Source organism: Mastigoproctus giganteus, chromosome 2 (assembly GCF_048544385.1).
Source record: "Mastigoproctus giganteus isolate SK-2022 chromosome 2, ASM4854438v1, whole genome shotgun sequence".
Taxonomy (NCBI): Eukaryota; Metazoa; Arthropoda; class Arachnida; order Uropygi; family Thelyphonidae; genus Mastigoproctus; species Mastigoproctus giganteus.
The window spans coordinates 7,638,047-7,758,797 of NC_143576.1; the positions used below are offsets into that span (position 1 = coordinate 7,638,047).

The 120,751-nt window shown below is 37.7% G+C and overlaps 1 protein-coding gene and 1 pseudogene across 2 annotated transcripts; both read left to right on the top strand.

The window, feature by feature from the left end:
• Positions 1–34,428: 34,428 nt before the first annotated feature.
• Positions 34,429–106,153, top strand: BCL7-like (chromatin remodeling complex subunit BCL7B-like protein). Of its 2 annotated transcripts, XM_090390349.1 has the most exons (7): positions 34,429–34,660; positions 69,391–69,449; positions 71,234–71,256; positions 79,155–79,257; positions 90,649–90,720; positions 99,084–99,206; positions 105,230–106,147. In XM_090390349.1, exons 1-7 carry the CDS (start codon positions 34,569–34,571, stop codon positions 105,313–105,315), a joined length of 558 nt encoding a protein of 185 aa, XP_090246475.1. In that variant the 5' UTR covers positions 34,429–34,568; the 3' UTR covers positions 105,316–106,147. The 2 variants fall into 2 exon arrangements, with proteins under 2 accessions (XP_090246475.1, XP_090246476.1); XM_090390350.1 differs by lacking the exon at positions 69,391–69,449 and having other exon boundaries at positions 105,230–106,153.
• On the top strand, positions 88,440–88,558 carry LOC150089146 (5S ribosomal RNA; annotated as a pseudogene).
• Positions 106,154–120,751: the final 14,598 nt, after the last annotated feature.

A 120,751-nucleotide genomic window follows, 5' to 3' on the forward strand; every position in this document is an offset into this window, starting at 1 on the left:
CTGTAATTTGCAAAACTTAAGCCTTTCTTTGTAAGAGCAACCCTTTGTTCCATTCACTTGTGGGGGGGGGTGTGATTTAATTTTTGTATATATATATTTTATATTTATATATTCGTATATATCCCTTTTTTTTTATTTTTATCCCCACTTGCAAATCTGACTATTACTTTACAGAAAATTCCAAGTTCTAGGGGAAAATCTCCTTGATGTGTTTAATTCCCTTTGGATAGGCTTTTACTCAGAACAACGAAGAGACACACAAATGTTGTATATAAAAAAAATCAGTTTATTGGACATTTTTTACATAGATACATCAAACAAAAGAAATTTATTAAACTCATGACCAAATAGATTTAATTTCATCTTCTTATAACAGAATGTATATGAACAAGGTATATTGCCTATTGAGTAAACTCAAGGAGGGCTATTTCCTTTACATAAATCATAATCAAATATCCCCTCTTTTAAACTAACAAATTAATAATGTTTCTACTTCCTCACTCCTGAGTTCAATTGACTTTCAAAGAATTTGTTAACATTCTTCCTTCACTACAAAACAATTCTTACTCCAAATTGACACAGCTCCTATATTCTTAATTTCGTTATAAATCATTACTCCGTTTTCTAACAGATTATAGCCTACTGCCTTCCCTAATCTAGATTATACCATTATCAAATTTCTACAATTTATTACTTGCACATTTGAGGGTTAGTGACATCCGCCTATTCCCCTTATCTCCTTTCAAAATTCATACTTATTCATTTACTTTTCATAAATATTATAAAAGGTATCTCTGACTTCTATTTCCCATCCAAAATTTCTAAATTTATCTATTAGCTTGTCCTGGCTAATGTTCCTTCAGCACATTTCCTAAATTTAACTTATCCTAGCTACTGAGTAATTCTTATGCACAGTATCTTTCTAAAGTCCTGCTACTTAATTTCAGGGTTCCTACAGTTCGTGGTGTGTATGAGAACGATTATGTAACTAACCACTTACTTAGTTTTCTCGAGGCTCTGCGGCATGTCTTTCGTCTTCCTCACGGGGAACAGCAGATCATCTCCATCTGGAACTCATCTTGCAATCCTTGGAGAGTTCGACAGGGGTTTCGGGTTTACTTCTTGGGTTTCGAGTATCTTTGCTCCTAAAAGAATGATTCACTCATCTGGACAGCACGTTTGTTCTCCTTTCGGTCCGGCTCCGGATTCTATCTGCTTCAGCTCCATTACCTCCGGGCATCAGACACCTTGTTTATCCTACAATAAGCTAACTTAGCAGTGTTAAGCTTTCTCCACAATTATAGTTGCATACTGCGCTTTAGTGAACTCAAAAAAGAAACTCTGAAACTCTGAACTCTCCTTACTGAAACCAAAACTGTGTCGGCTGCTGGCTGGCGGATTGACTAACTCCTACATCGTAACTTGTTCCCTTCTCTTCTTCCCAACACTCATCTTACTACCCAACTCACTGACCCTCTCTCTCTGTCCGTCTCCATCCACAATTTTTCTTCCGAGTTTGTCACGCCTTCCCACAGTGGTTTCTACCAATCCCCTCTATCTTTTTTTCCATTTTTCTTCTTTAATTCGTTGGTAGGTCAGCCAGCCCTGTAGCACGTGATTCACAATACCCCTCTCCTTTTTTTTTATTTCCCACCTGTTGACATCCGTTGAGCTCTTTCATGTAGGCCGAATGTATCAAAACAACTCCTCCTGTGTCATCACAGCTTGTCTCTATAGCACTTCAGAAAAACCACAAAATGTGTCACTGGAGACCATCGCGTCTATTTTTAGAGGCTTGTGTGTGCGTTTTGCCGAATGCGTTTCCGGTGTGTGACCCCTCATAAACTTTAAGTTGTTTGTTGCGCCGAACCTCCTGCTGGGCTTGCTATAGTATTTTCCGTCAGTTCTCTGTTTTCGTTCCATTACCCTTTCCCAGGACAACTAATTTGGTTCTGCCAGTGTTATGTAGGAAATTTTACAATAGGAAAATTTTTTTTTTTTTTTTATTTCAGCCCCTACCAGAATAAATTAGATTTCAAAACTGCAGATTTTATTCCTATATCTCATTAATGGCAAGAATCTAAAAAGGAAAACTAACTTCCGAAGTCTAAAAAAAATATTTCATTTTTGTAAGATTTTCAGATCTTACACACTAATCTTGTTGCCCTTCTCTGTACTCGTTCCAACAGCTCTACATCCTTCTTAAAATGAGGCCTCTAGACCTGTATACAGTATTCAAGGTGTGTATACTGGTCTGGAGGATTAAATGGATCACTGTTATAATAGTGATCTATTTAATTTTATGTTTTTAACCTAAAATAAGCCCTCAAGGCCAACCATAACGTGAAAACGGCTTTGGTCTCAGTTCTCGCTATCTGGAAGCCTTCCCCCCTTCCCTTTCTGGTAACTCAAAATGCAAACGGTTGTTGAAATCAGTAGTGCTGAGTATGTACTGGGGAAACAGAAGACAGATTTTCACAGGGAGGAACGACTTTCGTGTTTTTTTTTTGTTTTTTTTTTTTTTTTTTTTTCACAACGTAACAAAATTGAATAATCATGAGCAATGTTGTGCAGTTACATTTTCTGTTACTGAAATTCTGGTTTCTCATTCTTCAAAAGACAAACTCGTCACAAAATACACGCAAATTACAAATACATGAAGAGATTACAATGGATCCAATTATACAGTGGAAAAGTTATGCATAAATAAATAATCTTTATTCCTATGTGGTACATGTAGAAAAATAGGACATAAGAAAAACAAAATAATATATCCTGTAAGGACAGGAAAGTACAATATAATGAATTTATGTACGGGGGGAGGAGAGATTTAATTAAAAGTTCCATGGAGCACTGTGACAGATGCAGGTAGTCCAGACCGAGATTATGACAGGTTGATGCACAGCTGGAGGTGCTGAAGCAAAGCGGCACGTGTCGAATGAATCAGTCCATACAGTATCTGTTTTAGGGTTCGGATTTTTATGACCTTAAAAATGTCAAAACATGATGACGTCATTAAATTTAATTAATTAAACGTCATTAAATTTAACCAAATATGACCTTAAATATGACAAAATAATTTACGTTTATATACCGTATAAATGATAATATTTACTTTATTTATTCTTTTAAAGTTGTACAACGACTTTTTATACAATTTTCTAACAAGTAATATAATAAAAACTAGGGGGCTTTGCCCCCTGCCGCCCACCCCCGCGAACGCTTTTCTACGTACATTTAGAGGTTACGGTCACTCTATAAATCTTTTCTGCGTGTCGAAACGCACTGGTCTATATCTAATCAGGAAATGACCTGTGCAATTATTTACCTGTGCATTTGTAGTGCGCAGCATTCGCAAGATCTAATAAATAGCACGGTAAAATTCCAGAACGGTGTACACCCTCCAACATGTCGGAAAGCCAAACAGTGGGAAAGCAGCTATTGACAAGTTTTTCCCCACATTTGCTGCTGTTTTTAAATCGGAAACTTTTTCCCATTTTGAAACAGCGGGATGGCCTAAGTTAGGGTGTTTCGACACCTTCTCGACAACAGAAAACAATCAGAAAAGGAGGTGCCTTCGCCTGTCAACTATCGCCCTCTTCCTCGCTTTCATCGAACTAACTACAGGTGTATAGTATACTGGACTTCAGCCAATATCACTATGTAATTATTTACCCGCGTTTACATAGGTTACTTAGGAAAAGGCCTTTTGTTTCTGCAACAATATTCATCATAATACACGATGAATATTGTTGCATCCGAAAGAGCGGGACTAAAATATTTAACTGAAATATTTGCAAACTATACAAATATTTAAAATATTTACAAAATACTAAACTACAATATTTACAAATTGCAATATTCATTAATATACAAAACCGTTACAATAGAACATCAACTGTTAGACTGTGACTCACATGCACGAGGTTGATGAACTTTATGGAGGCAGTTGTCAATAATAATCATTGACAATAATAATAATTAATTATTAATTGCATTTGTAGTGACGTAATTGCCTCGCCCTCTTCTCCCATTGGCTCGAATGAATATCACTAGGAGCCGACCGGGCTAGCCGGGTAGGTAAAGTGCCTGCCTCGCAACCCAAAGGTCGCGGGTTCGATTCTCGCCGCGGGCTGGATATCACGATGGTGCCGAACCAACCGGTTGGTTGGATATCCCGGCCACGATACACGAAGGAAGCAAGAAAAAACTGGTTCCTTCGTGTATTGATCACATCATACGAAATAAAAAATAAATATCACTAGGAAGAAAACTTTTTTAATATATAGGTAGATAGATATCACAATTTGCAAGGTTTTTTTTAAGTATAAACATTAAAATAAAATTTTTTAAACATACAAAAACCAAAATGTATAAGCTAAGGTACTAGGCTATTAACACTTAAGTTGCTAAGTACTTTCCGTAGCATTGCGATACCTGTATCAAGTCCAAATGTTTTGGAGTTAATCTCCTATCATCTGCTAATATTCGCTTGTAAGCAGAGAAGTACCTCTCAACATCACAAGATATGATCGGGGCAAAATTAAACGCCTTAATGACATCGGGAGCTAGAGGAAGTCCCTCAACGGCCCTAACTCTAAAACTTAGGAAATTTTGCATATGGTGGGATAAGTCTGGTTTCTAGCGAAAACTGCATCTAGTTTATTAACTTTTTTCTCGTTTATTTTCTCTCCGATTTCCTCCGGAACTTGTTTCATCTTGTTCTCTAGTTTTCGATCTCTAGCCTTAATTAGAGGCGTATCTTTTGCCTCCAGTTTAGAAATCGAGGAAGATAGGAAAGAGAAATTACTGTCAATATAAGCGACATCGTGGAATACCTTCTCCTTAGCAAAAATTTCCCGCGCTACAGATATGGATTTAGCTTCCTCGTGTACCAGGTTATCAATTACCTGTAAATAAAAATAAAGTTATTCATGGCTTTAAATACCACGTGTTTGAGTTTTATTTAAAACGGTAACTAACCTCCTTGATTGCAGTAAAATGTCGGCCGTAATACGACACAGCGTCGAGCCAGGTACCCCATCCTGTGATTACTGGCTCAAGTGGCAGATCAGGGTGCATTTCTTTTAAGAGCTGTACTCTTGAGGGCGCCTTAAGGAAGACCTTTTTTTGTCAGTGATATCAGCTTGTCAACATCTTTAAATTCCGAACGCACTTGTTCTGCTACACGGTGGGGATCATGGGCTAAACAAATAGATGTATCATGCTCCGAAAAAATACCTCCAATGTTTTCCCGGCTTTAAGCATGTAGGCTACTGAATCCGTTAATAAAAGAAAAAAAAATAAATAATAAATGATCAGCTTTTACACCGTCTGGCCACAAAATACCTGAAACAAATAAGTAATTGTATATTAATTTAATTTATAATTTTATGAATTATAGATTTATAATATTAAATAAGTAAAAATACAACAATATTATTTTTTAGTTTAACCACGTAGACTCCCATTCCAATGTAGCAGCGATCAGTCGATCACAGAGATTCGGTACTTACCGAGAGAATCATTAAACAAACAAACTGATGGGATTCTTCCTCTTGCTCAGATCACGAACCTGAGGGGTCATAAATTCAAATTGAGGAAGAACAGTTGTAGAATAGATGTTCTATCAGTATACTGCACCGATTTCGCCCAATTTGTTTAAAATACAATTCCAACAAGAATGTGAATCTTGTTGGGCTTTACGAATGTGATTTTATTTTTATCCCAAAAATCAATATTTTATATATAACCACATTATTGCTGCCAAGCACTGCTTCTTTGTTTTGATATTCGCTTGTAAGAGCGTAGATTATTCGAAAAGCGTATATAATCTTAAGACAAGAAATAGTAGTAGGATCTGAGATTGAGAGTAGAAAAGCTAGAATCTCAAGAATATAGAAATGTGTTTTATGTAGCATATGGAGGACGTGCGAATATTGGAATTCAAATGATAGTGTATACGAGATGCTATCCTAAGAGTTATGAAAAATGTCACGTAACAACGCTTCTAATAATACTGTGCACATCTTCATGCACCATGAAGATGGTGGTAAAATATAATTTTTCAGTAATGTATTTCGTCGTATATTGCCTTATTCATCTGACAAGGTATTTAGTGAATCTGCGATTATTTGAAACGAAAAATTCAAAAGTACCGTATAGAGTGTTTTCATCAAGTTTGTTTCCAGTTTGGTTAAAATCAGTCTCGGTAACATGATACGCTATGATGGGGTCCACACCACTCACCCACCAGACCTTGCTTGACCTCTTGCTTCTAAAGATGAAATTGAAGCCAAAAGGAAAGATTTAATGATATCTTTAATATTAATAGTGGCAAATGATACAAGAAAACAAGCTTATACAACATCAGCCAAAAAAAAAAAAAAAAAAGCCGATACTGTATAAGCTTGTTTCTTGCACCTCCAAAGATGGCAGAATCACTGCGTTCTGTATATTAAATTCTCTTGGGACTGAATTACGCCACTTTGAAGGGGACCTAAGTAGAACGAATCTTTGCTTTTAAATGTGTTCTCATAAGCATTTCAGTAGGCGTATGTAAAAATATTTGTCCAGATGTGAACTACGCAGACAGAGCCCAAGAATTTCACCTTCATTGCAGAGTGAAATAGCAGTGATTAATATTTCGAATTATTTATTTTGAATATCTGTTGTTCCTTGCCGCCCGCACAGCAAGGAATAACAGGTAGCCTAAGGCCCTAAGCAATCAAAGGACGTTTCTGCTCATTGATGGGAATGATCCAAACATAAAGTGGACCCTACGGCAGTATCTGTTTAATCTAATCTTTAATAATCTAACAGTCCTCTTTGAAATAGTATACATGGAGTATGCATTTTTTTTTTCGTTGACAACTACGGTATAGATATTTCACATTGAAGCATAGTATAAAATTATGAATCCAAATTGTAGGATGAATATGACCAATCATAAAACGAAATCATAATAAAAGATTGTTACGTAATGGATTAGCCAGTAGTTAAACCAATAATACGTGATTACTGTAGACAATAAGTAGATGTCCTGAAAAAGTACGAATACCTTAGGCACCAAAATATAAACAGTATACTTGTCCTATAGACTCTGGTGGCATCCATGAATTGTATCTGGAGAAAGAAGTCTGTATTTCTGGATTGATTACTGATAGTAGAACTATACCAGTGATGTCCATCATAAAACATTGGATTCAATTATCTGTAAAGGGTGTTTGAAATCATTTCCTGGAAGGTGTAATAAAAGCTAAGGGACCCGCCATACAGTACTAAGTGTTGAATTGTCAAAGGTTTATGATTGTCATAGGAATTAGTATTATACTTAGTATTGTTTCATTAGTATTCACGAAGTTGTTCACATGCATAGAAGTTTCATGTATATTCTTATTAAATAAACATACTAAGTCTGCGTGGGTTCCATGTTTTTATTTTTAGGCTAAAATGTTTTAACAACACACACACGGATCGTGTTCAAAATATTAACCGTCATCAAGTGAAGACAGTTGCTACCATTCAGTATGACCATCTGTGAGTGAAATGAGCGTATTGGTCACTCATGGTATATGCACAAGAGAACATCATGAGTGACCTTAAAAAAGTAAATTTTCTCTTTATATTTTGGGATAGCCATGCGTAGGATCAAAAGAGTTCATAAGATAGAGAAATACAAGAACGGCACCATGTTTAGCCTACGTGACTGTTAAATACGGTAACTAATTGTATTCGTTGTCAAAATGATTAGTTATAAATTTCTCTAACCTAGTTGCCATGTCGTAGTATTAACAGATCCTTATCCATACATGTGGCGACCAGAACCCTGTTCCAGTGCACTCCAGTCCATTTTTAGCCTTGGGCTTGGTGCACTAAAATAAAATTTCTCTTCATAATCCCGGACGGTAACAGAGGTAGTGAGTTTAAAAGACCACAAGAGTATAATACTGGAGGACAGTGTTTTGTGGAGTGGATTCGAACAGGTGGTGCCAAACCAACCATCCAACCAAATAAGATCGTGTCTCATTTTTCCTATTAAGAAGCGCCCTTCGCTACAAGTTAAGGCACAATGCACACTTTTCTGCAGTTCTAAAAATTGATTGCCAAGTCGAAGATACAACCTCATGGTACACTATTTGTTGCTCAACGCTGTGCATCCATGTGCAACGTTCAGACCCCGTCAGAGGAGTTTACAAGATAGAGAGAATACAAGAAACAGTACCGTATTTAGCAATCACTGGCTTGAACCCCGGTCACTCAAAGCACGTGTATTTATACACCATCGTGCCTCACCACTCGGTTACGGCGGCCTTATGGTTGTTATGTGCAGTTGTGTTTTATGTAATTATGTTCCTAGTCGTTTCTCTATTTATTTCTATGCATAAGTGTAAGTAAAATTTTACGAATCGCTAAAATTAACTATTCTCTTCCCCTAAATACCCCCCCCCCCAAGCTTTTGCGTACAGAGTGAACTGCGTCGTGGGCATCAATTTATCGTTATGGGCAAAATTGGATGAAAATTTTATCTCTTCAGACAGCGAAGATTTAGCAGATTACCATTACACCTCCAGCAGCTTGTGCTGCTGTGCGCACAACTGTGGTTCCAATGCCTCGTTAGTTTCCGCCGTATTGCACTCCACTGACGTTGAAAAGTGTAAATCGGAACTCATCGGACTATATGACTTGCCTTCACTTCTCCTGCGCCCACCTTAGCCCTCCTGCCACCAATGCACCCGAATTTTTCCAATCGGTTTCTGAGATCAGTGCTTCCGTGAAGGTCTCGTCTTTCCCCAAAATGCATTCTTTGTAGGATTTGCATTGTATATGTACTAATGCCTTGTGACATTTCCATGTAAGGAACGCCTGGAGCGGATTACAAAGTTTAATCGTCGCCAAAGGACGATTACACTTGGTGATCTGCTCCGGACGTTGGCCGCAGTTGCGTCTGTTCATGAGTGTTTCACGGGTGTTGTCCATTCAATGTCTGGAATGACACTCCTAAGCGACAGTGCTGACGTCCTCGTCATACAATCATACCTCTTTGGATGATTCTCAAAGCCGACGAACTAATTTGGATGGCATCCGGTTCGAATGGCTTTATAGTGCTTTCCTACATATGTAACTTCTTTGATTTACAGAATTTTGCATATAGCCGAAATCTAACTGGAGAAGAAGTTCGCAATACTTTAATTAAAGACTTCAAAACTGAACTCAAGAATGTGAGAATTAAATCAATTAAAACTATTAGAGACCATGGTGTGATTGTTGAAACTGCCTCTTCAAAGGACATAGCCCTTCTTCAAAACTGCCAAAAGTTGCGTGACCTTCATCTTAAAACTTCTCTACCTTTGAAAAAGAATCCTACAATGGTATTATATGATGTGCCAAGAAATACTACTGAAGAAAGCCTTTTGGATGACATTTATTTAAGAAATTCGTTCAGCTCTGAATTTCTCAAACAGACTTTGACAAGGAAATAAAACTTCGCTTTAAAATTAAGGCAAAAAATAAAAACAATTTACATTGGATCTTGGAAGTCTCCCCTCGCATAAGACGCTGTTTTCTTGGCCTCAGTGGTCGTATTTTCTTTGAGTGTGCTATGCACACAGTTAAAGATTTCTATATAACAACTCGCTGTACAAACTGTCTGCAGTATGGACACATTGCTAGATACTGCAGACAAAAATCTCCAACCTGTGGACATTGTGGTCTTCCGGGGCACCAGACTTCTTCATGTCCTTCTCCAGATGTACCTGTATCCTGTCCGAATTGCACTCTTAGGAAAAAGGATGGAAACCACTCTTTCAAGGACCGTAATTGTCCAGTGTACTTAGCTGCTCTAGATTCTGTTAGGGCTAAAACTAATATCTGTGTTGAGTAAAAATGTTAACCTATGTTTATATCAAATACTTAGTTAAGTTATATTTCTAACCTAATTTATAGCAAGTTATTTTTCAGATATTACTTGAAATTTAACCCTGTTGTTAGTTTGTATAAATTGATAAGTTATACTATAACTGGATCGTTGTTGGAATTACTCTATATTCTGGTTGTATAGCAATACACTAATCTTGTGTGATTGCTGTACTCTTAATGTTTTCTGAATTGTTTTGATATTAAACCATAATTTAAGATTAACAATACTTGTAAAGTCAAGCCTGAGTACTTTTGTTAAATAATCCTTATTTTCTCCCTGTGGTTGATACTTAAATATTAAATGTTTAATAATTGGAGTAAATTTTTGCTGGCACTTGTCCTGTTTGAGATCATATCTGTATATAGGAGATTCATTAGTTTGATAGATTTTTCCTTGGCTGGGGTATAGCCTTCTAGGACTTGGTTCCCCCTGGCTGAGGAGGCTAAATCTATTTTGTCTCTGCTTGCAGATTACAATAATAATTGTATATATTGGATAAGATCATTGTGTTTATATACTTTCCACCAGACTGTTGGAAATTAATTTTGCTCAGGGTGTAGCCACTCAGGGCTTGGTTCCCTGGCAGTGATTGCCTTAAATATTTTGTTTCTGCTCGCAGACTTATATTTATTATATTGTATATTAATAATTACGTCATTTGCACAAGTGCCAGTTACCTTGTAATAAATTATGTAAAATTATTCCCACAGGTTTTGGGATAGTTAATTGACTCAGTTGTAATATAGTGCTTGTATTGATAGTGTGGTGTCCTCAGGGAGTTTAGTTGGTCTAATTGGACTAACTAAATGGTTTAGTTTTATTACTCTAAATTATAAGCTACTTAAACAAATTCTTACTCTACAGTTAAATGTATTATTCTAATTTTATATTGTGTCCTTTTCTCCCGCCATACTTTCCCCTACTTACTTAAATTCACTGTATTGAGTCCTATTTTCTTATTGTTCTGTCAGCTCCTTTGTAAAATTCGTTTTATTATAATACTACTTTTCTAAAAACATTCTTTTTTGTTACTTACAAAATTCTTTCCTTCTAGCTAGTCAAAAAAGTTATTCTTACTAAGTAGTTTCCTTTATAGTAGTTCCTGGCTGCCTCCTCGTGGCTAGGGACGGGAGTGGGGGGTTGGAGCATCTCTTCGCTCTCAACCCCCTGCTGCTAAAGCCAGGTGCCGGCATTCATAACAACATAAAACAACACAACTACACAACACTAATTACATGAACTATCTTTCTTTGAGCTGTTTTTTCTTTAAAATTCTTTTTTTTTTTTTTTTTTTTCATGCCGGCGTTTGGCGTCTTGCCTAAAATTCGACGGACATAGGGGAAACCCTGGATGCCGTCATTAACCTCCAATATACCTTGAATAGCCGAAATCTCCATGGTCCTATTAAAGTGGCCAGACAGTAAGATGGTACCATTATCGATGGATAGTTGTAATGAAGTAAAGGTTTCAATAAATCATTAAATGGAAGTTTGAACAGTCCTGTACTTAACGACCATATACCGTACCGACCACTGACTCACCCCGGGACGACGGACTTGACGGCCACCGCAATGTGATAAATTTGCCGTTGCATTTAAATGTTTAACTTTAGCGCCTTTATTTGCCTCTTAAGTAGCTAAGTTTTAGAGCTGTGTAATCGAGTAACATAAAATAATTACTATAAATCTGAATACTTGTATACAAAATAATTTGTGATTTTGGTTACTGCAACCCGTGCGAAGACCGGCAGGCACTTTAACTAATGAGTAATAAACTAATTGTGGATCAGAGACTTTCTAGTTATTTCATTCCTTAATGCACTTCCTTTGAAAATTATTTTCTGCCACTCGAAGACACATAGCGAAACTTCCTTAATTAAATCCTGTTCAGGTTGCTGGCGGTGAATAAATATTGCGCACCTACATTCACGCGTGAAGAGGTTTTAGGAACGACAATACCAGAAGTACACCAAATTATAACTGCGACGTAAATGACTTTGTGATAACTGGAGGGAAGAGAAATTGTTGAAGATAAAAGTAAATAAGACACATGGAAATGGTGGAATCTTTCCAGTTATACTGAAAGAAACAGCAAGTTTACTTATAATTATGAGAGTACCTTTGGATTCAGCACAGATCCGTACGGCTTGGAGATGTAGGGAAACATTTGGACATCTCTAAATGTTTCCTTACTCAAAAGGGTGTGAGGTAGGGGAATCACAGGGCGAAGTAAGTAACCTTGTAAGCTTGGCTTTCCAGGTAAAATAATGGAGTCAGTGGTTAAATGAAAATCATATTAGCAGTAATTGAATTACTGTATACCGAAACCACAGCATAGGTTTGTTAAATATAATTAGTTACTGTGACACAATAAGAAAGGAACGGGATGCAAAAAATAATTTTTGACATCATATACTTTCTTCTTCAGTCACAGCTCCCTGAGGAGCTGTTTTGGCCACCAACAAATTCCTCCAATGCATCGATCATGTGCTCTACGAGCGGCATTGCAAAGTGTCATACCCAGAAGTTCACTGATCTCATCCTTCCCCCTAGTTCATATACTTAGATATCAGGAAAGCTTTTGACACTGCTCCACGCGAAAGATCGCTGTACAAACTGGAACAAGGTGGCAGTCTGTAAAAGAATGGTGAGTCACAGGAAACAAGGTGGCAGTCTGTAAAAGAATGGTGAGTCACAGGAAACAAGGTGGCATTAATCAAATGCTTTCGCGCTGATTGTGCATGCATTTTTACTTTTTCATTGTACGGTACGTATTTATCTGAACGTAGTGTTCTTTGCACACATGCTGATATTTTTAAACTTATTAAAATAATTAGTTAATTAGAAATAATTCGATGAACCTTAATCATTATAGTAAGATTTCGCAGTGATCAAATATCGTTTAATTAAAGACCTGATGCTCGACAAATCTGCTTATTTTGTATAAAATTATAATATCGATCGCTTCTTTCAGAACTTTAGAGACTCTCAGAAATTTCATTCAATCAGTGAAAACGGCCACAGTAATGATTCCCATCATTTCGAAGGAAAGCATGTGGAATCCTAACTAGCAGATGTACATTAGAACAGATTGAATACAGTACTGAAGGTTCTACAAGCCGACGTCGGCAACATTGATTTTGTTATATCCGTGCAAACCTGATAAGGATATCGATCGTTTAGCCCTTATGAAGAATATGACAGAGCATATGCAATAAGCTCGTGAGACAGATATGGAACAGAAATTGTAAATGCTGAAAGTGCTACTTACACTGTTTATTTCGTACGTTCTTCCTTTAAAAATTTTTGATATGATTATATCAAACATATGGAATGAAGCGAAGTTATCACGCAAATAATGTGGAAATGTAAAATAAAATCTCTAGTACTGCTACCAAAACATATCAGGATATCTAGGCACTGCCATCTCGACGCAAACCAAACTAGATGCCAGCCATCTCGGCGTCACTCAACTTGGCACCAAGTACAATATTTATTTATTAATATAGGTTTTAACTTTAACATAAATTTGAATTCAAATTAATTTAAAATAAAATAACGTAATTTTAAAAAATTATAAAAATAGGATCGCATAGGAATTCGACGTTTGCAGGGCTTAATTGCAGTCTAGGTAGACATAGGTTTAAACAAGAATATTAGTTGTCGACCTTCTTCAGTCTGCTTAGGTTAAATTAATGTGAAATGTATATATTAATATTTAAAAATTGTAGCATTTAGACATCCCATCTACAAATGGAACCAAAACTACGGTCTCGACGTGGAAAAGAAAAGTTAGCCAGGGATGGGTATTTGTACGTACTGTATTTGATAAAGTTGCCGCAGATAAGATAACCAATTTTTGGCGATGTGAGATAAAGGATAATAATAATAAGATTCTTTATTAACATAAATCATATACATTAGTGATTCCTTACACAGAAAGTCAGAGGAATCTTACAATACATTGTCTATACAAGTGAACAGATACAGAGTTAAGCTCCAGTGAGAAGTTACATAGAATAAAGATTAAAAAAAAAAGTAATAGTGATTAAAACGAAAAAGGTCTACAAGTTGAGCAGAACATAAAATAACATCGTCTAACTAGGACCGGCACTTACACAATCGTCCGTCACAAACAGAAAGATAGGCCAAGATGTCATCGCGATATGCCTTGTCAATAGACACAGGTCGATGGCACAGGAGACCACTCCGGGCGGATCGAACCAACAAAAAAGAAGAAAGCCAAGAGAATGTGGTGAGATCACGAGCGCCTATGGTAAGGGGTATGGACTGCAGCCTGAAAACTGCACTTTGGGTAGTGCAAGCAGGCGCTGTGTTCAAAGTAGTTGCGTTCACGGTAGATGTAGCCTTTGAAAGATGCGGCGTGGGAATACAGCTTTAGCATAGGAGGTCAATTCTTGGAAGGCTTCTTTGGATGCGATAAGCTGATGTTCAGGTTGCAGTGTCGTGATACCCAGCGCTTGGAGTAGGTTAAATCTAAGGTCAAGATAGATTGGACAAATGTTCATGACGTGGTGCCAAGTTTCCTCATCCCCACAAGAACAGAGTGTGTCTTTCTGGATTCCCAGATCCCACAAGGCTCCATGTTCTGTGAGGAGAAAAGTTGTCTGTAGGTTTGGATTCAGCCGTGAAGTGGTTGTCTTTTTCATAATAGCCACGTTGGGAAAAAATTTCCTGGTAATTAGCGCCAAGTTGGGTGACGCCGAGTTGGCTGGCGCTGAGTTCGGTCTGCGTCGAGATTGCCATGCCCAGTTGGCTGCGCCGAGTTGTCCATTGGGAACATATTTGTATGTTCTACCTCTAGATAGAACACACTCGTATGGCCACTCTTATTATAGGCTTTAGAGAGCCTATAATAAGAGTGGATATGTGTTCTGTGGATTCTGTTAATCTCGCAGATAAAAAGCGGTACGCGGACTTAACAGTAAATCGAACTTTTTTTTTTTTTTTTTTTTTGTAGTAGTAGTAGGCAACGATATTGTTAACATTGATAAACATATATAACAAAGTAATGTATACTGCATTTGTAAAGTGCGTCTACATATATAAATGTATTTAAAAAAATAGTTGTTAATATACTCATATTTGCATGCTTTTTTTGTTTGTGGTACGTAACTTTCACGTACCACAAAACGTAACGTAAGTTTCAGGTTTTCAGGTGTCCCTTGAACGTTGTCGTCCTTGGGCAGTGCACCCCTTGTACCCTCGGGACGGCCCTCCTCTGCAGTTGTCTATGGTATCTACCTCGAAGTCCTGTAGATGAGAGGAACTTTTATGGGTCTTTTTCACAACGTGGCTGAGTTAGTCGGTCTCAGGCGAGATTAGCATGGTTTTTCTCCTGGAAACTCGGGTTATTCGTCCAGCATACAGAAAATCGACCTAAAAATACATGCAATTTAGACACAATATACACGCAGCAGTATGACCTTAGTCGCTGATGTTCCTAAAATCCTACTACTACATACATACTATTCCTACCTCGAATATAAAACTGGTCTAATCTATCTGAAAAGGTCGTATGAATTTAGAAATTCTGCGTATAAATGGTGATCAGAAAGTCTTCTTCGTAATCAGTTTATAAGAAGAATAAAAATATATACGAAACCATTTTGAAGGCAGTTTTTCTCACTGAAAATTTGATAGCATCATAGCATACCTTTCCTTGTGCTTATACAGTAGTTCTTGTAATGTTGCCAGTTTCAGTGAACGGTGCTGAAGGAAGCTTTATCAAAGATGAAAAATGATTACATGCGTTACACGATGACACAAGATCGGGTGGATGGATTGTCAACCTTATCAATTGAACATGTCATCGCCCTGTATTAAATGATTAAAAAATTTACAGCTGTTAAGGCTGAAAAGTTTACCTTTGAAGCAGAAAATTTAATGAATTTGTAATAAATAAATTTTGCCACTAGTTTATTAAATTTGTATTAAATTTAAATTAATAATATTTTTATTTTAAGATTTTAATAAAATCAGTTGAATGAAATAAACAATAAAATTATCAAAAAGTTTATTTTTTATTCTTGAAACGAACAACTTTTACAGTTGAGATTGGGAAAGGGGTGCCAAACCAAACAGCTGAGGTCGCTACAACCCTTTGAGCCTGTTCCTGATGGCAGCATAATTGCAAAATTGTAATCATAGGGGATTTTTACCAACTCCGAGAAGGCACAGTGCTCTACAAATTTGCTTTCAGCCAGGAGAATGATGGCTCGAACAAACTTCCATCTGGTGTTGTGGAAGTGGTAGCTAAATATATTTAAAAAAAAAACTAGATTATTAAAGGAGTTGCCACGAATGACGTGGGGCACTCTTGGGTAGCACAGTTGATAGGATTGCCGTCCTCCCCACAGCAAATGGTAAAGACCCGAGTTCGAATCCCGTTGATGAAGGGAGGAATTTTTATGGGTGTTTTTCACAACGTGGCTGAGTTAATCGGTCTCAGACGAGGACAGCTTGGTTTTTTCTCCCGGAAACCTATTTTCACTGTTTTTTTTTTTTTTTTTTTTTTTGTCCAGCAAACAGAAAATCGACCTCAGAACACACGCAATTTACAGACAATATACACTTTAGTCGGCGATACTCCTAAAACCCAATAACAACAACGAGTGGTGTGGGATATTTATTTATTTTTATTTTTTTTTTTTTTGGCTGATGCCATAGAAGCTTAAAGTTAGGAAAGCCGCCCATCGATGACAAAACAAAGTGGAATTGTGACTGCACTTTTCCGAATATACTGCCATCTACTGCATTTTATTCACCACCATTTTTTTTTTTTTTTTTTTTTTTTTTTTGTGGTGAATAAAATATTTTATCAGTTGGAAGTGGGCTATACAGGGAGCAGAGGGGTTATCATTGTCTTTCTCCACACCGGATAGAAAAGGCCCGGGTTCAAATCCCGTCAATAGCGCGAGAAATTTTTATGGTTTTTTTTTTATCCGTGGCAGAGTTAGTCGGCCTCTGGTCGTGGGTAGCAACGTTCCTTCCCGGAAGCTCGGGTTTTTTGTCCAGCAAAACGAGCACACGTAATTTATGGACATAATACACGTGGGCAGATAGATAGCTGTTGGCTGGCCCTAATATGAGAGTTCTTTTGTCACCTGGAAGTGGTATCATGTACCCTATTTACACAATAATGTTTTAATTTTGTAAAGGAGATTTGTGGATGCCCTGTATATAAACACTTTTGAGCCGTAATTAAAAATAGCAAATTTAAAATAGATAAAAATAAAAAAAGCAAATTTATATACAATCTAGCAAAAACATTAATTTAGATTGTGCTAGGTAACAAATATAAATAAATAAATAAAATTTTATGAAAATGTAGCACGGTTGGTAGAATCGCCGTCCTCCCCACACTGAGTGGAAAAGACTCGAGTTCGAGTCATCTCAATGACGTGAGGAATTTTATTGGGTCTTTTTCACAACGTGGCTGAGTTAATCGGTGTCAAGGGAGGGTACATGGTCTTTTCCTCCGGAAACTCGGATTTTTCTTCCAGAAAACAAAAAATCTACCTCAGAACATACTCAATTTATAGACAACAGTATATAAGGAGCAGTATGGCCTTAGTTGCTGATGCTCTTAAAACCCTATTGCAACAACAACAACAACAACTGAACTTTAGGCAGCTTCAATTGCTTATGAAATATATTCAGTGATCACTGAATTGTGGCCACGTCATCTGTAATGGACTATAGTTCCGCATGGCTCGCAGTATAAAAAGCTAAACAGCCTCATGCCCTAGAGAAATGGTAATTTGCATCTGGACGTGCAAGTAAAAGTGACATATGAAATGTATAAAGTCAATGTAGCAGTTATGGGACATGGTGAAGATATCAAGGAGTTTCAAACGGCACGCCTTGTTGCTCACTGCCTACTATGGGAGTGTAAAATAAAACCGTTAAGGATTATACAATGTGGATATTCGTGGTGAGCGAACGAAGGATGCAGCGCGTTGTATGGACTCAACGGCAGGTCGCTGTGCGACGGTTGACATTTCAATACAGTATGGGGAACGCAAGAATAATGTCCCAAATGACAATGCACTGCACACTCAGACGTAGGGGATTCCACAGCAAACGACCCAAGAGACACTCTCCTCACCGCTGATCATCGTGGACGGCGATTGCTGTGCTGTCAACAACATGCTGGTTGGACACTGGAGGACTGGAAAAGAGTGTGCTGATCTGATAAGTCCAAATACCAGGTGCAGCACGCCGATGGACGCCTTCATTTGTGGCCCAAGTAAAACGGGTCCATGGACCCATCATGCATGGTTCACCTATCCACACGTATTTTGTCTGTAAATTTCGTGTATTCTCTGGTCGATTTGCTTGCTTTTCTGGACGAAAAACCTCAGAAATTTCCAGGGAAATAACCTTGCCATCTGCGATTGAGACCGATTAACTCAGCTACGGAGTAAAAAAAAAACCATAGAAGTTCTTCGCGTCGTCCACGGGATTCGAACCCGGGGCTTTTCCACCCGGTGTGGGGAGGACGGCGACGATACTACTGTGCTACCGCGCAAACAGTTGGTGAGGTTTACTGGCAACTCTTAGAACATGGACATGTGTATATGTAAGGGCAGCACCTAGAACGTCAGTTCAGCTCCGCCTCGTATCACTGTGAAGAACAGAATCAACTGTAAAGGACCAGATATGTGTTGGTGTAGGTGTGTGTTCTGTTCTGGTCTCTTGGCAACCCAGAAGTATCAGCCACACCACGGGAAGGTGGGCCAATCCCAGCAAAACACGTACTCTCTCAAGAGAGACTCTAACCCACATAGTGATGTCAGATTCCTCTGGGGGCTCATTCCAGAGGGAGGAGGAAAAAGAAAGGGGAAAAAACCACCCATGGTTGGTGCAGTTAGGAAAATAATAATAAGTTTAAATTAGGCTGCACTAGAGTGAAGAAAAAAATTTTAAATAAATAAAAAATAAAATAAATAATTTAATAAAGAATTTATAAAATTAATAAAGGAAAAAAGAAAGGGAGGAAATCACCCATGGTGCAGTTAGGAAAAAAAAAATAATAAGTTAGGCTTCACTAGAGTGGGAACTCAAGGCAGAGCACGTGAAGAACAAATTAAACAAAAAAAATAATAATTTAATAAAATAAAAAATAAAATATTAAAATAAAGAAATAATAAAATACATTTATTAAAATAAAGAAAAAATAAAATGAAATGAAAATAAATAAACTAGCTGCACTAGAGTAGGAACTCCAGGTAGAGCGCATGAAAAAAAAAAAAAAAAAGTAGAAGAAGAGAGGAGGTGGCGACCTGCGAATATGGATCCCTTAAGTTGGGATGCATAGGATTGGTATGCCTTTAGATTGTCAGGTGTTTGGAGTAGAGGCTCTGATTGATGTTCCGAGATACCTGGCACAGCCTGCAGCAGGGTCCTTAAGTCGTCGTAAAACCTGCATTCGAAAAGATGTTTCCAGTTTTTTGGCCTGCTGCAGAAACAGTGACGTGTTGGTAGCAAACCCAGTAGATGTAACTTTTCATTGAGGGATCTGTGTCCGATAACCAAGTAGGAGGATTCCAAGATTAGAGAAAGCTAGGTCTTTACCGTTTTCGAAGTTGTGAAAGTGGAATCAGGGAAGAATTTTCTGGTAACGGAGCCTGTTTGTGAGGTATTCCATCTGGTCTGCCAAATGTTGACGAATGCATTATAACAGTGAGCTCTTTCTGCTTTGGAGTCAACATTGAGATTTAGTTCTATGCTGTGCATCTTCATTGATATTTTCTTTTTAATTCTGAAGTTTTGCCCTCTGAAGATTATAAATAGATCAAGCGGCAAAGTTCCAGCTAACACCTGGATGGCAGCTGTAGACACTGCTCAGCATAATCTGTGCATGGCCAGGAGCATAGCACATTGAATGGAGTTGCCCTTGGCTTTCATTATTACTTGCTGACCCCGGTGGAACCACGCTCCTGCTGCTGTCAGGTCGTCTACAAACGCCACAATTTTGCATCCTGTAAAAGATTTAGAAAGCCAGCTGTGCAAGACCATGTTCCACACAAAGAGCCCCAGCACAGAACCTTGTGGGCACCCCAAGAGGTTGGTATATTTATCTGCAGAAGGTTGGATTTTACCACGACAGTGTGCTCTGTGAAATAGTTCTGGAAGAGCTTGTACACATAGGAGGGAGGTACAGTTAGCTAGGCAGAGGCGTGCCAACGCACTGTCCCACCAGACAGTGTGTAAAGTGTAAAGTATTTGATGTCTAATGACACCAGGGGTTCCCCCCCCATCTCCAGGTTGTATGCATTGTAGGTGTAGCACAGAGGTCTGTGAAAGCCAGAGATTTACAAAAAGTATATGGGCAGTGCCCTGTTGTGTAATGTCATGGTATGTTGTATCTCTGACCATTTAGCCGTTGAGCCCCTAGGGGGACTCCCTGTTGCCCACACTTTCCGCATGGAGGCAGGTCAGGGTACACAGTAGATTTATATTCAGCACTCTGGCAGGCCCTGCCACCTATTTTCCGGAGATTTCAGTGGCTAGGACCTAAAAAAAAAAAAAAATGTGTGGGACATCGCTTTACTAGAACTACACTGAAAGGGTTAAAAGATTGATTTGAATTTTGATATCGAGTTAAATTTGGACTGAGGGCTGATTTACACAGTTGCAAAAGTTAGAGTGGGTGGGAAGGTTGAAGACTGGAGGGGATGGGCAGAAGTATGTGGACAACTAAAAAAACCAAACTATTATATTTAAGCCACCCGAATAATTAAATTCATCTGCCGTGCTGTGTCTTATGTCTGTGTGTGTGTTCTATGGTCGATTTGTCTGTTTTGTTGGACAAAAAAAACCCCAGTTTTGGGGGAAAAAACCTTGATATCTATGCCTGAGACCGATTAACTCAGCCACGGAGTGAAAAAAGCCCATTAAAGTTCTTCGCATCATCGACGCGATTCGAACCCTGGCTTTTTCCACCCAGTGTGGGAAGGATGGTGATATCACTGTGCTACCCGCACAGACAGAAGTATTTGGGACAACAGGGAAGGTGATCCCAGGTTGAGCAGTGGGTATGACCCACCAAAGAGAGGATGGGGCAGCTGGGGAACGAGGCGACATGTCTTGCCCTCCTGCCAGGGAGGAGAGTTAAAGAGAGCCGGGCTAGGGTGCTCAGTTCATGCAGCCGTCCGTCCTTTGTTCAGTTCTTTTGTCAGTCTTCATAGTTACCCGGTGGATCTTTGTTGGTGTTGCTTACTGTCGCTACTGGTCACGACGTGGTTGGTGCGTGTTCAAGTCACGTCTTCTTCTGTACAGGACTTCGGCAAACTTTGAGAAGGCGATATATTCCTGCCTTCCATCGATGAGGTGTTGCTCTCTATCTCTGGGCAAGAAGGTGATGTGGGTAATGAGCTGACAGTGGAGGTCATCATAGAGCTGCCATTCATGCATAGGTGCTTCCAGCTCTCCAACTCTCCACAGTTGCAGGTTGGGTCGTCTGTAAATATCAGAGATGTGAGTTTAGCGTTGAAGGCACCGTGTCCCGTTAACAGGAATGTTGAGTAGAGTTCCGGCGCAAACCATGTCGGTGCTGTTGGGTATAGTTTGTCGACATTTGGGAAGAATCGTCTGGCGATCTCACCCTTTGAAGAGTTCTCCCATCTGGTCTGCCAGATCTGCATGAGTGGTGAGTCTCTTTTTCTCTGTCGGGCGGTTGGTAGTAGGGTTCGTGTCAAAGCCAATGAGGGAGCAGGCAATCCCTTTGGAGGGTTTATGATGGACTCCACGTCTAGCCACCTCGAGGTCCAATGGTAGAGATACAGCCAGCACCTATAGCACGTGGGTACTCACAAGCAGCATAGCTCTGTGAATGGAATCGAGAATTCTGCAGTTTACAGCCATGGTTACCTTGGTGTACCATGCTCCTGAAGCATACGTGGCTATCGGCACGAAGGCAGCTTTGTAAAAGAGCTTGAGGGTCTTGTTATTTAGCCCCCAGTCCCTTTTTGCAACTCTGATGACAAGAGTTGTATAGCCCCTTATCGTTTTCTTGATGTATTTTAGATGTGCGTTGAAGGAGAGAGTGGGGTATAGGATTATTCCTAGGTATTTTAATTCTTTGTATAGTCGCAGTTTAGCACTGTAAATCTTGATCTATGTCTCTTATAATCTAGGGCGCCCTTGAGGAGAATGGAGTCTGTTTTTGTTGCAGAGATCCTAAGGAAGTGGGTATTGGTCCAGCACCATAGAAGTTGTAGGGTGCGATTTGCCTTTCTTTCCAGCTGATTTCTGTTGTTTGCCTCCCACCAGACAGTCTCGATGACACCCTCAAAATACACCAAAATGGCCTGTTCAAATTTAGATGTGGAGTTTTCAATGTGGAGGACGAAGTCAAACAGCGCCTCTTCTGGAAATCACCCTGGTGTGAAGCCATAAGTGTAATGTATAAAGTGTGTTAGCTGTGTGACTGCACCAGGAGTTTCCCGCATCTCATTGTATACTCTGTTTGTGCATCACAGTATACTGTGGAGGCCAGAAATTTAAAAGTGTGTGGGGAGTGGAATGTGTGTTGTGTTATGTTCTTTTGTTCTTCTGACCATTTAGCTGTTGTGCCCCTAGTGGGAACCACCATTGCCCACATTTTGCTGCAAGGAGGCAAGTCAGGCACCCAGTAGATTTTTAAGTACTCTGGCAGGCCCTCCCACCTAATTTTCGAAGATTTCAGTGGCAAAGTTATTTATATATGTATATACACATTGATGAGCCAAAACATTATGAACAGCGAGTCGTTATGCAGTCGAAGCAACTGCAACTAATGGTGCGTGCGTGGGTCGGGACACAGTATGAAAAACACCCGATACTGAGCTCCGTTAATCAGTGTTACTCTTGGTCTTTAGATGGGAAAGACAATGGACTTAAGAGAGTTTAACAAAGGCCAAATTGCAATGGCCATACGACTGGGTCAGAGCATAGTGACATAGTGACATAGTGTTTTTTGACAAGCGGCACCGGTGCTTTCGCACAACTCCGCATTTGAATCTCTTGTGAAGTAAGACAGTACAGTACTGTCAAGGCCAGATATCATATGTTAGTGTATGTTCATGTTTGCTTAGTGCGGGTTATGTTGTTCATCTGGCCGCTTAGCCTAGGGTCTGTGGAACACCACAGACTGCTAGTTACCGTCACTGGCACTGGGAGCCGGACCAGGTATGTGGAAAGAGAACTCTGGCTGGCCGACCCTGGGGTTAGCCTGAGCTTCCCAGGGAGGGCCGAGAAAAAAAAAAATAATAATAATAAAATAAAATAAAAAAGAATAATAATAAAATAAAATAAAAATAAAAATAATAAATAATATAAAAAAATTAAAAATAATAATAATAATAAAAAATAATAATAATAATAATAATAAAAAAAAAATAAATAAATAAAAAAAATAAAATAAAAAAATAAAATAAAAAAAATAAAATAAATAAATAAAATAAAATAAATAAAAATAAAAAAAATAATAAAAAAAAATTTTTTTTTTTTTTTTTTTTTTTTTTTTTGAAATAGGAGAAGGGGTGAGAGATTGAGGAGAAGAAAGAAGGTAAGCAGAAGAGAGAGGGTGAGGTAGGGTGGGCTCCCCCCCTGGGGGGAGCCCACCCTACCTCAGGAAGAAGAGAAAAGGTTGTGAGGTCAAGTGACCCACAAAGTCAGATTGCCTAATAGCATGATCCTGCATTTGAAAGTCAAATGCCAGCCCCACTCCCAGAGGAGTATTTATATGAGTTCCTGCACAAGTAGGAAAATCAGATATTGTCATACACCTTGAAGAGAAGAGGTGCCAGCAAGTGAGTGGGTCCCACAATGGGCAAGGGGCCCAGGGTCAACAATTTAATCTTCTTCATCCAAGGGTGACTTGTAGGCAATGAGCAGTGTCCCACACTGGGACTTGGATAATCTTCTCTTAGGGGATGAGAGGAGGCACATGGATTCATGAAACTCAAGGATTGCTTGGAGTTCTTGTGGCTATTGTAGAAAAGTCCTTTTTGGGTTCGTGGGTTTGTCAGATAGCTTCCTTTGTGAACGTCGAGAGATTCCTGTTAGGTCATGACAAAGATCAATATTCTGTTTGTGTTTTCTTTGATTCCATTCAGGATATGTTCTGTGAATTGAGTTTTGGGTTCATTATAAGATGGGGGTGCGTTGAACAGTTTGCTGTAGGTGAATTTGACGCATTTCAAATACAGTCTGGGCAAAAGTAGTGAAGGCTTTGTAGTTGGTTTCGTCAATTATGTAGAGGTGTTCCTGCCCACTGGGTATATTTCCAATTTTGGTAATTAGGAGACTTCTGGGTAAATCAGATATCTGAAACGGCAGGTTAATACCTTCTGAAAGTGGTCCGAAGAGGGCAAACCCACGAACCATCGGCGAGGTGTTGGACGACCGCGGCTCATCAACGTTCGAGGTGAGCGAAAGCTCTTCCGGATGGACCATGGCAACAGAAGGGCGACTGTGGTGCAACTGACAAAGCAAAAGGATTAAGCTAATGGGAGTGCTGTGGCTCAGGGGAGAACTGAGGGGGGAAGTTGCCCTCTGAATCACAGCCTTTTAAAATGCACTGCTTGCATGATGTTTGTGGATCAATCCGGTATGGGACATGATATTGCCACGGGAGATGTTTTTGTGTGTGCGCGATGTAAAGAGTGTAAGGAAATCAGGTGACAACTCAGCGTTGTTATAGGCCTATATGAGAGCTTGAAGGACAGGGTGGATGCCCTCGAAGGATCTAAATTGAGGGCCCATTAAGCTCTCAGCTGCCCACGTCAACGCCAGAGCTTCCACTTGGTCATCACGCAACACAGCGGCAACCCCCAAGGCAGAATGCACTGGTACCACAGGAACTAGTAGTAGTTGGGACTCTATTGTTGCGGAAATGGGGAACATTCTTCATAAAAAGCATAGGTGGAACAGGACCAGGGTATTTCTGCCAGGGGCAAAGGGTGATGACGTTGTAGAGCGGATATCATCTTTTAAGGACACAAAAGGTGATATTGTTGTACACATTGGCACTAATGATATTAACAGTAGGAAACCGGCAGAATTACTTAACAAGTACAGATCACTGTTGAAAAAAGCCATCAATTAGGGTTGAATTTGAAAGTGTCTGCAATTCTGCCCGGACACGATAGGAGGGAGTATATGATGAAAGCCCTGTCGATCAGTTCGGCCCTAGAACGATTGTGCAAGGCTCAAGGGGTAGAATTTTTTTTCAGCCTGGTCTGTACTTGTTAACAGGAGAGACTGCTTCTACAGGGATGCGATACACTTCAATAGAAAGGGTGCAAGAATATTTGCTGATGCTATCGAGGCAGTGTTAGGTGGGTCGGAAAACTGATAGCTTGAGGGGGATACAAGGACTAATAGTTTAACAGTAGCCGCAGGCAGAGGTAAAAGTGATTCTTGCATTGCTTCTATTGGAATGAGCAGCAGCCTGGAAAACAAGATGCAGGATAATTTAGAAACTGCTGGGAGTCATTGCGGTACAAGTAAACACATGGTTGTATTAGGATAGCTAAGAATAGGAACAGGTGCAAGTATACTTGCGTGTACACCAATGCTAGGAGTTTGGAAAATAAATTTGATGAATTTGAGGTATTGCTTAAAACATCAAAGGCAGATATTGTTGGAACATCAGACAAGTGGTGTCACACAGAAATAAGAAATGGAGAACTGGAATTTGGGGAGTACAATGTGTACATAAAGGATAGAGAGGATAGGAAGTAAGGAGGGATTATTCTATTAGTTAAGAAACACATAAAATCCAAGGAAGTGAAGCCAGTCGACATCGCTGGACAGTGCATTTTCGAGTCAGTTTGGTGTGACATAAGCATTGGTAGATCAAAATTGAGAGTAGGAGTGTGCTGTAGGCCTAATGATTCTGATGAGTATAATAAGAAACTGTAGAGGGAAATAGAGTGGGCCAATAAATCAGAGAGTGTTATAATGGGGGATTTTAATTTCCGAGATATTGACTGGAATTTTTGGATTGGTCACTCACACACTAGCAAGGCTTTTGTGGATTTATTGGATGATTGATTTCTACATCAGAATGTTCGGGAGGCAACTAGAGCGAGTAATACTCTTGATCTGATTATTAGTAGTGATTCTTCATGCATTAAGAATCTTTAGATAAAGGAACCACTACGTGGCAGTGATCACAGTGTGCTCAAGTGGGATTTACTCAAAGAGGTAACTACCATCAGGGAAAAAGGGAAGGGTTTTTGCTTTCGTAAAGGCAACTACGATGGTCTGAGACAGTATTTAAATTCAATACAGTGGGACCAACTGATGATGTTACCAACAGCAAATTCAAAATGGGAAGCATTCAAAGAATTAATCTTGGAAGCAACTAGGCTTTACATACCAACTAAGAAATGTTGTTCAAGGTTTAGGCTTTATTGGATATCAGATGAACTAATGAGACATGTGGCAGAGAAGAAAAATGCCTGGGATATATATAAATTAATGGTGACATGGAAGCCTATGATAGATATAAGCTGCTCTTTAACCAAGTTACAAAGCAGATTAGGCAGGCCAAAGCAGATTATGAGAAATCCTTGACAAAGGATGCAAAGAGAAACAAAAAAGAGTTCTTTACCTATGTAAACTCTAGAAGGAAAGGGATGAATCAGATTGGTCCACTGGATATAGGTGGTTCAAAAGTTGAGGATCCTGCTCAGGTGGCTAACAAATTAAACGAGTATTTTGCATCTACATTCACACATGAAGAGATTCAGGAAGGGGATTGCCAGAGGTGAAGTAAACTCTGGCAGTGAGCTAGATGATTTTGTAATAACTGAGAGGAAAGTGGAGGAGATATTGTTGACAATTAACATAAAAAAGGCACCCTGGGTGGATGGGATCTATCCAGTTATATTAAAGGAGGCAGCAAAGGAAGTAAGCAAACACTTAGCCATAATTATGAGAGCTTCTTTGGTTTCAAGGGAGGTACCCATATACTAGAGATCTGCAAATGTGACCCCCCAAGTCATAAAGGAGGATCAAAGGCTGACACAAGTAATTATAGACCTGTGAGTATAACCTCTGTTACAGGAAAATTAATGGAGGCACTGGTTAAAGAAGCACTGCAGGATCATCTAGACAAGGCTTCAGTTATAGCTCGGACACAGCATGGTTTTGTTAAGGGAAAGTCTTGCCTAATCAATTTGATTGGATTCTATGATGCAGTCACAAAAGAACTGGATGCAGGGAATAAGTTTGATGTTATATATATGGATCTTAGAAAGGCTTTTGATACTGTTGCACATTCAACACTGCTGCACAAATTGGAGCAGAGTGGCATTGGACGCAAATTGCTGCTATGGATAAAGGGATGGTTGAGGGGAAGAAGACAGAGAGTGGTAATTAATGGACACTACTCATCGTGGACTAATGTTATTAGTGGAGTTCCTCAGGGTTCAGTGTTGGGTCCATTATTGTTTTCTGTATTTATAAATGATATTGATGATGGTATATCAAGCTTAATGTCCAGATTTGCAGACGATAATGTTGGCAGGGTTGTTAAGGACACTAATGACGCTATACTGCTGCAACAGGATCTGGAAAGATTGAGAAGATGGGCTGAGAGGTGGCAAATGAAGTTTAGCATTGACAAATGTAAAGTACTACATTCTGGAAACAGCAACCCCCAGAGCAACGTATCAACTCTGTGGTACTACACTGACAGTGGTAGAGAACGAAAAGGACCTGGAGGTAATTTTGCAGGCAGATATGAAGTTCTCTGGGCAGTGCAGACGGGCTGCAAGAGTAGCTCATGGTGTCTTGTCAATGATGTACAGAAATTTTTCTAGCAGGGATAAGGAGGTGATTATTCCCTTGTATAAGGCAATGGTCAGGCCACACATTGAGTACCCTATACAGGTCTGGAGGCCTCATTTCAAGAAGGATGTAGAGCGGCTGGAACGAGTACAGAGAAGGGCAACAAGATTAGTGAATGGAACAAAGGGTTGCTCTTATGAAGAAAGGCTTAAGTTTTGCAAATTACAGTGTCTGGAGACTAGGCAGCGGCGAGTTGATCTGATAGAGGTGTATAAAGCTTTGAATGGTGTGAGGATGCTCAATGCTGATGGGACTCTTCCTCTTGCTGAGAATAATCACCTGAGAGGGCATAAATTCAGATTGAGGAAAGACAGATGTAGGATAGACGTGCAGAAATTTGCCTTTAGCCAGCGGGTAGTTGGTTGGTGCAACAGACTTGCATCCCTTGTCGCGGAAGTTGATAGCCTAAATAAATTTAAGGCTCAGCTGGACAGGTATTTCGAACGAACGGAGGGGTGAAGTGGAAGTGGTTTTCCTTTTTTTCTTTTGGCTGATGCTGCATAAGCTTGCGTCATATGCCTCTATTAATGCTAATGCTAATGCTAACTGGTCAGTAATTGGAATGCTGGTGATGGGAGTAATATGGCACAACCCACACTAGATGGAACCTTGCTGAGAATGGGACTGCGTAGCTGCAGGGCGCTCTGAGTGCCCATGCTAACCACGCTTCATCGGCGACAGCGCCAACAATGGGCACGCGAGTATCGAAACTGGACCTAGAGTGATTGTTTGAAAGAAGGTTATCTGATCAGAAGAATCCCATTTCCTGTTGCACCATGTGGACGTCCGGGTACGTGTTTGTCGTTTACCTGTGGAAATGATGGTGCCTGGATGCACCATGGGATGAAAACATGCTGTGGCGGCGGTGTCATGCTTTCAGAGATGTTCTGTTGGGATAGCCTGTGCCCAGTCATCCATGTGCCAGGTATCCTGATGTCTACCACCTACCTAAACATCTCCACCACCGCAACAGCAGCGACCATGAAATGAATCCTATGACAGCAAAAAAAGAAAAAAATAAAAAAAAAAATAATAATAATAAAAATAAACCCATGATAAGAGGATCACACGAACCGGACCTCACCCAAGAAAGGGCACACCAGATATGTACCTCCTCCGGATGGGCCACAGCCTCACGAGTGACTTTCTACTCAGCTAAATTCCAACCAGCCCAATAAAACCGCAGAGCTTTCTGCATATGCCAGCCATAATGGCAATCGGTGCCGGCGCTCTTGCTGGACCCATCTTTCTTTTCCCCCTCCCTTGGCGGTAGGGGAGGAGGCCGGAGGCTGCCCCTCCTGCCTCCTTCCCTACTCGCCAACCCTGATTTTCTCCTGGTGGGGTATGGGTATGCCCCACTGACTTTTAATGGGGTACTCTTCTCTATTGACCCCCATTTGTTCTGTCTTTCTCCCCCCAATCTTCAGTCTCCTCTCCCTCTCTATCTGCTCGCCAGCGTATACCCCACAGGTTTAATAGTTCCAAATTAAGTTCACTCACATTTCGGTCTTTCAATCTAGCGATCAACCCACGCAAAGGGTTTTTTTTTTTTTTTTTTTTAGGTTCTAGCCACTGAAATCTCAGGAAACTAGGTGGCAGGACCTGCCAGGGTAAACTACAACTACTGGGTACCTGGTCTGCCTCCACGGGGCGAAGTGTGGGCAACGTCGGGCCTCAGCAGGGGTCTGGTGGCTAAATGACCAGAAGAACAACGGTATACGACATCACACACCTCAAGATCCATATACTTTTAAATCTCTGGCCTTTGCAGTGAACTGTATCACACCACAATGTAAACTACGCAGAGATGGGGGAAACCCCTGGTGCCGTTTGATCCTAAACACACTTTATACTTCACTTTACACTTTACCTAAACATCATTGCTGACCAGGTACAACCTTTCATGGCAACAGGCTTCCTCTCTGGCAGTGCCGTCTTTCAACAGGATAATGTGCCATGCTACACCGCTCGGATTGGTTGACTGGTTCTCGGAACATGAGGAAGACTTCCAGGTATTGCCCTGGCCTACAAATTCCCCAGACATCAATCCCATCGAGAATCTGTGGTTTTGTTGGAACAGCAACTATGATCGGCGGCATCTCAACCACGGACCTTACAGCAGTTAAAGGATCTGCTAGTTACCAGTTGGTACCAGATACCACAAGACACATTTAGAAATCTTGTAGCGTCCATGCCTCACTGGGTACGAGCTGTTTTGGCTGCACGTGAAGGACCAACATCATATTATGTAGGTGGTCATAATGTTTGGGCTCATTGGCGTACATATATATATATATACACAGGGTGTCTCAAAAATATTGGTACAAACGTTTAGGGGAGGTAGGTAACATCTAAAGGACTATGAATCGCATAGGAACCCATAACCGGAAACGTCACCATAAGTCGGTAGACGGCGCTGTTCATCAGTTCAGGAGGGGGAAAATTTCGGGTTTACTCATTCAAGCAGTAGTCGCCGCACGAAGAGCATGCATCGATATGCGAACTGTGAGCTGGCAGACATGCACCTATTGTATGTATTAGCAGAGGCCAATGGACGAGCTGCTCAACGAATTTATGGAGAACGCTTCCCAGACAGACATGTACCGGATCACCGTTTGTTTGCACGTGTGCATCAAAATATGTGCGATTATGGGTAATTTAGAGGTAACAGGAGTAGTGCAGGCAGACCACGTTCGACGCGACTCCCGCCATTTAAGAAAGTGTGTTGAATGCCTTCCAGAATAATCCTACTACCAGCACACGTGCCATTGCCTCTGCTTTAGGAGTGTCTCGTTGCAGTGTACAGTGTGTCTGGCACGACGATTCCTTACTCCCCTTCATTGCCAAAGGGTTCAGGTACTGCTCCCCCAAGATCATCCTGCACGTGTGGCTTTTGCGCAGTGATTTCTCCAAGAAAGTGTACAAGACGAATTTTCCAGCCTATGTTTTGGTCACGGATGAGGCTTATTTCACTCGGGAAGGCTTATTCAATCAGCACAATGCTAATGTGTGGGCTCACGAAAACCCGTCCCATGCGGCACAACATCACTTCGCAATATACAGGGTGTCTTCGCAATATACTTGTATAAACAGGGTGTGTCAAAAATATAGGTACAAACGTTTAGGGGGTGGAGGTAACAACTAAAGGAATGTGAATCGCATAGGAACCCATAACCGGAAACGTCACGGGAAAGTAGTAGCAGAGGCACAAGAAGCAGAAATGACACGAGACAGTAATTAGTGGCAAACATTTATTTGACATAATATTAACAATGGAGTACGAGATGAATGCATTTCATGATGTTACAACAGATGCTCGAAGGTTCCACCATATGACGCGATGCATGCGTGACACCGATGCAGCATGGATTGGCGGACACGGTCGAACACACCTGGAGTTTCTTTGACAGTAGCAGCAGCGCAGATGAGTCTCGCCACGAGATCCATTTCCGTCTCCACAGGCGATTCATACACGATAGATTTGAGGGCTCCCCCCACAGAAAGAAATGAAAGCTCGATAAATGAGGTGAGGTGTAGGCCAGGCAACGGGTCCACCATGGCCAATCCACCGACGCCCAAAACTCCTGTTCAAATGATCACGAGCACACCTTCCATAATGGACAGGTGCCCCGTCATGTTGAAACCAAATGTTGCATCTCACATTTGCTGGAACATCGTCATCAAGAAAGTGGAGTTCATGCGGGATGGTAACAGGTATGGGCCGACTAAGCAGTCACCGACCATACTTGCTCACACATTTATTGCGAAGTGATGTTGTGCCGCAATAGGGGCGCACACAATGTGGGTTATCGTGATCCCACACATGAGCATTGTGCTGATTGAATAAGCCTTCCTGAGTGAAATATGCCTCATCCGTGAACAAAACATAGGCTGGAAAATTCATGTCTTGAACACTTTCTTGGAGAAACCACTGCGCAAAAGCCACACGTGCAGGATGATCATGGGGGAGCAGTAACTGAACCCTTTGAGATGAAAGGGTTGTATGGAATCGTCATGCCAGACACATTGTATACTGCAACGAGAAAATCCTAAGGCAGAGGCAACGGCACGTATGCTGGTGATTATTCTGGACGGCATTCAACACACTCTCTTCCATGGCGAGAGTTCGCATCGAACGTGGTCATCCCGCACTACTCCTGTCACCTCTAAATGACCCATAATCGCACAAATTTTGATGCACACGCACAAACAAATGGTGGTCCAGTACATGTCTGTCTGTCTGTCTGGGAAGCGTTCTCCATAAATTCGTTGAGTGGCTCGTTCATTGCCCTCTGCTAATCCATACACTAGATGCATGTCTGCCAGCTCACAGTTCGTATATCGATGCATGCTCTTCGTGCGGCGACTACCGCGCCGTCTACCGACTTACGGTGATGGTTCCGGTTATGGGTTCCTATGCGATTCACATTCCTTTAGATGTTACCTACCTCCCCTAAACGTTTGTACCAATATTTTTGAGACACCGTGTATATATATAAAGGGAGCATTGTATTGAATTTACAGCCTAATAGGGGTATAGATTTAAGTGAGGGGGTTAAATTTTGCACTAGTTCAATTAGGTTATTTTATGGGTATATGTGGTAAGTTAAGTTTGAGTACGGGTGAGACTGAAGGCTGGGGGACCAGAGAGAGATTAGGGGACAATAAAAGATGAAAGGGTATACCTGGTCAGCAATGATGTTTAGGTAGGTGATAGACGTCAGAGTGCTCGGCACATGGATGTTGGGCCCAGGGTATCCCAGGAGAACATTGCCCAAAGCATGACACCGCCACCACAGCTTGCGTTCATTCCATGGTGCACCCAGGCGGCATCACTACCCCAGGTAAACGACGAACACATAACCGGCCGTCCACATGGTGCAACAGGAAATGCGATTCATCAGGCTAGACGACTTTCTTCCAATCAATCACTCAAGGTCCAGTTTCGATGCTCGCTTGACGGTTGTAGGCGCTGTCGCCGGTGAAGCGTGGTTAGCATGGGCACTCAGAGCGACCTGTGGTTACGCAGCCCAATTTTCAGCAAGAATCAATATACTGTGTGTTGTGACACATTACTCCCATCACCAGCATTCCAATTACCAGCTAGTTGCAGCACAATCGCCCTTCTGACCGTACCGATGACGATCAGTGGGGACAGGCCCCACCAGGAGAAGAGAGGAGGGATGGGAGGGAAGGAAGAGCAGTAGAATCCCGTCTACTCCCCCCCCCCTGCCAGTGGATGGGGATTTAAAGAAATCAAGTTAGGGCACCTGGTTTAGATAGCGAAGTGGCGTAAGTTAAGATTCCTAACACTCCGACTGGGGGACTAGAAGGTCATTCCATATATTGGAATTTGTCATCCTTCAGTTGTGTTTCCAGTTCTTCCATTTGCTAGTATGTGTAGCCATGTTTGGTATTTGGTATATTGAGGATCTAATGGTTCCTGGGATTTCTTCCATCTCCGCGTATGTTCTCTGTATTGGTCGGGCCAGAGATTTAAATGTGTGTGGGATATATACTATGTAGTATGTTGTGCCCATTGTTCATCTGGCCTGTTAGCCGCCGGACCCCTAGTGGAGTTCGACGTTACCAATACTAGCCACGGAAAGCCGGCTGGTTGTTACCAGTAATTGAATCAGTACCGTGGCAGGTCCTGCCACCTACTTTCCTGGGATTTCAGTGTCTAGGACCAAAATAAATAAGTACTGCGTGCAGTTCTGAAGGCCTCATTTTAGGAAGGATGTTGATTTGCGTGAGTGTATACAGAGAAGGACAACAAGGTTGGTGAGGGAAATGAAAGGGTACTCTTACCAGGAGAGCCTTAAGTTCTGCAAATTGCAGTGGCTGGAGACTAGGCACCTGTGCGGTGATCTGATTGAGGTGTATAAGGCCTTGAATGGGTTGGGCACGCTGAATTGTGATGGGGTTCTTCCACTTTTTTGATTACGAACCTGAACTGAATAAGGGACATAAATTCAAATTAAGGAAAGACAGGTGTAGAATAGATGTGCAGAAATTTGCCTTTAGCCAGCGGGTGGTTAATTGCTGGAACAAACGTCCATCTGTCGTTGTGGAAGTTGAGAGGTTAAATAAATTTAAGGAGGAAGTGGACAAACATTTAGAGGGAATGGTTGTGTGAATTTTTTTTTGGTTGTGCTGCATAAGCTCACACACTTGCTTTCTTGCCTCACATGCCACTACTACTACTACAACAACGAGGACGTTTTATATTATTCCTCCCTTGTCTTGGTGTTAATTGTCATTCTTCTTCAGCGGTGAATTCTTGTTCACTGAAGTCCAAGTTCAGTGGCCAACTTTTTTTTGCAACGTCTATAACATATTTAAATTTAATATTCTGTTATTTATGAACAATTTGTTTAAAGTATTTTTATTTTGACGATCCAGCAATATATGTGTTTAGCTACGTACAAGGGGAAAAAAATCGTTGTTGTATTTTTCAAATTCGTCATGTACTTATCTCAATTAATTTATTTAAATTAATGACATAATCACTGAATATTTATTAAGAATGAAACGTGGTCTCGTCTTGTAACCCAGTCATTATTCCGTTGATAAGAAATAGTGGGGAATGTTAGGGATTCTGGCGTACCTCGTAGGGATAAGAATTGGTAAATGCAGAAGGTGCTATGCAAGGTGGAGTTATAGCTACCGTAGACCTGAGCTTTAGGCTGCTGTAGTATTGTGTGGTTGTTTTCCCTTGTACAGTATTAGCTGTTATCCCAGTTAATCTCTGTAGAGTAAATAAACCTTTCAGAAAAATGATGTCAAGATCAATACGCGCTGAAACTCGGAGTCGTGCGAAAGATGACATTAAAAGGGTTATGCAAGCCATCGACAAAGTCAGGAAATGGTACGTCAGGGTTATTTTAAGGTGATTTTTTGTCTCTACTAACAATAATATCATTATTTTCCCTCTAATGCAATTTAAATGATTATAATAAGCACAAATTTTAGCTTTCATCGTAGAGGTTAAGACTTCCTTTTCCATTTCTGAACAAATAAATACGATAACAAACTTGTTATTTAATTCTAATGTATTAATGTTTTTTTTTTTTTTTTTTCTGAATTCGTTAACCTGAGATCAATTGACGAATCGCCGGGTGTTTAAATCCATTCACGTGGGTGCAGTTGTATGATATTTTTTCGTGACTTTTTCCTCCATTATAATGTAACTGAGCAGTCATCAGTTACATTATAATGGAGTTTATAATATTTTTTTCTTGTCTGTTCATCCTTGCATTAAAATACTGTAATAGGTAATTAACTCTGAGCCAACTGAGAATTCATAGTTTCAGTTATATTAAAAGGTTTGATTCAACTAGTGGCATTCCGAATTCTGTCAAAAATGCCGGTCACATATGTAAACAAAACTATTTTATCAATAATGGTATTAAAATGAATGAACTAATTTTCATATTAAGGCCTTTCCATTTGCCTTTTGCCTTTAGCCAGCGGGTGGTTGGTTGGTGGAACAGACTTCCATCCCTTGTGGTGGAGGTTGATAGCCTAAATAAGTTTAAGGCTCAGCTGGACAGGTATTTTGAACGAACAGAGGGGTGAAGTGGAAGTGGTTTTTTTTTTTTTTTTTTTTTGGCTGATGCTGCATAAGCTTGCTTTCTTGCATCAAATGCCTCTACTAATGCTAATGCTATTTGTTTTTTATTTTAAATTATTTTATTGTTACTTTGTTTATTTTATGTCGCTGTTTTTATGTCACTGTTTGTCACTTTTTTTATGCACTGTTTATGTCAGCCCCTATAACTATTCCCTGGCTGTCTATTGAAGTGCTATGCTTGTCAATAGTGTCTTTTCTGAGCTTTTGTCTCTGCTCTAGTGTGAACTTTGGCCAACCTATTTTGTCCAGACCTGTGTTCCTTAGCTCCTTGTTTTGACGCAACTTACTGTTTTTTACTTCTGACTGGCAGCAAATAAACAGTTATTATTATTACCAATAAAAATATTTTTGCTAAAATTTTGTTCCAGCATATACAATCTGATATTTGTGGGATAATATTCCTTGCAGGACATCCTTTACTGGCCCTTGCAGTGATGCTTATAACTGAACAGTTTTAACATTAGTAGAGGCCTATGATGCAAGAAAGCAAGCTTATACAGCATCAGCCAAAAAAAATCCTTCCCATTTCACCCATCTATTCACTCCAAATGTTTATCTAGTTCTGCCTTGAATTTATTTAAGCTGTCATCTTCAACAACAGATGGAAGTTTGTTCCAGCAATCAACCACCCACTGTCTAAAGACAAATTTCTGCACATCTATTCTACAACTGTCTTTTTTCACTTTGAATTTACGTTCTCTCAGGCAGTTAGCAGTAGGCGATTAACAGTTATCAGCATCATCTTAACTAAATCTCTACTGTGTAAATAAACAGTATTTGAAGAATACATAAATATTTTCTCCATAATGTAGTGCTGTTGTTATGTTTTTGCTATTATTTGGTTTTTAGGAGCATTAGCAACTAAGGCCATATTGCTCCGGGGATGTGCGGTGGTCATTCCCTGACCTTTTCGCATCCTCCGTATTTGGTGGTCATGGGCTCGAACCCTGGTCTAATCAAGAAGCATGTGCTTCACACTGCTGCTCCTGCCCACCTGGCTATGGAGGCACCATCATAATGTAGTGCAGGGGTGGGGAGGAGTTAATTCTGTAGGCAAATGGCATAACTCACAAGTAACTGTAAACATAGATTGTATATGCTTGAAGGTCACCTTGAGGATCCAATGCTTGACTAATCCCAGCTTGATATGGGATGGTGGAAGCAAGACTTTTTTTGGAAGGAAAAGATTGTTTACTACATTGTGCATGGTAAACTACAACTCTATTCTGGCAGACCAGTTTTCTTCTCTTGTAGTGCTGATCTGTTGTCTTGCTATCTCAGTGGCAGAGAAAGCAAGGTAACTTAGTGAAAGCACCTTACAAAAATCCCAGAAAGAATGCCCACTACCTGAAGTCCCAAGAGGCATCTCATTTATGATCTTTATTGTAAGGTTCCTAGGTACACGCAGGTACCCTACCTTTACAAACCCTTCACGGCACTAAGCCAGGGGTTAACAAACGGCAGAGATATCATCTCACCGGAAATGTAATAAATACATAATAGGATAAATAAATAACATATAGCAGATTGAATTTAGTTAAAAGTAAAATATAATAACAATAATACATCACATTAAAATAATAAAATAAATTAAAATAATACATGACAGTTTTCTAGAATTTAAGTTTCCCTGAAATTCTTGCCGAGCCAGAGCGATCTCACATCAGTTGATGGTTGTGGAACACACGTGCAGATCCACGATGCGCCGTCTGTACTTTTTGTCATCAACAATTTTGCACAGGTAGGCGTCCAAGGACTGAGCTAGATGGAGCTTCTGATAAGAGAGGAACCGATCTTTAAAATGTAACCTCGATGGAAGAGCAAGAAGCTTGGGAGTGGGGCAGAGTGCTGGTTGAGGGATTCTCCAGCACAGTGTCCCAAATGTTGGACGCTGAGATTCTTCCAGCGATCATTTTGATGGTGAAGATTAGTCTTCTTTCATTCATTAAGGCTGCAAATCTGGTTAAATTCGGTGGTTTGGCCATCGGTGTTGTGTAAAGTTGTGGTGGGAGATGACACTTCCAGGTAGCCCACTTCGGGAGCCAGTATTCCACGGCGGTCAATGGTTTGATTGTTGTATTTGCGGCCGAGCCCCACAACTCTACCCCATACAGTATACCTCCGAAGATCATCATCCTGATATACGTTCTTATATTGGTCATATACTTGATCTTCTTTAACACATGCTTCACACTTCTATAGTATTGTTTAATATGAACAGTGTGCAACAGGAATCAATGGATGTATATTCCCATTATGAAGCAATGCTGCTTTTATGTTATCAATCTAAACCTCCAATGTGGGTTCCCCTTTGGACCACGATACATCTATTGTGATGCTTTGGTGTATTGCACATTCATCACAGACGGTGACTGTACCACATTCTGGTATCAGGCCAAATGTGCTAATCATTGGGCAGCATGGGTGCTAATTTAGGTTGATATTCATGTTCTTTTGTACTGTTGAATGAGGTATTCCAAACTCCACAGATTGTTTATGGATTTACTTTAGCAATGATGACACAGCAGCTTCAAATTTGCACTGCTAACCCATGGTTGATAGCCTTGCAATTTTTGTTTATCTTTTATGCCACTTGTTTCAAAGAGTTTGTTCTTATTGTAGGAATGTCTGTTGTGGAGTGGCTTCTTGCCTGAATCAATGTATGTATGTATGTATTAGTAGTAGTGACATGTGATGCAAGAAAGCAAGTGTATGAGCTTCTGCAGAATCAGCCAAAAAAATCAATCAGGTCACCGCACAGATGCCTAGTCTCCAGCCACTGCAATTTGCAGAACTTAAGCCTCTCTTGGTAAGAGGATCCCTTCATTCCCCTCACCAATCTTGTTGCCCTTCTCTGTACATGCTCAAGCAAATCTACATCCTTCCTAAAATGAGGTCTCCAGACCTGTACGCAGTACCCAAGGTGCGGCCTGACCATTGCCTTATACAGAGGGACAATCACCTCCTTCTCCCTGCTAGAAAAATTTCTATATATCATTGACAAAACCCCATGACCTGCCCTGGCAGCCTGTCTGCATTTCTCAGATAACTTCATATCTGACTGCACAATTACTGCCAGGTCTTTTTCATTTTCTACCACCTTAAGTGTAGTACCGCACAGTTGGTACGTTTCTCTGGGGTTACTTCTACCCATATGCAGTACTTTGCATTTGTTAAGGTTAAATTTCAGTTGCCACTTCTTAGCCCATCTGCCCAAATTATCTAGATCCTGTTGCAGTAGCACACTGCCATTACTGTCATTAACAACCCTGCCAACCTTTGTATCATCTGCAAACTTCGACACTAAGCCTGATATACCTTCATCAATATCATTGATAAATATACAAAACAACAGAGGACCCAACACCGAACCCTGTGGGACTCCACTAATAACATTAGTCCACGAAGAGCAGCACCCATTAATTACCACCCTCTGTCTTCTCCCACTCAACTATCCTTTTATCCATTGTAGCAACTTACCCTTAATACCATTCTGCTCCAATTTGTATAATAGTCTTCCATGCGCAACAGTGTCAAAAGCTTTCCTGAAAAACCAAATATATATCAAAATTATTTTTTGCATCCAGTTCCTTTGTAACCACATAATATCCTATCAAATTTGTCAGACAAGACTTTCCCTTAACAAACCCATGCTGTGTCTGAATTATTGCTACAGTCTTGTCTAGATGATCCTGCAATGCAGCTTTAACCAGTGACTCATTAATTACAGACCAGTTAGTTTAACAGAAGTTAAACTAACTGGTCTGTAATTACTCTTGTCACCCTTCGATCCCCCTTTGTGAATTGGGGATACATTTACACATCTCCAGTCCGTGGGTACCTCCCCTGAGTCCAGTGATGCTCTCATAATTATGGCTAAGGGTTTGCTTTGAACCTCCTTTAATAACTGGATAGATCCCATCCACCCCAAGTGCCTTTCTTATGTTTAACTTCAACAATTTCTCCTCCACTTTGCTCTCAGTTATTACAAAATCATTAAGCACTCTGCTACAAGTTGATAACCTTCTGCCATTTTCAAACCCTAATAACTCGTGTGAATGTAGATGGAAAATACTCATTCAGTTTGTTTGCTATCTGAGCAGGATCATCAACAGTCGAACCATCGATATCAAGTGGACCAATCAGATTCATCCCCTTCCTTTTAGAGTTTGTATAATTAAAGAAATCCTTGCTGTTTTTCTTAGCATCTTTTGCCAAAGATTTCTCATAATCCGCCTTCGCCTGCCTAACCGCCTTTTGTGACCTGATTACAGACTAGTTTATATCTGCCATAGGCTTCTGAGTTATATATATATGTGTATATATATAACTATAAAAATTATTTGAAAAGGAAAAGGAAGAAAGAGGGAGACATATGGACAAAAAGCACCTAATGACCATAATTTTATTGTATAGAGATAAAAGTTGTTGAGAGGTGTAAAAAAAAGGAAATTGGGGGAAGACAAAATGGAAAGATGAGAGGAGGTAGTATAGCTACTAATTGAAAAAGTGAAACGCATAATAATAAAAGATAAGATATATTATATATATGCACTTCTTTCCTGTTTGCATTTGTTCACAGATCCAAATATTGGCACCCCATCATTCCAAGGTGTAATTATTTGTATCACTCATTGTTTTATTCATATAATGTGCAAAAAAGAAAATTAACTTATGACATCATACATGTATCCACATTTCAGTTTTAAGGCTTGTCACATCCCCCCATACACATATAACTCTGCTTTACAACCCAGGGTGGGGTTAAGCATTTTTTAGAATTGTGAAAGCACAATATGTGCAAAAGTGTATTTCACACTGGGTTGACAAAAAAAAAAACCCATCAATTTTGAGAGCCTTGCAGAGAACACATCATTGAAAATATTCTTTCTATCTTTGCATTTTTTGTAAACATATCCCCAAAAAAGAACCCCATTTGATGTGGAATTCAGAATTCAAGATGTACAGAATGATACAAAATTACTTCTGTTACGGAAATAAATTTAACATTTCTTGTGAATTTGAATGGGAACAGACTGGATTGTTAATGCTTTCTGAAATATTTTTCATGTTTACAAACTGACTAGAGAGCTTAATATCATTAATTTTAATTCCTTTATTTTTAAAATGAATAACACACTCTTCAACTTTTGATTGGACAGGAACAAAATTACAGTCCTGTCATTCAAAAGTGTTAAACTCAGAAAAAGCTGTATCTATTTCAGTACAAGAAGGAAAACACTAGGCATATTACCAGTAAAAATTTTCAAAAAGTCCATTAACATATTTTCTCTCCTTTACAAAAGAACACAGAAGGTTATATTTTTTCATGACAATAGAATGATGCAGATTTGAACATTGTGGGATCAGTGTTGGGCCCATTGTTGTTGTGTTCGGTATTTATCAATGATATTGATGAAGGTATATCAGGGTTAATGTCTAAGTCTGCAGACGATACGATGTTTGGCAGGGTTGTTAATGACTGTAATGATAGTACGCTACTGCAACAGGATCTGGAAAAGTTGAGCTGATGGGCTGAGAGGTGATAACTAAAGTTTAACATTGACAAATGGAAAGTATTGCATATAGGTAGCAGTAACCCCAGAGTAATGTACCAACTGGATGGTACTACACTCGGGGTAGTGGAGAATGAAAAGGACCTGGGGGTAATTATGCAGTCAGATATGAAGTTTTTCGAGCAGTGCAAAAAGTCTGCAAGAGTAGCTCATGGTGTCTTGTCAATGATATACAGGAATTTTGCTAGCAGGGATAAGGGGGTGATTGTCTCCTTGTATAAGGCAATGGTTAGGCCACACCTTGAGTACTGCATACAGGTCTGGAGGCCTCATTTTAGGAAAGATGTAGAGCTGCTGGAACGAGTACAGAGAAGGGCAACGACATTGGTGAGTGGAACAAAGGGTTGGTGTTACCAAGAAAGGCTTAAGTTCTGCAAATTGCAGCTTCTGGAAACTAGGCACCTGCGAGGTGATCTAATTGTGGTGTATGCCATGAATGGATTGAGCAAACTCAATGCTAATGAGATTCTTCCTCTTGCTCAGATTACGACTTTGGGAGGTACATTATGGCCACAGAAGCCGATGCGCCAACAACTAACTAATAAATAACAGCTCAGATTACTCATCTGAGGTGGCATAAATTCAAATTGAGGAAAGACAATTGTAGAATAGATGTGTGGAAATTCATCTTTAGCCCGCAGGTGGTTGATATTTGGAACAAACTTCCATCTGTTGTAGTGGAGGTCAGCAACTTTAATAAGTTGAAGGCAGAACTATACAAACATTTGGAGTGAATGGATGGGTGAAATGGAAGAGTTTTTTTTTTTTTTTTTGGCTGATGTTGTATAAGCTTGCTTTCTTGCATCATGTGATAAAACAAAGGGTACAGGATTTTCTACTCCAAGAAAATGCATAGGAGCTGGAATTATCATTAACATATATAAAATACATGCAAAATAAAGCCAATGAGATAAGGCATGTGGAAATAGCACAAGATATAGGTGAGTGTTGGCAGTGCATAAAGACTTTTATTTTATTTTTTTGTCTCTTTAGCAACAGGAGAAACAGATAAAATAGTAGTAGTAATAGTAAATAATGCAAAAAGTAAGCTTATATAGATCAGCCAAAAAAAAAAAAAAAAAAAACCACAGTTCACCCATCTGTACCCTCCAAGAGTTTGTCTAGTTCTCCCTTGAATTTATTCAACCGATACACTTCCACAAATCTTGAATGGTTTGAGCATGCTCAATGCCGATGGGATTCTTCCTCTTGCTCAGAATAATCACCTGAGAGGGCATAAATTCAGATTGAGGAAAGACAGATGTAGGATAGATGTGCGGAAATTTCGCTTTAGCCAGTGGGTAGTCGGTTGGTGGAACAGACTTCCATCCCTTGTTGTGGAAGTTGATAGCCTAAATAAATTTATGGCTCAGCTGGACAGGTATTTCGAGCGAACGGAGGGGTGAAACGGAAGTGGTTTTTTTTTTTTTTGGCTGATGCTGCATAAGCTTGCTTTCTTGCATCATATGCCTCTACTAATGCTAATGCTAACAACAAAAACAACAACAGATGGAAACCTGTTCAACAATCAACCAACCACTTGCTGAATGCAAACTTCTGCATATCAATCCTGCAACCAGCCTTCCTCAACTTGAATACCCCCTCATGTGTAGTCACAGCAAGTGGAAGAATGCTATTAACATTCAGCTTACTCAGTCCATTCAAGGCTTTAAATACCTCAATCAGATCTCCCTGCATGTGCCTGGTCTCAAGATGCTGCAATTTGCAGAACTTTCTTGGTAAGAGTACATTTTTGTCGCCCTTCTCTGTACTTGTACCTGCAGCATCACATCCTTCTTAAAATCAGGCCTCCAGTTCTGTATGCACTACTCAAGATGTGGCCTGACCATTGCCTTATACAATGGGATAATCACCTCCTTATCCCTGCTAGCAAAATTCCTGTATATCATTGACAAAACCCCATGAGCTGTCCTGGCACATGTCTATACTGTTCAGAAAATCTGAAATTTCATGACTGACTGCACAATTACTCCCAGGTCTTTTTAATTCTCTACTACCCTGAATGTAGTACCACACAGTTGATAAGTTACTTTGGGGTACTGGTACCCATGTGCAGTACCCTGCATTTGTCAATGTTAAACTTCAACTGCCTTATCTCAGCCCATTGACCCAATTTTCCTAGATCTTGTTGCAATAGCTCTCCCTGATGACTGTTGTTAACGATCCTGCCAACCTTTGTATCATCTGTAAACTTAGACATTAAGCCTTCATATACCATCATCAGTATCATTGATAAATGTTGAAAACAACAATGGACTTGGCACTGAACCCTGGGGAACTCTATTAATAACATTAGTCCATGAAGAGCAGGTAATAATGACAAACACTTTGATATTTCCATGATTAGAAGTAGCTGTGGAAATTCCAGTTTGAGATTTTTGTGTTTAGACCCAATGGCAGAAATAACAGCATATAATTCAAATTGCACTGTTAATTATTATTATTATTAGTAGTAGTAGTAGTACTGGTATATGATGCAAAAAACCAAGCTTATAAAGCATCTGCCAAAAAAAAAAAAAAACAAAAAAAAACCACTTCCCATATCACCTGTCCATTCCCTCCAGTGAGGCCCCCATTTTAATTCCTTCGATGGTTCACCCTTCTTCATGCCCTCATATACCCCAATCAGAAACACTGAGTTTGCACCTAATTTCCTCATATAGTACCTCTTAATGTTTGCTTTCAATTCAGTTTATACACATTTCATCACTAACTTCAAAACAGTCCATTATCTTACAATTGGAATGATGTGATTGTGATATAACAAAATAATGAATGCCATGAACTTTGTCTTTTTATACTTTCTCAGCATCTCATAGTAGAAATTTGTTTTTTTAGAGATCTATTGCTTCCTTATTCATTTTACCTGTTCTAAGTTCTGATCTCATTGATGTCCATTTCCAACTACAATCTGCCAAGCCCTACTTACTTTTCTTGACAAAGTCCCAATTATCAATTGAGATGAGCAGTCCCAACTACTCATTTCAGTTTCCCAAACTATTTACTATACGATTCTTTTCACTTCAAAGGTGGTACTTGTGCTTATGTCTGCTCTAATATTCCTTGTCAGACATCCTAATTTGAAATTAGGATGTTTGACAAGGATTATCAGAGAATGAATGAACATAATGGGATAGAGATTTAAGCCTCTGGCTTAAATCTCTCTACTCCATTATCTCAAATTCATCTGTTGCCTATATCATTCTGCCAATTCCACTGATCACTTGGAACTCTTTGATTTATTTTCTTTGAAACTTGACTTTCTTCCAGTATAACTTTTCTAAACAGTAAGGTGATTTTTAATGTTCACAACTTCAGTTGGCTTTAGTTTTCTAGTTATATGGACAACTAGAGATGCTGAGGCTTTTGCAATTAATAATGACCTCACACAGCTTGTTCATTTACCTACCAGAATACCAGACAATACTAACTACACACTGAAAACAACCTTGTGTGTAGTTAGTATTGTCTCATTTTGCATTGACAACCCTCAAAGGTTGTTGGTGAGAAAAATGTCATATTGTCAATGTTATATGGAAAAATGTCATGTGGTCAATGTCATGTGGTCCTCTAGGCACTCCAGATCACACATTCACCTTGATGATAGTTTCTTCTCCGGTGGAGCCTTTCTCTCTCTTTCTCCTTCTTGCAGGCACATGCGGTCATTCTCGGCCTTGTTTTCTTTGGCATTACAGTAATGTTTCTAACATAATTGTCATATTTCTAATCATCTTTTCCTTGGTTACTGTTTTAAATCTTCCATTCCAAATATTTGTTAAGATCATGTCAGTGAAATTATTCTTGTAGGGATAAAATATCCTTTATTCCACATTCCATTCTAAAGTCATCCCTTATCAAAACTTTTGTTTTCCAATAAATGTGCTAAGGTTATTCAAGGTAAGATAGTAGCATATCACAGTTGGCATGTATCCAAATCTCCAGCCTCATTTTCTGTCTCCATTAAAGCTAATATTTGTAAAAGAGTTATTTATCAATTAAAGCTTGATTTCGAACAGGCTACGAGTAGAGAATGCTTCTTGTCCAACTGGTAGCCAAGCATTCTGACACCTTGCCAAAGCTATTGGTTGCAACTTCTATCTATTAATACTTCACCCTCTGTTACAACTTGATGCATCCTCAGCTAAAAACAAAGCTGACTTGCTAGCATCCTATGTTTCTTTAAATTCTTGTATCAACAATCTTGGTAAACCACCTGTCACAACCAATACATTCTTCTCATTGCCTCTTATGGTTTTTGGTAGGAAGATGTTAAATAAGCTTGGTTTTTTGCATCATATACCGGTACTACTACACTAGAGGAAGTCTGAATAATCCCGATGCCAAGAAATCTCCAAGTTCTCAAAACCTGTTCATTTGTTCTCATAACCTGTGCTTGCTCCAGTTCTGGTGGAGCAAGAATACTTACTTATTCCACTGATGTTTTTCCTTATTTAGCTAGTTCCCAATAAATTGTGACAAATACCTCTCTTCCAGTTATTACCCCTTTGCTCTTACCTCTATTCTTTCTAGAGTAATGGTGAAATCCACCAACTTCCAACTCTTAAACTATCTTGAAACCTTCCATCTGACCAATGATCAAAGATATAGATTCTGTTAGTATTGATCCATTGGTGAAAATTTTTCTCATGTTATTTATCCTTGGACATATTCAGTGGAAAAGTTTGGTGAAACTCATGCAGTTGCTCTTGATAGTATTTGGCACAAAGGTCTTCTTAATTGAGCATAAAGGTCTTATTTCTCTCTGAATGCTCAATGCAGGTAGATGGTACTCTGTCTTGTAACTTCTCTACTAATGCTGGTGTTCCCAGGTTCTGTTCTTTCTCCTACTCTTTACCTCTTGTATATTAATGACCTTCCACTGGCTGGAAATCCTGTCTATAGTTTTGCTGGTGATAGCACACTGTATTCCATCACCACCATCCAGTTTGATAAACTTTGTCCAAGAAGCCTTAACTTCTTGAATAATCACTACCATTTCCTTAAACTGCAGGTATTTCTTGCAAAAAAAGAGTATACTGCTCTATAGTGGTGAAGAAAACTTACCTCAATCCTTTTAAAACTCAATTCTGCCTTATTTCTTGCAAAAAAAGAGTATACTGCTCTATGCTCATCTTCAGTAACACAGATTTTTAGACAAGATCACTCATCTTTATTAGGGATTATTCTGACTTTTAATCTGTCTTGGCAGAAGCATATTACAAATATTGCTGCTTCTGCTTCAAAAGAATGGGTTTTCTTTTTAGCTTTCTACTTTTTGTTCTGAACTACTACTTCTACACAAATTCCAAATCTGTCCTACTATGGTGTATTGCTCTGCATCTGGGGTGGAAGCAATATTCCATTACTTTATGGAGCAGAGAAGTGGACACCAAGAATGGAAAGTCGGAAAATTTTGAGATGCAGATGTGGGGGGGAGGGACAGAAAAGATAAGGTGCGTTGATAAAGTGAGAAATAAAATCACAGAAAGCAGGATATTCTAAGTAGTAGTAGTAGTGGCATGTGATGCAAGAAAACAGGTGTATGAGCTTATGCAGCATCAGCCAAAAAAAAAAAAAAAAAAAAAAATCACACCATTCCCTCCAAATGCCTGTCCAGTTCCTCCTTAAATTTATTTAACCTATCAACTTCCACAACAACAGATGGAAGTTTGTTCCAGCAATTAACCACCTGCTGGCTAAAGGCAAATTTCCGCACATCTATTCTATATCTGACTTTTGTTAATTTGAATTTATGCCCCCTTAAGTTTGTAATCTGAACAAGTGGAAGGATCCCATCAGAATTCAGCGTGCTCAACCCATTCAAGGCCTTATACACCTCAATCAGATTACCGCTCAGGTGCCTAGTCTCCAGCCACTGCAATTTACAGAACTTAATCCTCTCTTTGTAAGAGGATCCCTTCATTCCCCTCACCAATCTTGTTGCCCTTCTCTGTACACGCTCAAGCAAATCTACATCCTTCCTAAAATGAGACCTCCGGACCAGTACGCAGTACTCAAGGCACGGCCTGAGCATTGCATTATACAGAGGGACAATCACCTCTTTTCCCTGCTAGCAAAATTCCTATATATCATTGACAAAACCCCATGACCTGCCCTGGCAGCCTGTCTGCATTGCTCAGAGAACTTCATATCTGACTGCACAATTACTCCCAGGTCTTTTTCATTTTCTACCACCTTAAGTGTAGTACCACACAATTGGTACATTTCTCTGGGGTTACTTCTACCCATATGCAGTACTTTACATTTGTCAAGGTTAAACTTCAGTTGCCACTTCTTAGCCCGTCTGCCCAAATTATCTAGATCATAGGTTCCCAAAGTGGGCGGTACTGCCCCCAGTGGGCGCTGAAGCCTTCTAGGGGAGGCTATAGTGGGTTCAGAAGCAATTGGGGGGGCATTCAGGCGGTCTAGCTCGGTGGCTCCTTAAGTGAACGCCTGCATACGTTGCTCCATTACGTTATTAGAACAGTCAACAAGATTAGAAGCAATTCATTGAGTGACAGATTGTTTAGCCAACTTTGTAATGAAAACGATGAAGATTTCAATCGTTTGCTTCTTCACACAGAAGTTCGTGGGCTTTCAAAAGGTATTTGTCTGAATCGATTTTACAATTTGTTTGATTCAGTACTATAGTTCCTAGAAAACAGAGACGATGGATTGCGTGCCAACCTGATTACATCCAAAAATGACATTGCTTATTTGACAGACCTCTGTAAAATATTTAATGAAATCAATCTACAATTACAAGGTGATGAATGGAATTTAATTAAAACAAAAAACGTTATTATCGCTTTTGTGGAGAAACGTCTTCTGTTCACGTGGAATCTAGGCCGAGGGGAATATAGCCACTTTTCAAATTTATTAGCAGTGTCTCTCAAACAGGAAGATTTACTTACATACTGCCAACACTTGGAAGTTCTCCATGTTGATTTCAATGAGTGATTCAAGGATATTCTAAACATGAATATACCAAATTGGGTTCTAGATCCTTTCTCACATGTAAACACAGCAGGATCATCAAATTTAGAAGAGGAACTCATAGAACTCACAACAAATGAAGAACTAAAAATAAAATTCAAAAGTGCATACCAAGAGTTCTGGCTTCAGAAATCAATACCGACACTGTACCCTAGATTATGGGAAATAGTGCAGAAATTTTTAATTGCATTTCCATCTTCTTATTTGGCTGAGTGTGGGTTTAGTGCTGTAGAAAATTTACTATCTAAGAAAAGGAACCGATTGCATATAACTGAGCGTGGCAATTTACGACTGTTTTTAACGAAAGTTGAACCCGATATTAACAAACTTTTAAAAATGTATCAGGCTCATCCTTCACATTAATTTGTTATTTTTTCTTTGTATTTTTACTTTGTAAGTTCGAAATAAACAATTTTCTAATACATTTGATGGTGTTTTAATTATTACAATAAGATTCTTACTAATGTAATACAATCTCTTAATATGTATTCCGAATTTTCATATTTAAACCATTGTATGAAACTTCACATTAATTTGTTATTTTTGCTTTGTATTTTTACTTTATAAGTTTGAAATAAACAATTTTGTAATATATTTGATGGTGTTTTAATTATTACAATAAGATTCTTACTAATGCATTTGCAATCTCTTAATATGTATTCCAAATTTTCATTTTTAAATCATTGTATGAAACTGTACATAATGTTATTTGAGCATACACTTTACAATCTTTACATATGGGCTATGTTTCATCAAAATCGGTATAGCAATAACTGTGTTCAAGATGAAGAACATATTGGCCACTACTTTTTCAATAATTTAACGGCATAAGCAGTAATGTATCATTAGTTGCTATTTACGTTGAAAATATCAAACGGCTTGAACGCGGAAAACAGTTATAATGGGGGCGTTACGAAATTTATGTCTTGCAAAGTGGGCGGTGACCCGAAAAAGTTTGGGAACCTATGATCTAGATCCTGTTGCAGTAGCACACTGCCATTACTGTCATTAACAACTCTGCCAACCTTTGTATCATCTGCAAACTTAGACACTAAGCCTGATATACCTTCATCAATATCATTGATAAAAATACAAAACAACAGAGGACCCAACACCAAACCCTGTGGGACTCCACTAATAACATTAGTCTACGAAGAGCAGCACCCATTACTTACCACCCTCTGTCTTCTTCCACCCAACCATCCTTTTATCCATCGTAGCAACTAACCCTTAATACCATTCTGCTCCAATTTGTATAATAGTCTTCCATGCGCAACAGTGTCAAAAGCTTTCCTGAAATCCAAATATATGATATCAAAATTATTTTTTGCATCCAATTCCTTTGTAACCACATCATAATATCCTATCAAATTTGTCAGACAAGACTTTCCCTTAACAAACCCATGCTGTGTCTGAATTATTGCTGCAGTCTTGTCTAGATGATCCTGCAATGCATCTGTAACCAGTGACTCCATTATTTTACCCGGCACAGAAGTTAAACTAACTGGTCTGTAATTACTCGTGTCACCCTTCGATCCCCCTTTGTGAATTAGGGATACATTTGCACATCTCCAGTCCGTGGGGACCTCCCCTGAGTCCAAGGATGCTCTCATAATTATGGCTAAGGGTTTGCTTAGTTGTTTTTCCACCTCCTTTATTATAACTGGATAGAACCCATCCACCCCAGGTGCCTTTCTTATGTTTAACTTCAACAATTTCTCCTCCACTTTGCTCTCAATTTTTACAAAATCATTAAGCATCCTGCTACAATTCACTAAAGTATAACTTTGCAGAGTTTAAATAAGCCAAGTCCTACTCAGAAGAATGGCATGTCCCCTGCATTTACACTTGCAGCCAGTGTCAAAAGCTTGTGTTGCCCACTGTACAATGTGTCAGCTGCTCACTTAGCTTTGAGGCTTGCTGTGTGAATAATTTTTTGAAATTGCCAATCACATCTCGGAGCATCACGCAGCTGTCAATTAAAATGTAATTCCAAGTGAGGTGCTAACCAGCAACGATGATGTTATGTTTGGCCCTGCATGATTAGGTCAGAAAACAGACTGCCTGATACTGGAGAAAACACTCGGAGAGTTTGAAAATGAGATAATAGCCTGCCAACACGGTTCACCTGCCTTTGCAATACTTATTGCTGGTGTGAATGATGATATTGGGACACAGTCCCCCATAAATGATAGTAATGATGCTATTATCAAATGGCACCTTCATAGCCAGGTGGGCAGGAGCAGTAGTGCGTAGCACATGCTTTTAATTTGGTGTATTTATTTTGTGTATTTTGGTGTATTTATTTGGTGTATTAATTTGGTGTATTTATTCTTTACTCGGCCTTGTAATTGCATAAAAGTATCGGTAAAGGTTTCCACGTGTTTCAACTCCGCTAACCGTTCGTAATTTTCCCGCCTTTGTGATACGATATACCGTACTAGATAGCGTTAGTTGAACTTCGTTAGCAGTTAAATTGTACGTTTAAATAAATACATATAACGACTTAGATTACAAACGTAATATAATTAATTTTATTTAACATAATTAATTATACATATAACCACTTAGGTTACGTAACATAAATAATTAGTAAAAACAAATAATTAATACATAACTTGATACGAAAGTTATATAAAGGGATTTCGCCGATAACACTCGTTACTGAAACGTAAATATTTCGTAGATAACACTCGTTACTGAAACGTAAATATTCCGTAGATAACACTCGTTACTGAAACATAAATATAGCGTTATAACTGTGTTTGGATACAAGTTTAGGATTTAATTTTGTACAGAAATTGAAATTTTATTGAAAGTAAATCTAAATCATGACTCAAACCAGAGCAGCAAAGCAAAGGGCTCAAGCTAATGGGAATGCTGTGGCCCAGGGGAGAACTGAGGGGGGCAGTTGTCCTCTGAATCACAGCCTTGTAAGATGCACTATTTGCTTGATGTTTGCGGAGCAGTCAAGTATGGGACATGATACTGCCATGGGGGATGTCTTTGTGTGTGTGCGATGCAAGGAGTGTAAGGAGATAAGGTGACAACTCAGCGTTGTTATGGGCCTATATGAGAGCTTGAAGGATAGGGTGGATGCCCTCGAAGGATTACAAGTGAGGGGCCCATCAGCTCTCAGCTGCCCACACCAATGCCAGAGCTTGCACTTGGTCATCGCGGAACACAGCGGCAACCCCCAAGGCAGAATGCGCTGGTCCCAAAGGAACTAGTAGTTGTTGGTGACTCTATTGTCAGGGAAACGGGAAACATGCTTTGTAAAAAGGATAGGTGGAATAGGACCAGGGTATGTCTGCCAGGGGCAAAAGTTGATGACGTTGTAGAGTGGATATCATCTTTTAAGGGCACAAAAGGTGATATAGTTGTACACGTTGGCACTAATGACATTAAGAGTAGGAGACCGGCGGAATTACTTGACAAGTACAGGTCACTGATGAAAAAAAGCCGTGAATTAGGGTTGAAATTGAAAGTGTCTGCAATTCTGCCCAGACACGATAGGAGGGAGTATATGATGAGAGCCCTGTCAATCAATTCGGCCCTGGAAAGATTGTGCAGGGCTCAAGGGGTAGAATTTTTTTCAGCCTGGTCTGTACTTGTTAACAGGAGAGACTGCTTCTACAGGGATGGGATACACTTAAATAGAAAGGGTGCAAGAATGTTTGCTGATGCTATCGAGGCAATGTTAGGTGGGTCGGAAAACTGCTAGATTGGGGGGATACAAGGACTAATAGATTAACAGTAGCCACTGGCAGAGGTGAAAGTGATTCTTGCACTGCTTCTATTGGAATGAGCCGCAGCCTGGAAAATAAGATGCAGGATATTTCAGAGACTGCTGGGAATCATTGGGGTACAAGTAAACACATGGGTTGTGTTAGGGTAGCTAAGAAAAAGAACAGGTGCATGTATACTTGTGTGTACACCAATGCTAGGAGTTTAGTAAATAAATTTGATGAATTTGAGGTATTGCTCAAAACATCAAAGGCAGATATTGTGGGGATTTCAGAGACGTGGTGTCACACAGATATAAGAAATGCAGAACTGGAATTTGGGGAGTACAATGTCTACAGAAAGGATAGACAGGATAGGAAGGGAGGAGGGGTTATGCTATTAGTTAAAAAACACATAAAATCCAAGGAAGTGAAGCCAGTCGACATCGCTGGACAGTGCAGTGTCGAGTCAGTTTGGTGTGACATAAGCATTGGGAGATCAAAATTGAGAGTAGGAGTGTGCTATAGGCCTAATGACTCTGATGAGTATAATAAGAAACTGTTCGGAGAAATAGAGTGGGCCAGTAAATCAGAGAGTCTTATAATGGGGGATTTTAATTTCCCAGATATTGACTGGAATTTGGGGGCTGGTCACTCACACAGTAGCAAGGCTTTTGTGGATTTATTGGATGATTGTTTTCTACATCAGCATGTTCCGGAGGCAACTAGAGGGAGTAATACTCTTGATTTGATTATCAGTAGTGATTCTTCATGCATTAAGAATCTGCAGATAAATGAACCACTTGGTGGCAGTGATCACAGTGTGCTGAAGTGGGAGTTACTCAAAGAGGTAACTACCATTAGGGGTAAAGGGAAGGGGTATTGCTTTCGTAAAGGCGACTACAATGGACTGAGACAGTATTTAAATTCTATACAGTGGGATCAACTGATGATATTGCCAACAGCAAATTCAAAATGGGAAGCATTCAAAGAACTTATCGTGGAAGCTACTAGGCTTTACATACCAACTAAGAAATATTGTTCAAGGTTTAGGCCTAAATGGTTGTCAGATGAACTAATGAGGCATATGGCAGAGAAGAAAAATGCATGGGATACATACAAATTAACACGTGACACGGACGCCTATGATAGATACAAGTTGATCTGTAACCAAGTTACAAAGGAGGTTAGGCAGGCGAAGGCAGATTACGAGAGATCCTTGGCAAGGGATGCGAAGAAAAACAGCAAAGAGTTCTTTACTTATGTAAACTCTAGAAGGAAGGGGATGAATCAGATTGGTCCACTTGAGATCGATGGGTCAACTGTTGATGACCCTGCTCGGGTAGCTAACAAACTAAATGAATATTTTGCATCGACATTCACACATGAGGAGTTATTCAGCGAGGGGAATAATGCCAGAGGTGTATTCAATTCTAGCAGTAAGCTAGAGAATCTTGTAATAACTGAGAGCAAAGTGGAGGAGAAATTGTTGAAGATAAACACAAGAAAGGCACCTGGGGTGGATGGGATCTATCCAGTTATATTAAAGGAGGTAAGCAAACCCTTAGCCATAATTATGAGAGCTTCCTTGGACTCAGGGGAGGTACCCATTGACTGGAGATGTGCAAATGTGACCCCAATTCACAAAGGGGGATCAAAGGCTGACACAAGTAATTATAGACCTGTGAGTTTAACTTCTGTTCCCGGAAAATTAATGGAGGCACTGGTGAAAGAAGCACTGCAGGATCATCTAGACAAGACTTCAGTTATAGCTAGGACACAGCATGGTTTTGTTAAGGGGAAGTCTTGCCTGACCAATTTGATTGGATACTATGATGCAGTCACAAAAGAACTGGATGCAGGGAATAACTTTGATATTATATACTTGGATCTTAGAAAGGCTTTTGATACTGTTGCACATGGAAGACTGCTGCACAAATTGGAGCAGTGTGGCATTGGAGGCAAGTTGCTGCTATGGATAAAGGGGTGGTTGAGGGGGAGAAGACAGAGAGTGGTAATCAATGGACACTGCTCATCGTGGACTAATGTTATTAGTGGAGTCCCTCAGGGTTCAGTATTGGGGCCTTTATTGTTTTCTGTATTTATAAATGATATTGATGATGGTATATCAGGCTTAATGTCCAAGTTTGCAGATGATACGAAGGTTGGCAGGGTTGTCAAGGACACTAATGACACTATGCTGCTGCAACAGGATTTGGAAAGGTTGAGCAGATGGGCTTCGAGGTGGCAAATGAAGTTTAACATTGACAAATGTAAAGTACTACATATGGGAAACAGCAACCCCAGAGCAGCGTATCAACTCTGTGGTACTACACTGACAGTGGTAGAGAATGAAAGGGACCTGGGGGTGGTGGTGCAGGCAGATATGAAGTTCTCTGAGCAGTGCAGACGAGCTGCAAGAATAGCTCATGGTGTATTGTCAATGATATATAGGAATTTTTCTAGCAGGGATAAGGAGGTGATTATTCCCTTGTATAAGGCAATGGTCAGGCCACACCTAGAGTACTGTATACAGGCCTGGAGGCCTCATTTCAGGAAGGATGTAGAGCTGCTGGAACGAGTACAGAGAAGGGCAACTAGATTGGTGAATGGGACAAAGGGGTTCTCTTACGAAGAAAGGCTTAAGTTTTGCAAATTACAGTGTCTGGAAACTAGGCACCAGCGGGGTGATCTGATAGAGGTGTACAAAGCCTTGAATGGTTTGAGCATGCTCAATGCTGATGGGATTCTTCCTCTAGCTCAGAAAAATCACCTGAGAGGGCATAAATTCAAATTGAGGAAAGACAGATGTAGGATAGATGTGCGGAAATTTGCCTTTAGCCAGCGGGTGGTTGGTGGGTGGAACAGACTTCCATCCCTTGTTGTGGAAGTTGATAGCCTAAATAAGTTTAAGGCTCAGCTGGACAGGTATTTCGAACGAACAGAGGGGTGAAGTGGAAGTGGTTATTTTTATTTATTTATGTTACTTTTTTTTTTTTTTTTTTTTTTGGCTGATGCTGCATAAGCTTGCTTTCTTGCATCAAATGCCTCTACTAATGCTAATGCTAATACGGAGGCTGCGGAAAGGTCAGGGAATGACCACCGCATATCCCCTGAGCAATATGGCCTTAATTGCTAATGCTCCTAAAAACCAAATAACAAACAACTATTATCGATCGCTGTGTTACAGCCTCCGTTAAACCAGTTACCTCTCGAACACAACTCTGCAACAATCAGTGTAGACAGCAGCATTTCAGTGATAGTACTGTATATTTCAGCCAGTGTTAGCATTAGTAGAGGCATTTGATGCAAGAAAGCAAGCTTATGCAGCATCAGCCAAAAAAAAAATAAATAAATAAAAAATAACCACTTCCACTTCACCCCTCTGTTCGTTCGAAATACCTGTCCAGCTGAGCCTTAAACTTATTTAGGCTATCAACTTCCACGACAAGGGATGGAAGTCTTGTAATGAAACCCTAGCTGATGTTGATGATAGTGTGGGCACTAGCAGAGTCAACATAAAGAAATATTACCAAATAAGCAAAAATGCTAGTCTGGACGTCCTGAGCGGAAAAGCCAACTCGGCTGTGGAATCTTGCCTGTGAGCAAATAGAAAATCTCAGCATCAACCAGCAGATAATGGAATGTTCCTCTGCCTAGACGACCAAAAACTAAACCTCATCATGAACGAAGTAAAGGATCTAATAATCAACACTATAGAACATCAATTAATGTCTCTGATCAAAGCCAAGTAACAAAGCTCTCTGAGAATTACAACCACTGTGCACGACTGTGAACACCCCTAGGGTCAAAAAATTCACCTCTCATCCACTAAGTGTGCAACTACGAAATTGTGATTGATACTAAAGGCACCCATGACCATCAACACATGATGAGTTATGTTCAACCATTATCTGAAGCTAGTGTCATCAACCGTAAAAAGCCTTCGCTAGAATTTGAGACTGGGAGCTTGATGATAAACTTAGCACAAGCAATTCTAGTTGTGTAGTCTCACACCTGCATCAAGTACCTGTTATGTCAATGATATCATTTATCCAACATTGAATTACCCTAATGTAGTGCATCCTACAGAGTGATATCTTGAAATAAACGAACCAACTGGGTTTCAGAGAGACCACTATCTCTTATGGGTGAATGCACAGGCAGACCAGTTACCCAGTGGAAAAATGCCAGAGTGAAGGCTTTATTGAGTGCCCGTATCTTGAAACTAATACTTCATGTACTAGTCATCCCAATTGTTCCCTTATCCAGAATGCTGCACAGTGTGTCAAAAACCTAATGCCAAATAGTGTGAATTGCATATAGAAGAACTCTTTATTGCATACAAAACGCACATGCCGTACACAATACCCTTCACGGCTAAAAGCCAGGGGTTATCATATGAGAACAGTACTGGGGCCTCTAAAAAGGTATATGCTGAAGTACCACCCTTGCCTCCCTTTTCATCTAGTCGCAGGCAGAACAACTATTATCAATCTGGCTGTTACACTCTGGCTCTACAACCAATACACAACACCCTACTAACAGCAGCTGCAGTAGGATGTCAGGCGCACCAGTCACCTCTTGAATAAAACCAATGATCTCAAGACCCATCTGGCAAACTAAAGCTATCTTTGTTTCCTGAATCGACCTTCAGTGTACTCCAGACAAAATTAGGTAATAATTCCTGCAATTCATGAATATTACTATAAAAGTCACCCTACTGAAGAGGGCATCCACATATGTGCCCTTCAAAATTATTTCTGCTGCAAAAGATATTAATAATGTTACCACCCCCTTCCTGGCCAGAGGGAGCTCTCATCAGGCCATTTTATCACAATGGCCCTCTGAGAATTAAACCACCATGTTATGTATTTCCTAGTAAACTAACTATAAACTTGCAAGAATGATGCCACGGGCATGAAACTGAGCCATCGCAGAATATCCATTTCCTGTCAGTTATACAGGATGTGCAGCCTCTGTCAGATCGTCAGTCAGACGTCAATAAAATTCCTACAATAGTCACGGAATGATGCATTGTAAGACAGTATCTCTTAGAACGCCTATGAGGGTACTTATAAAACTAGCAGCCATGGGGAAGATATTCTATCAAAATGTTAGAAGCATACGGAACAAGTTAGATGCATTAGAACAAATAATCTTGTCCTGCTCTGCCGATATTGTGTCTCACCAAGACCTGGCAACAGCCACACCGAGTCCCTAGTCACTGTTGACACTGATGGATACAAGGTCTACTTCAAATCGAGAATTAGTATGGGGGGGGTAGAGGAGTAGCCCTGATAACGGATTTCAGATGATCTCAGCCTCCTATTCAGATTCAGAGCTTTATGAGGCAATACTTGTCACATTAAAAGTCCAGTTTTAATGTGACAAGCAGTCGTCTACATCCTGTGTATAGCAGTCGCCTACATCCCTCCAGTCCCTTATCTACAATTGATAAATAACATAGCAGACTTGGCTTCTCAACAAACTACATGTGTCAGCCACCACATATAATATGTGGAGATTTCAACCTTCCACCACAGCTCAATAACCTGCTGGACACCATGTTAAATAGGCTGAAGCCATGCTCCATCTCTCTTATCAATGACCAACCCATAAGAGGTGACAATAGACTAGATCAGATTCTGTCTTCGGTAAATGTCTAATTGATGTACCAGCAGAAATGTTCTTTCTGTGTGATCACAGTCCAGTTGTTAACCTCGTAATGCTATGCTATATTTACTTCAGTGTTAAGGACAAATGCAAGGGCCAGCTTGTGACTTCACCAGCCTTTCTGTATCGGAATAAATGCATTTATGCTGCTAGCTGTATCCCATGAAATTGTCTGCTCACATGTAGTAGTAGTGGCATGTGATGCAAGAAAGTAAGTGTATGAGCTTATGTGCAGCATCAGCCAAAAAAAAAAAAAAAAAAAAATTACAAAACAATCCCCTTTAAATGTTTATCCAGTTCCTCCTTAAATTTATTTAACCTATCAACTTCCACGATAGATGGAAATTTGTTCCAGCAATTAACAACCTGCTACATCTATTCTACATCTGTCTTTCCTCAAATTAAATTAATGCCCCCCTTAGGTTTGTTATCTGAACAAGTGGAAGAATCCCATCAGAATTCAGCGTGCTCAACCTATTCAAGGCCTTATACACCTCCACCACAGCAGATGGAGACTAGGTGCCTAGTCTCCATCTGCTGCAATTTGCAGAACTGAAGCCTCTCTTGGTAAGAGGATCTATTCATTCCCCTCACCAATCTTGTTGCCCTTCTCTGTACACGCTCAAGCAAATCTACATCCTTCCTAAAATGAGGCCTCCAGACCTGCACACAGTACTCAAGGCGTGGCCTGACCGTTGCTTATACAGAGGGACAATCACCTCTTTTCCCTGCTAGCAAAATTCCTGTATATCATTGACAACACCCCATGACTTGCCCTGACAACCTGTCTGCATTGCTCAGAAAACTTCATATCTGGCTGCACAATTACTCCCAGGTCTTTTTCATTTTCTACCACCTTAAGTGGTAGAAAATGAAAGTGTAGTACCACACAATTGGTACGTTTCTCTGGGGTTACTTCTACCCATATGCAGTACTTTGCATTTTTCAATGTTAAACTTCAGTTGCCACTTCTCAGCCCATCTGTCCAAATTTTCTAGGTCCTGTTGCAGTAACACACTGCCATTACTGTCATTAACAACCCTGCCAACCTTTGTATCATCTGCAAACTTCAACACTAAGCCTGATATACCTTCATCAATATCATTAATAAATATACAAAACAACAGTGGACCCAACACCGAACCCTGTGGGACTCCACTAATAACATTAGTCCCCGAAGAGCAGCACCCATTGATTACCACCCTCTGTCTTCTTCCACTCAACCATCCTTTTATCCATTGTAGCAACTTACCCTTAATACCATTCTGCTGCAATTTTTATAGTAGTCTTCCATGTGCAACAGTGTCAAAAGCTTTTCTGAAATCCAAGTATATTTTTTGCATCCAGTTCCTTTGTAACCGCATCATAATAACCAATCAAATTTGTCAGACAAGACTTTCCCTTAACAAACCCATGCTGTGTCTGAATTATTGCTGCAGTCTTGTCTAGATGATCCTGCAATGCATCTGTAACCAGTGACTCCATTATTTTACCTGGAACGGAAGTTAAACTAACTGGTCTGTAATTACTCGTGTCACCCTTCGATCCCCCCTTTGTGAATTGGGGACACATTTGCACCTCTCCAGTCTGTGGGGACCTCCCCTGAGTCCAAGGATGCTCTGATAATTATGGTTAAGGGTTTGCTTACTTCCTTTGCCGCCTCCTTTAATATAACTGGATAGATCCAGTTATAACTGGTGTTTGGACTATATATTAAAATTTTAAAAAATAAGGTAATACACTTGTTTCTGGTCATTTTACAGAATTTTGTATTGTCACAGTGTAGCATAAGGGACCTGAAACTAACATTTCGGTGCTGCTTTCTTTAACACACTATATATATTTTTCTCAGTGTGGTCTGTGCTTGTTAACAGGAGAGACTGATTCTACAGGAATGGGTTATCCCTAAATAGAAAGGGTGCAAGAATATTTGCTGATTCTATTGAGGCAGCATTAGGTGGGTCGAAAACTGCTAGCCTGGGGGGAGATACATGGACTAATAGATTAACAATAGCCACAGGCAGAGGCAAAAGTGATTCTTGCACTGTTTCTATTGGAACATGCAACAGCCTGGAAGCCAAGGTGTCAGTGATTTCAAACCTGCTGTGAGTCGTCATGAAACAGGTAAATATATGGGCTGTGTTAGGGTAACTAAGAGTAAGAACAGATGCATGTATACTTGCATGTACACCAATGCTAGCAGTATTGGTTAATAAATTTGATAATTTTAAAGTGCTGGCCAAGTCATCAAATGCAGACATTCTGGGAATATCTGACAAATGGTGTCACTCAGATACCGGAAGCAGAATTTGAATATGGGGAGTACAATGTGTACACAAAGGATAGGAGAGGAGAGAATTATGCTGTTCATTAAGAAGCACATAAAATCTACAGTAGTGTAGCCAGTTAACATGAGTGGCCAATGCAGCATTGAGTTGGTTTGGTGTAACATAAGGCACTGGGAAAGAAAAAATGAGAGTATGAGTATGTTATAGGCTTAATGACTCTGATGAGTACAACAATCAACTGTACAAAGAAATAGAGTGGGCCAGTAAATTAGAATCTCTTATATTGGGGGATTTTAACTTTCCAGATATTGACTGGAACTTGTGGGTTAGTCAGTCACACACTAGCAAGACTTTAGTGGATTTATTGGATGGCTGTTTTCTACAGCAGCATGTTAGAGAGGCAACAAGAGAGTTACCAGCAGTGATTTAATATTCATGCATTAAGAATCAGCAGATAAAAGAACCACTCATTGGTAGTGATCACAGTGTATTTATGGTGAATTTACTTGAAGATGTAGCTACCATCAAGGGTAAAATGAAGGGTTTTTGCTTTCGTAAGGGTGACGACAGTGGTCTCAGACAGTTTTTAAATTCTATGCAGTAGGACCAACTGATGATGTTACCATCAGCAAATTCTAAATGGGAAGCATTCAAAGAAATAACCATAAAGCAACTAGACTTTTCATACAAGCTAAGAAATACCTAATCAAGGTTGAGGCCTAAATGGATGTCAGATGTAGTAATGAGACTCGTTCCAGAGAAGAAAAATGCATGGGACACACATAAATTATCAGGCGATATAGAAGCATAGTTATATAAACTAGTCTGCAGTCAAGTCACTGAGCATGTTAGGCAAGCTAAAGCAGAAAATGAGAAATCTTTGGCAAAGGATATAGAATAAATTAGCAAACACTTCTTTACTTAAATTAACACTAGGAGGAAGGTGTGAATCACATATATCCACTTGATGTCGATGGTTCAGCTGTTGATAATCCTGCTCAGGTTGCTGAATATGTAATTTGCATCTGCATTCTTGCATAAGGAATTCTCTAGGGGAGTGGATCAGAAGTTTATCAAACTCTACCATGGCACTAAATGATTTTGTAATAACCAAGAGGAAGTTGAAGGGAAATTGCTGAAGTTAAATGTAAGAAGGCACCTGCAATTGATAGTATATATTAAGGGAGACAGCAAAGGATTATGCAAACTCTAAGCCATAATGATGAGACCATCCTTGGATTTAGGTGAAGTCCCTGTGGACTTGGAGAAATGCGAATTTAACCCCAATTCACAAAGGGAGATCAGGGAGTGAAATGAGTAATGACAGAACTAATAGCTTAACTACTGTTTCAGGCAAAATAACTGTGTCACTGGTTAAAGAAGTAATGTAGGACCATCTAGGAGTGCAGTTATACTTCACTCACAGCATGGGTTTGTCAAGGGACAATGTTGTCTAGCCAATTTTATTGGATACTATGATGCAGTAACAAAGGAACTAGATGTAAAAAATAATTTTGATATCATATACTTGGATTTCAGGAGAGCTTTTGATACCGTTGCACATAATAGACTGCTGTACCAATTGAAGCAGTGTGGCATTAAGGGCAAGTTGCTGCTATGGATAAAGGGATGGTCAAATGAGAGAAGACAGAGTTGTTGTCAGTGGACACTGCTCTTCATAGATAATGTTATCAGTGGAATTCCCCAGGGTTCAGTCCTACAGCCATTGTTGTTTTCTGTATTTATTAATGAAGTATATTAGGCTTAATGTCTAAGTTTGCAGATGACAAAGGTTTGCAGGGTGGTTAATGACAGTAATGATGGTATGCTGCTGCAACAAGATCTAGAAAATTTAGACAATTGGACTGAGAAATGGCAATTGAGGTTTAACATTGACAACTGTGAAGTACTGCATATGGGTAGCAGCAATTCCAGATTAATGTACAATGTATGTGCCATTACACTGAGGGTAGCAGAAAATGAAAAAGGCATGGGAATAATTGTGCGGTCAGATATAGTTAGTGCAGACAGGCTGCCAGGACATCACATGGGGTTTTACCAGTGATATACAGGAATTTTGCTAGCAGGGGTAAGGAGGTGATTATTCCATTGTACAAGGCAGTGGTCAGGCCACATCTTGAGTAATGCATGCAGGTCAGGAGGTCTTATTTTAGGATGTAGAGTTGCTGGAGTGGGTACAGAGAAGGACAATGAGATTGGTGAAGGATATAAAGGAGGTGCTCTTAACAAGAAAGGGTTCGGCTCTGCAAATTGCAGCATCTGGAGACTAGGTACTGCTAGGTGATCTGATTGAGGTGTTTAAGGCTTTGAATTGATTGAGCAAGGTGATGGGATTCTTCCTCTTGCTCAGACTACACAATATGAGGGGGGGTATAAATTCAAATTAAGGAAGGATGGTTGCAGAACGTATATGCAGAATTTGGCCTTTAGCCAGCAGGTGGTTGATTGCTGGAACAAACTACCATCTTATTGTGGAAGTAGATAGCCTGAATAAATTCAAGGAAGAACTAGATAAACTATTGGAGGGGATGAATAGGTGAAATGGGAATTTTTTTTTTTTTTTTTTTTATCGATGCTGTATAAGCTTGGTTCCTTGTATCATTTGCTACACTAACACTATATCCATGTGACCATACTCACTCCATGATCTATAGAAGCAATAACTTTTTTTTTTTTTTTTTGTGCAAGGGAGTGGACTGAACTACGTGTGTGCGTGCAGGCAACCCTCGTATAACACGATATTTCTACAGCACGGTTAGAGAATTTCAGTAAATCTTGCATTTATGTTGGATGTAATTTTTCAACATTTCCACTCTTTTTTGTTTTAAAAAAAAATATATATTGAAAAATCCCTGTATTTTATTTTGTGGGAAATCCCTGTGTTACATTCTGCACTACTCAACTTGTGGGAAAATGTACATTTCAAAGTTTTATTACTATTGGATAGCACACCAGGCCATCCAAAGGATTTAAGTCATCCAAACATTGAAGTTTTGTTCCTACCACCACAGTTGTACTAGGTTAATACAATTTCTTTCATTTAGCCATTAGATCAAGGCATTATTATATCCACCTTTAAAACTTATTCCATCAGAAAATTGTTACAATGGATTTTGGAAAAAATTGATTACGAATCTATTGAAGTAATGGAGGCATGGAAACATTTCTCAGTTGTGGACTGTATCAGAACCATAGCTTTATTGCTGAAAGAAGTAAAACCGTCAATGTTAAATGCTTGTGGCCAGAGTCAGTTCATTCAGGAAATATGGTCGTCGAACTGACAGAAAAGGGAATCGGTGCGATGGTAGAACTTTCTACGTCGGTAGAAGGGGAAGGTTTTGATGATATGACGACTGAAGCCCTCGTGGGTAGCACAGTTGATAGGAATCACCCTTGACTTGAGTTCAAATCCCGTTGATGATGGGAGAAATTATGGGTCATTTTCACAACGTGGCTGAGTTAGTCGGGCTTGGGGAAAGGGTAGCATGGTTTTTTCTCCCGGAACCTCTGGTTTTTCGTCCAGCAAAACAGAAAATTGACCTCAGGACACAATTTAAAGACAATATACACAGAGTAACATGGCCTTAGTCATCTATGCTCCTAAAAAATTTTAAAAAAATATATGATTACTGAAGACATTGAAGAATTACTGGTAGAAAAAGAGGCTGGCAAAGCGGAAATGGCATCGGAGGTAAAACCAAATCAATTCAGAGGATGATAGCACAGATGAAAATTCTAAACTTCCAAATTTTACACTAAAAAGCATACGGGAAGGCATAAAGTTAGCCGAGCAATTAGAATCTTATTTTTTGAATGTAGATTCTTGAATGAAAGGAGCTCAGAGTTCAAATGGGAGCTTCAAAAAATGCTTAGTTCCATACAATAAAATTCACAAAGATTTATCAAGCAAAAGCAAACAAACCCAGATTACTGATTTTTTAAAGAGAGCAGAAGATACACGAAATCTAGAATGGCATATTTTTATTACTTTGTTAACACTTTGTTAATGAAATTGTGTATTTTTGTTAGCCTTTAGAACCTAATCCCCCTTGTTGTACTTTTTCTTAGTCCTGTATAACAGTTTTGCACAACACAACATTTTATAGGAACCTAACTACTGTGTTATATGAGGGTTACCTGTATATATACAGGAACTCCCCGACTTACGTAAGGGTTGCATTTTGCGGAATGCTACGCAAGTCGGAATTTGCCCCATTCTTGTGCAGCATGCGCAACTGTGCTTGCTGAATTGATTGAATAAAAAAAGACATGTTCGATGAATATGTAAATAGAATTATTTATTGTATTTATTCAATTTTTTATCTCATGCGCAAGAAAAATTACAAAAGCGTGCAATTTAAAAAAATTTCAAAATTATAAAATTACAAAAAAAAGAGAGGAGACAGGCATAACGTCAGTAAGTTTTACCTCTCAAGTTTCGTTGTCAGAATCAACGACGTTCATTGCCAATGCAATTTCAGGAAATGCCATTGCCATCCCTATGGTGATGAAGTGTCTTGGTTCCTCATTTGGTTCATCTTGAGCTTTGTCAGCATTTTCTTCTTTCACTATTGCTGCCTGCAAGTCAATAAGTTCTTTGTTAGATAATTCCTTTTGTTCTTCCTCTATTAACTCGTCCACTTCTTTGGCATCAACCTCCAGCTGAAGTAGCTCTGCAACCTTTACAATTTTATCTGTAACCTCTTCATATTATTAATCTTTTTTCAAATCTTTGAAGCCTTTTACGTGCTGTGGACATATTTTCTTCCGTGCGCCATTTAAACAACTTTTAGTAATTTCCGCTCAGGCCTTATTAATGTTTAAGATGACATGCTAAATATTGTAAGATTTCCAAAAGTCTCTTAACGTAAAATTTTTCTTGTCGTCTACTGCAGACAATGTCTGAGCAAATGTTGTGCATAAGTAGTATGCTTTTTAATTTAAAATAACACCCTAATCCATAGGTTGGATGAGTGAAGTCGTGTTTTGCAGTAGAAATATGACTCTCACATTTGAATTGAAATTATCTGGATGCGTAGGATGTCAAGGAACATTATCTAATAAAAGCAAAATCTTGAAAGGAACTTTGTTGCCTTTACGATATTTTTCAACCTCAGGAATGAAGCAGCATTTAAACCAATCCTCAGAGAGAGATATTGTTATCCATGCTCTCTGGTCCAATCAAAAATGTGCGGGTAGGGTGGCTTTATTGATTCCCTTAAATGCACGAGGATTTCCAGAACGGTACACATGCAGTGGTTTTAATCTGTAATCTCCCGCTGCATTAGCGCCAAGCAAGAGCGTGGCCCTATCTTTTGATGCCTTGAAACCTGACATTGTATTTTCCTCTTTGGCAATGTATATTCGATGCAGCATTTTTTTTTTTTCAATACAGAACAGTCTCATCAACATTAAAAGTTTGCTGTGTTGAATAGCCACCTTCATCAATAATTCTTTCCAACACATCACAAAATTTCTCTGCAGCTGCAGAATTGGCACTAGTGACTTCTCCGCATACTTTAATGTTTTGGAAACCAGCACGATGCTTGAACGTATTAAACCACCAGTTGCTTGCCATGAACTTGGCTTGGAGTTTGCCGTACTTATCCTTAATATCTTCATAACTACTTGTTACTTTTGCTTGAATGGTCATTAAACTCAGGGGCACTTGCTTTTGAATCTGATTTTCCATCCATATTATTAACAGCTGTTCCATCTTCGATATAGCACCTGAGCGCTGTTTTGTGTTCACTGTTGATCTTAAGTGTGTTGATCCTTTGACATGTTCTTTTATACGTGCACTGTCCATTAAAATAGTATTCACTGTTGAAGCAGCGAGACCTAATTCCAGTGCAATAGATGACAAACTTTGTCCTGCTTCGTACTTCTTAATCATTTTCATCTTCATTTCTAAATCAATTTTGTTTTGTTTCCTGGCACTGCCAACACTTGCACTTTTCGTTGGTCGCTTTCCCTTCATCATTGTAATATGTAAATAGGAATGAAGAGAAGTTCCTGAAAATTTGTTTTTTATATGAAGTGAAGGGGAAAACATTTCACCATAATAGCATAAAAACTCATACAATTGCAATTATCATCACAAATTCAGTAAGATCGAGTTTACTACCCGTTTATAATTAGATGCACTAACAGAAAAGTCCAATAAATCGGAAAGTGCCAATTGTTTTTATTGTTTTTTGTTCGTGACCTCCAGAAAGGTCCTTTAGAAAAATATCACAAAGGCGTTCAAAATTGGTTCTTATAATGTGAACATTGATAACAATGAAAGGGTAGTGCAATTTACAATGTAAATATGACCTTTTAGAGAGATAAATAGCTTAGTAATACAGCGAATATTTCAACTTCCAGGGACTTGGAACGAATTATCAAAAAAAAAAAAAAAAAACCAATGTGTTATTGAGTTCATATTATGATACTTCCATTTATTCCTACAGGAGGCAAAATACGTTTCCACGATTTTTTTTTTAAGTTTGCACCAGCTGGCAAAACCTTATGTAAAGTCGAATTTCTGTAAGTTGAGTATTATTACGTTAAGTTGGGGAGTCCCTGTATATATATAAAGAGGACTGTAAAACTGTGGGAGAGATTACTGTATGAAGTTCTGTCAACTTGTGAACTGCTCTGGTATTTAACTAGTAATCAGATTTAATTTTATATAGATACATATAACTTAAAGCAAATTTTAGGCAAAGTTTTCTTGTTGACCAACTAGCAACATAATGCTATTGGATTTAAGCTTAAGAAGATAATTAGCATAGCATTAGCAGAGGCATATGATGCAAGAAAGCAAGCTTATGCAGCATCAGCAAAAAAAAAAAAAAAAAAACCCTCCCATTTCACCCCTCCATTCGTTCCAAATGCCTGTCCAGCTCAGCCTTAAATTTATTTAGGATATCAACTTCCACAACAAAAGATGGAAGTGTGTTCCACCAATCAACTACCCGCTGGCTAAAGGCAAATTTCCGCACATCTATTCTACAACTGTCTTTCCTCAGTTTGAATCTGTGCCCCCTCAGGTTCTTAATCTGAGCAAGCGGAAGAATCCCATCAGCATTCAGCTTGCTCAAGCTGTTCAAGGCCTTATACAACTCATTCAGATCACCTCACGGGTGCCTACCCTCCAGGCACTGCAATTTTCAGAACATAAGCCTTTCTTGGTAAGAGCACCCCTTTTTTCCCCTCACCAATCTTGTTGCCCTTCTTTGTACTTACTCTCTGGGTGCTGCAATTTTCAGAACTTAAGCCTTTCTTGGTAAGAGCACCCCTTTGTTCCCCCTCACCAATCTTGGTGCCTTTCTTTGTACTCATTCTAGCAACTCTACATCCTTCCTAAAATGAGGCCTCCAGACTACTCTAGGTGTGGCCTGACCATTGCCTTGTATAACGGGATAATCACTTCCCTGTCACTGCTAGCAAAATTCCTATATATCATTGACAAGACTCCATAACTTGCCCTGGCAGCCCGTCTGCACTGGTCAGTGAATTTCATATTCGACTGCACAATTACCCCCAGGCCTTTTTCACTTTGCACGTCCCTGAGTGTAATACCACACAGTTGGTACGTTTCTCTTGGGTTATTCCTACCCATATGTAGTACTTTGCATTTGTCAATGTTAAACTTCATTTGCCACTTCTCAGCCCATTTGCCCAACTTAACTAGATCCAGTTGGAGTAGCATACTGTCTTTACTGTCGTTAACAAACTTGCTAGCCTTTGTATCATCTGCAGACTTGGACATTAAACCTGATATACCTTCATCAATATCATTGATAAATATATAAAACAACAATGGACCCAACACCGAACCCTGGGGAACTCCACTAATAACATTTGTCCACAAAGAGCAGTGTCCATTAATTACCACTCTCTGTTGTCTCCCACTCAACCATCCCTTTATCCATCGTAGTAACTTACCCTTAATGCCATATCTCTTCAATCTGTACAGCAGTCTTCCATGTGCAACAGTATCAAAAGCTTTCCTGAAATCCAAGTATATGATATCAAATTTATTTTCGGCATTCAGTTCCTTTGGGACCACATCATAGTATCCAATCAAATTGGTCAGACAAGACCTCCCTTTAACAAACCCATGCTGTGTCTTAACTATTACTGCAGTCTTGTCTAGATGATCCTGCAGTTCTTCTTTAACCAGTGATTCCATTTTCCCCGGAACACAAGTTAAATTAACAGATCTATAGTTACTTGTGCCACCTTTTGAACCCACTTTGTGAATCGGTGATAGATTTGCACACCTCCAGTCCATGGGGACCTCCCCTGAGTCCAAGGAAGTTCTCATAATTATGGCTAAAGGTTTGCTTACTTCTTTTGCTGCGTCCTTTAATATAACTGGATAGATCCCATCCACCCCAGGTGCCTTTTTTATGTTTAACTTCAACGATTTGTCCTCCACTTTGCTCTCAGTTATTACAAAATCACTTAGCTCCTTGTTAGAGTTCGATAAACTTCTGGCACTCCCCTCATTGAATAACTCCTCATGTATGAATGTAGATGCAAAATATGCATTCAGTTTATCAGCTACCTGAGCATGATCATCAATAGTCAACCCATCTATGTTAAGTGGTCCAATCGGATTCATCCCTTTCCTTCTAGAGTTTGCATAAGTAAAGAACTCTTTGCTGTTTTTCTTTGCATCCTTTGCCAAGGATTTCTTGTAATCTGTCTTCACCTGCCTAACCTTCTTTGTGGCTTGAATACATACTAGTTTATATCTGCCATAGGCTTCTGTGTCACCTGATACTTTATATGCATCTCATACATTTTTCTTCTCTGCCACGAGCCTCGTTAGTTCATCTGACGTCCATTTAGGCCTAATCCTTGAACAGTATTTCTTAGTTGGAATGAAAAGCCAGTAGCCTCCAAAATTAAGTCCCTGAAGGATTCTCATTTAGAATTCAACGTTGGTAACATCATCAGTTGATTCCACTGTGCAGAATTTATAAACTGTCTGAGTCGCCTGTAGTCACCTTTACGAAAGCAATAGCCCTTCCCTTTAGCCTTGATGGTAGTTACATCTTTAAATAATTCCCACATCAGTACATTGTGATCACTGTCACCCAGTGGTTCCTTTATCTGCAAATTCTTAATGCATGAATAATCACTGCTGATAATCAGATCAAGAGTATTACTCCTTCTTGAACATGTTGCTGTGGAAAACAGTCATCCAATAAATCCACAAAAGTCTTGCTAGTGTGCGCATGACCAACCCACAAGTTCCGGTTGATATCTGGAAAGTTAAAATCCCTCAATTTCCTCATGATGGCAATCACTAGGCTTAGTAAAATTTCAGAACCATTTTACAATAGCAGTGAGAAATACTTTCTTTTATGATGAAGGGTTGTTTTAATGTGAATAGATATGTTGTTAGAGAATTAGTATATGCTTAAAATCATTAAAAAAGTATTTAGTTAACTAGACACAGAATTGTAATAAATACTCAAAATTGACACACACACACACACACACACACACAGGGAGAGAAGAGGGAGATTTAACATTGCAGTAAGTTGTATTTATTTTCAGTATTTTAAAATCAGTATTGATTTTTACAAGGTGTGAAAATTTCAGATATTGCCTGAATATCCGATTAAATTATATGGTTGATATGATTTTTATTTGAACAGGGAGAAAAAATGGGTAACTATTGGAGACACTACAATGAAAATTTACAAGTGGGTACCTGGTAAGTGACTCGTAAGTTTTATAATAACACAAGGTGTGGTATACATTTTACTTGACTTTTCTGCAACAGGTTAATGACATATTCCTTACAAAAAAAGACAATTTCTAATGTACACTTAATGTCTGGGGTGCAATGTCATAGCAACAAGTGGTCCTGATTTTTTACCATAGATAAAATCACATCCTCTATGAAAATCATAATTGCTATTTATTTATAATATGGCAGCAATACCCAGGTGGCCATTGTGTTTGTTATTGCCATCTTATCATTGAGGATCCAGTTATCCCTCATTACACACTAGACAAGCCAGTGATGATTTAAAATTGTACCAATAAGAGATGCTGAATTGGAATGCAAATTTAAAAAAAATAACCTGTTAAACAACTTCTTCCTCCCAATGAAAGTTTGCATTTAAAAAAAAACCCATTGTAAGGCATTTTAATCCATTTACAATTAAAATGGGATTTCTTGTTTAAAAAAATAAATAGCTGTTTAGAGCTATCAAAGTTGATTGAATTAAGATTGCATTAGAAATAAATTGCTTCTTATGACAAGTACAATGTGCACCAACATAAGATAGCCTACATTCTTGTTGTTGGGGGGGGGGGAAGCTCTGCATTACACTATTAGTTTGACTTATGTTAATATCTGCTTCTGTAAAATCTATTCATGGGCTCTGGAAATATATTCCTCGATAATGGCAAAGCAGTCTTCAACTTAAATGATATGCTACATGGGTTCATGTAGCATAATGCTATTATGTTAAAAATTACTATAATAAATAATTTTTATTTAAAAGAACTATTTTAATTTTTAACTACTTTTTATTCTGCTATAACTCACTGACTTTATCTTATGTTGTACTATATGGTATGTTGCCATTTTAAAATAAAGAAGTACCAGGAAGTACCTTTTCTATTATTGTAGAGAGATTAAAATTATGATTAAAAGATACATCAAATATGAACTTTTTTAATTACTGGCATAAAATATTGTCATATAAAATTAAAGTTAATTTAGAAGCATCAAACCTGTGTCAAGATATATACTGAAGCAGTGTCTGGAACTGACTAAATGCAAATAGTATTACCTTCAGCCATGCTATTTGTATGTTAAATTACCTAATTAATTGCCATTTGTTTGTAACAATGTATCATTTATCCAGACTGAACAAGTTCTGTTCCATACCATTTGGCCACTCTTGTAACATTGAAAAGAGACAAGAAAAGATACTGCCTTTTCAGATTTTACAGCACTGCATTTTACATTACTTTGTGCATTCACAAACACCACTAAACATTGGCATTTTAAATTTGTTCCTCCCCAAGCATAACTATAAATCCTGAGGTTCCAACTCACAGGATTTGTCAAACAGCTTTTCCTACTACTATAACAATACTCACCAAGTTCTTTCCACATCGTTGCAGACCCAGTGGTATTGCAGTTCCCACAGAAAAATTTCAGCCACATCCATGGTCAATGGGTTGTCAGTAATGTGCAGTTACACTAGAGCTTTGTGATAAAAGGATCTTGGATCCTGTCTTTATTTTTATTCTGATCTTTTTAGTCATTAATTATATTTCAAATGTTCAAGGCTTCACTGTACTGCAGTCTTCTGTTTATACCTCACATTATGTAGTGTGTTGTGTTGCAGAAATGTCAGTGAAATGCAAATATGTGGTAAATGGACTATGTAAAATTTCACATTTAAATGGAAGTTAAGCATTTTAATTATCATAGTTTGCATTTATTAATAAAGTATTTTTATTTTTATTTTTGTGTAGTTACAAGTTATGAGCAAACACAGGTAAGTAAATAAACTTTTTTTAAATTAATTTCTCTCATAATTTGGATTTAGTATGTTTGCATTTGTTTAATAATTTTTGTGAAGGATATGCTATCTCTTGTTTTTACTTTGGAATTTTCTTAGCACACTGACTACTTTGATAATATTGCATCAGTTCTGCATCATCATCAGTTCAGTTATTACTATCTGTAATATTTTTGTTGTGTGTGTTCATTGATTGAATTGCATGCCATAAGGGCTGAAAAACTAGATTAATTCATAGGGAGAAGTGCTAGCATTTCTTGATCTGCAGTCCAGGAGCACTTAACAGAAAGTCCTCTTTTTTTATCTTAGATCAGTACATTTTTTTAAATAAACAGATGGCTAGTTTTATTTTATTTTTTTTATAAAAAATGTGTTTCTTTTGTCAATATTTGTCTGAACCCATTCCGATGGCATTTCTATAATAATAAATTGATATTAATGCTATTTTAATAAAATCAAAAAGTATAAAAGATATTGGCCTTCATAGAATATTTTTCATTTGAAAGATGGTCTTAACCTTTTATACAAAAGGTTAAGAATCATTGCTCCGAGGTCTGCTCTCAAAGAGTGAAGATGAGCTTTATGGTCTAAGGCAGGGCTGTCCATCTGGCATGTAACCCTCCAGCTGGACAGTCCTGCATTTATAAAAAGTGCATACTAAATATTGCATGTAATGTTTATTTTGCATTTACGTCTAGTAGATAACTTTTTGTCAGAAGGAGCTTCATTAAATTTTTCTAATTTTGATGTGTAACATTACAATATCTTAAATTTATCTGTCAAATTCTTATTTTTATGTTTATGCTTCATAGATAGACTCATTGCATGGACAGATATTTGTCTGTGTATTGGGGGAAATTTTTTTTTTGTACCTGTGACTACATGCATATCAATGGTGTAGTGCTGCTATTTGGTGATATGACGTTGAACAGCCCTGTCTAAGACTTTCTTGGCCCCAGTCACAGATATCCCACTCTACAAAGATGGTACTAAAGAGGTATTCGGTAACTATAGGTCAGTGACCACATACATATCAATGGTATAGTGCTGCTGTTTGGTGATATGACGTTGAACAGCCCTGTCTAAAACTTTCTTGGCCCCAGTCACAGATATCCCACTCTACAAAGATGGTACTAAAGAGGTATTGAGTAACTATAGGTCAGTAAATTTGACTTCTGTAGGAGGGAAGGTCATGGAGTCTGTGGTTAAGAATGTTATTGAGGACCACCAACAAGAATTGGTATCAGTGGTATCTCTCAAATAGATCCCAGCATGGGTTCATTAAAGCACAGGTCATGCCTGACCAGTATGGTAAATTACTATGATGTAGTCATTAAACAGTTGGATGCAGATAACAATTTTGACATTATATATATATATAGACTTTATTAAAGTTTTTGATACTGTTCCTCATGGAAGGCTGCCTTATAAATTTTGAAGAGATTGGAGTTACTGGTAAGGTTATACACTGGATTTCAAGCTAACCAAAAGATGAAACAGAGATGAGATGGCTGTCATAAATGGTTGGTCCTCAGAGTGGACCAATGTAAAAATTGGGATCCCTCGGGAGACCCAATACAGAACACACACAATTTACAGACAATATACGTGGAGCAATGTGGCCTTAGTTGCTAATTCTCCTAAAATCCTACAACAACCAATAGATATGATATCATATGTATCCCTTCCTATTTCTAATTTTTGTAAGTGATATTGATGAGGTTATCCAAGGGAAGCTGTCAAAGTTTGCTGATGATTTGAAAATGGGAATTTTTTTTATGATTAGCAAACTGAGTCAAGCCAGGATGCTTCAAAAAGACTTGGATGCATTGCATAAATGATCTAGGGTTTCTGTTCCCTAAATGCATTAAGGTTTTGCATTTGGGGAACAGAAATCCTAGAGTCACATATAAGCTAAGGAGAGAAGAGCTAGAAATGGTTCAAGCTGAAAAAGACTTAGGTGTTACAATTCAGTCTTGTATGAAACTTTCCATGCACTTTAAAAAGGTGGTGAAGAAGGCACGTGATGTCCTGCCCATGATTTGTAGGACTTTTGCCAGTAGGGAGAAGAACATTATCTTGGCTACACTATCATACTTAATTTTTTTGTTGATACTATAAAATATGCCATGAATAAGTTTTCTAATTTTAAACTTTTATTATTAGGAGTGACATTATAATGGGGTTGTTATTTGCTAACAGGATTTGGATTCAAATCCTGTTAGCAGATGGAGTAATCATTATCATCATTCAATTTTTTATATCCACTGGGTGTGCTGGTCACCATGGTAATACATGGACTGGAAGAAAACTAATCTAATCCAAAAGGATTAGTGTTCCCTAAGTCCTCTTACAGTTTGCTTTTATTTACCACTTAAGAAAAAAAAAAAAATGTCTATGAACAGCTTATGCTTAAGCATATAGTAATAAAACTTGGTAAGAAGAACACTTCTGAGGGAATTTGCCATTAAAAATCAAATCAAATCTGAGGGAATTACATAGTTTTTTAGTCAAATTTCTTATCAATCCATGCAAATTAGGCCAGTAAGTATGTGGTTAACTATATTAAAAGAAAAGGTTTTCTGCAACTTGAATTGATTTTAACACTACATAACTTGAATTGATTTTAACACTCCATTCATGCTGCAATAAATTTATCACACCCAATATTGTAGAATTTGTCACAAAACCTTGTGAATTGTGGTATGATAGACAGAAAATAACTTGTAAAGAAAACAACACGGGCGCCTCCGTAGCCAGGTGGGAAGGAGCAGCAGTGCATAGCACACGCTTCTTGATTAGACCGGGGTTCGAGCCAATCACCACCAAATACAGAGGATGCGGAAAGGTCAGGGAACGACCACCGCATATTCCCGGAGCAATATGGCCTTAGTTGTTAATGCTCCTAAAAACCAAATAACAAACAAACAGAAAACAACACTGTGCAGTCCTGGTTTCTTGCAAATTTGTCAATACAGTCTTTTCTATCATTAACCTCGTTTTGGGATTAAGTTTCTGTGAATGGATTTCCTGGTGCTATTTGCAGATATGCGGCCTCATCACCTTTCATCCCATTCATCCAATGAATCTCTTTTTAACTGGTCAAGTTAACAGCTAAGATATCATTATGCATAAATGCAGATTGTGATTGGGTATGTGATCCTTTTTAATTAACAGACTTTTTTAATAGAGAATCTAAGGAAAAATTTTTCTTGAAAGATAGGATATCAGATTATATAGGTATAACAGATGGGAAGATAATAATGGTTAAATATTGCATTGTGGTGAACAGTGACTTAAGAGTGCTAAAATAAAATAAGATGGAAATGTATTCTGGTAAAACAATTTCACCATTAGTGCAAAGCCTTCTAATAGTAGTAGTGGCGTGTGATGCAAGAAAGCAAGTGTTATGAGCTTATGCAACATCAGCCAAAAAAAATCACACCATTCCCTCCAAATGCCTGTCCAGTTCCTCCTTAAATTTATTTAACCTATCAACTTCCACAACGACAGATGGAAGTTTGTTCTAGCAATTAACCACCTGCTGGCTAAAGGCAAATTTCCGCACATCTATTCTACATCTGTCTTTTCTTAATTTGAATTTATGCCCCCTTAGGTTTGTAATCTGAACAAGTGGAAGGATCCCATCAGAATTCAGTGTGCTCAATCCATTCAAGGCCTTATACACCTCAATCAGATCACTGAGCAGGTGCCTAGTCTCCAGCCACTGCACTTTGCAGAACTTAAGCCTCTCTTGGTAAGAGGATCCCTTCATTCCCCTCACCAATCTTGTTGCCCTTCTCTGTACACGCTCAAGCAAATCTACATGCTTCCTAAAATGAGGCCTCCAGACTTGTACGCAGTACTCAAGGCATGGCCTGGCCATTGCCTTATACAGAGGGACAATCACCTCCTTCTCCCTGCTAGCAAAATTCCTATATATCATTGACAAAATCCCATGACCTGCCCTGGCAGCCTGTCTGCATTGCTCAGAAAACTTCATATCTGACTGCACAATTACTTCCGGGTCTTTTTCATTTTCTACCACCTTAAGTGTAGTACCACACAGTTAGTACATTTCTCTGGGGTTACTTCTACCCATATGCAGTACTTTGCATTTTTCAATGTTAAACTTCAGTTGCCACTTCTCAGCCCATCTGCCCAAATTTTCTAGATCCTGTTGCAGTAACACACTGCTATTACTGTCATTAACAACCATGCCAACCTTTGTATCATCTGCAAACTTCGATACTAAGCCTGATATACTTTCATCAATATCATTGATAAATATACAAAACAACAGTGGACCCAACCCTGTGGGACTCCACTAATGACATTAGTCCACGAAGAGCAGCACCCATTGATTACCACCCTCTGCCTTCTCCCACTAAACCATCCTTTTATCCATTGTAGCAACTTATCCTTAATACCATTCTGCTCCAATTTGTACAATAGCCTTCCATGCGCAACAGTGTAAAAAGCTTTCCTGAAATCCAAATATATGATATCAAAATTATTTTTTGCATCCAGTTCCTTCATAATCACATCATAATATCCTATCAAATTTGTCAGACAAGACTTTCCCTTAAAAAACCCATGCTGTCTGAATTATTGCTGCTGTCTTGTCTAGATGGTCCTGCAATGCATCTTTAACCAGTGACTCCATTATTTTACCCAGAACAGAAGTTAAACTAACTGGTCTGTAATTACTTGTGTCACCCTTCGATCCCCCTTTGTGAATTGGGGATACATTTGCACATCTCCAGTCCGTGGGGATCTCCCCTGAGTCCAAGGATGCTTTCATAATTATGGCTAAGGGTTTGCTTAGTTGCCTTGCTGCCTCCTTTAATATAACGATAGATCCCATCCACCCCAGGTGCCTTTCTTATGTTTAATTTCAACAATTTCTCCTCCACTTTGCTCTCAGTTATTATAAAATCATTAAGCACCCTGCTACAATTTGATAACCTTCTGCCATTTTTAAACCTTAATAACTCCTCATGTGTGAATGTAGATGGAAACTACTCATTCAGTTTGTTTGCTATCTGAGCAGGATCATCAACGGTCGAACCATCGATATCAAGTGGACCAATCAGATTCATCCCCTTCCTTTAGAGTTTATATAAGTAAAGAAATCCTTGCTGTTTTTCTTAGCATCCTTTGCCAAAGATTTCTCGTAATCTGCCTTCGCCTGCCTAACCTCCTTTGTGACCTGATTACAGACTAGTTTATATCTGCCATAGGCTTCTGAGTCGCTTGATAATTTATATGCATCCCATGCATTTTTCATGACATAACCACTGTGTGATCTATAGTATTAGTCAAAAATTATAAGAGCCACAAGCATATGTTGCTTATAGCAGTGCACTATGCCCACTTGCATGGGTTTTTTTTTTTTTTTTTTGTATATTTATAATGTGCATTATCTCCATATTGTACCTACCAAATATGAATTGCTTCTATCAGTTAGTTTTCTCTGCATGTGAATCATAATTTTAATTATAACCACTCTGTATTTATACACACACATGTGAAAGAAAATTAATGTCTTTTTCCACACTAAAGAAAAATATATTTCATTATTCTTTTTAACTGAAAGATTATTAGTTTAAAATTTCCTGCTTGGGATATTTGGAATACCACCTTTAAAATGGCATTCTAAACATAATTTAACATGTTTGCTAATGCCTATATTTGAGATAATGTATTCCATATGTTTTAATTTTCTGAATGCAGCTTTTTTAATAACTGCCTAAAAATAAATAATGGTTGAAAAAGTAAAAGTCTGGAATTCATACATAAAAGTTAACATGTACTTTTTGGCTTTAAATCAGAATAAACCTTTGTCATTTCTATCAAAAGTTTATTCCACTTATGTGAACTAATTTCAACACAAGCAAAGAACAGACAAGACTGTGTCTTTACAACACATGGTTGACAATGAACAAAAACCAAGCATTTCTGCAAATAGTGCAGAGTTCAGTAAATGTGCCAATATTAAGCAGTTGTTAATTTTTGTTCCTCTGCTTTTACTCACTCATTTATTAGCTGCTTAAGAAAGACTGCATACATGTATATGCATAAGTGGCACTGTTTTGGTCACTTATTTATTCACTTTACCTCTGAACTGTGGGGTTGTCCTAATTGGTCTTTTTTTTTTTTTTTTGTTTAAATGGCAAATAAAGAGCATATTTAATTTAATACTTATTTTTTATTCATAAATTTTCCTTAAAGGAGAATACATGTGCAAATTATTATTAGTTTGATTTTTGCTTATTTAACCATACATAGTAGGTGCACCAAATTCAAATCAAAAAAGCAAGCTTTTTGGTGTATTTTATTCATCAATCAGTGTTTTGAAAAAAAAAAAAAAAAAAGATAAGAAAAAAAGCAAGAAATAATTTAAAATAGTGCCCTACAAGAAATAATAAAGTGCCCTATTTTAAATTATTTTTAGTGTCATTTTAGGAACTAGGGATTAATTTTAGTACCATTTTAGGAACATGGGATTATCTTTAGTACCATCTGTCTTGTTATTAAAAAAAAAAAAAAAAAGTTCCCCAACTATCTTTATGGCCAAATGTAAGGTAGTAATGCAGGCAAAATTGAGATGAAACCGTAAAAAATTATTACAGGAGTGGGTATGTGACATGTTTTACACAAGTGTGGAGCTGTCAAGAATATTCTTACTACTATAAGTTTCCAATTAGAAAATAGTTAATAATGCATATTGAAAGTGGATACCATACTTGAGGAAAACTAAATGATATTTAACCCTTTGCCAGGGACATGAAAAATATAACATTAGCAAACACATGATGGACTTTTTCCACCATTGTTATATTTGGAACAAGGCATGAAATAATTAAAAATTGTTCACTTTTATGCGGCATATTAATTTGATCTTTTATGAGCACAACTGTGAAAAATCCGGTTTTTCTATTGAAAATGTATATTTTTAATTAATTTTTTTAAAATAAAGTTCCCTTTGATGTGCTTCTCACATGTACTTTTTCATACCATGTTTCATAACACCCTTGGGCGTTATCTTCACTGTGAGCGAAACTCGAAAGAAACAATATCGAAAAGACTGTGCTCTGTGTTGATTAGCTGTTTACTGGAGACCTAAAAAATCTCCAGTGCTAGCAAGCATTTCTGTTCACTCGCTTCAGATCAAAGGTTACAATTAGCACCCACCTTTTATTGGACCTATAGATGCTGCTAATTTTAAATTCTTGCTTTGGAGCATTTGATAATTATATGCAAGAACTTGGTTCATGAAGCTTAAAACTTTTATTATTTTTTATGGTGAAACTTCTATAACAAAAGAAAAATTAAAGTAGAGTCAAGCTCCAGGGTGCTGAACTTTAAAATTATGTATAATAGACAGAAATTTTTTTTTTTGGTGATATTACAATATAAGAAAAATCGCTGAAAATTAATATAGAATATAAATATTCAGTGTAAGTATTGACTATTGGTACTTGTAGCAATACCAAGTACTTCATTATGAAGAATATGCATTCTTAATGCATGAAGAATATGCATTCTTAATGCATGAAGAATATGCATTCTTAATGCAGTATTTGATATTTCACATTAGATTATTTTTCCTACATTACGTTTGATTTGTGACATGCCATCAAATTTATCTGCACCAAAAGGAATTAATATTTTGCTTGCTATTAACAAAATATATATATTAAAAATTTTTGTTGCTATTTTGTATTATTAAATAAAATAATACAAAATAGCAACAAAGAGTAACCATTTCATATTTCTCTAGAAAGCTTTATTCATTTCCTTCATAATTTATTAAAGTTTCAGTATATAAATACATTTATTTATTCAGCCATTTATATAAATATTTCTAGTCACGGGGTAAGGTAAAAAGTTCTGGAGGTAGTTCTGGAGGAAGTAATAAAGAAAACATTGAAAAACCAAGTAAGGGTGATGATAAGACTGGAAAAAATAGAGGTAATTATTTGTATAGTTTCAAATGATGGCATCATGATAAACTTTGACAATTTTTTTTGTTATACTTATGTGCATACAAAAATCTAGATAATTTCACCCAAATTTTATTACATTTATTTAATATGATATTCATGTCTGTTTAATTTATGGTCATTAACCTCCAGTTATGAAAAATGATCTTTCAGGACAAGGTTTATGAAATACCCGTCCATAAAGTTTATATATCTGTATATAAGCCTTATGGATGAATATTTCTGCTCCTATGGCTGAATTATACTTGGCATACATTGAACAGTCTAGTTTAAATCTAATACTTTCTGGAAATTAGCTTCTTATATGTTTTATTGACCAAGTTCTAGTAGTGGGATATCCACAGAATATTAATCTTTTTTTAAATAACTTATATTCACAAAAGAATGAACATGATAATAGCATTAACTTTGTTAGTTTAAGTGTCACCAAACTAAATAATACAGTAAATTGTCACCACACTAAATAAATACTAAACATAAAAGTATACAGAAAACTGATACAGGTAAGTTTTTACATTTTTATTTGCACTATTAAAAATTGTTTTGTACACTTGGTTACTGAATGCATTTTCTTACACAGTAGAAAGTCTTGTGGAACCAGACTTTGTAGCCTGAAAACCAAACACCTCTGTTTGGTTTTCAGGCTTCCTAAAAATAAAAGAGGTTCAACCACTGACTCATACTAATTGCAATGGAATATACCAACCATATGTGACCAAAACTTTATTAAAATAAAATAAAAATAAGACAGGATAAAATTTTAATGTAAAAATAAAGTACACTGACAACTGTAGAGTTAAAAGCAATAAAACTATAGATAGAATTAAAATATACATGAAATATTACAAATTTAAAAAATTTTGAAATCATGGCACATCCTAAATAACATCAGCAGGATTATGGCTCATGGCACGTGTTACTGTAGGAACATGGGATTATCCTCCACACATGCATGAAGACCATAAATGGCTTGGGTGCATACCAGGCGGAACTGTTCATCCTATCTATGAATTATGGTTTCAAAGAGGGGGTAAATATGGACTCCACTATGTCTGTTGATGGTATTGTGTTCCAAAGAACAAATCTGAAAGCTCTCGAGCATTTCCAGTTCTAATACTTATGTGAACAATCAATGATGACAGCATCGCCTGGAGAAATTTGGTGATGGTTCTCCTCTCAGAAGTTTTCAGCCACAGCAGATTTCCCATAGTTTGTGGTCTTTATTGCTCTGGTGTTGTTCCTCCATACAATCTTTAAACCTACATTCTCTCTCTCTCCAACATAACACTCCCCACAATCCAGACATTTGATATCATTTAATTCCATCTGTACCCTCGATAGGCACACATCTGTGTGCAGGCTCTGCCCCAGTAGCTGTACACAGTATGTCTGACAAGACCATAATATTCTAGAGATCAGCTCTGTTAAGCCTGGATAGTAAGGAATGTATGCAGTAGGAGCAGATGAGAATGCCTCTCTTCACCTGTTTAACTTCTCAAATATGTTTGTCCAAATTTTTCTGGGGTAGCTGCATTTTTAAAGATCCACTGTAACATGTTTAATCTCCTCCAATCTATTTCTCTAGGCAGTGCTATCATCATTGATCACTCACATAGGTAGTGGAACTGGAAATAGTTTCAGAATTTGCAGATTTGTTCTTCAGAACATAATACTCATTAGAGATAGGGTTATCCATATTCACCCCCTCTTTGAAACTATAATTCTTGGACAGGATGAATGGTTGCACCTAGCACGCTCCTGAACCCTTTCCAGTCTCCATGTGTGGAGGATAATTCCCATACTCCTACAGTAATACGTGCCATGACAGTAAAGCTCCACTGTTGATAAAGGAGGCAGTCGCCTTTGAAAGCTATTGCGTTCTTTTATTGATTTTAATTTACAGTGTATATTTTAATTAAATTTTTTTATCACTTTTAACTTAGTTGTCAGTGTATTTTATTTTTACATAAAATTTTATTCCTGTTTTTTTTTTTTTTTTTTTTTTAATAAAGTTTTGGTCATATATGGTTGGTGTATTCCACTGCAGTTAGCATGAGTCATAACTTTCCCAACCCCAGAGTCCTATTTGAAGAATCACTTCAACCACTGAATAATAATAAATTTGAAGGTGTGGGAACATATGATATATGCTTTTGTATCAAGTGAAAATTAGGTTTTATCAGGTAGTTTATCTTACTAAATATTTCTTCAGTGTAACTTAAATTAATGCATCAGGAAGGGAAAGAACAAAACTACACATGTATTATGTATAATATACGAAGAAGTCCTACTTTAATGCTTGTGCAGTAAATCAACCACTCAAAAAATGCATCAGATAAGAAGGGGAAACTAATTAAAATAATAATGTTGGAGTTGAATTTTGTGTTTCAATAAGAACAACAGAGCTGTTTCATCAGCATTATACCCATAACCATGCGGTGCACTATGGCTACAGCAGCTTGTATGCCATTAAACACCAATATCTCTCTCTCACTCACTCACTCACTCACACACACACACACACACACACACACACACACACACACACACACACACACACACACACACACACACACACACACACACACACACACACAAAACCATGCAGTTTGGAAAGAAAGATGAATGAAGTAGCTGGCAGTTATATAATTAATAATGAAAATAAAAAATGTTAAAATGTTGAATCAGAAACATGAGAACATACCTGTTTTCAAAACTGGTTTGTTGAGAAATATAAGTTCTGTGTGTATGTGTTTTTTTTTTTTTTGTTGTTAGTTGTTATGGTTAGAGGTGGACTTACAACTATGTATCCATTAAGAATCTGTAGATGAAAAAACAATTAAGTGTTAGTGATCACAATGTATTGATGTGGGATTTACATAAAGATGTAAACACTATCAAGGGCAAAGGGAAGCAATTTTACTTTCATAAAGGTAACGACAGTGGTCTCAGACAGTTTTAAATTTTATTCAGTGGGACCCACTGCAGATTCTGAATGGGAAGCATTCAGGGAACTAATCATAGAAGCTACTATGCTTTTTATGCCAACTAAGAGATACTATTCCAGGTTAAGACCTAAATGAATGTCAGATGAATTGATGAGACCAGTGGCAGTAAAAATGCATGAGATGATATAAATTAGCTAGAAACATAAAAACCTACAATAAGTACAAGCTAATCTGCAATCAAGTCACTAAGGGGGTTAGGCAAGCTAAGGCAGATTATTATTAGAAGTCTTTGGCTATGAATACAAAGAAAAGTAGCAGAGAATTCTTTGCTTATGTTAATACTAGAAGGAAAGGGATGAACTGCCAATAGATTAACTAGAGCTGCAGGCAGAAGTGAAAGTGATTCTTGCACTGCTTCTTTTGTAACATGCAGCAACCTTGAAAGCAAGGTGTTGGGGATTTCAGGCCCTGCTATGGGTCATCATGAAACAAGTAAATACATGGGTTGTGATAACTAAGAGTGAGAACATGTGCATTATACTAATGCTAGGAGCATTGTAAATAAATTTGATGAATTTGAAGTTTTAAGTCATCAAATGCAGACATTGTGTCACTCAGACCTAAGCAATGCTGAATTTGAATATGGGAAGTACAATGTATAGAGAAATGACAGACAGGACAGGAGTGGTGGGCAGGTTATGCTCTAACTTAAGAAGCATATTAAATTTAAGGTAGTGTATCCAGTCAAAATTGGTGTCCAGTGCAATGTTGAGTCAGTTTGGTGAGATATAAGTATTGGGAAAACAAAATTGAGAGTAGGAGTGTGTTATAGGCCTGATGACCGTACCGAACAGCTATATGGAGAAATAGTGGGCCAGTAAATTATAGAATGTCTTATATTGGGTGGGGGAGATTTTAACTTTCCAGATGTTGATTGGAATTTGTGGTTTGGCCACTCACACACTAGCAAGACTTTTGTAGATTTCTTGGATGACTGTTTTCTACATCAGCATGTTTGAGAGGCAACCAGAGGGAGTAATACTCTTGATCTAATTATCAGCAGTGATTCTTCATGCATTAGGAATCTACAGGTAAAAGACCCACTACGAGGCAGCGATCACAATATACTAATGTGGAATTTAATCAAAGACATAACTACTGTCAAGGATAAAGGGAAAGGCTTTAGCTTTTGTAAGGGTGACTACAGAGGTCGCACACAGTTTTTAAATTGTGTGCAGTAGGACTAACTGATGATGTTACCAACAGCAAATTCTAAATGGGAAGTATTTGGGGAATTAATCAAACAAGGTACTAGGCTTTTCATACCAATGAAGAAATACTGTTCAAGGCTTAGACCTAAATGAATGTTAGATGAACTACTGAGAAGAAAAGTGCATGGAATGTGCATAAATTATTGGGTGATACAGAAGCCTATGGTATATATAAATTAGCCTGTAATCAAGTCACAATGGAGGTTAGGAACTAAGACAGATTAAAGCCTCTGGCAAAGAATACCAAGAAAAGCAGCAAAAACTTCTTTACTTGTTACAGTAGAAGGAAATGGTTGAATCACATTGGGATCGCTTGATAACAATGAGTTAACTGTTTGATGATCCTGCTCAGGAACAGGTTTACTGACTAATTGAATAGGTATTTTTGCATCTACAGTCACACATGAGCAGTTGTTTAGGGGAGAGGATGCCAGAAGTTTATCAAACTCTAACAGGGAGCTAAATGACTTTGTAATAACTGAAAGGAAACTGGAAGAGAAATTGTTGAAGCTGAACATAAAAGGGTGCCTGGGTGGATGGAATCTATCCAATTATATTAAGGGAGGCAGCAAAGGACATATGCAAACCCTTAGCCATAATTATGAGAGCATCCTTGAATTCAGGGGAGGTCACTGTGGACTGGAGATGTGCAAATGTATTCCCAATTCATAAAGGGGAATCGAAAGGTGATGAGTAACTACAGACCTGTTAGCTTAATGTCTGTTCCAGGGAAAATAATGGAGTCACTAGTTAAAGAAGTAATGCAGAACCATCTGGACAGGAATGCAATTATACTACAGTCACAGCATGGATTTGTTAAGGGGCAGTCTTGTTTAACCAACCTGATAAGTTATAATAATGTGGTGACCAAGAAACTGGGTGCAAAAAAATAATTTTGATATCATGCTACACCCATGAGGGGACATAAATTTAAGTAAGGAATGGGCACAGAGAAGGGCACCCAGATTGGTGAAGGGAAGAAAATGGTCAAAGGGTGCTTTTACCTAGAAAGGCTTCAGTTCTGCAAATTGCAGCATCTGCTGGAGGCTAGGCACTTGCAGGGCTTTCTGAATTGATATGTTTAAGTTATTGAATAAGGTGAATGTGAATGTCTTTCTTCCTCTTGCTGAGACTACATGCGCGAGGGAGCATAAATTTAAGTTGAGGAAGGATGGTTGCAGGATAGTTGTGCAGAAGTTTGTCTTCAGCCAGTGGGTGGTTGATTGTTGGAACAGGCTTCGATCTGTTTTGGAAGTGGATGGTTTGAATAAATTCAAGAAAGAATTAGACAAATTCTTGGAGGGCATGGATTGGTGAAGTGTGTAGTGTGTTTTTTTTTTTTTGCTGATGCTACATAAGCTTGCCTTGTTGCATCATCTGCTGCTACTACTGTTACTACTACTGTTGGCTCACTATACAGCCAGGCCTCGCATAACGAGAATTCGATTAACGCGTTTTTCAGTTACCGCTATTTGAAAAAAATTATACCACTTTTCACTTTACACGATGCAAATTTCCAGTTAATGCAATTTTTTTTTTATTTTATGCGATAGTTGAAAAAGATTTGAATTGCGCGTCAAGCTTACCGTGCGTCGGACAGGTAATAAACAAACGTTTGCCTGCTGCCCGCTTCAGTGTATCCATCAACCATCGGAAGAAGACATGTTACTTGTTTGTCTCCCGCTAATAAAGTCAATGCAGACTTGCATTTAAAAATTCAAATTTTTAAACGAGCCAGATGAAAATGTTACCGAGAAGGAGATAATGGTAAAAAAACTAGATGAAATCTTTCGTATCGCAGAGAACCTCAAACAAAAGGTTTGACGTTCTCTGCGATATTTATTTTGCCAGGGCCCAGAGAAGATTGTTGTCGGCTATCAAAAATTGATTGATGAAAAGAGAAAATCAACACTGTTCAAATATTTCCGCAACAGTAATGTCTTCATTGTGTATTTTATGTCAGAGGTTCCCAAATTTTCTCGGTTCACGGCACCCTTAGTGTCTCAGTCATTTTTTCATGGCGCACCTAGACAACAGGCGCCTCCATAGCCAGGTGGGCAGGAGCGGCAGTGCGTAGCACACGCTTCTTGATTAGACCGGGGTTTGAGCCCGTGATCACCAAATACGGAGGATGCGGAAAGGTCAGAGAATGACCACCGCATATCCCTGGAGCAATATGGCCCTAGTTGCTAATGCTCCTAAAAACCAAATAACAACAAATGACCTAGACCAAAAGAAATACCTAATGGTTCCGTTTATTAAGTAGTTAAGTCCAAACAACTTAATAAGAAATGTTGAAACTGTGAACTACCTCGAGCTAATAGTTTGCGCGGTGTCCAGTTTTGTCCAAAACAGCAACGTTGATAGTATACAGAGCTGTCGAATGCATTTTGCCTGAAGTCCACATCCAAGAAGTCACTGTAAATAGAGTCCTAGTCACATCAGATGTAGAAATCACACCTGTTGTTTTATACTGTGGTTCTAGGTTAGGTGACATATCACAATTTATTATAAACCAGAAGTCTTAATTTCAGAGGAAGAGTCCAAAGAATTCGAGTTTTTAATTAAATATCCTATGTTGGAAAACATAGAGTTTGTGTCACTGTCAACATCTTCATTTCCAAGTACTCATTTTTTTTTATCTTGTAAGCGAAAATTATATACAGTGGATTCCGGTTATTTGGGCCACTGGTTAATCGGGGCAGCCGTTTATTTGGGGCAAATCTTAAAAAACAGAAACCAATCGAGAAAATAGCCAGGGTTTACTTCACTTAATTGGGACAGCATGCCGTTTAATCAGGGCAGGAGACCGCAGCACTGTAGATTACCCTACGATTGTCTCCGACGGTACCACGTGGTTCGGTCGAAATTCTGGAGGTCACAACCATAAAACAATTAGCAGTCACCTGTTTATTGGGCTTTTCTGTTAGTGAAATCTATCATAAACGGACAATAAACTCCATCTTACTGAATTTGCGCGACAGCTGGAATTCTGTGAGTTGTTATGGTGAAATGTGTTTACACTTCCACGAAATCTTCATTCCTATTTTTAAAGCATTGTAACTTGTTACTCCGTTTTCACTTGCGCGTATTGTGTTACTTGAAATTTGTGTGTGCTGTGTTCTTTGTTATTGATTGCTTATCTTTTTACTGTTTCAGATTTTAACCCCCCACCCACAAGTGTCAGTGAACAGAAATGTCAACTAGTTTGTATGTACATATTATAGTGTGTATTAATTATTCCGATTATCACGTATATTCTTCCGATTTTCATGTATCATTTAATTTTTTAATTGATAAGGTAATAAAGGGTAAATTTGTGCTTAATATATCTTTGCTTTTATAGCCTGTGGATAATATTCCTCCTATTTTCGCTAATTAGAATCGCTATTTAATAGAATTAAAATTCAATTCACAAACATGATCACAATGACCGGCGCTTACTGCACATCGTATAGTGAACAGTACTTTACTATGGTGACTCCATTGTAACGTGATTTGATTGTACAGTGAACCAATTGTACATTTTATTTTTAACTATTTACGTGAAACTTTGGATAATTGGGGCAGCCGCCTAATCGGGCCAAATTGCACTAGTCCCGATGTGTCCCATATAGCCGGAATGGACTGTATTAGGTTAATTCATTCATGTAGTGGTTTGAAGCTTCTAACTCCACAGTATGGCAACTATGCCTCAAAGCTGATATCCATCTGTTACTCTAGACTTTAAAGATCTATTAAGTAAATTGCTTAGCAGTTTGAGCTCTCAGCTTAATTCTATTCTTGAAAGCCAAGGTGGAGAAAATCTATAATGCCTTGAAATAAGTTTTATTTTTCACAACTATGTTTACATTAGCCTTTGTGAGATCTGGAACTGCAGTTAGTAGGTTCAGTCTGGCCTGTGAGTATAATAGTCAGTGGAAAAGTACATGGTCCCACGTTTCCAAGTTGCAAAAGGACCAGGTTCCAGTCCTCTTTTGAACAGCTTAGATTGGAGGGAACCATGACCTGTGAATAAATAAGATGTGGTCATAGAGGGTGAAAACCACGGGGAAACTTGAATCTTTGATATAAAATCAGTTTTAGGAATAAATTTCCTAGTAACCAATCTGTGCTCACTTTCATCCGAAAGGATTTGCCACACGTTTACAAGTTACTCCCAAATTCTGAACTTTTCTATCTAAGTTGTTTGCTGGATATGAGGAAATCCCCAATATTTCCATAGCAAGACCCTTCCTCAAATGGTGAGTCATTGCTCTGTATATAATAAACAGGTCTATGGGCATCATACACCTGTAAAGCATTATTAGATACTGTTCTAGGAGCACAGTTGATAGCCAAAAGAACAAAGCATTGTAAGGATATCAGTTTGTTACGTATTTTCACTTTGATAACATTTCTGAACTATACACTGGCGGCATAAGATGCGATCGGTAAGAATATTGTCTTATAGTATAATGAAAGAGTTTTCTTCCCCAACCCCCATTCTTTTTTAGAGATTCTGACAACGGGATAAGTGAAGTTCCTGATTTTTCTAACAGTTTTGATGCATGTGACAAGAATGATAATTAAGTAAGTTCTGTATTGTCAACCAGATATTTTACAATATCCATTGTAAAGTGGCATTTGGTAGCATTTAGTGATGAGAGCAGTTTCAGTCTCAGTATGATTGATAGATAAATGATGGTCAGAAGATACGCAGGAGAGCAAGAGCAGACCATGTAGTGACTGTGTTGCAGTCTCCTGTTGTAATTGTTTGGAGAGCCATTGGGTATGACATGAAAACAATTCTAATGTTGTGGAGGGCAGTGCAACAGCCGATTATTATTGAAGTGAAACTTCTAGAGTAACTTACATTCGTGGATTGGCAAAAAATGCTACAGAACAAACTAAAGCCATAAGTAAATGCATTGAGAGAGGCACTCTGAACAGTCAACTATCATACTAGGTTGAATGCACCAGTTTTCATCCGATCATCGAAGTTAAGAAGCATTGGGCCCAGTTAGTAATTGGGAGGGTGTTCACCTGGGAATACTCGGTATAGTTGACTTTTTGCCTTCCTTTCTTTTTAATTGGTAAGGTAACAAAGTGTAAATCTGCACTTTATATCTTTACTTTTATAGCCTGTGGATAATATTCCTCTTATTTTTGCTTATTAGAATCGCCGTTAATAGAATTAAATTTCAGTTCGTAAACGTGATCACAATTGACCAGCACTTACTACCTATCATAGTGTGAATGGTATTTTGTTATGGAATGCCCATTGTAAAGTGATTTGATTGTACAGTGAACCAGTCGTAAAGCAGGAGACCACTGTATTGAGTGTTGTAAGGTGTATAGAGAATGTACATGTGCAATGCATCTGTGGATTGACAAAAATTGCCAGGAAAATGCAATAAGAAATGATTCATTCCCCCACCATTGTATTACTCCGTACCAGGCACAAGCAACACGACCCAATCAGTACCCCTACTGATTGCTTCGCGCTGTTTCTTTTGTCATTCTCCACTGTATTTAATAAAAAAAATTTCAATGGAAAAAAATTTATAATTCAACTTGTCAAAGACTAATAGTGAGCGTTGTAAGGTGTATAGAGCGCTATATGTGCAATGCAACCGAAACTAGCTCCATTGAGTACAAAGGAGAAATCTAAGCTATTTCAATAGCAAAAGAAATTACAGTGTGTGGTGAAGTTGAACAAAGAAGCCGGAGAAGGTCCATCCACATCTTCAGAGCCTTACATCACCCCAGAATTGTTAGAAGTGAATTTGGAAGGAGTCATGGAATTTGATACTGCAAATGAAGAAGCCCAATCATAAACAAAAAGTGAAAAGGCCAGAACCGACCGCCAGAAGTACTCCATCAAATCGTTCAACACATAGCGGGCGTAATACACAGCAGGAGCAGTAACAGGATTTTAAGAAACACCGAAGCATCCACGCACAGTTTAAACACATTCCTGGATAATAATTTCAGTTCAGTCTGTTCTGTATGTGATCGGCTTTGGTTCAAGAACAATGTGAAGATTGTAGCAGCTCAAGGTCATGCTATGCTTCAAACAGCATTTCCAAATGAGGTTGTAAGTAAAATGTTTGGGCTGTAACAGCTTTTGTGGCTCTCTCAAGAACAAAGTGATTCCAGCTCTATCAAAGTCAAATAGTTTAAAATATCATCCAATGCCGCAGCACTTGCCAAAACTAGATTTGGTAATGGAACATCTCATGTCTCCGAGGCTCTCATTCATGCAGATTCATTGCGCATAGCATTCATACAATCAATACAGGATCCTTGATCAAGTGATAAATGTTCGCCTAAAGAAGTTTCACTTAACTTCAGCTGTGCGTGCTCGGCACACAATTTTTTTTTTTTAGATGTCATAATCCAGTGGTCATCATGCCTGTCAATATTGTCAGATTGGCTCTATCCTCCTGTGGCTTGTGAGATCACCTGATCAAAGTCAAATGGTTTAAAATATCATCCAATGCCGCAGCACTTGCCGTAACTAGATTTGGTAATGGAACATCTCATGTCTCCGAGGCTCTCATTCATGCAGATTCATTGCGCATAGCATTCATACAATCAATACAGGATCCTTGATCAAGTGATAAATGTTCGCCTAAAGAAGTTTCACTTAACTTCAGCTGTGCGTGCTCGGCACACAATTTTTTTTTAAATGTCATAATCCAGTGGTCATCATGCCTGTCAATATTGTCAGATTGGCTCTATCCTCCCGTGGCTTGTGAGATCACCTGATCTATACCCAATTGAGTATGTTTGGGGCATAATTAATTGGAAGGTGCTGGACCTCAAATTCAGTGTCTGCACTTTCAATCCCTTAGTTGAGAACATAGTGGAACAGGCCTAGATTTTCAACAATATAAACATTTTTCGTTGATATCTCAAATAAAACTTATCATAATCATTTATTTTTATAAATCCCTTAACATTATCACCAACTTTGGTCAAAATTGGATTATTCTTTCTTGGTGTTCTGGTTTCCATTTCTTTTAATTTTTGAGTAGCTTAAGATATTGGTCATAATCTGCATGCTTATCTTTTATAAATATTTTTTTAAAAAATGGAATAATGCTTTTATTTTATTATTATGTTAATTAAAATTGAATAACCAAAATGTTTCAGAAGCAGGACATAGGCGAATGGACACACGTGATTCAAGTAGACTTTCTGCAATTACTGAAGAAGCAAGTATGGGTAAGGTGTTGTTTATATTTGAGATTGTACAATTTAAAGTGTTTTGTTATCGTATATATAGATTATATATACAATCGATATGTGCATGATTTGCTTATTGTCTTCACCATGTCTGTCTGTCTTCATGTAAAAACCTGACTGGATGAATTTTCATGAAACTTTATATTTGTCATTTTTAGTAGAAAGATTTGTCAGGCCGTTCCAAATTTCATTAAAATTGTACCAATAGAAATCTGGCAATTATTAATTCTTTGTCCATCCATCTGCTTGTGATAACTTAACACCCAGTAGACGAATTTTCATGGCGCCTCCGTAGCCAGGTGGGAAGGAGCAGCAGTGCCGTAGCACACGCTTCTTGATTAGACCGGGGTTCGAGCCCGTCACCACCAAATACAGAGGATGCGGAAAGGTCAGAGAATGACCACCGCATATCCCGGAGCAATATGGCCTTAGTTGCTAATGCTCCTGAAAACCAAATAACAACAACGAATTTTCATGAATTTCATATATGGCTCTTTTAGAAAGATTTGTAAGCCAATCTCAAATTTTATTAAAATTGGACCACTTTTTTTTTTATCCATAGGGTTTTATTTATTATTACAATAATGCCACTTCTAGGAAATGACCACCCATTAAAATTGGACCAGTATAAATCCAGTAATTATTATTTCTTTTGTTTCATACATTCACATAGGCTGTTCATATACTCAATATTATGTTTATTGCCATGTGCTGATTCAAGGAATATGTTCTTGGTTCACACAGAAGGCATTGCTTTTTTTCTAGTTTTTTTGTTATAAATTATGAATTATTGCTATTTGCTAACATGCCTGAAATTAGTATTAGAGGTGGCAAATAATGCAAGAAAGCAAGCTTACAAAGCATCAGCCAAAAAAAAATCTTCCCACATCACTGTTCATCTCCTTCAGTAGTTTGTCCACTTCTTTCTTGAATTTATTCAAAGTACCCACTGGCCAAAAGCAAACTTCCACACATCTATTCTGCAACCATCCTTCCTCAATTGAAATTTATACTTCCTCATGTGTGATAATCTTAGTAAGAGGAAGAATGTGCATTCAATATCTTAATCATATCACCTCTCAGGTGCTTAATCTCAGGATGCTGCAATTTGCAGAACTGAAGCCTTTCTTGGTGAGACCACCCTTTTTGTTCCCCCTCAACAATCTTGTTGCCATTCTCTACACACATTCCAGCAGGTCTACATTCTTTCTAAAATGAGGCTTCTAGACCTGTATGCAGTACTCAAGATGTGGCCTAACCATTACCTTGTGCAATGGGGTAATCATACTATGAGCTGTTCATCAGTATCATAAATAATATAGAAAACAACAATGGGCACTAAACCCTTGGAGATTCCATTAATAACCACTGTATTCTCCTACTCAACCATTCCTTTCCATAGCAGTAATTTGCCCTTAATGCCACACTGCTCCAATTTGTACAGTAGTCTTTTAAGTGCAATAGTATCAAAAGCTTTCCTGAAATCCAAATATATATACAGTAATACCCCGAAGTTACGCGATAGGTGGGTCCGACAAAAATCACTTAAGTCGAATTCGTGTAAGTCGGGGTACAACTTTGCATATAAATACATATAAATTTTGTTTAATTGGGACCAAGGACTAACAAAAACACTAGTTTAGAAGAAAAATATTTAATAAAGTTGCAGTTCTTTATACATATTAATACAAAATATGTATTAAAAAAATAAATGAGTTACGTAAAAAAAAAGTTATGTCGATGGCTTCATAAAACTAACAAATTCGTCTGACGACACAGCGCCTTCTTTTTTTTGTAGATGGCTTTTCATAAGTTCGTGCAAAGCCTTATCTTTTTAGTCATTGGAAGAGCTTCCATGCATGTACAAATCTAGAGAATGACCCCCATTGATGGGATCCTCTTGAGAGACACTTGTGCCGCTTGCTTGTGTTTAAAATAAATGGTGACATTTTTGTTCCACCGTGGTTTGAAATATGAACCATGCATAATTAGCATTTGCTAGAAAGGCCATTTTGTCCTGTCAGCCTGAAAGTGGCATCATTTACTGTCAGCTCACAGAGGAACTCACATGGAAATAAGCCAAACAGGAGGATAACCAGTTCAGTATTTACCTATCTTGGATTGCAAAGGGTTGTTTAGTACAAAATCTTTTGAGCTCCAATCCACGGCCCATGTGACAGGTGACATATACACAGGCAGGCATTTTGAGAGAAATGACGAGGGAACAAAGACCATTAAGATTAATTATGCAGGAGTCATTGGATTTGGGGGGGCTCATTCACTTGTGCAGGGAAACTGTAGACCAGTGAGTCCAACTTCAGTGATGAGGAAAATCATGGATGCGAAATGATATGGATGATACGAGTAGGTCCTCCAAGAATTTCAACAGAAATGCAATGCAACACAACCCATTGTTCATTCAACCAAACTAATTTTTTTGGTTGAAAACAGCATTCAAGCAAAATATGGCATAGACCTGTAATCTTGACCAAGAAAAAGCAGCCCCTCCCATTCCTAAGATGTCAAGGCATCTCTGGGTCTTAGAAGGCCAATAAGATCCTAGAGATCCCCCAGAACATCTTGGCACAGCTTCCCAGCCTTACAGATAACAACAGACTATAGCGATCTGCCAATAAAAACAACCTTCAAAGAAGTTCCTCAGCTTCCTAGAAAGGCAAAATGTCACCACCTCCTCCTTAAGCATGCAAAAAAAAAAAACCCAATTGGAATTTAAATTCACCATTACAGCAAGCATCAAATCAAAAGTTGACCATATGGCTACATTGATTCTGAGCATCTATTTTATTCCTTTGCCTGCATCTGAACAGTGAAAATTATTTATGACACTAGCAATTTGTATATACACTTATGTGCCACTAAACACCCATAACATGTAATATATACAAGGGACATTCAAAAAATAAGTTACACCTACCGCCTTCTCTTGGTATAATTGCACAACAAATGTGGCGCCTGCACGGAATGGAGTTCATATCGTGTGCCCCCTGGTAGGTGAGTTTCGTTGAAGTGGAGGTAACAAGTTGTGTAGGAGCAAGCTTTCATAATGGCATGTCAGCTAGAGTGTTACTCCAAGTTCAAGGTACACAGAACAGTAAGATTTTTGTGGGCGAAACGTCTGAATAACAGCGGTGTATGGAGAAAATGCAATGTCACATCCAGCCATAGCAAAGTCGTGCCAACAGTTTGAAAGTGATTGCTGAGAATTGACAGATGCTGATCGAAAAGGAAGGCCAATCGACGTTGACCACTGCAGACAACGTGATGCAGGTTGATTAAATGATTTGCAATAATCGAAGACTGATAGTTGCAGAAATGGCAAAGGAGTTGGATATTTCAATAGGCAGCGTTCAATTCCATTGTCCGTGAACATCTTGACTATCACAAATTGTGCGCACGATGGGTTCCTCGTTTCACTGACAGATGAACACAAAGGTCAACATTTTTGCCTTCTCTAACCTTCCTTCAACACTATTCTGTGGAAGGCCATGACTTCTTATGCTGTATCATCACTGCCGATGAAACGTGGGTGCACTATTTCACCACAGAAACAAAGAGAGCATCTGTGGAATGGAGACACACAACATCGCCTGTGCGGAAGAAATTAAAAGTTGCACCATTGGCAGGAAAGGTCATGGCCTGTGTTTTTCGACTGTGAAGGAGTTGTTTACATGGAATTTATGGCTGGCAAAAGGCACAACAATTAATGCTGCCTTATACTGCCAAACGTTACGGTCTTTGCAAACAGCCATGAAAAACAAGAGGCCTGGAAAGTTGGTTAAAATTCTGTATGGAATAAAATCAACATATTGCTTGTAGTGGCAGATACAATGCATGCACAACACGACACTTGCTCCAAAGTTTTGGATGGAAGATATGGCAACATCTGCTGTACAGTCCCGATATTTTGCCTTGTGACTATCACATCTTTGGCAAGCTGAAAGGACATCTAGGGGACAACGATTTGCAAATGATGAGCAGGTGCAAACAGCAGTTCGACGATGGCTGAATGACCAAGGAGTGGATTTCTATCATCAGGGAATCGAACGTTAAGTCACATGTTCCGAGAAGTGTTTACACCAACTCAGTGACTGTGGAAAAGTAGTGCAAGGTATGTGCTTTCTATTGCATAATGTTACATACCTCAATAAATGTCTCTTTGGCTACAGTGGTCAAGTGTAACTTATTTTTTTGAATTACTCTCTTGTGTGTGTGTATATATACACACAGGTAACCCTTGTATAACACGGAGGTTAGGTTCCAGAAATGTCACACGTTATAGAAATCGCGTTATGAGGTTCAGGTTTCATGCAAAATGTAGGGTTATGTTCCGTAGTGTTTTTTTTTTTAATTATAAAAACAACAATGACATTGAACAAAAACATTTTATTCATTCAAGAATTCATGTAACTAACTATTTAACAAATACATAGCATAAAATTATAAAAATTAGGAATTGTACATAAATTTCATTGTACATAATGCATAAATTTCAAAATGAAAGAAATGGATATTTTAATCGTTATCACTGTCTTCAGAAAAAATATTTCGTAGATATTCTTTATTTACGAGTGGCCGGATGTCGTTATCACTTGAAGCTCTTTGACATCGTTTGTATAATTCTCACTGGGTACTTCAGCTGGTTTTCTTATAAAAAAGTCGGTAATAAGACCTTGCTTACAACTATGCTGCAATTTTTTATTAAGTTCATAATATGGAGCTAAACAACTGTCTTTTGAATTTTTCCGAGCGCTCTGTTGAGGGATCATTATCTGTAAAATAACTTCCTAACTTTTGTGCCAAATTTAATCCTTCTGCTAATTTCTTTAGACTGAACTCTTTAATGGACTCAGCACAATCAGAATCTTCAGTAGAACTTTCCTCACCATTTGTATTTGGTTTGCTGTCTTCTATTAATTGAACCAATTCCTCCTCATTTAAATCTGTTTCTTCATCAATTAATTCACGAATTTCATTTTCAACCATATCGGAAAATCCCTCGCCACACACAAATGTGTGCCAGGTTTGTTATACGACTTAGTTCAGCATCCACAGGAGATACGAAATTTTGATTAAGGACAACACCAGGCCATAATTTTTTCCAGCAATCTTTCAGTGTAGAGGGTTTTAACTCCTTTACACATAGAGAAATGATTTTCACACAATTAAATATTGAAAAAACTCTATCCACACTTGAGGCAGTGTCATGTTTGTATTAGATTCCATTTTTTCCAAAATTAATTTGAATGTTTGACGAATATAATACGCTTTAAACGTTGAAATTATCCCTTGATCAAGAGTTGAACAAGTGATGTTGTATTAGGCGGCAAATAAATTATTTTAATATTCGGATGGGTTACATTTTTTGAGTGCCCTGGTGCGTTATCTAAAATTAGTAAAATTTTAAAGATATCAGGCACAAAACAGTTAAAAAACCAATTTTCAAATATGCTAGCTGTAAGCCATGCCTTTTTGACTCTCCAATAAACAGGGAGGGTGGACTTGTCAATCACTTTCATAGCACGAGGATTTAAAGATCGGTTAATTAACATTGGTTTTGTCATGTAATCACCTGACGCATTACAACAAAACAGTAGAGTAATTCCATCTTTAGAAACTTTGAATCCTGGAGCTGTTTTTTCATTTTTCAATATATAAGTATGTTTTGGCATTTTTTTTTTCCAGTTTAACCGAAATTTGTCTGCATTGAATACTTGGTCTGCCCTATATCCACTTTCTTCAATGATTTTTAAAAGGTCTTCTGGGAATTTTCGGGCAGCATCTACGTCTGCTGATGCTAATTCTCCTTGGAGCTGAAGATTATGCAAAGAAAATCGCTTTTTAAAATTTTCAAACCAGCCCTTACTGACACAAAATTCATGCTTGAGAGCTTTCTTCTGAAAAATCTTGTTCAAGTTCTTTTAAATATTGATAAATTTTGAGGGTTTTGTTTAATAAGGTTTCCACTCAAAGGCATTTTCTTGTGAGTGCAATCTTCAATCCAAACCATTAGAGTTTTTCTCCATTTTTTTCCATTAAAATATTGCGTACACGAGCAACGCACTTTGCACTTATCCTTGACCCATCACTAACACTATCTTTGATTTTCTGCTCCTTTTGTTTGATTGTATGAATTGTTGTTTCATTTAAATTTGAAGTCCTTGCAACAACTCCTTGTTTTTCTTCATTTTTCAACCGATTCAAGATTTTATTTTTTTCTTCGAGAGAAATGAATTTTCTTTTCAATGTTGGTTTTTTTTTCTTTCTTTTGCAGTTTTGGTGGCCATTACTATAAAAAATAAATTTTTTATTTGCCAAGGGGTATTCCTCGAATAAATTCACTATTTATAACTACTTGCGCAACAATTAACTCTTTATAAGGTAAAAAATTGGCACTACACAAAAAAATATGTATGTATGTACTTGCGTGTTTCCCCTTATATAAATTCGGTTCTGGCAACTACACCCGTTATACGAGCAGACAAATTTAATGAACATAAAGTTTGATTTTTAAGTTGCATGGTAAAAGTGTGTGAAAATAAGTGATACAATTTGTAGATCACGTTATATTGAAACCACGACCGTGTCATACAAAGGTTGATTTTATAAACCACGTGGTATAGGTACCGCATTATACGAGGGTTGCCTGTGTATGTATATGTATATACTGGTACCATGCAAGTCATTTAGCTATCTCATAAATATGTAAATTGTGAATTTCATTTAATTCCACTAAAGAAGGTTGAGAAAAATTACCAGAAGCTTATGGCTATTTTATTCTAAATTCAAGTATTTAGGATACAGTAAAGTTTCTTTATAATTATAATTTTGATTAAAAACCTGCATTGGTCATATTGCTCTTCAGTGTCATTAAAATTAGATAAAATGTTGTCCAGTCTGTATGGAATAAAATCAACGTATTGCTTGTAGTGGCAGATTTGCTAAAAAGTGAGGTCCGTTGGTGTGGGCAATGCTACAGACTACTTGAGGCAGAGATTTTCGTGTGGACTATTTTGTGATTAACATACAGTCTAACTTGGTTATAACAAGCATGCAAATAACAAGATCATGGCTGTAACGAGCAAAAAGCCATAATGATTTTAATTTATGCATATTCCCATACAGTTGCTCACTGTTATACCATACAAATTTTGGCAACTATGCAAACATTCTTAATTGCTCAGGTAGTCGAAAAAACCCAATTCTTGAAATAGAGAAAAATGAAAGGGGCAACTCAGCTTTTATGACCACCCACATCGGATTAGTGACTGGTTTATGACCTTGTTCTTTTGGGCACGGGGGCTATACAATAATGCATTGACGTTCTGCTTGTCACATTACCCAATTTACAGATTGTCTTGTATTCACTGAACCATAAATTTATTTCAGGACTTCAAAGAATTTTGGAAATGGGACTTCTAAGAACTTTGTGTGCAGATCACTTGACTGTCGTTTTAAAGTAAAATCAGTGAGAAATGAACACTTCCTTCAGCACAGGGCTGCTGCAAGTGGGTAGGTGAGGTGTCACTTACAGGCAGTTCAAGAGGGTGGCGAAATTTTTTTCGATATTGTTTTCTGATTGGTTAACCCTTATCAGTATTCAACAAAAAGTCGAAATTATTCGCGAGTTAGACTGTGGTGCAAAAAAATGTTGAAGTGTGTAAAAAGTTTCCTTTGTCCTCTTCAACAGTATCGACATTGTGGAAGAATAAACATGTTTACATATTCACACTGGAGAAGAACATAACTGGGGGGAAAAAAATTTAAAAATTAGAAAGTGCGAGGTTACAAACGATGAAACATTGCTTCAATGGTTCATTACACAAAGAAGTGCTGAATTTTCAATAGATGGTCTGATCTTGAAGGCTTAAGCGGAAAAATTTGCTAAACAATTTGGACACTACAATTTTGTACATAACAGAGGTTGGCTGGATCGATTTTAAAACCGAATACAAGCATATTAATACAGATAATATGTAGGTATATACCAATATATTTTTTTTTCTCTAATATTTCTTTTGTGTTTTGTAGCTATCTTTTATCAAGCTATTGAGAATTAAAAAAAATAGAGGTAGATTTCACTCATCACTGATATAGTGAGTAATGGTTATAACGAGGAAATTTTGTCAGTCCCTTGATGCTCGTTTTAACCAAGTTTGTATTATTATGTTGCAATTTTGTATTCATTTTGAGAAGTAAAATTAGGTTAACCTGTTGTATTTATTATTATTATTGAATAGGATATAAACAAGGTTCCTCTCCTTTGGAAGGAAACCTTATTTTAATTCCATGTTATACATTGTAACTTGCTTTGCTTGTTTTAGGTTTTGTTGATATTAGTCAAGATTCTCAAGCTGATACAGTTGAATCTCAATTACCTAGTGATGAAACAAGTTTAAGCATGATGGAAAGTAGCAGTGATGCTCAGTTTCCTGATAATCATCAAGGTATAGTTGAAGTTTATGGAAAATATTTACCATTAAATCATATGTGAACGGCATCCCATAGAAATTCTAATGAATTCTAAAGTTGAGTAAAATACTTAACTCCATATTAACTCAGCAGGATTGATGTGGAGTTTATTTTATTCAGCTTTGTGTAATAAGATTGGTAAACATGCGGAAATGCATCTTTACTATGAAAAAACAATATCAAATCTTTCAAAAACAACTACTCTTTGACCACAGATGTTCACTTAATTGGTGAGAGTGGAAAGGCAGGAAAGACAGTTAATCTTAAATGTTAAACAAACATGAAATTTGAAACTTCATAGCAAAGTCAGTTTTTATGGTACTATTCATGCAAGTGTAAAAGTGTTACATAAACAGTGAGTGGTGCAGCACCTGACAGCTGCCCACATTTAATTACTCAGCAAAAACCACAAATAAAAAATTCAAGATGCAGTAAAAGTTTGCCTATATATAGGAAGCCAGGAATAATTTCAGATTTTTAACCATTCATTAAAGGGTAATGTGGGGGTTCTTGAAAAGCACCTGTCAAGTGCCATATCACCACTGCTGGGTTAAAGGCAAAATTATTATAGTTTATTGGTTATTTTTGTATATAATTACAGAAAATTCCAACTAGATAATATTGCACTACTGTGATCTTTGAACTGCCAAAAGACTTTGACTTGATAATGGTTTTTCAAGAAGGAATTCATTATGAAATCAGAAAGTTGGTGGAAAGTGTACCTCAGGAAAATTATAATGTTTTAATAAAAGTTGCTTAACTGTACATGTAAATATGGTCACAAGAAATCACATTTTCAAGGAGGTGCCTTCCTTAAATCAGTGTAATATTCCAGTTCATAATCCAAAAACTTTCTGCATAGCCATACAATTTCATATATGTCATGGTTAATTTATTTGGTTGCTTAATTCTGAAGCAGTTGCTTGTAAAATTGTATATTGTGGAAGCACATTGAATCTACAAGACTCTATACGTTGACATTTGAAGAAGTCAGTAGCACAGTGGTATTAAGAAAACTACTTGATGTTTTTTTTTCTCTCTCCTTAGTAATAATTTTATTAATAAACACAGGTAGTTATTTCTTTAAAAAATCTCACTTATTGAAGTTTGTTTTTGATTTGATGCTGGTTTTGGGGAGTTTATAACATAGCTTTCAATAGAAAAATTTCGCTGAATTTTTGTTCAGCGAACAAAATATATATCAAAATATATATATCAAAGAAATATTTTGTAACAATACAATTTTCAAAAAAAAACAATTCATTATGAATAGATCATACTTTTTTTGCACGAAAGGTAAGGTTTTGGATGCGAAGGTTTTAGTGTGATACCAATTTTTGGAAGTTTATAACACAGCCTCAATAGTGATTTTTTTCTTGAAATTTTGTCATAAAATCAAAATAGTTCTTTTCGAAAAACAATTCTATGTGAGTAGCACTAGCGTCATTATTTTATCCATTGTTGTGTTTTGTTTTCTATTTGACATTCAATTTTGGCAATATAATGCAGCTGCCAATAGATGAATTTTTTTAAAATTTTGTTACAAGATATAATATACACTGAAGAAGTAATGTATAATAAGTTTCTTTTCAAAAAACACTTTGTTGCGAGAACCATGCTTTTTTTTTTTTTTTTCCCCCTTTGCATGCCAAGAAACAGTTAGTCTGTTTCTTTTCTCTTCATGATGTAAACAAGTGGGGGTATACAGCCATCTTAGCTGAGTGAATCAGCTAATGTCTGCTAACTTATCCCATACTCAAACAAAAAAATACAGAAAATGAGGTGGCTCCTTTCTGAAGTAAGTTTCAGAGAGTAACACCTAAACATCCTCAACTCTCAATTGTGTAAATTAAAAACAAACTGAAGATGCGAAAATGTATTCCCAATTCGCAGAAGGGAATCAAAGGATGACGTGAGTAATTACAAACCTGTAAGCTTGACACATTCCAGGGAAAATAATGGAATCACTGGTTAAAGAAGTAATGCAGGACCATCTAGACAGGAATAAAGTATGTAGTTATATAATGGTCAGAGCTGCATGGATTTGTTAAAGGGTGATCTTGTCTGATTGGTCACTATGATGTAGTAACAAAGGAAATGAATGTAAAAATTGTTACATCATATATTTAGATTTCAGAAAAGCTTTCGATACTGTTGTACATAAAAGTGCTATACAAATTGGAGCAGTGTGGTATTAGGAGAAAGTTACTGCTATGGATAAAGGGATGGTTGAGCGAGAGAAGACAGAGTGGTTATCAATGGGCACCACTCTTCTTGGACTAATATTATTAGGGGAGTAGTGAATTGGAATAGGTCCAGCACCGAAACCTGGACCCATAGTTGTTTTCAATATTTATTGATGAAGGCATACCAGACTTAGTGTCTAAGTTTACAGACTATACAAAGGTTTGGAGAGTGGTTGATGACAGTAATTGGGATGTGCTACTGCATCAAGACCTAGAAAAATTGGGAAGATGCACTGAGAAGTGGCAATTGAAGTTTAACATTGACAAATGCAAGGTACTGCATGTAGGTAACAGTAGTCCCATAGTAACATGGTGAAGAATGAAAGAGACCTAGGAGTAACTGTATGGTCTGACATGAAATTCTCTGAACAGTGCAGACTAGCTGCTAAAAGAGTTCATGGTGATATTCAGAAATTTAGTGTGCAGGGATAAGGAGCTGATTATATCATTGTATAAGGTAATGGTTAGGCTGATGTCATATTTTCTATAGTTCAAACAGTGCACATGAGGTGGCATAAATTTAAATTGAAAAAGGAATGGCTGGAGGACATTTGCTTTCAGACAGTAGGTATTGATTGTAGGAATGAACCAGCATCTGGTGTTGTGGAAGTGGGTAATTTGAATAAATTTAGGAATTAGGCAAATTAGAGGGGATGGACAGGTGATGTGGGATTTTTTTTTTTTTTGGCTAATGCTTGCTTTCTGGTATTACATGCCACTATTAATATTAACCCAAAAGCATCTAGGATTTCTTCAAATAAGTATCTGCCACTTAGTGTTGAAAAGAAAAGATAGATTTAAACAATTTCAATTAGTCCATACCACTGAAATAAAAAAGATTTTTAAGCATGTGAGTACTTTTTGGCTGTCTAGTGGCAACCTTGACAAGTGTGTTTAAAGAAGACATTAGAGATGGAGAGAAAAGTAATACGAGTTCTTTTTAGAGTTATCAAATTGAAAAGTCGAACAAATGATCACTACTACAGCGGACTTTCAGAATAATGGCACCTTCGGGGATTCAAGGTGCCGTTATTTCGATTTTTCCATTATGTAGAAAGTTTTATTTTTAATATATTTAATGCAGAAATAATGAGGCTAAATAAGAAAGAGAGATTAAGAATGCAATTTTATTAACTGCACATAAAAACATAAACATGTTGACAATCCAATGTTATATTCTTTCATTAATACACTCCTGCTTACACCCCGTTCTATTTTCTTTATTATACCAAGTTTAGTCTGCCGATCAATTAAGTTCTCAACATCCGCATTGCACAAATCCAACAGTTGGCGAGAACACTGCATTCGACATTGCTTCTGCAAAGGCGTCGGCAATCTTGGAACCCATCATGCAGAGACCTTAGACGTGTGCAGGCAGATGGTCACCCATAACTAATTCCCTCTGCATTTGTGATGAATTGTCACACGTCTGTCACTCAGCACCAGCTGCTCAACCAGACAGTGAGACGGTTGCATCGTCTCACTGTCTGTTCGTGTTGATGGCCTTCCTTCTCTTGGCTTGTCAAAGACCCTTGTACGACCTCACTGGAACTCCCATTTCCACTTTTTTACAGTGTCATAGGTTAGACAATTCTGTCCATACACAGCTTTCATTTCTTTGTCAATTTCCTGAGCTTTCTTGCCCTGCAAATGCAGGAACTTGATCGCTGCTACTTCACTTTGTCAATTCGTCCTTCCTCAATTCCTGGCTCCACCTCTGGTGTATGATCACCTATGTGAATGAGATTTTACATGGTAGTTATTGAATACGTAGACATTTTATATTAAAAATGGCATCTACCTACTGATGTTTTATCTAGGTCACGGTAAGAACTTTTTGATATCCTCCTCGTATAATGTACCCTTTGACCACTCAACTGACATTTCTTTATTGTACAGCTCTAAAGAAATGCTTAGTAATGAAACAAATTTTTTACTTATCTACATATTTACACATGTGAAGCTAAACAAAAAATCTTTTCACAACAAACATTTCTGTATTAAAAATGCAGTCAGGTTCAATATCAACACATAGAATCTCATTAATACAAACTCAGTTTAATGAAGTGTTTTTATCCCAAGAGAATTTTATTTTGTATGGTTAATACAAAGCTTGATACAACCCTAATTTAAATTATTCCTAAACAAAACATTTTTTTTAAAGAGAATCTTGCAGTGATGAAAACAATACTATTCTGTTATGCAGCAAATCAGATGGTAGCACAAAACTGCACCTGCTTGTGATTGGCAAACTTTCCAAACTGAGATGTTTTAAAGTAATTAATCAATAAATAGTTATTCTTCAACTTCAATGTGATTATGAGGCTAATAGACGTGCTTGGCTTGCAGTCAAAATTTTTAACTTTCACTTTGGTTAATGAGAGTTCACAGAATGGATTCAGAAAAAGGGAACATGTATTTTGCTGATACCACCAGTTTCATATAGCAGCTGGATCAAGGAATTATTAATCTCAAGGGAGAATATAAAAGTCTATCTGATAAGATACTTGGTCTTCAACATAGAAGAGGGGAGTGATTTACAGCCAAAGCTGGTGCCTCCGTAGCCAGGTGGGAAGGAGCAGCAGTGGGTAGCACACGCTTCTTGATTAGACCGCGGTTCGAGCCAGTCACCACCAAATAGGGAGGATGCGGAAAGGTCAGGGAATGACCACCGCATATCCTGGAGCAATATGGCCTTAGTTGCTAATGCTCCTAAAAACCAAACAACAACAGCCAAAGCAGAATGCTTTGGATGCTATTCATAATGTTATTGCTTGGAATGGTATTGCATTAGATGTAATATAATTTACTGCCACAGAGTGGCTTTGGTGGGAATATTGAAAAACATGGTTTGGCAAATGAATGTGGTAGCAACATTGAGGGGTGAGATTTTGGGGAGTTCGATAAGGTGAACAATTCTGACCACCAAGCAAGTTTATCACAAACGATGAAATTGAAAGTTGAAGTAATTGCTGCACTTAAAGAATGCGTGCAAATGAATTAGTGTCTTTAAATGAGATTAATTTATTAAAGAGTTGGTTGGTTTCGTGTTGCCTTTAATATTAATACTGTGATTCTACTTTTACTATTTTGTGGTAGTAATTATATATTTTCATTTCAATTATATGAGTATAAGAAAGGACATATGAATGAGTATGTCCTTTCTTATGGTTTTTATTATAAACAAAATATGTATCTTATTATTGTTAGGAAAAATTAACATTAAAAGATAAGTACCAAGAAAATGCTCAAGTTTGACAATTTTGGCAGACCTTTTTGGGGAGTTCGATAAGGTGAACAATTCTGACCACCAAGCAAGTTTATCACAAACGATGAAATTGAAAGTTGAAGTAATTGCTGCACTTAAAGAATGCGTGCAAATGAATTAGTGTCTTTAAATGAGATTAATTTATTAAAGAGTTGGTTGGTTTCGTGTTGCCTTTAATATTAATACTGTGATTCTACTTTTACTATTTTGTGGTAGTAATTATATATTTTCATTTCAATTATATGAGTATAAGAAAGGACATATGAATGAGTATGTCCTTTCTTATGGTTTTTATTATAAACAAAATATGTATCTTATTATTGTTAGGAAAAATTAACATTAAAAGATAAGTACCAAGAAAATGCTCAAGTTTGACAATTTTGGCAGACCTGTTTAAGTCTATAAAGACAATGTAATCAATAAAAATTGCATCCCCCCCCTGAAGGGTTAAAAATTTGTAATTGTTTCCGAATGTAACTTACAGATAGTGCACCTCCACTCAAACAGGAAGAATCCAGTGAGGATAGTAGTGAGCCACCCTTAAAGAAGACCCGAGTAGAAAGAGATTGATCTATCAATGTGAAGATGAATTTCATAGGAGGCCTTTTGTACATAGGCATGTGAGTGCTTACCAATTCACAGCATTGTCAGTATATGAAGGCTGTGTGCCTTTCAATAGACAATATATTGTTTTGGTAGTGATTTGTATGTATATACAAATGGTACATAGCATTTTAATAAGAGAATAATTTAAGGGAACTTTGTGACAAAAACTGTCAGTTTTTTGGTTTCTTGTTCTATGTATCTTATTTAAAGGCTTAGAAAACAGTTGGCAGCTGGACCCTTAAGGTTTGTTGTATTGGTATTTCATATCTGCATTATGTTAAATGTGAAAGTGTCAGGGAAATTTAGACTTATTAATGCTTATCCAGTATGGTTAAGCAGTGATACTTATTATTGCTAAGACTTTTTGCATGAAATGTTTCGTAGAAATAATTGGTGTTCGTTATCCTGGATAAATATTTTTGTTACTGTAGCTGAAATTTTTGTGTAGTTATTGGCTTAACAAATGTTAAACACATGGTTAGTGTTTTTTTGTTTTTTTTTTGTGAGGAAATCCTGATCATTATGTAATGTGTGTGTGTGTGTTGATGCATAAAGCCCTACCAGAAGTGGTACAGCTTCAGTGCCCTTCAAAAAGCATGCCTTCTTACCATCCACTGCTTTAAACATCAGTAAATTACAGTTAATATTCCCACAGTAAAGAAAATTATACAATAAAAGAAAATCTTCAACTGAGAATTTTAAAATTGAATTATTAACCCTTTCATGAGTTAGTTTCCCAAAGTTTCTGTAGTAGTAGGTTCTTAAGTGGGGTTGTTTTCACTTGATTACCCACAATTTATTGTAAAATTATTATTTTTTTTTTTTTTATACAATACTATTCTCTGCATTTGTTTATGCAATACTCTATTCATTTTAAACTTTTGTAAGCCGAAATCAAACATTTGAGGTTAACAATTGTCCTGGCTACCCATACTGGAAAAATGTTAAGACAATTTGTGCATTAACTGACATTGTTTAATTTATATGCTCATGAAAGGGTTAATGCACGTTCTGTCCATAAGTTCAGTCTGCTTCTTTTTTTTTTGATATTTTTGTCACATTAATATATCAATATTGTTTGCTGGGGGGAGGCTTAATTTTGGATGTACATAGAATTTCATTTGCAACGTTACCACATGTAGCAGTTAGTACAATGTTACAATTCTGTTTGAGTGACAAGAACAACTTCTAATACTCTTGTATTGAGAATATATTATATAAAGCTCTATAAATGTTTATTCTCTTAGGTTGCTTTTTTTCTTCTAGATTTGGGTATAGCAGTGTAAAAATAGAAGGGCTCTGAAGACAAAACAGTATGCATAATGGTCTCTAAATAGAATTATTTGAAACACTGTATATGTCTGAAATGAAAATTTTAAGATTAGAGGTAGTTATTTTTCAAGTATGTTATGGTGCAATTAAGGGTACCATATCTCTACTAGAAGTACATTCCAAATATTATTTCGAATTTATGATAGAATTCAGGCTTTAGAAAAGAATTCCATTTGGAAGTATTAAAATACTTGCAGGTGGGTTTTTTTTTTTTTAATATCTTGAAACCAGTGACACTGCCCTATAACAGAGACAAGTGGCTGATGCAACATACTCTTCAGGAATTTCTTGCCAATCTCAGACAGCAGTCTTATACTTCCAATTTGCCAGCTTTATATCAGCTGAGTCCTTCCTTAACTGGAATATCTTTGTAAGGAACTCATTCTTGCTTATTGGTGAGTCAGTTAATAATGACATAATGGATCTTACGTCTTCAAAACATTTTGACTTCATTGTCGTCCTTGTAAATAAAGTTATAATAATTTAATAAGCTTTGTTTCACTGGGCATTTATATTTGTAAAGTTCTAGTCATTTTGTATTTTAACATCTTTGCTAATTGTATTGCCTAATTAATAATTCTGGAAGCTGTTTTGTTGTTTTTGTTTTGAGTTAAAAAAAAAAAAAATACTTGAACAGTCCCCATTATAATCCCTTACAATTAAATATTTTCCCCATTCCAGTGTGCCATATTACTTTTAAGGTCTGTAGACATGATATGAGGTATTGAATCTTCTGAGGATAATATATGATAAAATAATTACATATGATTTGTTGTGACTGTTTCATAATCCTTGGTCTATTTATAACTCTTTGTAAGAAACATGGTGGTAGCATTGGGGGAGAATATATAGATATATATTGGTGTTATATTAAAATCATATGGTTAGCTTAATTAATCAAAATAAATAAAATTTGAATTAAATCATCTTTCTCTTAACAAAATACTTAATAAACAGATGGAAAAACAAAATTCTATCAGATAATTTTAATATCTGAAAATACAGTGACATGTAAACATTGTAACATGCCATTTTTCAAAAAACAAGATATGAAAATACTATTCATATTTCTCATACTATGAGAGGTGATACTCAGGTATTTTTAATAAAGTTGTAGAGGTATGTGTGTGTATGTCTATTAATAAGAACTCATTTCACATTTTTAATCTCATGTTTAGAATTTTTGCTCACTTAAATGAAACAGAAGTATATGAAATTGGAAAGTAAGAGAGTGCTTTAGAACTTTTAACTGTCCCCTTCAAGTTCCAAAATATTTTTATGAATACAACCAAAGCATACTTGTAATGATAGGAAATTAATACAGTGCAACCTCAATATAACATACCTCTTCATACCATGGTTTCAGATATACTGCAGGTGTGATCATGTCCCCCGAAACAAATTATGAAAAAAAAGTGGTCGAAGAACTAGCAATTTCACATAAAACTGGAAAAAGTGAATACTGTATATACTCATATCTACTACTACAATTTCCAAGAGGGAAATTGGCGGTGTATTCAGATGCAGAGTAATTTTTGTAACAACAGGACTCATCAGAGAATAATTACTGTAGATACCCAGTTCCTCCCCTTGGCTAGAGCTGCAATAAAAGAATATATCAGTGGAATGCTAATTACAAACAGCTGCATCTGGAGGGGAATATAGCCACCATTTGGTAAGTGCATTTTTGTAAACAACAGCACATGATGTCCTTTCATCAACTAGAAGTTACACTTATGATAGAAAAAACTGCTGAGGACTAAACTAGACAAAAATATACTGAAATTATTTGTGGAGAAATCATGCAACTTCGTTTTGACACTATGATAGGCTGAACAGTTTGGTTTTGATTGTTTTCTCAAAACATGGTAAATTCTAGGGCATCAGAAATAAATACATGGCTAAATCAGTTCTTTCAGTCACATAGCTCCCTGTGGAGCTGTTGTGGCCAACAAATTCCATCAATCATGTGCTCTACGAGCAACATTGAAAAGTATCATGCCCAGAAGTTCACTGATCCCATCCTTCCACCTAGTTGCAGGTTTTGCTCTGCACCTCTTCCCCTCGATTCTTCCTTCCACTATATTCTTCAACAGAAAGATTTCCCTTCTTACTGTACGACCAAAAAACTTGAGTTTTCTCTTGCTTGTTGATGCTATGAACAATTTTAGGCCTGCCAATTTTATTCAATGCCCACTCATTTGTTCTTCAATCCAAGTAAGAAATATGCAGTATTCTCCTGTAACATCACATTTCAAATGCCTCAATTTTCTTCAACTCTTTTCAGATTCCATCCTTCACATTCATAAGTGGCAACTTGCAAAATTAATGAATCAATGATTCTCAGTCTTTAGGGGCAGATCTTGATCTCTCCATGATTTTGTCAGATCAGTGACCAACGTTTTAGCAATTGCCTGTCGTCTATTTATATCATTTGAGCAGTCATTATTTTTATTTATTCTTGACCCTAAGTAATCAAATTCATCAACTTCTCTTCCATATCTTTCCCATTAACCTTAACTTTACTGGAACCAAGATTATCAGCAATCACCATAATTTTACACACATTCAATCCTTTTTTTTTCTTACTTGCTTCACATACTCTCCTCAGAGTTTCTTTAAGATGATCCTTAGAATTTCAAATTAGCACAGTATCATCTGCATAACAAAGGTTGTTTATCTTCAGTCCTCCAATTTTGATGCCAGTCTCTAAATCTTCCAAAGCTTCACGCATGATATCTTCGGCATAAAGATTAAAAAGGTGAGGTGACAAAATACAGCCCTGCCTGACACCGTTACCTATTATGAAAAAGTCCATGTTCGTTCTCACAGTTCCTTCCTGTTCCTGGTACAGTAGCTTAATCAGCTGAATTATATGGATTTGAAAACCCATATTAGTCGTTTCTCGTGTTGAACACAATCAAATGCATTTGCATTTTTCAGTAATCAGTCGTAGACTTAAGATTGGTTCCTCTGCCCCTTCTGAAATCTGCTTGCTCTTCTGGCATTTCTTCTTCAGATTCTGTTTAATATGATTTTAAGAAGAATCTTGCCAGCGTGAGAAATTAGGCTAATAGTCCTGTAATTTGAGCAAATTTTCAGATCTTTTTTTTTCATAAGGGAGTGAAAATTGATTTCTTCCAATCTGTGATGGCCACCATCCCATTTCCCAAATTTTTACAATCATTTTATGAAAAAAAACTGCATCCTTCACACCTGTAGCTTTAATCAATTCCACTTGGATTTCATCAATTTCAAGTGACTTGCCACACATCAGTTCTCTGATGGCTTTTTTGACTTTTTTTTTCAGTGGAACTGGTTCATGATCACACTCTTGAAAAGTGGGTGGCAGATCGTTTGCATCAGCAAGTGCTCGGAAGAGCCGCTCACAGTATTCTTTCCACCTTCCTTAATTGTGTTCTCTGTTAAAATTTCCCCTTTGGAGTCCTTAATTACATTAAGTTTTGGTTGGAACTTTCATCATAAAATTTCATGATTGAATGAAAGACAAAAGGCTGTTGGATCACTACCCAGCTCATCTTTCAGCTGATGTTCTAAATCAAAAGATAGCAAGATCAGAGTCTCATTTGTGCCAAAGAACACAACTTCACTAATTCAGCCCATGGATTGGGGTGTTATTTGAGCCTTCAAAGCCTGCTATCTTAGTTAGCTACCGTATTTGTCAGCTTATAAGACGCTGCAGCCTGGAAGACACACCCTAATTTCTAGGAATTTATGGAAATCTAATATTTTCTGTTCATACTCAGCAGGCATTATGTATCCCAATATCTACTTGTTTCCGTGCTTTTACTGTTATCATTTTAGTACTCACTGCAATACCCATGTCTCTAAGTTCCATTATCCAACTACATAAGTTTTTTTCCAAATTTAGCCATTTAGGTGGAATTTTAAAAATGTAATGCTTTGTTTTATCAGCTTCTTGTAATAAAACTTCCTACTTCCTCCATTGACAAATAATCTTCTCATAAGGCAGTGGTCCAAAATTTTATTCTGCTGCTCTGTTCCTTGGCATATTGTACTACTTCTAGCTTAAATCCGATAGCATAATTTTGCCTTCTTGATGCAGCTGCCATTGATTAGGTCTTAAATGTATAACTGGAATTCACTTGTTACTCCAACAACAGCCTGATAATTACTGAAAGTGTACTAATGTATAGCAGTTAACTCTCAGTTTTGCGCATATGCTGTTTTGCCACTTTCAAGCTTCTAAGACGCGGGACGATTTTTTAAGGTATTTATAAGGAAAAAAGTGCATCTTATAAGCTGACAAATACGGTACTTACTAGTGTTGTGAACTCAAAAATTCAAGTTGTAGAATTTCTGAAAACATTAACACTGAAAGGAATAGCATACAGTATTCAGCTAGCATGGGAGAAAGTAAGCCCAACAGTTGACAACTGCTGGGAAATAAAGTGTTGGAAAAGAAAACATTACTACTAATAACCTTGAATTAGCAGTATTTTTCAGAACAAGCAAAGATTGACAGTCTTGGAGTCCTGGCTGCTTGGATTGAGGTGGATGTGGAAGTTCCAGTTGTGAATTACCTGAGTGAAGCAGAAAGTGCAACCTCTGTGAACAGTGAAAAGATAATTGACAAACAGAAGGCCAGTGACAAACGGAGTGATTCAGTAGCATAGGGAAAAAACATCAGAAATTAACAAAGTGCTTGAAAATTAATGAGGTGATGGCACGATTACAATGTCAGAATGATAGTGAACATCTTCATTTATTGCATCTGACGAACATTAAGAATTATGTACTGAAAAATGCTGTCATCAGTTCCTGCAAATTAAATCACAAGACTATTTCAGAACGGATACATGAAATGTAAGTCCATAACAGTCCATAACATTAGCAGAATGTAAACTTTCTTTTAGTCTGCATTCTCACAAAACACTAAAAGTATGTATATGTTAGAAAGGGAAAAAAATGATAAAAATGTGGGTTGTCTGACATCTGCATTATATCGAGGTTTCGCTATATTTTAAATGTAATTCTTTATAATAAATAATTTACTATAAAATTAAAAACACAAAAAACAAACATCTTTGTATTTCAGTGCTCATTACAAACAGATGGACCAATCTTGAGATAGGTAGTCTGTCCTACTCAGTGCTTTTTTTTGTAAAAAAATAAGTGCCGATACTCATTCTCTGCTATCAGGAAAAATTGAAAATTAAAAGGATATGAAAAGTATTCTAAAAAGTTTTTTTCCTGATATTGTTACTTTAGTAGTAATGTTTTTGGAATAAGAACAACAAATTAAGTATATTAACAGTTTAATAAGCATAAATTTATTATCAAATGTGTAAAAAATAAGTATTTGTGTGAAAATTAAGTAAAATGTGAGTAAAAATAATTTCATCAAGTTTTTGTAGAATATTCCAATAACTTCATTTTCACCAAATGCCAATATTTCATGTGTAGAAGGTTTAATACCTTCTTTGTCCTCATTTTCCTTCTTTTGTCATCAGTATTGCCTCTAGTTTGAATTTGAAAGAGTGCAATTCTGCCCAGACACGATAGGAGGGAGTATATGATGAGAGCCTTGTCTATCAATTCGGCCCTGGAAAGATTGTGCAAGGTTCAAGGGGTAGAATTTGTTTCAGCCTGGTCTATACTTGTTAACAGGAGAGACTGCTTCTACAGGGATGGGATACACTTAAATGGAAAAGGTGCAAGAATATTTGCTGATGCTATCGAGGCAGTGTTAGGTGGGTCAGAAAACTGCTAGATTGGGGGGATACAAGGACTAATAGATTAACAGTAGCCACTTGCAGAGATGAAAGTGATTCTTGCACTGCTTCTATTGGAATGAGCAGCAGCCTGGAAAACAAGATGCAGGATATTTCAGAGACTGCTGGGAGTCATTGTGGTACAAGTAAACCTAACAAGGGTTGTGTTAGGGTAGCTAAGAATAGGAACAGGTACATGTATACTTGCGTGTACACCAATGCTAGGAGTTTGGTAAATAAATTTGATGAATTTGAGGTATTGCTCAAAACATCAAAGGCAGATATTGTTGGGATATCAGAGACATGGTGTCACACCTATATAAGGAATGCAGAACCGGAATTTGGGGAGTACAATGTGTACAGACAGGATAGGAAGGGAGGAGGGGTTATGCTATTAGTTAAGAAACACAAAATCCAAGGAAGTGAAGCCAGTCAACATCGCTGGACAGTGCAGTGTCAAGTTAGTTTGGTGTGACATAAGCATTGGGAGATCAAAATTGAGAGTAGGAGTGGGCTATAGGCCTAATGATTCTGATGAGTATAATAAGAAACTGTACAGGGGAATAGAGTGGGCCAATAAATCAGAGAGTCTTATAATGGGGGATTTTAATTTCCCACATATTGACTGGAATTTTTGGTTTGGTCACTCACACACTAGCAAGGCTTTTGTGGATTTATTGGATGATTGTTTTCTACATCAGCATGTTCGGGAGGCAACTAGAGGGAGTAATACTCTTGATCTGATTATCAGTAGTGATTCTTCATGCATTAAGAACCTGCAGATAAAGGAACCACTATGTGGCAGTGATCACAGTGTGCTGAAGTGGGATTTACTCAAAGAGGTAACTACCATCAGGGGTAAAGGGAAGGGTTTTTGCTTTCATAAAGGCAACTACGATGGTCTGAGGCAGTATTTAAATTCTATACAGTGGGACCAACTGATGATGTTACCAACAGCAAATTCAAAATGGGAAGCATTCAAAGAAATTATCTTGGAAGCTAGTAGGCTTTACATACCAACTAAGAAATTTTGTTCAAGGTTTAGGCCTAAATGGATGTCAGATGAACTAATGAGACATGGCAGAGAAGAAAAATGCATGGGATACATATAAATTAACATGTGACACAGAAGCCTATGATAGATATAAGCTGATCTGTAACCAAGGTACAAAGGAGGTTAGGCAGGCGAAGGCAGATTATGAGAAATCTTTGGCAAAGGATGTAAAGAAAAACAGCAAAGAGTTCTTTACTTATGTAAACTCTAGAAGGAAGGGGATGAATCAGATTGGTTCAGCTGTTGATGATCCTGCTCAGGTAGCTAACAAACTAAATGAATATTTTGCATCAACATTCACACATGAGTTATTCAGCAAGGGGAATGCCAGGGGTGTATTCAACTCTGGCAGTAAGCTAGATAATCTTGTAATAACTGAGAGTAAAGTGGAGGAGAAATTGTTGAAGATAAACACAAAAAAGGCACCTGGGGTGGATGGGATCTATCCAGTTATATTAAAGGAGGCAGCAAACCCTTAGCCATAATTATGAGAGCTTCCTTGGACTGGAGATGTGCAAATGTAACCCCAATTCACAAAGGAGGATCAAAGGCTGACACAAGTAATTATAGACCTGTGAGTTTAACTTCTGTTCCAGGAAAATTAATGGAGGTCCTGGTTAAAGAAGCACTGCAGGATCATCTAGACAAGACTTCAGTTATAGCTCGACAGCATGGTTTTGTTAAGGGAAAGTCTTGTCTGACCAATTTGATTGGATACTATGATGCAGGGAATAACTTTGATATTATATATTTGGATCTTAGGAAGGCTTTTAATACTGTTGCACATGGACAACTGCTGCCCAAATTGGAGCAGTGTAGCACGGGAGGAAAATTTCTGCTATGAATAAAGGGATGGTTGAGTGGTAATCAATGGACACTGCTCTTCGTGAACAAATGTTATTAATGGAGTCCCTCAGGGTGACTCCACACTGACAGTGGTAGAGAATGAAAAGGACTTGGGGGTTATTGTGCAGGCAGATATGAAGTTCAATGATATACAGGAATTTTTCTAGCAGGGATAAGGAGGTACCGTATTTTCCGGCTTATAAGACGCGGTTTTTTTCGGGAAGAAATACTCAGAAAATCACCCTGCGTCTTATATGGTCAATGTCAGATTAGGCCTAAAAAGTACTGGCAATGCATTTTCAATGACACAGTGCCGGTAAACTGAGTTCTGAAAACTTCCCTTTGAAATTCACACCAATTTTACTTAAGATTTATCTGTTGAAATATATTTTTAACAATTATCAGTGGTTGCAATCTGCGGCAACAATACATACCCGTAATCTTTTTTTTGTGGAAAATCTGTTGAATTCTGCGTGATATGAATCTCACAATCAGACATAAATAAAAACTTGTTTCATTTTCCCATGTGTTTGCTTCCTCTATAATGTGATCTCGCGCTTTTATGGTATGGCAGGCTAATTAGACTGGATCGGGATTTTTCAATTCCAACCATCTTTTACAAAGAGAAAGTGACGCCTGTATTTGTTTTAGGATGAGTATGAATTTCTGTTACGTTACTTCTGTCAGCTTTTTTTCAGAAACATTTCATTATTGGTTCAACATTTACCCAAGCGTATACCATAATTTTGAGAAAAATATATTACCATATTTATTTTTATTATTTTGGAGAAATATTTATTTTTTTTCTTCCAAATATGTGGCCAAAACTAGGGTGCGTCTTATAAGCTGGAAAATATGGTAATTATTCCCTTGTATAAGGCGATGGTCAGGCCACACCTTGAGTACTGTATACAGGTCTGGAGGCCTCATTTCAAGAAGGATGTAGAGCTGCTGGAATGAGTACAGAGAAGGGCAACAAGATTAATGAATGAACAAAGGGGTGCTCTTACGAAGAAAGGCTCAAGTTTTGCAAATTACAGTGGCTGGAGACTAGGCACTGGCGAGGTAATCTGATAGAGGTGTATAAAGCCTTGAATGGTTTGAGCATGTTCATGCCAATGAGATTCTTCCTCTTGCGCAGAATAATCACCTGAGAGGGCATAAATTCAAATTGAGGAAAGACAGATGTAGGATAGATGTGCGGGAATTTGCCTTTAGCCAGCAGGTAGTTTGTTGGTGGAACAGACTTCCATCCCTTGTTGTGGAAGTTGATAGCCTAAATAAATTTATGGCTCAGCTGGACAGGTATTTCGAACGAATGGAGGGGTGAAATGGAAGTGTGTGTTCTTTTTTTTTTTTTGGCTGATGCTGCATAAGCTTGCTTCCTTGCATCATATGCCAATGCTAATTCTTTGAAGTAGTAGTTAAATTTGATTTTTTTTTTTTTTTTTTTTTTTTAACTCCCTGATTCCGGTACTGGGACCGTGTAAACAGAGATAGGAAAAACTTACGGAGAAATGTGGATAACACATTTCCGCAAAACAACAGATGATTATTTGATGAGGTAAATGAACACCACTCTCTGCAAATTTTCGAACAGAATGCTTACAGTTGATTCACAGTGGTGTCCAACCTATGGCCCGCGCGAAAAGTGAACTAAAACAGCATTTTAAATTTTGTTAATTATCAAAAAAAGTTCTCATTACATGTTTCGTTCAGTAAATGTAATTGTACTTATTAATATTTTTGAATATTTTCAATTTTACTTTTACGTGTAACAAGAAAATGTAACACGCTAATTTTTCTCAAATCACTCAGTGTGGCCAGCGAAAGAAATCTAACTATGAATATGGCCCTTGTATGGGAAAAAGTTGGACAGCATTGCAGTAGAAGCTTGACCAGAGCCCATTGTCAGCATCTGGAAGCGCAGATGTGGGAAACCACCGGTGGCGCCTTCCACAAAACACTATGTCAGCATCTGGAATACCCCTTGATCTGCTCACCGTTGACCAGCACAACTTCTCCATATGTGGGACAAGTGGTCAGATGGATTTTATGAGTACCACTAAATGGTAGAATTTCATATAGTGAACAGATTAGGACAGACTTAACTCGGTACATACAGTTTGCATTTCTGGCCTTCAGACAATTAACTTGCAGCATGAATTAAGAGAGCTAAAGGGATTACCATTCTACAATTTAGTGGTACTCATAAAATCCATCTGACCACTTGTCCCACATATGGAGAAGTTGCGCTGGTCAACGGTGAGCAGATCAAGGGGTATTCCAGATGCTGACATAGTGGCATAGTCAGCATCTGGAATACCCCTTGATCTGCTCACCGTTGACCAGCGCAACTTCTCCATATGTGGGACAAGTGGTCAGATGGATTTTATGAGTACCACTAAATTGTAGAATGGTAATCCCTTTAGCTCTCTTAATTCATGCTGCAAGTTAATTGTCTGAAGGCCAGAAATGCAAACTGTATGTACCGAGTTAAGTCTGTCCTAATCCGTTCACTATATGAAATTTTTCTTTGCTGAACAGAAACTACTGTATTTTAAATCTAACTTCCAAGTGGAATTCAAAATAATTCACTATAAAAGGAGTTTGTTAAACAGAGGTCCAACTGAGTAATTTAGAATTCTAAATTACTCAGTTGTATAGAAAATATCTGAACAATTTTGTATAGAAAATATCTGAACAATAGACAGTGAAAAATGCAAATTTCGTTAAATAACTTTTAAGATTATTTGAATAGTAGGTAAACATGTGAAAAAAATTTACAGAACATTACAAATTTAGAAGTATACTGCAGAAAAAATGTCACAGGTCACTGTTAATAAAGGTGCCGGCGCCGGTCCCAAAAAAAGCACTCAAACTTAGTAACTGTTTTTTTTTACAAACCAGTTAGAATGGTGGTGGACATTGGCATTATTACTGACTATATACTTTTTTCTCATTAGTGTATGATGACCTTGGAAAAGTCATCATTCGTGGTATGTCAAATATGGTGTTTCTGAGAGCAGCATGAATTTCAAACTTGTGCCCATGAGGACCGCATTCATTTTACGGAAGAGACAAAAGCCTGAAAGGGCTAAGTCTGCACAGTAAGAAGAGTGTGGAAGAGGGAAATAATCATCAGTTATTAATATCCGGAATAAATGTCAGACCTCTTCCGGATAATCAAACTGGAAAATTTTCTGTTAATATTAATTTAATCTTACCATACGATTTAATTAAATAAAAAAAATATATATAAACCCATCTTAGAAAACAGAAACATCCACCCAGGGAATTTTATGATTTTTATACAAAATATGAAAATTAGAAAGATTTTTAAATGCTCTTGGTTTTTCCAACTTACCAATAATGAGCGGACAATCTGTGCATCCCAGTGGTATTTGCATACATTGTAACTTGCTCTTTTCTCATCTTAAAACCTGGCACAGGCATTTCTCTTTTAATAGCTAGGGTTTTTCTTGGTAATGTTTCCCCTAATGTCTCATCAACATCATAAACATTTTCCTTCTTGTAATTTGCTATAATTGAAGCAAACTTACAAGGATACTGCTGCCAATTCATCTGCAGAAAGTTTGTCGCCTTGAATATCTAGTTCACGTATACCATGTCTCAGTTTAAAGTTCTTCAGCCAACCTGTGCTTGCCTCCATTACCTCTTAATTTTTGAATAAAATTAAAATCCAATGTTTTTTTATTCACAATGTTGGGACAGACTGGTTTACCTAAACTTCGCCTCTGAAGAAGAAACCACAAATAAAGTGCACTCTCTAAAGTGGCATTTTCAGTTTTCAACATCATCTTTTTCCACAATCGACACAAATTCTGTTATAGCATTGGAATTTTTCTTGTAAATTGTTGATGCCCCCATTTTTTTGGAAGTTTTCCTAAATTTTCACCTTTTCTAATTCTATTAATAATTTCCATTTTTTTTTGCAATGTTAAAACTACATGTTTTCTTTTCGTTCACCTTTTACCGTAAAAAATTGAGAAAAATAACAAATCGCACAGTTTCGGGTTAATATTATTCTTACCGAATCTGGGGCTATATTAATCTGAAGTTCACTCATAGTTTCCTAGAAAACCCGGGTCTCTGTATTTTTCTAAAGATCACATAGAATTCGAGGTCACAACCATAAAACCAGTTAGCAGTTTTCAGGGCTTTTTGTTGTACCCTCTGTTATAAACAGGTAGTAAACTCAATCTTTCGCTTATTATAATCAAAATTCAATTTGCAAATGTAATCACTATAACCGGTGCTTACTGTACTACCATTAATTGAAAAAAAAAAAAAAAAAAAAAAAAATCAGCCTTTCAAATTATTCTGGATAACCAATGTTCTATTGTATTAACAATAGAGCTAGAAATGCATTGTCATAATATAGGATTAATCAGACATTTTTTGTAAAGTGTCAGGAGATGCTTTTGCAGGACATTCACATATATTACCAACAATTTGCTGTCCCTTTGAAGTAAAATGTATACAAGAGTAACCTTATCAAATGCTCCACTATTTTGGTTGTGCTTTTATTTCAGGGAAATGAAATCTACTTTCATCATCCACGATCACTGTTTCTGAATTTCTCATCTCGCTGGCTTTCACATGCATTTCTCTTTGATCAGTGTTCAAGTCATTGGGCACCAATCTGGCAAATGCTTTTGACACCTTCAGATGGTCATGCAGAATTTTGTGGACAGAATCATGAAATACTGGGAGCTTCTTCAATGTATATTGTATAGCTGTGTGGTGTGCTTCATTGTCACCACTCACACAGCCTGAATTGAAATTGTTCACCTAACATTGCACGGTTCTCTGTGGCAGTTAATTTGCATCCACGCACTTCCACTAAGTGACTAGATATTCACAACAGACCCAACAGGGAAAAAAAATTTGTGACCTAAAAATACTTTATACCTATGTAAAGTTTTTAGAATTATTCAAAAGAGTACAAATCATTTTGTAGTTGCTCTCTTTGATGATTATAACCTTACTGCACTTCACAAAAAATGAAACTAAATTTTGTTGTTAGCTTGATCTTTTGATGTAAACAGCAAGATTACAATCACTGAACAAGTAGAAGAGAAAATATCCATGAAACATGAAACCTATGATTTGTAGACTACTAACAGTCAATAGACTAAACACTTTACATAGGTAAAGAACTCTTTTTAAATACTTAGATCAAAGGTAACCTGCATGTGCTGTTTGTATTCTGTACATCAACTGCTTTCTTTGATATCACAGAAGACAACATAAAACAAGTTACATTTATGGCACCATTTTATATTTTCTGCAGGTGCAAAAAAGCTTCTGCTGTGAAACTGATTTTCATTTTCTTGCTGCTACTTTGCATATAGTTGGCTGACAGCTGCTACTTTCTACTGCACCTTATACAGGGTTGGTTTAAAGTCTACCTATTTTAACAAGGTATTGTGGAAGTACTATGGAACATTGTGTACCGTGTGTGTACAGATGTAATGTGGAACAGTGGACAATTTTATCCTTGGGTGTTTTTCCTTTACCCTGTGATTGCCAGGTTCTGTTTTGTTGATATACACAATACCCAGTAACTCAAAATGTAAACATGGCATGAAATGCATGTAATATATTTCTCTACCTAATAAAATCAAAAGAAATAAACTTTCTGGTAAAAGGTCATTCAGAATAAATAACTCAAAGCAGATTGCTGCAAAGAAATTAAGGACTCCTTCCTAACAGAAGTTTTAGCAATTTTTCTGTTTCTTGATCTTATTTCTCATCCCCCCCCCCCTTACAGTTAAGGGACAGCATTTCTAAAGAATAAAAAGAGTTGTTAAATGAGTGCAAATCTATTCAAAGCTAACTAAAACTCCTTAAATTTCCTTTGGAGAGAAAAAAAATCTTGATGTGACAACTTGAGAGAGTACTACCTCTGCTCCAATATGGAATTTGTATATAGCAAAATATATCGTAGTGCTTATTTTTCTTTTATTTCAGAATATGTGAGTACGACAATGTAGCTTCCTCTTAAAACAACACATAGATACTCCTGTCTTCCTTAATGTTAATACTGACAGATTTACTCATGTGTACAGCACACAGACCAATTTAAATTAAAATAAATTCCATCAAACTAAAACAACTCAAGAAAGATGCATTATACAGTTTAAAGTTAAATTGAAAGGTTGATAAAAAATTCTCTCACTGGAAATTCATTCCCCAAATATTTAAATTTTATATTAATGTACAAGTTAGTGCATTTGCATCATTTCTGTACATAGTCAACTACATAAGTATTTACAAATTGGCATAATTAAGTATATCTCATATTGTGAATACCTTCACGAGTTGCCATGATATTGCACTACCTCGAATAAGTAATGCTTCACCATAGGAGAAGACTATTGTTACT

Excerpts from the sequence above, each read along its gene's own strand:
- BCL7-like (XM_090390349.1), top strand. The coding sequence starts at position 34,569 with ATGATGTCAAGATCAATACGCGCTGAAACTCGGAGTCGTGCGAAAGAT. Across the intron at positions 34,661-69,390 it reads ATCGACAAAGTCAGGAAATG|GGAGAAAAAATGGGTAACTA; the intron begins GTACGTCAGGGT and ends TTATTTGAACAG. Across the intron at positions 71,257-79,154 it reads CAAGTTATGAGCAAACACAG|TCACGGGGTAAGGTAAAAAG; the intron begins GTAAGTAAATAA and ends AAATATTTCTAG.